Source organism: Homarus americanus, unplaced genomic scaffold, assembly GCF_018991925.1.
Source record: "Homarus americanus isolate GMGI-L3 unplaced genomic scaffold, GMGI_Hamer_2.0 scaffold19318, whole genome shotgun sequence".
NCBI lineage: Eukaryota > Metazoa > Arthropoda > Malacostraca > Decapoda > Nephropidae > Homarus > Homarus americanus.
The window spans coordinates 2,061,937-2,172,404 of record NW_024732238.1 but is presented as its reverse complement, the minus strand read 5'-3'; the positions used below and the strand labels follow the sequence as shown (position 1 = coordinate 2,172,404).

The window sequence follows — 110,468 nt, the reverse complement described above, 5'->3', positions numbered from 1 at the left end:
GAAAGATGTTTACAAAAAATAAGAAAGTAAATTTAGATAATTGAATGTTGTAGGGTTTACATATTTCACTTGGCTCCTAAAAGAGGTTCTCTTTACAATAATCTCTCCCTATTTAAGGGGTAGGCTGCACACCTTCCACCTCCACACACACACACACACACACGGGGATGATTATATTATGATAGTAGTTTGGTATAGGTATCACTAAATTAACAAACTGATACCTGCTGCAGTGGTACATCCTGAATGCTGAGCACATAATTCAGTAACTCCATCATGAAATGGTATTGGATATTATCAGTACATATTTACACTTGATGTTTTACAGTGGGAAGTTCACATGCACAGTTTAGTGGTAATTGGTATAAAACATTTCTGATGATGAAAATGGAAAAAAAAAGTTTACAGAGCGTCAGTACTTTATTGTCTTTGTCTGGGTTTATGTAGAATGTATATGATTGGCAAGATGGCATTACAAATGTTGGTGGTAGGGATTCCCAACTTTTAACTCATTTCATATTTGATTAAGTGTTAGAGCAGAGACAAGGACACTACTGTTGAAGGGAAGTGAAGGTTAGTTTTATGGTGATACAGAACTAGAGTTATTTTAAAAACCACAATTCTCTTTGTATGGAAAATATTAATTGCAGGGAATAGAACTTTCAATTGAACATCAAATTAAATATATTTTTGATATTGTTTACATTTGACCATTGCATATTAGTACTTTTAACAGTGGTAAAAGCCTATATTCTAATATATATATGAAATAATAATAATGGGTAACATCCACAGTTATTATATAAGAGGTGTACTTGAAGCTTCATGGCCGGCAACATCAACTGGCTTGTGTTACGTTCTCCAGCAGGCTTTTTTTTTTTTCCCTCCCACATTCAAGTCAAGGGAGCATTACAGTCTCTTGCATAATACTGTTTTCTGCTTTTTGTAACTGAGTGATAAATGTAGAATCTACTTCATAATATTTTTTTTTTATATGTAGAGAAACGGCTAAGAATCAAAATATGTGCTAAAGAATTATCACTTACCAAATAATTAAAGCCACCGCATTCTCTCATTAGGGTATGATATTATACTAAAATACTACAGTGGTCCCTCGGTTAACGAGCACAATGCATTCTAGAAGGTTGCTCGTTAATCGAAATCTTCGTTAACTGAAACCATTGTTTCAATGGGTTTTGGGTAATTGGTTCCAGCTCACCGAAAATTGCCTAAATTCAACAAAAAGGGTAGAAAAATACACTTACTTTGAGGTGTGTATGTAGAAGGCTCCTGGATGATGATGATGATGATGATGATGGGAATTAGAATGGGGGTGGAGGAGAAGGGAGAAGAGAAGGCATTGGGGTGGAAGAGAAGTCACCCCATGGTGCCATTTCACCCATAAAATTTTAGTTTTCTTGGTGTAATTCAAGATTATTTTCTTTAAATCAACACTGCATTGCATTATATATTGTCAATATGTAAAATAAATTTCAAAATGATCAATAATTTGCTTGCAAACACAGAAAAAAAAAAGAGTTTAGTTGAAGAGTGTCTCAAACAAGATGTTACCTCCACTGAAAAGACACAAAGACTGATGCCTGTATGGTGTGTTGAGAGGCTGGATGGCGCGCATAAAACTAGTTTCATTACCTTCAATTATGTTCAATAATTGTTAAAATGACTAAAAAAATTATTATTAAACTTTTAAAATTATTGAATAGTATGAACTTCTTGTTATTTGCTAAAATGGTAAGGAATTTAAGCCCTAGAACCGATAACTGTATTGGCGGACTAATACTACAGCTGGTGGACCGCCAAATGCAAGCGAAAACATGTTGAGGTCGGCTCGTAAGAAACTCGTTAATCGAGGGATTGCCCGTTAACTGAAGTTAAGAATCTTATGGAAGGTAACTCGTTAACCGAAATCTCGTTAACCGAGGCGCTCGTTAACCGAGGGACCACTGTACGAGGTTTAAGATTATAGAATGATAACTGGGGAAAGAGGGGCAGGGAAGTAGAAGACAATAATAATATTTGAAACAAGGGGAACTATCACAGATGGAATAATGTAACTGCCACTGAAAAGTACTTACGGTTTGAGAATGTGTTACTCACCAGGTGTGCCATGTTATACTTAGGTAGAAATAGTGTTTGGTTTTCAAGATTAACTTTTACAGATGTTTCTTTGAATAAGTTAAACACTTGTCAAAATGCATTTTATGATTACTCTTGTCTATAACTTTTTTAATTAATTATACTGTACCAAAGGTCAAACTAACCTGAAACAAAATTTGTTGTTAAAGTGATGTACAGTGGTTTTTCATAGTTTATTTTACTGGCTCACTGTTAAGCAGTAAGAAAGAAAATATTTGAGGATTCTACATTCTTTGACAGTGGGAAGCTGTGTATTCTGAAAAATTACAAAGATTTTCCAGTCACAAGGAATGAAGATACATACACACTGTGCTGGTCATTGCATTATGGAAGAGTCAGTTTTACTAATATATCAGACCACAGAAACTGCAGTACAATAACTGTATTTGTTCCAATACCTATTATTCTTTTCAGATTGATCATGAATTATGTTTTGTTTTCTCATAATTTGTTGCCTTAATCTTATTTGTGAGTCACACATTACAGATGCACAATGATGTATATTATATGCCCCTCCTAGAGCAGTTTGATATTTGGTTGGGCTTTATTAAGCCATATTTAAGACTGCTTTGAAAAGAGGAACAAAACCCAGAGGATACAGACTAGCCTACACTGACACCACAATACCAAAGTAAACCTGTAAATACATGTTCTCCACTCACCTAAATTGCAGTATTCTTTAGCTTAGTGCCAGACATATGGAGTAAATCATATATTACCATATTGTACTATACTTGTCAGTTCTTGGCATATATCTGTGAGCAAGATAATTTGTAATTGCAGATTGAATTATGATCTGTTTGAGCTGTAGGAAAATAGTTTTTTTAAATTTTTAAGTTTTATTTTATATATAGTAAACAGTGCCAAAAAGTTTTATTCCTGTTTTGTATTTAAATATTTTTTATTTGAATGTGTTATTCTTAATGCCACTGCCATTTTCTTCAGGTGAATCAAGTACTGTATTTAAAATAAAACCTCTCAAAAGATTTATAGGTATTGCAATGTTCAGACTTAAATTAAGTGTTCAATATGAACCAGTACTAGAATTCATTATTTTATGCTATTCTTTTTTGCACTGTTAATTGAGCTTTATAGCAAAAGTTACATCACCATGGACTTCATTGCTGTGCCACCTAGCATGTGTCTTGTAATAATTTTGGTAGCATCATTTCTTGAAATGCTTCAGCCCTCAGAAATTCATATAGCCCAGTCATTGTGTTCATTTTGTGTGGCGTATCACACTCCTATGTTCCCTCAGACTGCGAAAAGCATTTCTTTTATCGATAACATAGCCTTTTCCTAAGCTTGTACAGTACAAATTTTAAATCTTTTTTCCACAAAATTACAGTAGTTCTCCTTTTCATTTAACCAGAACTACAGTAATTTTAAGATTTTTTAATATATTTAACAGTACTGTAGTTCTTTCCTCTCTACATATTTCATGCTTTACAGATGTGTACCTGATGCATTTAGCATTTTTTATCCACACAGCAGAATAAGAACAAATACCCCACTGTGCAGATTTGTAGCACATTCCGCCCTTCAGATCTTCCCACTTACCTGGGATCTTAATTGTCTTTCACTGATTATCTTGCTGCATTTGAGTTTCCATATTCACCTTTATTAAACTCTTTTCTCAAGCACCATAATTAATTCCCATCTTCTCCTTCCTTAACAATTTATCATCACTTTCAAACACAAAACTCAGTCCCTATTTGCTGTTGTCTCTGTGCCCTTTTTTGAGTGATTAAGTATTTGGTAAAACTCATCTTAATAAGTTGGCAAGAAGAAGAGCATAATGTATGGAGAGCAATTTTTGCAGCCTTCCTTGTGTGCCATCATGTTTGGTTGCACTCCCCAACCTTCTAATCTGTATCATAACTTATAATCTGCTCATAAAAGCATTAAATAAAAACACTGAAATTCTTCTTACATGATACACTTCTACATTTATCTTAAGCCATTCATATCTCTAGTTGATATTATGAAAATATATTTTTTTTTCAAATTTTTCTGATAGTATTCATTTGTTATCCCTGCACATCATTGAGAGAGAAATTGCCAATGCCCACCATTTCTCATTTTGACATTCTTTTAAATTTTCACTATATATATATATATATATATATATATATATATATATATATATATATATATATATATATATATATATATATATATATATATATATATATATATATATATATATATATATATATATATATCAAAATACTAAGTTAAAGTGTTATAAAGCATGTTAAAGTGGTATTAGACATATTAAAGTACTGTGCAGGTTTAAAAGTAGTTGTCATCCTAAACTAACTTTTTCATTTGACTTCATACAATAAAGCTGCTCATTATTCACAAACCATAGCAAACACCTGACTGCTAAAATAACATAATAAAGTTCTGTACAAGTCAAAAGTATATGACATATGTGAATAAAAATTTATTAAACAATAACAAAAAATATCACTAAAAGATGAGCATTTAGAGTCGTGGCGGAGGTCCTCCCAGCCGACTAAAGGCTTGGCGTCACTCACGAGCTGTCGCCTGATCGCTATGCCATGAGCTGTGCCCTGCATTTATTATTTTTCTACTCTTCTTTAATAAGTATCACTTAAATAATTCAAACAATTAACCAAGTACAGTACTGTATGTCTAAAGGCACATCACTTTCCTCTGTGATGTCACTCCTCTCCTAACTATCTCTCCTGTGCCTCTGTCTTCCCAGGCACTGTCTTTCTCCAGACTCCACAGTTCCTGAATTTTCACATCTAACAGGACATTTTCCAGGCATGGTGATTATTTATTTTAATGTTGGACTAAAAAATAATCAAAGGAGCAACACCAATAGTTGTCACTAATGCAGAATGCATGAGACTTAATTTTGGCGGGTTGGGAATGCGTGGGTAAGGCGGGTGCCACACTGGTGTGCACGAGATTCAAAACGATGCTATATCAGACTTAAATCAAATGCTGCTCCCTAATTATTAAGCGAAGTGAATCGGCGAATGCCTGTATTTTTCTCCTTCAAAAGATATTTTTCTGCCGACAACTCATTATCCCACACTCTAAAATCTGAATTATTTGATTATTATTTGTTAGTGGTTCCCAACCTTTTTTGGCTGCGACCCTCAATTTCCCAACAATACGGTGTCGTGGCCCTTAGACATATACTGTAATATATTATATAGTTTGAATATTACGCAAAAAATTTTTGACTGATAAGTACTATATTTTTTAAACTGTCTGAAGGCCCCTCGCGACCTTACTGACGACACCCTGCGACCCTGATTTGGGTCGCGACCTGAGGTTGGGAACCGCTGTTATATAACAATAGTTTGGCTTTCATTACTTTTTTTAATTTGAAAATGCCAAGCTTCAACCCCCACAAATTTTTCATTTATCAGAAATCATAAATGTTAATGTTTTTCACTGAGCTGACCTAATCTTTCATTACACTTTTCTTTATTTCCTTATACTTTTATGGCAACTTCTGTGAATAGATTCTTTATTGACTTCATTGTATAGTTATATCAACACACTCTAGCTCCTCAACCAACTTCTTTTAAGAGTTTATCTCTATGCTCCCACTGTATCATATGCATAATATTAAAGGAGATTATTGGTCGTCACTTTTTTCTCTGACCATCACACCCAAAGTTTGTTAAAAGGATTGAGCAAAATTTTCTAGTGTAAAACATTTAAATTTATGTGATCTTCTGTATTTACATCTGTAGATGCAAAATTGAATTTCAAGCTTTTTTTTGTTGGAGCTAAAGTGTTTCTTAAACAGATTTATTATACTTTCTTCTTTTTGTTTCCTTGGTGATGAGTGTAATCTTTTCCTCTACATCATAATACAGATAAATGCCAAATATTTGTCTGGTAACATGTTCTCATAAACCCCGACATAAGTAGCACATATAAATATTGTATTTATAATATATATGTATATACGTATATATATATATATTTTTTTTATTACTCCTTTAGTTTTCAGTGAAGTAATGAATAAATGCATGGCTTTCTGGTGAGGTGGAGTTCCTTGTTTTGTGCACTCCACTGCATGAGGTTTAAGTGCAGTCTTTAATACTTAGTTATTTGATTTCAAAAATCTTTACTGTAAAGAGCATGTTTCTTGTAACATTTATGTGTTACAGCCACTTGAAACTCTTTTAACATATATTTTTCCTGAAAATTTTAAGATGATAAATTAACTATTTAACACATGAATGAGCGAGTTGTTTACTATGCATGTATCGCTTCATCCATATTAGGACTGTCGAAAACTTTTTGTTAATGCAACATGGAAGCTCATTCAGATTTGTGAGCCAAGTACAGTATCTGCCATAAATCACAAGTTCTCACCTGATGAAGCAGTGTCCTTGTGAATCATGATTTTTGTGAGTGCGGTATTTAGAGGTTCACATTTTGTGCACTACAATATTATGACTATAAACTATCATAGAGATGTTATGTTGAGTGTATATTATTTAACATTAAAGGGTGAAGAGTGCAGATATAAAGGTTATACAGGTATCTGTTTTTCATAAGTCTTCCTTCAGCTTCCCTGTTGCCAGTACTCATATACTGTACATGTCAGTCACCACTCAACCTCTTGGGGTTGATAGTATTACAGTGTACTGTATATTCTTTCCTTACTTTTGCTTTGGTATTTGCTGCCAGCTTTTGAAATTTACATAATTTTCATATCAACAGGAGAGTTGTGGTTAATTTTACAAGTTTTATGCATAAAACATACATGACTTTAACCTTTTTTCTGTTGAAGAACATATTACACATCAGTTCAGCTTTTCAAATACAGGTACTTGTAACTGATTATTTGAACCTAAATATTCTCATAGATTCAGTTTGACAAGCAATTATTTCCCATTTTGTGTGATTCCTCAGTGTTAGTTTACTTGATCTGTTTATTTTAGCATCATTTTATCACTTAAAAAAGTGTTATCATAATACTGTACTTCTTGTGGATTTTATTTCATTTCTAGGTTGGTTTGTGGTAGATCTTGAGGGATGTCTGTTAACAGTGTGACATTGAGAATATTTGCAACTTTTTTTTTTTAGTAGTACTGTACTGACATTAGTGTAATTACATATCAAGTATTTAGGTTATTTTTGTCTCATCATGGTGATTAAGGATTTACCTTAGTATGGAAGATGTAGAGTAAGGGATTTACACCCATGCGTAGGTTGTACAGGTGATATATAGGAACAACTTATTATTTCACAACTACATCTGGGTTATACCGGTATTCATGAATCAGTAATTACGGCCCCAATGTTTTTTATAAAAGGCATAATACCTTTACTGTAATTGTCTCTGTGCTTCCGTATGATTATATAGGTCCAAACTTAAGAACATAAATATTGTATCATGTCATCTTCTCTTTTAACTTTTGACACTAGTTATACTGCTGAACTAAAGCAGTTTCAAAATTTGAGAGATTTCTTGCCAAATACTAGCTGGTGTAATTATAATATGCATATCACTTCCTCTTCACTAATGAATAGATTACTGCTAAGGAAACGTGCATCTGAAGAAAGCTCCAATTTTGAGTTGTACCGCTGGGGGGGTTGAGTAGAGTGGTGTAGGGTGTGTGTATCCATCTAATCTCCTAATTCACGCAATACCTATTTTTTTTTTTTTTTACTTTTATGTGATATATATGTCCTACCTGAACCTTAGATATATGCCATAGGAATATAACATAATCAAGCCAGCTTGTCTGAAGTAAGAAAAGCCCTATTTACTTCACAACTGTTTTCTTTGTTGACTTTAAGGTTATGTGTTATGGTGAAAGAGTTTATATTATTTGGTTTTTATCATGGTTTAAATTTGTTTACAAACTTTTACTGAGGATTATTCATCAGACATAATACTGGAACTTTCAAAACAACTATACATTGTTTGTTTAGCTTATGTTGATCATTTAATAGGTTGTTGGAAAATGTTAGGACCTATAGGTGAAGGACAGTCTTAAAGTTCATTTCTGGTAATGGTGTGTGATGTTCATTGTTAAGTACTTTACTGTAGGTCCATATTAGTTACCTCTGTGGAATTGTTTTTTCTTTCTATAATTGTGTGTAATTCATATAAAATAAATGTAAAATAAGTATATCAGCAATTGTAGTAGCAAAAACTATGTGGTGTTGTTAAGGGTAATGATGTGTTAATGTTGTAGAGCATAAGAGTGAGACTAGGAAGTGATGGATCTTGATGGAGTCGGCTGCAGTTATTGCTGAATCATTACTGAGGGTCCAATTGATTTTAGTCCATCTTTTATATGAGCTTTAAGAAATACAGTACACACACATGACATTTATGGCAGTAAAGTGTTTTGTACTTTAGAAATATATTTAGACTTTGTTACAATCTGCAACATGATGTGTAGAAACTGTAATACAAATAGGATATATATATATATATGTATATATATATATATATATATATATATATATATATATATATATATATATATATATATATATATATATATATATATATATATATATATATATATATATATATATATATACATATACATATACATATAATCAACGACCTCACCAGCCAGGACTCGAACCCCTTGACCTAATGCATGGGACCAGGGAACGCTACCGACCATACCACAAGAGCACTAAAAGCAGTTCTAGACAATGTGATATTTCACACAAAGCCTGTTCATCGAGCTGATGGCGCCGAGAACCTCTCATTGGGAACTGCCCGTGCTGCTTATGTGGATGTCAGTAGCATTTTACCGAGTCCAGCTGGTATGAAACACGAGGTACCATGTATACTTCATTTTTAGTCCATATAACACGCGGACTTTGAACATATAGTCAACGACCTCACCAGCCAGGACTCGAACCCTTGACCTAATGCATGGGACCAGGGAACGCTACCGACCATACCACAAGAGCACTAAAAGCAGTTCTAGACTATGTGATATTTCACACAAAGCCTGTTCATCGAGCTGATGGCGCCGTGAACCTCTTGTAGGGTTTCGAGATATTATGTTGTCAAGCACTCAGGATGGATGGAAACTCTAAGGTGGTTTTCTTATATAATATAAGTTATATGGTAGACAGTCTGGTGCTGGAGATGCCGTGTGGTGAGGAGCTGCTCAGTAGACACGTTCGGTGAGTAGCGTGTTGAAGGAGGTAGATGTGCAGGAGCTTCGTTAGAGAAGATGTTGCCTGTTGCTGGCCTCCAGGTTGAATGAGAACGGGACAGCGAGGAGCTTGCTTGGAGGAGGTGTTGCGTGTTCAGGAACCGAGAGCAGAATAAGAGAGCTGGTTGGTGAGGACGCTCAGAGAAGGAAAGCTGGTGGGTCGCCATGCTCGCCGGCGGGAGCGAGGACCACCAGGCAGGCGGAGGAGAAGCGAGGGCCGCCAGGCAGCGGCGGAGGAGGAGGTGTTGCGTGTTCAAGAAGAGAGGCCAGAATGAATCTCAATGGAGAGACAGAGCTTATATACACAGCAGCCGTGAGTCACCCGTGGGAAACCCCGGTCTTTTGACTCCGTTGCTAGGATACTGTGGCATCTGGTGACGCCCCCCCCTGGGCCACTCGTTTGGTTGCTAGGGGAGACGTCCACTACACTCTCATTGGGAACTGCCGTGCTGCTTATGCCCGCATGTTATATGGACTAAAAATGAAATATATATATATATATATATATATATATATATATATATATATATATATATATATATTACACAGTATATATATAATATATATATAGTATTATGAAAAATACTGAAAATTTTGAAAAATAAGATACCTGTATATTGGTAAGAGTTTAATGTGACCAGTTTTGTGTACAGTTGTCTGAAGACTTGTGGAAAATGTGATACAATTATATTTAGTTGATAAACTGATAACAGTGTTTTGTCATTTTTCAAGGTTAGTATGATACCTTGTTGTAGATAAAAGTGTTTAGAGAAGTGATGGGGTACAACAATAGACCATCAAAAGCTCATTTAGGTATTGCTTGAAGCCAAGTTGTACTGTACTGTACAGTATCTTATGAGTATTTGTTAAACTTTGGCTGTTTGAAGCAAAAGTGACGCCAACTGTACGGTGACCTATTTACTCAAGTAACTGTTTTTTATGAATTCTTTCTTTAATATATTTAGATTCAGTACATTGTAGATTAAGAAAAACGAAGAGGAAATTTGGGTATTATTTATTGTCTGTATCTAAGCTTTACATCTTTCATTGATCATTAAACATCCTTAGTTTTAAGGTAAACTTAGCACCAAAGAGGAATGAGGTCTGTAATGATTGGTCATACTATAGTAGTTCTCTAAAATGATAGGTGTTGGTCCCTTCAAATTATATCAACATTTACTGAAACTAAAAGTAACAAATGGTATACTGTATAGCAATAAGAAACTCCTTCAAATTATATCAACATTTACTGAAACTAAAAGTAACAAATGGTATACTGTATAGCAATAAGAAACTCTATTTAATGATAAAGTTGAGTATATTACTCAGTGTCCATATGTAACTATATTAAAAGTCATATATTCTAAATGAGGTCTCAGGACACTTGTAAAAAATGTATATTAATTTTTTACCATATGTAAGGTTCTTGGATTAGTGTATCTTGTGTCTACACTTCATATTCATTCAACTCCACTTTTTCAGCAATTCCAAACCCTGCATAACAGTGTTGTATAACATCTCAGTTATAAGGTTAAGTTTCAAATTTTTTTTTTAATCATGTTGGCAGGTATGAACCAGGTATCATGTACTCTGCATCAGATGTGACACTTTGTGTGTGTTTTCCCTGATCAACATTTCTTACAATTCCTGAATTTGTCCCTTGTATCAGACTCATGTACAGTCAGCCGAAGATGCACCGACCCCACCCTGGATCTCGTGCTCACAATTTTACCTGGCAATACTTGGTAAAGTAAGGCTGTATGTAAAGGTGATTGTGATTGGTGGATCCATTTTTGGCTGTATCACTGTCAGGATAAATATTAAACAATCCAAAGGTAGCATTATTATTATAATAAACTATTCATTGTTATTTAAGATCATGAGAAGTTTCCAAATGTTTGTATATTTGCTTAATTAATGAAGAAATTATATTAATGAATTGGCAACTCGACTACAATGAGGAACGAGGACTGCCACAAGATTCTCAGATCAAATTTTCTTCATTGTTTAAGCAAATATAAGAACATTTGGAAACTTCTCATGATCTTAAATAACAATGAATAGTGTAAACGCCTTAGTTAAGGACGTTCAGGTGACGGGCAAGTCGAAGGAAATGATTGAAACCTGCCTTTTGACGCATTCAATATTTATTGATGTGGTCAAAACCTGCAGAGAACAAGGCGTTCATTAGTATTACATGGTGATCTATCTGATACATAATTAGTTAGTCTCAGGCGATTTCATCTTAATTACAATTGATTATTAAGCATAGTGACATGATGCAAAGTTCATAACTCTATTAATCTTAGTTACACTTCATTCCGCATTGTCTTATTGCTCCAGATAAGGCAGAAACGAGTAGGCATAATTAGTCCACAATATTTCAGTACTGAGGGGTATGTCATCACTTTGGCTGTACTTACAAGTGCGGGTCAATGCGAACCAGTGTGGTGTTCCAAGGGACAATAGTACTGTGTAAATTGTTCCAGCACAAAACTCGGCCAGGATTGGGAGTCGGTGATCACCACAGAGGGCTGGTCCTCACATTATCACTCGAGAGGGCAATCTGCATCATGGAGGCCAGGCGGCCACGCCACCCTCTAAACCATACACTCGGCAGAATCAGCCTATTGTTTGTGCAGGTCGCGGGGGAGGGGGGGCACGTGGTCACAGGCTGATAGATTTAATGTTTGTTCGGGTAAGGCAACGCCAGCACTGTGGTTGAAGCCAGCGGCGATAACAAATAGTTTATTATTATAATAATTCTACCTTTGGTTTGTTTATTATTTATACTGACAGTGATACAGCCAAAAATAGATCCACCAATCACAATCACCTTTACATACAGCCTTACCTTACCAAGTATTGCCAGGTAAAATTGTGAGCACGAGATCCAGGGTGGGGTCGGTGCATCTTTGGCTGACTGTACATGCATATTTTTATATAAATATTTTTACATAACATGATGTTAGTTTAAAGTAACGGTGAATATGTGCATCCAGGCTTTTCGAGGTTTCCCTCATAAACCCCTTAGTCATGGTGGCTGGTGGCAATCTGAAGATTACTCATCCACGTATAACAACTGTTACTTAGATTGAGAGATTACACTTGAGAGTATGACATGTCACATATCACAACACCATGCAACTCATTTTTTGTACTAGGAAGATGACATCTCATTTAACAATGTAACAAACCAGGTTCACAGTAATAACCCCCACACTCCAGTCTCTAAACTTCCTGAAAAAATACTGTACTTGCCTGTCTGACAACCCCCCTTCCCCCATCTACTTAGAATAGGATACATGCATCATTGACCATGAGAATGAACTAGGGCACAATGTTACTGTTGTTGCATCACAGCTTTCTTACACTATTACTGGGATGTTTATTGTCTGGGCAGACACATTGTTAAGGATTAGTGATGCCATTCATGTGAATGATCGATTGGTGGACTTGTTAGATAGTCACAAATTTCCAGTTTTTGTAACAGCCATTTTTCAGGAATTCAGCAAGATGCTTTTTCTTAAGACTGGAACAGTGGGAATTAAGATTTGTTCCTCAATTCAGTACTGGGTTTTTTGGGGGTCCCTTAATAATGAGGCATCTTCATGAGTAAAAGTATTAAAAATTTATTCCTGTAGCTTGGAACAGTATCATAATTCTACATAGGTAGTTTGGAGTTTGTGAAGAGAGTGTAAATTCCCACTGGGGATACATGCTACATATCACTAAGACCATCTTCATTCCTCCGCCTGTATATTGTCTGCAGGCTTCTTATTCATGATTCACTCCAATCTGGAGTCACATCAGTAAGGGTTTGACTTCACCATGTTATGAAATTACTTTATGCTACTGTACAGTACTGGACATACTCCAGTACTGTATTGATGTTGATTTATCCTTTTTGATCTCTGGAATTTATTTTATAACCAGTTCTCATGAAATATCCAGAATTGTATGATAGGAGTGATTTGATTTTGGATACGGTAAAATATCAGATAGGCATTATAATTCCTTTACAAATGAAAGTATGATACAGTACAGTATTTAAGGCCTTTTTGGTTATTAACTAGCCTATAAAGTATTTCTTCCATATGTAATGTAATATTGATGTATAATTTAATGCAGGAGCTCTATATTTATTCACCCTATCATAAAGAATTGGAGGATACTGTATATTGTTACCTATCAGTCTGTACATTCATCTTTATCATACAGTACTGTAGTCTTTTCCCTTCATTACTTGTGGGAAGGATTCATGGATTAAATTAATATTGGTCTACAGCTTCAAATTATATTTATACTGTATGTGTGCACTGTGTAGTTAAGGTTAGATAATCAGCATATCCTATCTCTATTTTCCTGAGCAATGACCTGGCTCCTGTTTGACTTAGAAATTATAGCAGGGACATACCTCACCTTCAGTGATTAAGTTTTGCATTTTATGTGTATGTAATATGTATAATTTTCACCTTTTAACATTTCATTTGAAAATTTTTGAGTATTGTAAGGTAGTACAGGACACATTCCATATTTTTCAAGTTTTAGGAACTACACCTGTATTGAGTTTTTTACAGACTGACTTAGTTTTACTTTATGGTACAGTATTTAATATAATAATCAGATTATTGAATAATTACTGTACTAAATAAAGAATATAAAAATTGACACGGTTATATACATCTACGGTAAGTGCCATGATGTATGAATGGTAGTCAGTGTATTTCACAAGTACTATAAGAAAAAATTAGGAACCATTGACAAGTTTGCTAATGCTCTAATTTTATTTAATTTTCATTACATATGGATAATTGAAAATATGCAATGTGATACACTCTGCTAGTCTCAAAAGTTTGGAAGAAATTCTCTTCTGCATCATAATATTTTGTGTTCAACAGATGGAAGGTTGAATTAATAGTTCACTATGCAGTATAAGACAAATACTGTATGGTAAAAGTACTACTACTGTACTGTATAAATTTTGTTTATAAAGAGGACTTTTAATGCAGGTTTTTAATGCAACTAGCAAGGATTATTTTATGCCTCTCACGTTGTTCTATAAGACAGGAGGTAGATCTGCTTTGACTCATTTACTGAGTTTTACTTTTATTTTAATCCAGTTGGTGCAGTATTACAGTTCCAGACATTATAGAACAATAACAGTAACTAAGCTTGTACATATAAATTTTAATTGGTGGGAATGCTTGTTATTTAACTTTAATTTGTAAATTTTAAATTAAGAAGAAGCTTGTACAGGGACATGATGATGTAGATGTGCATGATACTTGGTTTAATACTGAATATAACCATACTGTAGGCTAACTTTGTACTGTGTACATGAAGAGACACACACAGTTTACCACAAAGGGAATGCCTGTAATTGAGAGTACATTCTCCCAGTATGCCAATAGCACTCTCCATGTGCAGTAAGAATGTGTAAGTAAATGAACAGACTTAAAAAATTTATCAAAGTACCTGTAGTAGCAGTCAGAGGTCACTCATCAAATGTTTATGTATTAAGTGTGTTAAAAAGTTTCCCCATCACAGAAGCAAATATATTACTCCAATACAGTATTTGATGCTCATCATAACCAGCTTCCCACTACCAGTACAGTACATCATCTGTGAAACCATTGTTGAGGGATTTCAGTGTGGAGTGAGCAGATCTGACAGGAAGATGAAAGCTCTTCAGACTTTTACAAGGTAACATGACTGTCAATTTTATGGTTATCATAGACATAGACTCTACACTACTTCTTAACAAATATGTTAATTTCAATTTCATATTGTCCATTACTCTCATCACATTGCCATCGAACTGAATTGATACTACAGTACCATAAAAATTAAATTAAGGAGATTACATCTTAGTCCATATTTTTACAATATGAAAATGTTTGCTTATACCAAAGAAAATATGAAAGGCTGTGACACTTGAGTCCAAGTTGGAAATAATAGAACATCGTGAACGTGGTGAGGGTCCTACAATGATCAGGAAACATCTTGGTTTGGCTGCTTCTATGGTTGCTACCATCTACAAGCATGCAAAAGAGATCAAGCAATCAGTTGAAAAAATCAGGCATGGAGGAGTAATTAGGCTAACCCAGAGTCATGACTCTGTCATGGACAACATGGAGCATCTTCGGGTATGGATAGAAAACCAGACTTCACGTGGCGCCCCCCACCCCTGTCCACACTGATCTTCGAGGAGAAGGGTTTGTCTTTGTGGGAAGACTGCAAGGAGGACCTTGGACCTGACCAGGTATCCTTTGTGAGTGTCTTTAAGGCTAGGTCTAGGTGGTTTGAGAGGTTCAAATGTCAGGCAAATTTTCACATTTTGAATTTGACCAAGAAAGCTGCAAGTACTGATGCCAAAGTTGCACTAGCCTTCCCAGAACTCCTGAAGCAGAAAAATCAGGAAGGTGGTTACTCGTGCAAGCAAGTCATTGATATCAATGAGACCGAGTTATTTTGTGAGAAGATGCCGTCACTTACCTTCATTGCTCAGGAGGAGAAGACTGCTCCTATTTTCAAGGCAGCCAAGAACAGGCTGATCCTTTTGCTTGGTGTTAATGCTGAGGGTGATGATGGTGCTTATGCAGAACTATGTCATAAATTACCTCTCTGGCGTGTACAAGGAGTATTGTGCCAAGAACAATTTGACCAACAAATTCTTCCTGGTCGTTGACACTGCTCTTGCACACCCACCCAGCATGGAAGAATGGGCAGACAACATAGAGGTGATGTTTCTACCACCTGACACCACCTCACTGCTCCAACCCATGGATCAAGGCATTATTTTCACCTTCAAGGCCCACTACCTTTAGGAAATGATGCGGGAACTTATGCACCAGACTGCCGACAACCGGACCAGGATCACCGAGTCTTGAATGGAGGTGTCACAGCAAACAATGAACAGCATGTGGCACAAGATTTGGCCTGAGTACGTGCACAATTTTGTAGGGTTCATTGATGTCAGACCCATGCTTGATGCAGTAATTTCTCCAATAAAATTTTAAGTTCACTAGGTGTAATTCAAGATTATTTTATTTAAATCAACACTGCACTGCGCTATATATTATCAATATGTTAATTAAATTTCAGAATGACCAATAATTTTAATGTAAAAATGCAAAAATATTCAAGACACCAACAAAATCGATGTTCACTCCACTGTAATCAAAGCCAACCTGACGCCTGGTGGGTGAGTCAAGCGGCTGATGGGTGCACAAAAAACTAGTTCCCTGTACTGTATATATTTTCAATATTTTAACTAAATTTAAAAATTACTAATAATTTTAATATAAAAAATGCAAAAGAGCACAACTTTCTTGGTATTTACTCCACTGGAAGCAAATGTAAACATAGAACAGATTACTGAATTGTCAGACTAGCCCATCAGCTGATCAGCTGATGTTCACAACAAAACGTGTTTGTCGTAAGGATTTCGTTAATCGAAGTTTTGTTCTTTAACCGAATTGAAGATCCTTGTGGGAGGTAATTCGTTAACCGAAATTTCGTTAATCGAACCATTCGTTAACCAAGGGACCACTGTATTTAACTGTGCAGTATATAAGTACAGTACAGTATCTGCTTTTAAAGTAGGACTGTTCATCGGATTTGGTTTAAAGTACAGTCTCTCCTCAACTTACGGCGGGGTTCCATCCCGACAACCAGGTCGTAAGTCGAATTGGTCGTAAGGCGAAAATAATACATAGAAATTCTAAAATGGGTGTCTCTTTTTCTTCTCATTACCACAAGAACTCTCACTTTTACGCTTACCAGCCATTTTAAAGGGAATTACAAACGAAAATTTTGTCGGTACACAGCGAGATCACTAACGTCGGGACTCAAAAATGCGTAATGTGAAAAACATTTTATACGACCATGGCAGTCGTATGTCCGGGTTGTCGTAAGTCGAGGAGAGACTGTACTATAACCCTTATGCCCTCATAGAAAATGTGAAGGAAAGGGTAATTTATTTTGCCCTAGAATCTTTGTTTTTAGAAAAGTGATATGGGAAGTGAATACCGGGTAGTGTTAATTGCTTGTGATAATGAAATAAAATATGTGCCAATTAAGTATCCTAAACAGATTTGAAACTAGACAGTGTTTATACACAAAACAATTAAGTGTAAGTGTGTCATTGTAGGTGTCAGGTGATTTTTTGGTATGGAGGCTGTGTTATAGGCCTTAAATCATTGGCCTCAGATAGTACTACTGTAATGGACATATGGGAAATGAATGCATTTATTACTTTGTCTTCCATGGGTTGATGTATATATTCTGGAGAGATAAATTGATTATGGTATTTCATGGAGAGTTGGATTAAACCTCTTGTAAAGGTTTGATTAATACATCTTGAGAGAAAAGATTGCCTGGAAATTTTGCTTTCAGAAAGTGTATACATAGTAAAATTTACAGAAGAGTGTTTTTTGATTAATATGGTATTTTTTATGCTCTGACTGAAAGGAGTTTTACAATTTAGATGTCAATTTAGCTTGACATGTATCATCAAACAAAAACTTGTGGATCCATTATGTGCAACAGAAGTGTTATACATACTGTACTGTAGCATGGGATCCATGTTGAGGGAATGATATGATAGTTGAAAGGCAAATCCTAATCTGATGCACCAATACAAGCATTAAGAGCTAGTTCAATTTATTATAATAATCCTTGTGTAATACTGTGTGCAATATTTGAGAAATAACTATTCTAGTAGCAGTTGTTGTAAAAAGAAACTATGAAACACTTTTAATCTATGATATATTTCTTCCCTCTTTTAGCTAAAATTTTGTTTCAAAAATGAAAGTTTCTTCACCTGACTGTATTTATGAGGTGCTTAGTGCATATACTTCATGAAATATTTATGGAGTTATTTGAGTGTTATGGTTCTATGACAAAGAATAATACACAATGTGTGCTTTCTTGTCATCAGTCTGAACACCATGCACTCTAGTAGTTTAATTGATTATTTATTAAGTATTACTACTGCTATACAGTTTACTTAATCAGAATTTTTTTACTGTTATTTCCCACAAGTACAAAACCACTATATTCTTTTTTGTTTGTACCTGATCCCCATTGTTCAGGCAAATTTATGAAAAATTATTTGCCTATTTTCAGTGTGAAACCAGTTTTTTTTCCCCAACAGTGTTTTTGTATTTAAAATGTTTCTATATAGCAAAAGTCTGCTTGTTTACTCTGACTTGATTATGTGTAACACTGCTACATAATATTGTATAAAGCAAGATGTACTATTGGTATGCTGTTAAAGTGGAACTCAAGTCACCATTGTCTTCACATTTTAGAAGAAAAAGTTGAGCTTGTGATGTAGATGAATGTGATTGTACAATACCATAAACATTTGCTCCAGCTCTGTGATAGTTGGAAAAGCGAATAGCAACCTCTTAAGTGTTAATGAAGGCTGCACTTTACATTATCTAGCTTTTGGTTGCAGTAGGCATAAATGGACAATCCCTGTAAACCCCTGTTTGTAACCAGACAAGTAATAGATGTGACCAGGAAATCAATGTTGCAATGGCTAGTTCAAACCAACTTTTGCACATAAATTTTTTATAGCTTGTGTGTCAGTGATAATTCTCCAGGTTATTTATAATACGAGTTGTTCTTGCTGCTCATCATTCACAAACACACACACATATAAATAAATACTGGTAGCTTGTATATATAAAAGTGATATCTCCATTAGCTGGAACAATTGGTGCAGAGCACTTCCGGGAATGAGAGATTTCCGTGTAACGAGATGACTCAAAGCCAGGAAAAAAAATCCCTCATCCCCGGAATTTTCCAGGTAATGGAAAAATATTCTCGGAAGTTCCAGAAATTGCGCATTACTTCATCTCTCAAACCCGGAAAAATATCCCCCATCCCTGGAAATTCCCGGGTCCCAGAAGAATTTTCTCAATTTCCGGAAAATGCTCCTGATTTTCATCTCACAAACCCGGGAAAACTCCCCCATCCCCGGAATTTTCCGGGTACTGGGGGATTTTTCCCGGAAATTTCCAGAAAATGTGTTCCTCAAAAAATCGTTTCGAAAGCCAGAGTTTTCTGGAAAATTCTGGCTTTGGGATCAATTTTCCGAGAAAATTTAAATTCCAGCTATCGGAGAGTTCCAGATTTGAGGAATTCTGGCTAACGGAGATATTACATATTGAATATACAGCATATATATTTTATTGGTGACCCTTAGATATATGACACATGTAAAAGGAATGTTAACTGAAAATTGTGAAAGAAAATTAGATTATTTCCATATTATCTAAGGGGTAAACTATCAAGAGAACTTAGTATGTGAGGCTGATGTTGTTTTAGAAAATTTAGATATGGAAAAATAATTCATAAACATTCAGTGTTCTTGCATGGACACTAACGTGCACAAACTGCTTTGCTTCACGTTACTTTTAGTAAGGGGTCAGGTAATGATAAACAAATTTCTTACGCCATCATTAACACAGATGGAATTGATGATCATACTTGGTCCTAGCAGGATGGGGCTTCTGCCCATATTGCTTCTGCGTCAGCAGCATTTTGAGACACAGATGAGCGAGGTCGTCAGCACAGCCCAATATAGACAATTGTTTTTCCGGTTGTAGTGTATAGTACAGTACTCGTTCTTCTACAGAGCTGATATCCATCTATCTCTGTCAGTATCGCCATCGCCAGCACCCTGGACATTGTTCTGAAAGCATCTAATAACCCGTCTGGCATGATTACAGCAGTTCTTGTGTGATTGTACAGAGTCAGTATTCAGGTGATTAGAATTGGGGAATGTAGACTTTGAGAACCTGAGCAATGCATTTTCTAGAAACAGAATCAAACATCTTTCGGAAGTCAATGAGATCTTTCTGGTGAACTTTAGCTTCTTCCACAATATATCTCAAAGCCAGAATTTGGGTCACTGTGCCTCTGTGTGGGCAAAAACCATTATGCTTTGGTCGTAAACAACTATCCAAACCAGTACTTTTAAATGTATTTACTGGCCACCCTACTTGCACAGAATTTACCATACATCCTGGGCCTCAGAAACAGGTAACCACACTATAAAATCGTATTTTATGAAAAGAAACACTCTAAAAGGTCTTAACTGATGGACATGTGTTTTTCAACCATCAAAAACTAGTGTTTTGTGCAACAAAATGCAATTACTGGGTACATGTGCAGTATACTGTACATACTGTATTAAACATACATTACAGTAATTAGAAAAAGTATACTGTATACTGTACTAGGTATTTTAGTCTGTCATTTGTGCAGCCTGGCAATCACTAGCTCCTGCCTTTAACTTGGTTAGGATTTGCACTCTTGTTGATGGTATAAGCAGATCCTTTAGGACTCAAAATTAGATGGAGTAGGTTTCTTATTCTCATTTGAATTCAGTTTTGGTGAAAAAAGAAAATGTGGGTTCCATAGCAGTGTTGATATGGCAAACTGAATACTAAGCTGATAATACAGGAGGCTGTGTGGTTGGTAATGCATTGTTTTCATACTGTAGTTGGGTAAATATGATATAGTAACAGTGCACACAGCAATTACTCAGGGATGCTGAGAGATACTATCAACACACAGTTCCACGAGTGATTGGAGCTCAGGAATTGGTTTTCAGATTTTATTTTCTCTGCTTTTTTTAACAGTTTATGTACAGTAGATGATGACTGGAGTACATGCAGTAGAATGAATCTTGTTGAAATATGTGTTGCTGTTGGGCAAAGCTGTTGCATGTGTAGTATCAGTGGTAAACTAAAAGGATATTTGGGCCTTGTTGGAAAATTGGAGTATCATAATAAAACACATCTCTGTCAGCTGTAAGATTGAGTGAATGAAAAAAAGTGAAGGAAAAATATGTATGCACAGTATTTGCTCTTGACTCTGGCTATTCTGCATTTATCAGAAAAATACTTTATATATATATATATATATATATATATATATATATATATATATATATATATATATATATATATATATATATATATATATATATATATATATATATATATATATATATATATATATATATCTATATATATATATATATATATATATATATAAATGGAGATTGTTGAATCACCTTTGTACATGACATAGCCACTAGAATCCTTTAATGGTCATGTTGAATCACAAACATATACAGTACTTTATCTAGTGTGTATTTTTGTGTATGTGTGTGTTAGTGATTTCTTGAGGAGTTACGCATAAGGCCTGCTGAATCACGAACACATATGCTGAATCATATTTTCTGCTATATGCTATTAAAAGTTTTCAGATAAATTTTACATAAAACTTCAAGACTTTTTTGGGGGATTATCGATACATTGAAACAAAGCTACAGTCTTTTTATGGCATATAAGTGTATTTTGATCACCTCCCATAATTTTGATTAAAGTATTTAATTTTCGTATTAGATAAAAATTTGTATGTGTTTGAAGAACAGGCAAGATATTTTCCTGTTTCATAATTGTCTCTGTACCAGCAGAATACTGTAATGTACTGATTATTACCTTTACTGTAACCTGGCTTGAGCTATTTTAAATTTTGACACTGACGAAATACTTCGATACAGTGTTGATATGAAGAACATCCTTTAGTTATGATATTTATATTACTGTATATCTTATTAATATACTTACAGTGGAAGGTGTTTTTGTCACAGACACCAGTGTTATTTTTAACGTGGGATATTTATTATTATTATTTTTTTTTTTATGTTTACATGACCACTTTTAGTATAAAGCTACTAACTTGGTGCACTGTTTAATGGTAGAGTGATTTGGTTCATATTTCCTTATAATGTTGTAATTAGATTAAATAATTTATACTGTATTGAATTGGTTGAGTAATGATATACCCCCTGTATATTATTTTAATTTAAGGCAAGTCACAGAGATTCTAATTGTGTTTTGTATGCTTGATATTACTGGACCTGTGAGCAAAAATATTATGTTTTGTGTGATTCAAGGAAGTCTGCAGTATCTACTTCTGAGATCAAATTTTTTATTTATACATAAGGGTAAGAACTGTCCACAGGAGGTTGTAAACACATGTGAAGATTTAAGATGGAAGATTGTGGTTACTTGTCCCTAGTGACTGGGAGTGGGTGTCCCATAAAAAGTTTTCTGCCCTCATAATTGTTTAAACTTTGAGTGCTACTACTGGAACACCATGTCTAGTCCTTGAAGTTGTCTTCCTGCTTCTGTTTCTCTTCCAGTTCGCATTTGGTCATTTGCTGGCAATAATACAATGTGGGAAGGACAATATGTACTAAAAGTCAGGTTAGGAATTTGTTTCTTAAGAAATATTGAGTGTATTCTTTTATTTATGATACATCATAATATATTATTTAATTTTGTATTCTCGTTGCCAAGTCTTTTCAGAATATGTTACTGATTGAATTATATACTGTACTGTATTTTCTTTGATTCTGTTTGGGTTCATGTGATATACAGTATGGTGTTTGTCCCATGGTCACACTGGGATTATATAAAGCCACTATAAATACACATACCGATGCCATTTAATTCATGAAGTATAATCCATCTTCACTACTACATTTTTGTACATGCCAGCAGATACAACTTTTACTTCGTTGTTTATCTTGTATAGTTTTTGTCTTTCTGAACATATTTTTATGTAACTGTTGCAAGACATAATGTGATGCATGCATATACTGTACAACTGTACTGCATCATGACACCAAGTCTCACAGAAAACTTGCACATCTACCACTTTGTCCCAGTGTTGTTCTTTGTAAAAATCCTTTCTTCACAAATAGTTTTAATATCGTATTCAACTTTTAGCATGTTCTCTATGTTATTATTATTTAATGTTGTGGACCTTTCAAAGATGTTACTGTAATATTATTTGAATGTGTCAAAATAATGCAAACTTGTGCGAGCATATTGTCCAAATCTCAGACTATGTACTATAATTTCAAATCAACATTATCCTTTTGCTCTCCTCCTCAAACTGAAATAATCCTTCCTTTGAAACTGAAGTCCTGTGTCACTGTGTGTATCAGTATTATACATCACTGGTCACATTTTCACAATCTCCTGTTGAAATAATGCACCTCCGTCCCTAGCACATAAAATTATATTGAATGTGCAACTTCTCCCCAAGTTTATTTGAGATAAGTCTTGTATTTCTAGTATATGTGGTATGTTCCCCTCAGCAGTGTTGATAGTGGACTTGTTGTGTTCCCATCTGCATGGTTGCTAGTGGACACGTTCACAATGGCAGTGATGCCAATGGACAGATTATGTTTATTGAGCCACTAGAGGACCATGCCATACCCCTGTCACTGGTGGACTCCCCTCTTTCATTAGTGGACAGATTTTCCCTCCTGCTGTAGCAATACACTATCACCTCCAAGGTTGTTGTTGTTATTGTTACTCTTGTTGTAGCTGCTGCTGCCATGTCTATATTAGATAAAATATTTTTACATTCTAAGCATTTCTCTCCATACCTCACAAAATAATTTGTTTTATGAAACAAAATATAAAATGTAAACTGTAATACCAAATGTGTAATGACTGCTTCAATTGTCTTAATATACATTATTTTGACGGTCCAGTCCTCTTGAAATTTGAAATCTTGTGCCGATATTGAAACACTATTAATCAGCATACTTCATTATTTCCATCTTTACATGCGAGGGACTGGGTGCCTTAATGATAACTAGTTTCAGGAAAGCCATGATTGAAAAGCCATACTAAGAGCTGCCCTCAAACTCAGTCTTTGGAACTGTGAGCAATAATGATATGTTTTAGCCCTCATGCATTAACTTTACAGGGAGACCTACAGTATACACTCCATTTCCTTACATCTGGAAGTTAAGTCAACCTGTTGTAAGGGCGGGCAACACACTGCCACCATTGTAAGGGCGGCGACTCTACTACTACTGACTGAACCACCGAGGCCACCCTTAAAGACGGGAATTTTCTCATACTTCTCTCTGTCTCATTTCCTTCAATTGGTTCTGTCTACATATTTCAGTTCATGGTTACTTCATAACCTCAGTTCTTTTGGTAGCATGGCGATGGTAGGCACATGGGTACTGTAATTCTGGTATCAGGGTCACTTGGACAGAATAACGGTGGATACTGAGGGACAATGAATACCCCTAATATACTCTAAGAAAAGGTTTATTAATATGAAATCAACGACACAGTTTATTCAGAGCTAGAAGTTGAATCCCAATTAAGAGGTCAAAGGTCAAGCGAGTTAAGGTCGAAGGTCATGCAAGCTTGTATTGTTGCTTATTAAAATCCCACTGACGATGGCCATTTGTAGATTGTTTATCATGCATACTGTGATTACGTCAGTGGAATGGTGTGTTGGGTCGAGTGGGGAGTAAGTGGAGACAGCGACGGGCTCTCAAAGGTTCATAAGTGAAGATGTCAATTTTTTCCTGGTTTTGGAACCAGTTTTTCGTTGTGGTTATCAAACATTTGTAAATTAAACGTGGAATTGGGTCTATAGATGGGGACAATGTAAGTACTGAAAAGAGTGTGAGAGGTAGAGGTAGTGAGGGAAGAAGTGTCGAGGTTATAGTAATAATAATAATAATAATAATAATAATAAAGAACCATAAAGAAGTAGAAAAAAAGATCAAGAGTGAGAAACAATATGTGTATGTTATTGTCAATGGTAAGACAAACAATTGAGACCTGCAATTGTGTGTAAATAAGGCAGAAAGACAGATCAGCAACCTGGGACTTGGGTCACAATTTTCGTAATGCCATATGGCAGCAGGGTCTACCATTAGACAACACATGCTTTCAATACCTGTATCTTCCCAGGCGGTAGTACCTCCCTGTTTGGTAGCCACCTATATATAATTTGCCGTTGTGTGTATACATTAACTGTTTATCTACATAATGAATCCTCTGTGAAGTTGTGTGGCGATTCTTGCTGAAAAAATATCAATCAATAAATCGATATAATCCAGGTTGGTTATTATTTTTCAGTGTGGTTGAGTTTCCAGAGTTGGAGACAGTTTGTGTGTGTGTGTGTGTGTGTGCCCTCTTATAGGTGCTAGTGTACTTGTGTACAACGCATGCACTTAGGTCGCAGAAAGAAGGCGTGTCAAATGTCCCAACGGGGTTAAGAAAGAAAATATGAAAATGACTTAGGTGTGCATGTTGACAACGAACAGAAGTTCTCAGACCATATTGAGAAGGTAAATCAAGTAAATAAGCTAGAAGGTCTTAAAAGAAGGGCGGTCACAAACCAACACTGGTCGTCGTCCCTCATAACGATATTCAGATCTTCAAAAGTCATGTTTCCCTGTTTGGTGTACTGTCAGGTCCCCGAGGTATGCTAAGGATTGTAAGTTGATTGAAAATGTCCGGTGGAGGGTCACCAGACTGGTGCCTGCAATACGGCACATCAGGTACTCGGAGAAATCAGAACACCTACAGTTACCTAGCTTATATTATAGGCAGGCAAGGGGTGACTTAATAGAAGTCATATAAGCACCTCAGAGGGCATTATTCAGTCGAGTGTTCATACCTGGAACTAGTAGATGCCTGCCCTACTAGAGGTCACAGCTTCAAGTTGAGGAATTCGCAAATTCAGAAAATTGCCAGGGCAAACTTTTTTGGAGTGAGAGTTATGAACTCTTGGAACACCCTGCTAGTGTTGTGACGCCAGTGTATACCCAGTACTTACCAACAGTGAGTAACAGACACGTTACCCTTCACCCAAGCGTCTAACAGGCCTACCAGTGCCGAAGAGAATAAAGTTAAATGCCCACGCTGGTGTGCATGTGCATTTCTTTCTTAGAAAACAGTGTGTTGTATATGGCTGGCAAACATTGCATACGAGTTCGATGGCTTTTTCTATATACACCCTCCGTGTTCATAAGTAAGATGGGTATCGAAAAAATTAATTACTGCAGGATAATCCACAACATCTAATAAGGCTAAAAATGAATCTATGATACCGTATGAGGCCGCCAATAGCAAATCATGCAACTCATGCTATCCAATTCTGAGCGTCACCCCGTACTCCTGGTTTAGCTTAGATACAGATCCCTGTTTTTCACACATTAATCCTAATAAAGACTTCCAATCGATTGTCTTTGGATACCTAAATATGTCAAGTTTTAACCTGAGATTGACTGGTAAAGATGTCTTGGTCGAATTTGGTCACGAACGAGAACAACAACGTAGCGAGATTTACGGGCGTGGCAGTTGTGGTAGGGACAACCCTCCCCCCTCCATCTACAAACAGACCCAACCGCCCCCAACAATGATCCCCTCCCACTACCCCTACTTCCATCCCCTCGCGGGGTGGCGGGAGGCATTACAGTGTTACCAGATCCCAATACTTCCTCTGTTCTTTAAACTATACATTTTGTTGGTGATTATTGACTTTCTCGATTGGTACAGCATTTGATACCAATAATTGTTCGATAATATTTTATTATTTTAAATCTAATGCTTGGACGATGAAAGTCAACAATCAAAGTGTTGTCAGGTTAATTTATGTCGTTGCTCCGAGTAATGTCAGTATCTGGTGAGAGGAAAGAAGGGGGGATATTGATATTGAAACAGTTTATTTAGCCAGAACACAGATAAAATTTATAATATTAACATGGCTCAGCCAGTTGAGAGCCTGAGCTCTCTAGAAGGCACATGATTTATACGGTACTGTACATTTATCTCAAGGAAGTATTATGTGACATTTAGTATCATCTGGAACAGCGCATGTATCATGGTGGTAATAAGAACATATCAGTTAGTTAGTTTAACAATTTTTTTGACAAAGCTTGGAGTACAGTTTGTCTATTCTGAGTAATTCAGCCAGGTCTTGACACTGAGGGTGGTATCACTTCTCACTGCCACGCAGGACAGAGGTTCATACACAAAGAAATGCAGCATATTCATTAACAGTATACTGTATATAGGTCAAAGTTGTGTGGGTGATGTCACTGTTCACTGCCATTTAGGACAGAGGTTCGTACACAAAGAAATGCAGCATATTCATTAGCAGTATAACTTGTAATAAATCAGTGTATTCACTCCCAGTAAACACTGCTCCTTACACTGTCACTATGTTGAAATGAACTGTAGTTTGAGCTTTTCCCCATCTAGTTATTATATATCTTATTTGTGTCACTTATGTTACTTGTATATTATTTGTAATTCGTAACCCATTCCCCAAATATGTAACTGTATATTTTCAGCCTTCTGGCTGCCAAGCTCTTTCAATAAACCGTTAATTATTATTATTATTATTATTATTTATATATAGGTCAGAGTCGTGTGGGTGATGTCACTGTTCACTGCCATGCAAGACAGTGGTTCATATACATTTGACGTCATATTCTAATTGAAGATTAATTAGTGTGGGCTAGCAAATTTGGGATAAACAGCAAGAATGTCCTCAAGCACCCCCGATTAGAATGTTACCACGGTTATCACTTCGATATTTATATATTTATTTATTTAATTTTATACATTCATATTATGAATATTTACATACTTTACTGCAGTGTTTTTCAAACTTTTTTTACTGCGACCCACAGCCAGAACAACAATTTGAATTGAGACCCATTAAACCTAAGTGTAATGATATGAAATGAGTAAATCAAAGACAAACACTGTTCACAATTTTCCTTTACTGTATTTAGCATCGACAAAATTCATGTAAATTTCTCATGATCCATTTATATTTGAATTATTTGTATCCAATTGTATGAAAATAAAAATATTCTGATTTATTTTCGCGACCCATTTTTATTTTGCGACCCAATTTATTTTTTTCGCGACCCACTGAAGGGTCAGGACCCATAGTTTGAAAACCCCTGCTTTACTGTATAGTGGAGTTGATATACATAAATATGATAAGGGAGGGAAGCAGTACAACATGGGTTGTATTAAGGTGGAACAAGAGGACAGAGCTGTCAGTAGCATGTGTAGTTGGCAAATGTATTTATTGCAATAGGCACGATGAATTCTCTTTTAATGGGAATTGGTGGGAGAAAAGAAGATGAGAAGTGGAAGATAAAAGTTATAGAATATGTAGGTGCATGGAAAATAATTTTAAAGTTTACAAAAGATTTGTTGAATATATTGCACTGTTGATTTATTTTATACATCCCGGGATAGAGGCCTGGGGGTGTGCATGAGGAGATTGTATGTTGGTTAGAAAGAAGTAGCTAAGTTTGGCAATACAGTGTCATATTTTGTCGTTTATCTCAGTTTTTTTTATTGGGTCGTAGATGTTGCTTTTTTAGTATTTTCAGTGAGGGGATGTCTCACCTGCAGGTTGGTGGAAACTGGTTTGTCATTATTGCTCTTCCTAACTTTTTTTTTTATTTGCATATTCTATTAAATGAAGACTTGTTTAGTGAAGTGGTAATAATTATGGTGGTTTGTTTGGACTACCCAGTAGTCCTGTTGTTCACCATTTTATACCTGCATTGTCTATGTACGTACATTGTATACCTGCACTGTGTGTACATGCTACACCAGCATGAATTTGCTCGATGATTTTACTGAATAAATATCCACCTACGCTGTCTTGTGAGACCATTTTTAGTAGTGATAGTTATGGAGGGGGAGGGTTTACCCCTTCAAAAGTTATGCCAAATTGGACAAGAACATCGACCATTTCTTCTTAGGATCTTGATGAAACTAAACATCCATAGATCTTCGAAACACAAAATATTCGCATTTATAACAGTTTGGTTCTGTAATATAGGAAGTGATCATATACTAAACAAGATTTAGAAAAGAACAAGGTTACTTATTTGAACGCATCTGGCAATTTAATAACTTTACCTTCATGCTCTGGCAACAGTGTGGCCCACATCCCCGTCCCTCTGGTGGTGACAACACTCAACAGTTCCACTTTGGCAGTGATTGTGTGCAGGTGTATCTCCATATCTCTCCAACATTTTTACTTGTATATCAACTACCGGTAAGTTGAACATAATATCAATGTTCCCCGGATTTACCTAAAGTTATTTCAAAAGGAGAGACTTGTTGCCAAGATGTCTAAAGCTTATAATACCTTAGGTCGCCGAGACCTTACGGCAGAACCCCAGTGAAAGTAGATTCCTCTCCATACGTATTTTCAAGGCTTTTTGTCTCTTGTCATACAAGTAACTTTAGGTTTATGGGATGTTCATAGCAGCTTCGAAGTTATTCGAATACTAGTAACACTGTAAATACTTTCGAAATGTAAGAACAAAGAGGAATCGACCAGAGGAAACAATGACTGGGTGCTCGTCGCCATGGGGTGCTGTCCAACGTCAGTACCTCCTGGACACTGGACTTTGGTTTCCAAAGAATCTGTGGTTTACCGAGTCAGATTGGGTAACTGAATCATATGTGTCTGCTAAAATTTTGGAAACAATTTAAGCCAAGTGTCCAACTATCATGTTTTAATATTTCCTTCATTTATCGGTGGTTTACCTACGTTGTGTTGGGCAGGTAAGTCCCCTAACTATAAATTTTCAAAGGCTAAGTCTGAAGTATTGTGTTTTACCTGTTTTGAAAAAAAAAAATAAGAGTGGACTAGAAATGAGACAAAACGACCTAACTTAACAAAAAACATGATTTTGTGCTGGGGTACGTAATAATATCCGAGCAGGATAGGACTCGTAGCAACGGATTTAAGTTGGATAAGTTTAGGTTTAGGAGGGAGATAGGAAGGAACTGGTTCACAAATAGGGTGGTGGACGAGTGGAACAAGCTTAGCAACTTTGTAGTAAGTGCTGGAACGCTGGAAAGTTTTAAAAGGAGGCTAGATAGATTCATGGATGATAGTGGTTGTAACTGTAGACAGGAGCTGCCATGCACTGGCCAACCGGCCTATTGCAGACTCGTTTGTTCTTTATGCAACAGGATTATTTTTTGTAATTTTCTTTGGAGCATAGTGTAGCAGTATGTAGTTGTAAAAAAATACATAAACCGATTACGTTGAAATATGGGTGTACCAAACCTTTTTCCAAACCGTAAGTGTTCTTTGTGAATGTAATGTTCGATATAATACTTGCTTTAAAGCAAAGCTCTTGGTGGTTTTCGGGAGTCCATGCTTTTGTGGTCATGGTAGTTTGGCGAGGCTTTAGGCCTTGGATGTTACGAGAGCATCTAATTGAAGTTTGAAGGTCCTCGGTGGGTTTGTGGCTCTTTAAAGTGTTATGGAGTGAGATGTTAATTGTGATGATCATGCTGGTGAAAGTTTGTGTTGGCGTTTTTGTAAAGGTTTACATATTGGGGGTGGTGTTTGTGTGGGAGAGGGCGTTGTGTGGTATTTATTGTCTGGGGGCGCTTGTGTGGGGTAAGGGCGATAAGTGCGTGCTTCTGGAGTTTGTGAGGGAGAAGGCATACTGTGGAGGATGTTTTGTGTGGGAGGAAGTGAGGAGTCGAGCAGAGGTATGTACCTTCTGTATATGGAATGATCATGCTAGACTGGACGTGCTGAATAAGTGTTTGGGTTGCCATGGACAGGCCATGAGAAACCGCGTCTTTGAATTATAATAACAATAGTGTGTGTGAGCAGGAGGGGAAGAAATACGAATGGGTTATGCGGGCTCATGGTCAGGAGCTTTGGTCTGGCACGATGATTATATTCTGTGCTGACGTCATATAACATGTGCTTCCCACTACTTTTCTATACCTAATCACCCCCCACCCGTGACGGTACTAAAGGAGGGATTGGAGGTGTGATGGTGACACCCCTCCAATAATTGGATTTGTTTACAACCTTCCATAGCACGGATAGGGAACTAAAAAATTTGGAATCCTGAAAATTATACAAAGGACATTCACTGGGATGGAAATTGTTGACCTCGCAGACACAAAGTTGTCCTCTGAAGAGATACACGTTCGGTACACGACGTGCACTGCCACGGGTCTTGCTTGCTGCCGCCATTCATTTACACTCCCCGCAAGTGTACACGCACGTGTACAAACTGAACTATATAGATCTCGCGAATATGGGTACACATTAAGTTCTTGTGAGAACACACAAGTTACTGTTAACTTCCTCCCACCCTCAATCCGTTCACTGTTCATTCTTTAGGCTGTTGCTTGTCAGTATTCTTTGTGCGATTTTTTTTTAAGTTTTACTTCTTTTCCTAGGACACCTCATCTTTTCTTATTATTCACTTTTCGTTATAAATCCCGAACCACTACCACACACACTCTAATAGACACTATTCCAATCTCCGGCCTCAAACAAGTCCAGCCTCCACATACTCGCACCTGACGTACTTCACAACAGAGCTCCTCCTTCCGCGACATATTCCCATAACTCTTTGTGTTGTGTCTTACTTCCAACTCCAATCAACGGCGGGATAAACGGTGTTCATTTATATCCAGATGATTGAGCCAATTGATTGTCCCCATTTCACTGCACAGATGACTCGCGTATCTCGATCACACTTGGGAATAGTTTGGTGGTAATGATAATATAAACTTAGAATTAACTAAAACACTGCTCTATTTGACCAAGGTTACTTACTGTTAAGAGCGATGCAGTTCGAGCTTTGTCATAAAAAGGAGTTTGGCAGATGTTGGATGTTTAAATTTTATACACCAATAAATTGTTATAGTACAGTATTGATATGTAGTGTTGTAGTTGCCAGATTATTTATCGGCCAAAAATGCCTTGTGTAAACTTAGGGGAATTCACTCGTCCATATCGACAAGTTTTATCTCCGTATTCAGTGACAACGAGTGGGTTAGCAACAAACCCTGACTGCGTGCACCATCACACAGACTTGTATCGTTCCTGGCTAGCTTGGCTGGTTGTCCCCCTCCGTCCCCCCCCCCCTCTTCGACACGTACATTACACCCCCATTACCCTCCATTCTTTGCAACCCCTCTCCCGCCACCACACTCACTGTTGCCACCCCCTTCCACTCCCGTTTCGTTCCTGCCCCACGTCTCCCCCCTTCCTCCATAAATGAGCGCCTCTGCTCCTTCACAGACTGGCGGCAAAGAGGCATAATTTGGAATTCCGTTCAAGTAAAGCAACACCCATGGTTTATCTTGAGAATAGACCTTCATACACTTCCTGGTTTTGCTTATAGGAGTCTGGTCTTGACATCTTTTCAGGGAGTCGAGTGTTGGTGGCAGGTTCTAATTTCGAATTCTTGACACCTGTCGGCACACACTGCATTCCCAAATGTCAATGATGTATAACAGGGCTGTATCCAGGTTGACCCTCGGTCTAAGATTAATGATTAATACTCCAGCTAGATCCTTGTGCCCCCTGCCGTTCCCTCTTCATCTCAATCCCCTCAACCACCCTTTTTTTTCCTCCGACAGCCGCCACCTCGCCAACATTTATCTCATCAATCGTAAATTCCGTGTTCGTCTGTTTTCAATACTTATACAGACATTTCTTATGTTGCAGATATTCGGTATACAGTATAAGAGTTCATCCTTTAGTTCCGGAAATTTCATACACATGGTGACATAGTCCAGTTGGACACGTATACAACGCACCACCACTTGGCAACTCAGTAAGAAAAAGCTTATGGAGTATAGTTCTTAATGTCTGCTGGCCTAAGGCGGGAAATTGCTTGTTATATGTTCGTCACGGAGGGATTGTTTTTAATAACCTGTTTCGGACAAGTGTTAATAACACGGGTTTTTTTATTTTAATGTGATGTTTTTAAACGTTTGAGGAATCACACATATTTTAGATTAAATGGCTCTCGCCTATTGTGTAGTAATAATAATTATATGACTTGTTGAATTTATTTCAAACCAGCCCAAAGCTCGAGGTTTTAATAAAAAGATTAATCATGGGCCACAAAGCGGAAGATGAAATAGTGGAGGAGTTGTTTGTGGTGCGGCACATGAGAGGTTTAAGATGAGAGAGGAAGTCGTTTACATTTCTTTGTGTCGTGACAAATCTTCTTGCGGTAACCTTCGTGCTAAAAGTCGATATCATCCACTGTTGTCGTGGCCCAGTTTTGAGGTGTAGGGAGCAGTGTGCATGCAAGCTTGTGTGTATGTACGCGCTATTTTGCATTCGGGTATGTGCGAGCTAGAAGTGCTCTACGTAAGAGTACTTTATTATTATTAATTTTTTTTTTTTTTGGAGTTGAGAATACGATTTAAGTAAATGGATTGTATAAGTAACGTCAACGATGCAAGATAAGTTTCCTATTGACAAGAACCTGAGGAACATTGGTGCCTCGTTTAAAGTGTATTCGTAGATTTTACGTCTGCGTATGTGTTTATAACCAAGAAATAATATACCTGACTGGAGAACCCGAAGCAACCAAAGTGTCGTTCTGAATTTTGCCGACGGTCATATTTTTTCGTATACCTGTACTATGAACCCCCTTGAAATGACCCTTTAATGTACGAATAGATCAAAGCAACTTGACACCTCGTGTTTGCCACCGTTGTTGTTGTTGTGCTACTGTATGGTTAAACTCCTGAGGCGTTTCACCCAACCTCTCGGGAGACATTTGTAGATCTTTCGTCCTACCCTTTAACTTCTGATCCTGGCGCGAATTAAGGAACTAAAACTACTAAAAATATTTTGGTTTCGGTAACTACTAATTTTTACTGTGTACAAAGTGCAGTACAAGAAGTTATTTTTCCGACAAATGGGAAAATTGTTGTAACTAAGACGCTTCTAATAGTTGAAATGTGTGTGCCTTCCAATGAGAAGGGGTTTTACAGTACAGTACTTAGCTGATTTTTTTGCAATACTATAACTAAAAGGTTTGTTTAACTTCAGAAATTATAACCTTCATAAAAAATGCCAAAAAATAAACCCAAGGCGATAAAATGCTTTACGGTAACATAATGTAATAAAGGGAGAATTAACTACACTAGAAAAGAAGTGCATTAGACATATTTAGGTTGCTAAGTCAGAGTAGAGTGAAGGTTAACGTAGTGAGAGTTGTTATTAGTAAAGTGCCGGTAGTAATGGCTCAAGTGGTTATTTGTGTGGCCGCCCACTCTTAAATGCAGATGTTGGAGGCTTTACTTCATACTGGTTATACTTGTTCTTTCTGTTAAGGGGACATAAAGCAGTCTGCGTGTTTTGTATACATTTTTCCGTTCGCAATGTTAAAGGCATAACTTGAAAAGAAACTGGTTTTTAATCAAACTTGAATGGATCTCACACGAGTTTAATACGCAGCATTTTCAGTCATTGCTATTTTGAGTTACGGCCTCAAGTGTGATGTACTGACCCGGATTTTTTCGCTATATTTGACATGCGTGAATCAAGTATTCGCTTGTTGTAAAAAAAACAAAACTGTTTCCATGTTCGTACGAAGATAGTAAACTACAGTCCTTGACATTTTAAAGATTTGTGTGTTTGGATAAACTGTACTATACTGCATAGGTCGTATCGTAAACTTTAAGTCAGATCATACATAAATTGAAATCTACATAACGATAAACTAAATTATTCCAGAGTAACATTACCAAATCTAACATAAATGGTCCTAACATTTTAAGCAATGCATAAAATTTGTCTTGTCCGAAATGAGTAATGACACCTTTTACACAAAGCTCTTAACTCGTGTCTACGAATTACTGTCATCTCTAGTTAACATAACGCGAGGCGGATACAGTGTGCGCCACCTGTAGAACATGACGAATTTCAGCGCAAAGGAAACAAAAGGCGCTTTTGTATTTAACAATAACGTCGGTTGTAAGCGTCCTATAACTACCGTCCAATCAGTCTAACATCAATTGTAGGCAAATTACTGGAAGCAATCATTTCAAACTGTATTCGAAATCACCTGGAGAAGCACAAGTTGATCAATGATTCCCAACATGGCTTCACAAGCGGGCGTTCATGTCTAACTAATCGATTAACATTCTTTTCATCTGTTTTCGAATCGGTGGACGATGGGCACAATTATGATGTGGTATATCTCGACTTCAGCAAAGCCTTCGACAGTCCCCCACGAAAGACTAATAAGAAAAGTGGAGTCTCATGTTATTAAAGGAGATATTCCAAAATGGATTAGGGCGTAGTTACAGGACAGGAAACAGCGAGTGAGCATTAACTGCACTAAATCCGGTTGGAGCAACGTCACTAGTGGAGTTCCCCCAAGGCTCAGTACTTGGACCATTATTATTTATTATATACATAAACGACATAGATATCGGCGTAGACAGCAACATAAGTAAATTTGCTGATGACACTAAAATAGGGCGTGTAATTAAATCTTACAAGGACTCCGCAAAACTACAGGAAGATCTAAAAAAAAAAATTTCGAATGGTCTGAAAAATGGCAGATGAAATTCAATGTGGACAAATGTAAAGTACTCGGTATAGGAGATGTAAACAGGGAAACCAGATACCAGATGAACAGCGATGTTATTGAGAAATCCGACTGCAAGAAAAATTTAGGAGTAATGGTAAATAGGAATCTTAAGCCAAGTAAACAATGTGTATTTGTTCGAAACAAGGCTGATTAAGTACTTGGGTTCATACAAAGGAGTGTTAGTTACAAGACTAGCGATGTCATCCTAAAACTATATCTTGCGCTTGTGAGTCCTCACTTGGATTACGCAGTTCAATTCTGGTCACCGTATTACAGAATGGATATAGAATCCTTGGAAAGAATTCAGAGGAGAATGACCAGGCTAATCCCGGGCATAAGGAACCTTGAGTACAGAGACAGGTTAAAGCATTTTAATTTGCACTCCCTCTAGAGACGTAGAGTGAGGAGCTATATGATAAAGGTGTATAAATGGAAGTCAGAGTTGAACAAAGGGGACATTACAAAGGTACTCAAACTAACCAACCAAGAGCAAACTAGTAACAATGGTTTTAAATTGGTCAAATTTAGATTTAGGCGTGAAATAGGTAAACATTGGTTTGGAAATAGAGTGGTGGACGAGTGGAACAAATTACCAAATATCATTAACTCGAATACGCTGGATACTGTACGGAGATTCGACGAAATTAAATTCTGGAAATTCTTACCCCACCTTTACTTCAGGATTACTCATATCCCCACGTGTCATTTGGTTGTCTGTTCTTTACCTTGAATTGACGTCTGTAAATTCTTTGAAATGTGTCGTAATCCAACACATTTATTACATTGACGATTAGTGAAGCTTTGTGACCGAGTTTATCGCCAGAAATGTGTAGTAATCCAACAGGTTTATTACACTGGCGATAAGTGAAGCGTTATGTGACCCTGTGTACATCGCCGACGGAAGGAATAATAATTATATGGTGGTAGATAATCTTGTATGTTTATTTTTGTTTTGTTATTAGGTTTGCTGGTCTCGTGATGATAAAGGATAGTGTCAAGGTGTGTGAAAAAAAATAAAATGAATTGGAATAAAGTGTCAATTGATATTAAAAAATAAAATACTGTAGTTGTGTATTTTAAAGTACGCATGTTCAACATGTCTGTGTGAAACCAGTTTCACACCTACCCACAAGTTCAGGTCCAGTGTGCGAGACGGTGGGTAAAACATACGCGTCCAGAACGTGTCCTTGCCTGGCTCTCCCTGTGAGTCTTAGACTTCTTGTGCAATCTATCATTGAAGTCTGTCTCCTATCGATTTTAAACTGCATACTGATAGTGTTACTGCGAGTGTTACTGTGACATGACAGATGTTTCAAAGTAAGTTACTGAGCAGGGTTTTTTTTTCAATATAAATCTTAAATAAATTGAATTTGAATAGTCCCATTAATTGAATTATTTTTTTTCCGGACCTGAATTGGAAATGACAAAACGGAATTTACTTCATTCTTGTCGAAGTGTGTGTGGGTGTGATAAGATGAATGGGTGGGTGTTGAACTGGAAATATTTTGGTGTGTATGCCTGCCTGCAAAACCGTCTCAATGTTCAGTACACCTCCAAAACGCTGGCTCACACATGACCTATACAGGTGTACCAACCTCAACGGTTACAGGTGTTCCCTCCACCTGGGAGAGAGACTCAGCGTTTAACATTCTCCAGTATGCCAAGGTCTGCCTCCTACTCAAGGACGCTCATGATCTCTCTCAAAATGAGTGTTTCGGGTCACGTGTTTAGTAACTTTCACTTAACTCCTGCATCACTGCTACCAGTGACTGAGGCCTAATATTTGTGGTGGTGGAAGGGGAAGTACAATAGTGGTAGATGATACGGAAAGTACAGTGGTGGTATTTGGTATGGTAGGGGAAGTCCGATAATGGTAGATGGGAAGGGTAATGGTAATAAGTGGACTAGCTGTGTTCGCCATGTTACCCCACCCACAACTTCTTGAACCCTCCTTTTGATATTCCTGGATCCTCCCCCTGGCCGCAGGGTATGGTGCTGAGAGTAGTGATCGTTTTATATTGAGAGGGGCAGAGGCATGTGGTTTAGTTTTTTAGTTTAACAAATTTATTGACAAAGATTGGAGTACAGTTTGCCTATTCTGAGTAATTGTGGGGGGGTCGTGTGTACACATTTGTAACTAAGGCCAGGTGTCAGCTGGGTGCCACACTTGCTCTCCTCCCCCCCCCCCCCTCGCATTGCCCAGCAATTTTTCTCTACACACGCCTCTCTCATGGATGGGGTTATTGTTCTATAGAAGAAAAACATATTAATAATTGAAGTATATGTTGGTGCAGTGACGTTGAACAAAGTAATTTCAGGCTGGTCGTGGGGGACTGGTTATGTCCAGTTGTTCTTTACCCCACCAAAGCCAAAGCAGATCTTCATAAATATCGCAGTGTATAGGTTTCCTACTCTGCTTGGTTCCTGAATTTGTACTTCATACACATATATTTATCTCCTGCAATAGCTTATGAAAATATAGATACCCGGTAAATAAATTTCCAAAATGGCGACAACAATGAGAACGACAAAAGTTTTCATGTGAAAGACTAGACAAATCGCAAATGTAACAGGCATGTGACCACACCTGTTTATGTAATAAACGGTGTTACGTGGAGAATAATTACTTTTTTCTGAACTTCACCAGTGATTGGCTCGTTAGTCGCATGGGCGATTGGTCACGTCTTTTATTCACTGTTGGCGTGCTCCAGTGCTGGTAAAGTCGGGTCTTGAAACCGCTTGGACTCAGTGCCGTCACAACACTCTGGCAGCTTTTTCACGAGTTCACTAGATGTATTTCGTCTAAGACAATTTTGACTAGTTTGAAGGTTAGATTATAACTTTCCGCCCTAGCTAACTGAAGAAAAGAACCTTTTATACAAACTGAAGTAAAGAACTTTTTATTCACTCAAGGTAAATAACTTGATTACAAAATCCTCTTCTTCTAAATTTCATTTACTTGCACAAAAACTCTAATACATATGATAAAATCCGGTCTGAAGTTAAAAAAAAAGCCTAAAGACTTACAATTTTCTTGTCCTACCCATAAAACCACTATGGTGAATACACAACCTGTTATCCTGACCTTAAGGCAAGTAGACTAACCCCCAAGAACATAAAAATGGGGGAAACTGCAGTGGGCCTATTAGCCCATACTGGGCAGTCCCGTTTACACCCAACCCTTATTGCTCCTATGTCCATCCAACCTGTGTTTGAAGCTATCCAGCGTATTCAAGTTAATGATAAGGATTGGTAACTTGTTCCAGTCGTCCACTACTCTATTTCCAAACCAATGTTTACTTATTTCGCACCTAGATCTAAATTTGTCTAATTTAAAACCATTGTTATGAGTTCGCGCCTGGTTGGATAGTTTAAGTACCTTTGTAATGTCCCCTTTGTTTAGCCCTGACTTCCATTTATACACCTCTATCATATCGCACCTTACACTACATCTCTCGAAGGAGTACAAATTAAGATAATTTAACCTGCCTCCTAATGCCTGGGATTAGTCTTGTCATTCTCCTCTGAATTCTTTCTAAGGATTCTATATCCATTCTGTAATAAGGTGACCAGAATTGAATTGCGTAATCCAAGTGAGGTCTCGAGCGCAAGATACAGTTTGGATGACCTCGCTAGTACTGTATTGGTCCAATCTTGTCTCGGGTTTTAGTTTGATAAATTTGATTGTTCATTGATTGTTACCTGAACATGAAGCCTTGCATAGTTATCTTGACCATGGTTCTAGTCTTTACAGAAAGGGCAACAGAGAAAATTGTTGTTAACATTTAAAATTTTAAAGAAAATAAAGTTTAGATTGAGGGTCAGTTTTCATGAAATGAAAATACTGTACATGTAAAACCATAGGTCATGGCACTTGCCCTAAAATGATTTGTATAAATATACAATACAGTACAGTAGATACTATAAAACCTGTAAATAGTGATTTTGCAAGCTGAAACTTAGACATTCTTGAAAAGGCCCATGATGTTGGTGGTTACATTTACATCTGTATAAATATTGTACAGCACAATGAACTTGAACTGAATTTTTATCCCTGGGAAAAAGTATTGTGGTCGTACCCTTTGAAAATAAAAAGTACAGTAGGAAGTAATTAATTAAATCCTGAATCTGCAATAGGTTGACAGGAGCATTAATGTGTACTTTGTTTCTGGAATGTAAAGAAAATACAGGAGTCTTTATGAAAATTCCTAGTACTGTATAGATATTCCTTAAGAAAATATTTTTTTTCGTCAGTATCTGGTTTATTGTGGAACATGTTTACACCCAATTACCGGGAGTTAGACCGATTAAGCAGATAATGAATTTACCTCGTACTCAAGATGGAGGCCAGACCAATTAAGCAGATAATGAAGTTACCTTGCACTCAGGCTTGTTTCTGAATCTTAGAGGGTTTTGAACTTAGTAGGTGGTTTAAAAAAGATGCCTGATCTGCTTAGAATTCAGGATGGAATTTTACTTTTTTTTCAAGCTAATAATTTTCTTTATCAACAGGTTCGTCATGTCCTCGCCAACTATAGTCGTGGCCACAGATACCCTCCCACCTGGAGTCTGCACTGTCTGCCGGGTTAGTATTGAACCAAGGGACTCTCATAAAGGCATAATTTTGTACTTTGGTCTGATTTTTAACATGCAATCCATGGCCTTGCCACACCTGTCACCTACAGAATTACGATTATATTTTGTGCCTTTACCTCTTCTCTCAAACTTCTTGCACGATACACACAACCAGTGATGTGACTCTTTCTTGTAAGCCTAGATTCAGGCTCAATTTTACTATATTTATAATCTTGTTTCTTAACAGTTCAGTGAAAAGAGGGAAATTAGTTGATTCATGCTGCTTTTTCTTGGAAAATTTATTGAAATGAAAGATGTTGATTGCTAGATTCTGCAGCATTTTATATTCTAGCTTTTGCACAGCAGAATAGATTGAAAATACTGTACAAATTTACACATGAGGACTGGATTCATTGTTGTTACAGCCATTTTCCACATTTGTGGGTTAGCCAAGGATACCTGATGGCACCTTTCCATGCCACAGGTGTCTTGCAGTCTCTTTTGTCAGGTTCCTAATTATAGTTTCTTACCTCCCGATGTCATTCCTGGCCTTCTGCTGACTCCTCCACATTTAGGCTTGTGCACCTCTTGAGCCAATTTGTTTCATCCATTCTTTCCTCATACCCAAACCATCTCGGCCAGCCTCTACAGAGGACATGGCCAATGCTGTACTGTACTCTCAATGCCCTGCCACCCTCATAGTTCTGAACAGGGCCTCTTGTCTTTGTGTCACATTACCCATCTACTTCCCCATTCTCTTTCAACTTGTTCAAGTCTGCTTATGTCATACTCTTTAACTACCTGTTTACTGCCATGTATAACACTTCTCGCACCAGCCACCTATATTCTTCATATCACTTGGAGGGAAAGTCCTCTTCCCATCCTCAGTAAAACAATAGCTCACTGAGTTTCCTCCAGCCACTTCTGCACAGGCCTAGTTGTGCCACTGATCCAAGTTAATTGACTTGTAGGGGTGCTTTTTATTTATACAAAATAAATTGTATGAGCTAATGATTGTATTTTCCAACAGAAAGGGAAGATAAAGAACAGTGCATCTTGTTGCACATGGATCACCTGCTGTCTTTTGCTGCCTTTTGGTATTGTCCCTGGCATCATTGCATATTGCTGCTGCTGTCGCGAGCCTAAGTGCACCAACTGCGGCTATACTGCCTAGGGAGGGATCATCATTGTCTTGGGTACATTTGCATCTCCTATTCAAGACCCACAGTGGATGCAGCTTTGGCTATACCATCTAGTCATCCACATCAACTAACTATCCTGCACTCATCACCTGGTTGTGTATACAGTACTTTACTTGGCTCCAACAATTGCTGCTGTTGCTGCCACTAACTTTTGGGAGGAGACAATGATGGGGCAGGACACATTAATCACTGTAAATGTACCGTAAGAGCTGATACATGCTATAACTGGGATGAGAATTCAATATTAAATGGTCTACATAATTTTAATAATTCTTTTATTCTAATAGTACAGTAATTTTAGGGCTATACTTTTTGTTCTTGCTGTATTACTGTTTCTTAAAGAGTCTTGAAGGAACAATACTTCAAGTTTTGATGGAATAGTAGTAGTAATGAATTTAACTTTTGACAATTGTTCAGTTATGATGCAATCCCCACGTAAGGTCAGTGAGTGAGAGTATTGACTGAATGCTATGGTGCTTATTTTTTTTTTTTTTTTTACATCACTCGAGGTTTGGCCACTTAGTCTCCTTAGTCGTGCATAGACATAGGAAGCAATAATCACCAGAGGGGTTAAGTGGCAATGCAAGACTCAAGATGGTCCACATCAACATTGATTGTCTAAAATAGAAAATTTTGAAATGGATAAAGAATGACGATAGTAAGATTACTTTATTTACAGAAGATGGTGTGAATTTCAACTAGCTGTACTAACACAGAAATTTACTGATATTGGTAGTTATAGGTGAATAAATCTGTATCTTAGATATTTACAGCAGTTTTGTTAGATCACCAGAAGATTATTTTTTAATACTGATCTGTGTAAGCTTATAAATTTTCCATTCATGTATATTTGTGGAACTTGAGTGAAGGAATGTGAAGGTTTTTATAGCCTTTGTACATTATTATTTAGTACTTTATCCGCTTTGCCACTAATGGACTCCTTAGCAGATTTTTTTTAAGGCGACTTAAATACAAAAGATAACGGTATCACATTCCTCTCCATACTCTACATAAAAAATAGACTTCATACCTATTAAAAAAATAAAATAATTTTCATTTAAGTAAATTATCATAAGTCGTTTAGAATAATTCAGTGGTTCCCAACCTTTTTTGGTTGCGACCCTAAATTTCCCAACAATACGGTGTCGTGACCTTCAAGCATATAAGATATTATATAGCTTGAATGATAAGCAAAAATTTGTTTGACTGTGATAAGTACTAGATTTTAAAAATTGTCTGAAGGCCCCTCGCGACCCTACTGAGGACACCCCACGTGACCTGTGGTTGGTAACCACTGATTTAGATAAACAAACTACTTTATTAATGTACAGTTTGAATAATATAAAAAATTTCAGAAATTCCGAAACCTACGTTGCAAAAATTTCATACTGTATCGAATAAAAATATTAATCTAAAGAAAATATCATTAGTTGCTAGTCTATTACAATACTGTACTGCATTACATAACTAGTTTACTATTATTGACCATCTCTAGTACTGCACAACTACTGACCAGAAACAAACTTAATTTTCTTAAGAATCGCTGGCAAACACACTCGTTCACAATAATTCTCTCAAAATTAATGTATTGTACTGCATGTTATTTCCCCAAAATATACCTATGAAATACAGCATCTTTGTGATATGGCAATATGACCTGACTGTATAGGTTACATAGAAAAAGAAAAAAATGCCAAAGGAATTTTAAAGAGCTCCCGTCTATTTCAATTGTACAAAAGGAAGGAAAGCGGATAAAAAGTTGCAAAAGAATTACTTTTGAATTCGCCACAGGAAGTGCATGGAAGCTTTAATAATAGAATTGCTACAAATATTGAGAGAATAATGAAGAGTTTCTATAAGGGAGAAAGAAATTTACAATCTTTATCACCACAAGGGTCAAGAATCTATTAATAATAAAATCAAAAGTTCTCATTGGTCTTGATTTAATGTTTTACATACATGCTTGTGCACAGAAGGTTACTATATTGCCTCTTCCTTCCCGTTCTTTTGGTGTATTGTTTGTCTTTGTTTTTAATGTCACAATTATTATACCAATACAGTACAGTATAGATACTGTATTGTGGTATTTGTTCCTCATAAAAAATGTGAAGCTTTAATATACTGTAATAGGAGTTGAATAATCAAAGAATTTACACTTCTACGGCTTGAGTAATAAGTTGTACCGAGTAGTTCTATGATGGTCTTACAGCTGGAGTTTTAATAGCCCTCTTACCATTGACGGGTTGTAGTGCTTCAAGCTGGGTTTTTAAAAAAATAGTCTCGAAGGACACCACGCTACAGTGCTTGCCAGGGAGGTTTGGCATAAAATGAACTAATTGCAATGTATTATAAATAATTTTGCTGGAATTTTTTATTTTACTGCCACACCTCCCCAACACAAGTGCAGTGTCCTTAGTGACTTATTTTTTTTTACAAACATGGGTTGAAATAGACCCCCGTCAATGGGAAAAGGGGATTGAAATACTTCGTCCATCAATCTCATTAGTTTTTGAGGGAACCTAGGTTTTTGGTGCAGTATTTGACAAATTTTCTATTCATGCACATAGCAAGAAAAAAAAATGCTGTCATACAATCTTGATAAGAATGATTCCCGATTCTGTAAGTTTTTGAATATTTATTTGATAGTACATTTCTTGTTACTATTTGCACTTGTAAACCCTAAACTATTAATTCATAGGATACTATATGGTATATTTAAGAATTAAGACTGGCTAGGCTGTTCTTGTAATGTTCTATTTGTACAATACTACCATATTGCCTTTTTTGTACTGTGCTGCATAGTAACGGCAGTCATTCCTTCCATGAGTAATGTATAGCAGTTAGCAGTGTCTATTCTTGGAAATATTTGTCGCCAGTAGTATCATACAGTAATTATTTTTAGAGATTTTGTCTGATAGTGAGAGTATGTATGAGTTGTCCTAAAAAATTTAGTTCTAATTACTTTTGGAGATGAGAAATACAAGGCAGTGTTAAGTTTCCCAATGTGGTAAGAACTAATGTACAGTACATGATTTTTTACTCTCTCGGAAGCCTCTTCATGTTGTAATTTTATTTTTTCCTTTGGAACCATGATTTTAAAGCTTGTGTTGGGCATTTGGATATACTAATAGCATGTTAAAAAAATTATAAGGGTATAGTAATGTGATATTTATGGGGTACAGTACTGCTATTCACTAAAGCTCATAAAATTAACATTTGTACTGTATTTAATTAGTTACATCAGATTAGACCAGACTCGTAAAATTTTATTTATTTTTAATCCATTTCTGGATATTTAGGAAGCATTAACAGCCGTTTGTTACAAATAAATCTTTTTTTATTTGAGCATATCAATTTTTTTTTTAGAAATGACTGGATTTTTAATACTGTAAATGATTTCTCACTCCTGATAGATGTCTTTTTGTATCCCAAAGACCTTTAGTAAATTCGAACTAAGGTCTTGAATAATTTGTCCCCAGTGTATTCATTATTAAATGCTCTTGACAACTGGACTAGCAAGATGAAAAATGAGCTGCAGGTATTAAGGACACAGGGTATGTCACATGACCAACCATGACTACTGGTAGATTGGTTGTTAACCAAAATTTAGTACAGTACCTGTAGATGAAATTGCTAATATTATTCAAAGTACAATAGCCATAGGCAGTTACTGATTTACTCTGCCATAAAAAACAAATGACCTTGCTCCTCATTTGTGAAAACTTGTGTTTGAATTCCCTAATAAAATGATGAGAGGAATGGCATTTCACTGCTAATCTATTCGTCCAACAATTTTGATGAGTTATGATAAAGTATATTTGATAATGCACTGGACAAAAGTTGAGTAGTTGCATTTAATAAAACCATGTTTAATTCTATTTAAGCATTTGATTTTTCCCTCAAAAAATTGTATCTGCAATAAGTTGCTGCAGCCATTGCATGTAGACCGCAGGTACACAACTTTGCTAGTCTCGGGAATCTTTTGTGGAAAGTGGCTTTGGCACTTTTGTTGGCTTCATCAGATAATTTCTGCTGTGAATACTTATGGGTTTGGTCATATACACTTGTACAGTATATCAAAATGTAACCTTTTATGTCTTGAGATGGAAATGTTTTTTTACTTTATTATATATTGTACTAATGAATCTTCTTTATTGGTTTTTAGCACCTTGTTGAATGTACTACTTACTTGCCTGGGTATACGAAGCTTGTTTACGAATTAGCATCTTCGTAAACTTAGTGTTACATTTGTGTACTGTGCTACATGAAGCGCTCTCATTTCTGGAGGCAGATGCTACTATCTTGCACTGTACAGTTAGTTTGGAAGGATATGAGCTGCATCAACAAGATTGCACAAATGCTGTTGGGATTTTTTCAGACTTGCTGAATAACTGGATTAGTACAGTAATTGCAAGTATTCTTGGTTTCCTCCAGAAACCTGTCAATAATGATGGAAGGTTTTCCCAATTACTGTACAAACCAGGGCCGGATTCAGGAGTGGGCAAAGTGGGCAGCTGCCCAGGGGCCTCCACAATCAGGGCTGGTCGACTTGAAACCACATGAATTACTCCAGTCATGTCTCACTTTTGTGTGTGTTGGGAATTTGTACACTATCAATAAATATACAGTTAATTAAAAATTTCTCAATGTTCTAATTTCCTCAATATAACTGCATATGGCTTCAAATTTCTCCAAAGAAGTGTTCAAATTTATAAAAATTTTCCGGGGGGCTCTGTAAGCCCCCCTGGAACTCCCAGATGTTTTGGCTCGCTTCACTCGCCACCCCACCCTCTTGGGTAGTTATAATGAGGGGGGGGGCCTCCACAGGTCTAAATCCTGCACTGGTACAAACAATATGCCAAACCATTTTTTTCACATTTAGATTCTTGGTTTGTAACCACTTTTGTTCTTTCATTATTAATTTATTCCTCGCACACATTACAAACTTTCAACGAACATTTGTAACCATTCTCCTAAATTGCTTGTCAGGGTATTTGAAAGTACAGTATTATGAGCAGTGTTATTACAGTAGTGTGTACACTTAGCCTCAAGTACACAAGGAGGCAATGTGCCTGGCACTGTTATTAACTATCTTCAACCATAAAGTTAGGTAGCCATTTAGCTCTTGCAAGACCAGGCTTGACCAACACTTCAGCAGAGCAGTTATCTGCAAAGATCAATTGCCTTGCTTTCTTCCTTACTTTCATCTCCTCTATCCCAGTTTTGAAAATCTCGACAAAGAGGGTACAATATTAGCACCCGATTGTGCAAATATTGCATGTATTTGCACCTAACTGTGAATGTACCAATCATTGAGCGAGGTCATTGGGTACTATCAATCAACAAGTGACTTCATTAGATGATAGTCTCGCCCAAAAGTTCATTAACTCCCAGCCAGCTATTGCCTCCCTGCCTGCTTCAGATGTATGAACTCGAGTCTGTTACTTCAAACTTATAGATTCATTCATATCGGTTTTATGTTCTGGTTGGTACCAAGAACGTTTCAAACATCTGAAGCAGGCAGTGCAGTAATAGCTGGCTGGGAGAGTTAGAGAACTTTTGGGTGAGACTACCCTTACTGTAGTGTTTGTGATCTGAAGTAAAATTTTTTGATGGACTTCTTCTCTTAACAATGGCTGAGGAATCTCTGAGGATAGGTGTCCTGTTCAATCGTCACCCTCGTTGACACATTGTTGCCTTAGTTCTTCATAGGAAGACCTCACAAAAGTTGTACAGAATTCAGTAGTGCAAAAGCTTACATTTATTCCTTACCCAAGGGCGGATCCAGGGGTCCAGACTCCCCATTTCATTAGAAAATTCCAATACTGTACTTTCTTTAATGTAGTAGTATTGTACTCTGGCATTTTTATAAAGCAAAAAGTAATTACTATTGACCTCGGGAAAATCTCCTATTATTAAGTGCACATGGCATCAAAACCCCAAACCTTAATGGGAAGATTGTTAAGAGTATTTTAAAATTCCAAATGATAGCTAGGTTACCATTGTGAATTGCACAACCAAGGGCCAAGGATTATGTGCTGGTGACCACCTACAAAGAGTGGCAAGAGAAAGAGGTGGGAAGGAAACCAACATCCATGAAACTGGAAGCTGATGAGGGTGGGGTAGGATGCCAACTTCCTGGGAATAGAGAAGAGGGTAATGGGAAGGAACACCAACTCCTCCATGGAAGATGAGGAATTAGCATGAAAACATCTACCCTTCAAGGGTGTGTGAGGGGATGATGAGGATAAACCGTTAACAGAGAGCAAAATGAGCCTCCCCGAGGTTGCAAGTAGAATAAACCTGGTTTGGCAACCCATAAAAAGCAGTCCCAAATATAGTATCCCACAGCCATGAAAGCTGTTTAGGTCAGACAACCAACTGGAGAATAAGACTAGAAAACATTAAAAAATGCATAACATCCAGAGGGGTGCTCCAATGGCATCCTGTGGAGTGGGGCCTCCTACGGCGCTGCTGTAGGGGATACCCCTACAAAAACTCGATCAAGCACTCTCCTGATTCACACATTGATTGGGCATCAGCATTTAGCAAACCACGGGCAAGATCATGATCAAGCACTCTCCTGATCCACATGCTGATTGGCTATCGGACCAGCCAAGTAAACGCTGCTGGACCAATCACAGACCATCATTCTTTTACTTTTATACTCTTCGCCGCTGATCGGCTCGTCTGCCGCTTAGGTGGTCAGTCATGTCTGTTACACACTGATGGGCAAGTACTGAGCATGCACTGGCTTCTGAATGTACCTGAACCTGCTCCAGTGTTGGTCAAGGCTGGTCTTTAAAGAGCTCACACTCGGTGCTGTTACAACACACACTGGCAGATTGTTCCAAGAGTTCACAATTCTTACTCCAAGAAAGTTTGCCGTTAGATTTTACCGGAATTGTGGCTTCTTCAGCCTTGAGCTGTGACCCCTTGTGGAGCGAGCGTCCGCCATCTCCAAGTAAGGTCACTCGACTGAGTAGTGCCCCTTGAGATGCTTATACACCTCGATTAGGTCCCCCCTTGGCCGTCTGTAGTATAAGCTAGGCAAGTTCAGGCGCTCCAATCTCTCAGGGTAGCTGAGGTGCCGAAGTGCAGGCACCAGTGCAGGCACCAGTCTGGTGGCCCTCCTTTGAACATTTTCAACCGATTGACAGTGGCTACATATACTGTACACCATACAGTGGTCCCGGGGTGAAGTGATCCGTTGGAGATGTGTCAAGCGGACGCACTCATGCAAAGGTGCCTAGTCACATCTGTTGATAATGAATATCCACAGTCAGTCAAGGATCACAACCATGATGCGAACCAGAATGCTGTTGAAGCAGGCAAATGCAAACCCAAATGAAAACCATGGCAAAGACTACCCAAGATAAACCTGGTCCAATATATGCCAAAACTGCTTTAGCCATGGAACCTGAGGCCATGCTCATTTCGTCTCCCAAGAACACTGCAAGCGACTGATTCATCACCAAAGCGCCAATCAGCCTCGTTTCAGTAACAAACGTTATAAAATTTTAGTGAAAACATGTCAATAAAAATTAATGTGCCATTTTTTCCTAGTCTGATGATTATGACTTTATTCCGGTGCCATATATTCCTATTGTAATTTTTTCTGTATCTCCCTGTTTGATAGCTGCCTACTAGTACTACCTACTACCTGTAAATAAATAAATAAATAAATAAATATATATATATATATATATATATATATATATATATATATATATATATATATATAAATAAGTAAGTAGGTAGTTATATACCGTTAGTAACGGATGAAGATGTTCACTTGTTCTTGTTTACAAACTTGGTGCTGCCTCCCGCTGCTTCCCGCCGCCTGGCTCAGTCTGTCTTCGAACTGAAATGCTCAAATAAACCTCAAGATGACTGCCACAAGTAAGTATAACTAGGATGAATCGCTGTTATACACTTTGAGGGTCAATTTTATGAAGTAAAAAGGGTATTGTTTAAGTTATATTAAGAAAAGTAAAGTGCTACCCAACGTGAGAGTTGGCAGGATATGATTAAGAACTCATAAATAACACAAAAACGTTATAGATTAAGAGTTTCAGACGTGAATGATAGACTTATGGAATAAGCTTCGTATTGTGAAAGAGATTGGTAATGAAATGTTAAACCAACATAAACGAGCACAAGTTTAACATGCCGGCCGCCGCTAGGGTCAACTAATCATTTCACCACCTGTCAGCTGTTAGGGCGGTTGATTTGTTTTTTGTTACTTAAGAATTGGTAATCCTGGTGGAGATGGCTAACACCAGAAGGCATTGGTAAAATTTTGTTTGGTGAAGGTTTGCGTTTATCCCAATTGGTATGAGATTATTTTTCTAGCATATTTTGACGTTCTTTGATTGAGTATGACATTCGTTTCTTGCAAAAATGAGCCGTTCCTAACCTAACCTATTGGGATAAAAATGAATATTAACTGCGACATTTACTAGATCTTAATAGAACCTGACCTAACCAAGGAAACGTCAGTTGTAAACAAATAGACGTACAAAGCACATAGAGACATACTTTTAGTGTCATATGATCAGTTTTCACCATGTTTTACCCCACAATTTTCCTCATCCTTCATGCCCACTGCAAGTGATTTATGATCATAGAGAGAGAAAAGAAAACTTACAATTAAAAAAAAAGTTGTTACCTCTTTTAAAATGCTTACTATAATAAGAACATTTGTGGAAAAAAATAATGAAATTGAACAAATTCTGGTGTTAGCCACCTCCTTCAGTATTACCTAAGAATTTCGTCATCCTGTTTTATTAAATTTGAGGGTAAAGGTGGAGAACACAGTTAGCGGTATAAATAATTTATGGAAATGAGCCAGAATTTATGGAAATACTAGTTGAATGATGTTAAACACAAAAAGGGAAAACGAGAATACAGTATACACAGAACCTAACAGAACTTGACCTTACCCTTGTTATTTGAGATATGAAAATTCACGTAACGATGGTTTTCCAGGAACCTAACCCATTCATTAAGAGAGGAATACCTGTACACCTTATGTCATATCTTTGACAAATATCCTTTACCAACTTGTCATTGTATTTTTAGATAAAGGAATGTGGGCATCAATGGTGTCCTTGGCACAGGCAGTGCAGCGAGCAGTGGAGACGAGTGCCTCAAGTGGTGGCACACCTGTTGCTCTTGAAGCAGGACACGACCTAGAACTGGCTCTGCAACGACATCGCACCACATTCATCTCCCTCCTGCGCAATCCACCAAAAAATGCAAATGAGAGGTTAGCTTTATTGTATCTTTGGGGATTTGTTTCTAATTTTTTTATGGAGATTTAAGTAGATTTGGTTTACTTGCTGATCTGTACATTGTTATGTACAGTAGCCAATTGGATTGTTTAATGCTGATCAGTGTACCAGTAATTTTCTCACCTGTATTTGATAAGTTTTGAAAAGTTTCAGATTATGTATCTTAACAGTAAGGATTAGGCCTGTAAAAGTTTGAAAATTAAGTCAATGCTTTTAGTATTGCTGTAACTTCTCTTGAATGTGTGAATGTGACTCTTCATAGTTTTTCTTCATAGTTATACATTTTGGCAAATACTGTAATCAAAGAGATGTACGTATTCATGTGTTTATCAGTGGCTAAGTTTCAGGCAATCAGTTTCATTGTATACTGTAGAAGAAAAATCTGAATTTAAATGGTCATGTACTCATATGAGTTTTTCTTAAAAAGTTTTTTTATTGGAATATGACCAACTAATTAATGAAACGTCTAGTTTTAGAGTCCAGTGCAGGATTTCATACATGTTACACGCATGAAAACCTATACAGTGGTTATACTATAATCAAGTTCTTTCATTAGTTGAACCAAGTCCAAAGTCATTAAATTGATGAATTTATTGTTGACTTATAAATAAAGAGACTTTAAAATTTAATCAAACATGGGCTAAGTTCTTATTTAATTGTATTATACTGTACAGTATAATAGATTGTTGTACAGTGCTATATTAGCTTAACTAAGAAACAACTAGAGTTTGGAAGTTGATGTGGAGATGCTTTGGACACTGAACAATGTACTGAGTGTATGTGTTGGCTGTACAGTATTAGAAGCTTGCTTTGAGGGGTGCTTGATAGCTACACCTCATGAGAAAATTTTAACAATAGGAAATTTAACAATTAATTATCTATGGGTACATCATGCAATTGTTTAAAAAGGAAAGGATAATAGTGCTTTCATTACTCTCCATGTAAATTGAAATGCAATTGATAAATAGGGTAGTTGTTTAACCTAGGCATGGGTAACCTGCGGCCTGAACCATGTCTTAGTGCAGCCCGAGGAGTGATTGAGAAACTATTTAATGTGGCCTGCGGTTCAGGTAGGTACAGCCAGTTTATGGTGAGTAAAGCAATATTTATTAAAAGAATAATCTTCACACAATTCATTGCTGTTTCATCACCTAAGAGTAAGTAACTACGAAAATGTAACAGTGAGATAAGTACTGTACCGTATAGTCAACAATATAAACATTTTGACGTGTGAGTTTACCAGTCAAGTTCGGCTTGGTCTGTTTGATGGATTTGCTGCTATGTGGCAGTGGGTCACTTGGGAATTAACTAGGGTTGGGTAAATCCAAGTGGGGTCACGGTTGGTGGTCACATGGGTCAAAGGTAAAGGTCTCTTCCTTGTTGACAGACTGTCTCTTCCATAGTACCTCATCCTTCATGCCTAGCTGTGTGTTCTGTCTATGAATTTTTGTCTGATTAGATCACTATATATATATATATATATATTAATTACAGCATTTGTATGTATTCTTACGTAAGATTTTTTTTTTTACAGGTCTACACTGCAGCGCTCTGTCACTGAACCTGTGACCTTGCCAAGTCATGCAGGTCCAACCAAATTGTCTGACTCGTTTGTGAAGGAAGCCATCATTATTGCTGACATGTTCAACATGAGTGAAATGACGGCAATGTCACTGTTGCGATCGGCAGAGGAAGAATCCACGCTTTACCCTGGTACCCCGAGGGGTTTGATTGCTATTTTATTTTATTATGATAGTCGGGTGAATTTGGCTCATGCCCTGAAGACACTGGTTCAGGCGCGTCAAGGAATTTCATGGGTTCTCCTCCCAGATAATGAAGAACTGTCTCAGAATATTACAAGGTACCTGGAACCCATTCTTAACATAAGCCTTGTGGATAGGATTCTGGAGCTTATCACCTCAATGGATATCACAAAAGAAATTGAGTTATTGCAACAGAACCGTGCTCTTGGGGATGCTAAGCATAGGAAGATGGTGTTAGATAAGTTTCAGGCGGTGCGCAGTTTGTTGTCCGAGACTCTTTTTTGTTGGGCTGCTCAGACCCCCTTAAAAAAGGACGAATGTCGCCGCCTTGTAGCATACATGTCAAAGGTAAAGTTAACAGAGACGAGTGATGGCTCTCTAGATCCTGTTAATTTATCTCTACTTATGGCCCTGCTTTATAGTTTAGAGGCAGGACACTTACTGACATCAGAAGACATGACAGAAGCTCTTACTCAGTTTCCTATCACAAGTGACCGAACATTTGTACAAGAAATTCACCGTGAAATAAGGTCTGATCAAGCTTGGGAAACTCCGGGCTTAAAAGCTATAGTGCAGCTAGCATGGATTGTCAGCCTTGCTAACTTAAGACAAGTTGCTGTTGCTACTCAGTTAGCAGATATTGATGCTGTACTAGAGGAAGATGATGCTGTCCTAGATGATGCTCTCAAGGGTAAAGTATTTTCTTTTATCCAGAATTCTATACTTTCCAAGAAGAATGCTTCACTTGACTCCTTCTACTGCCAACGTCTTCATGCAATCTTCTCTGACTTCATAATTAATTTCCCTGAGCGGGTTAAGGCCATGAAGAACAGAGCAGATGAAAACTCCAGACTTATCACAGCAAACCTACGAGAAAGTCTACAGCCTCCACCAAACCTTGATCAGCCATTTGAGGAACTTCTGACTTGTTTGGCAGCTTTATACCAAGATGGACAGTGTGGTGAACTGGTGGAAGATTACTGGTGCCCTAGTGAGATCCTTCCCATGGCTTCCTTGCAGTACCGTGGGCAAGGAACTCGTCAAATGGCTCTTTTCAAATTTGTGCGACTTCCTGGAGATTACTTGCCTCCTTCGCTGTTTGTGCCATATGTCAATCTGCTAACTAGTTTAGCCACAACTCCACGATCTGCACAGTTTGTTTACAACTTCTTAAGGATGAATAGTCAGCCATTGTCTCAGGGTAGCAATCTAGCATGGGAGCATTTTATGACTGCTTTAACCCAGTATTACAACAACCTGAGAATTGAAGAGCCTGGAGCAATGGATACTATGTACCGAGCACGAGGGACACCACGAGGCATCACCCCCCAGGAGGTGCAGGGGCTCCTGGCTGTGCTTCAGTTACTAACTGTGGTAGCTGAAAAGGATGAATTATCTCGTGTGGCTCTGTGTGATAATGCTGCTTGGGCACCACTGTATGTGTGCACTGGCTTGCTAACTTGTGCTGTACCTCTAGCACTTAAGGTAGAACTTGTGAACACACTTGCTGCATTTAGTGGTACCCCAGCATTGGCTCAGCGAGTGTGGGAATTGATAGAAGGAGGTGGGTTGATTCCTGTTCAGGAGGGTGTTGCAGGCTACCAACCTCGTGGTTTACTTGTTGACATAGAAGAAGTAGAGAGCAGCAGGGAGGAATTTACTCTGACTAGGGCAATTCTCAAATTGTTAGGCACTTTGGTACGTGCTGGCATTCCTCCAATGCTTGGTGCTGCAACCCGACAGCCAGGATTTCGTCCTTACCTTGATTTGGTGAGAGATCGAATATTCTTGCGCCACGATTCTCGCACTTATCGGGATGCCGGCGAACGTTGGGCTATTGCTCGTGGCTGCCTAGAACTTCTTCATCAACTGTTAACTGAACAACTCCATGTAGCCACAGCACCAGTGGAACAGAGATCTACACAGTCACCAGGCCGATCAATACTTTTAGATTTAGTTCAGGAGTCACAACTAGTGAAGCAAGTGCTGTCAGTGTTACACGATGGAGTTCAAATATTGGAACAATTCAAAGAAGTACCTGGACAAAAAGATCTTCATGCTAGTTTGCTACTGGTGTTGCAACTCTTACTGGGAGCACAGGAACAACAACACTTAGTACTCGGAACATCAACTAACCCAGAAGTAGTGCTAGGTGTGGAGCGTTTACTTATGGGTATTAATGTCCATACTGGGGTCAGTGATCACCTTTTGAATGTAGTACGTTTGGTGGGCCACCATCAAGAAATGCCTTGCCATGCTGCCTTGGCTTGTCGCCTCTTGGCCTCGTCCGCTGCAAGACCAAGTTCTCAGACCCACATGTTTTCTTTAATCACTGCTTCTGCAACGACTGCCTCTGCAGTTAGGCACAGCTTTGTGGAAGTGATAGATCATGCTGCATTGGATATTCCAGAACATTTGGATGCTGCTGATGCAGCTTTAAATTTGCTCCTAAAATACCTTCCACTTCCAACACCAAATGTAGCCCAGTTTTTGCTTGGTTATACATCTGATGGCATGACAACTTTGCGATCTGATTTATTAGGTGCTGGAGCACGTGGGTACCCTCGAACAGCATTACATGCTGCACTTGCATCTTTACCCTCATGCCCACCAAGTCTATCTGAAGTTTCATATCGACTTATTTATGAATTATGCAGTGACACCAATATGTCAGCACCCACACTGCGTTATCTAAGGTCTTCTGAAGATCTATTGTATCGCACAGCTGCTACCATGGGTCTCCCACACACCGACTCGAGGCTTCGTCTTTTATCTCAAGGGTGGGTTTTACGTTGTGTAGCCTTAGAACTACGCTACCATGCAACACACCAGCAAAGATCACAATTAGCACGCCTGATTCATTTACTTGTAGCAGGAGCAGAACTGCCTCAGCAAGAACCCTTGGATGTTTCTCAGGGCTGGGCTGGTGGAATCAGTGGTGGACGTGGCCCACTTCTCACCTTACTAGATGCCATTGACCTCAATATTGATTTCCCAGCACCTTTACAATGTGAGTACTTCACAAGGGCATCGGAGCTCATTAGTAATTGTGAGAGCCCCTCTCCTGAAGGCCCTGTAGTTAACCTTAAATTACTACATCAACAGTTGACTGCTCTACTACAAGAGGGAGGTTCAGGGACTTCTATAACTCAGCGTGATCCATTACAAGAGGAACTGGAGTTGGTGATGGGTCATGCTCTAATGATGAACCAAACAAGAGGACTGTTATTTGCACATAGGCACTTCTTGGAGGGCTGGAGACAAGTAGTAGAAGTTGTTGTAGCTGTCACCCCCCCAGATCTTATAGAAACTGCCACCCACCATACCTTCCTCCATACACTTACCCATGATCTGGCTCGTCGTCTTCTGGATGAATCTGCACTCTCTTCTCTAACCACACAGTTGGTATCAACATTGCTTATGTTAGTAACCACTTTGCGAACTCTCCATGCAAGACCAGCTCATCACCATCCTCAGTATGTTTCCATGTTAGATAGTGGTAATCCTGCAGTTCAGGCAGAATTTCCATCATCATTACAACTTGTTCTGCGTGGACTTGTTGAATGTGTGGCACGATTCAAACAGTGTAGCCAAGGAGTTCGTGCTTCCATATATGCTGCTCTTCTGAATTACCTGCAAATACGAGCTGATCCCATAGATAAAACGGGTGAGGATACAGACGGTCTTCAGTCTCTGTTATTGGCCCCACGTGAAACTCAAGAGGAGCAGTTTCACCGAGAGAATTATGAAGTTGTGCGTGAAGAACTCCCACAGTTGGTTGATGTTCTAGCAGTGGAGGCAGGAGGGGGTCACCATGTTTGTCAGGTGTTAGCCCTGACATGTCTCAGTGCCCTTGCTGCTCTGGAACAACGTGCTGCTCCACTCACCAATGACTCTCTGCTACTGTCACATCTTACTGACCATGGACACTTACGCCGCCTTCTCGATGCTTTAAGAACAGATGATCGGCAGTTGCTCTCTCTGTTAACTGCCGATGATGATGATTTACGGCCCCTGTATGTATATGAAGCCCGTATGTCTTTATTAGCTCGTTTGGCACTCTCTCCCTCTGGAGCACAACAACTATTACAGTCTGGGCTTACTACACGTTTGTCAGAATTAACTGCCTTAGATTATCGTCCAGTTCAACCCATGCAGTCTGCCAGCAATGAAGAATTTCTTCCTAGCGCAGTACAGCGGTATCGAACTGTGTTGATGGCAGCTCTAAGAGTTTACTTAGCAATCTTGACATCATTAGGAAGTGACAATTATTCTGCTACTGCCCATCTATTAAGATTTTTAGGTGCACATGGTGAGGCCCTTGCATCTGGTCTCTGTGTTCCAGGTGTTCCATCGCTACAGGGCCTAGAGGAAGTAGCTCTCTTGTCAGCAGCTGTTGCAGGTGCTGCTCCTCCTGGTCCCATAACAGCTACAGATCCTTCTGAGTTAGAGTCTGGGGCACAAGCAACACGACTCCAACAGTTACTTATAGCTTTGTTGCCACATGTCCTACCACAGAGCCGTTTGGCTGCTGCCCTGGACACACTGCCGGAGAATGAGGAAGGTGTCAATGTAAGGGAAATGGCTCGTACTGCAACTCTAACCACTCTAGCTGCAGTTCTAAATTATGCCACAGCTCGTCTCATTCATGGGGGGACTGACACTCGTGATATTACACTAGTGTTTCGAGCATCCATGGATAATGGAATACCCACAGGAGCTGTAGGACGGCCACTATCGTTAGCCACATTGGTGGAGTGTGCAAGTCAAGTCAGTCATCATTTTACTTTGGCCAGAAGTGCATGTGAAACTGCAACTGCTTGCTTACAAGCATTGGAAGGTAATCAGCCAGTTGAGCACCTCCGTCAGTATGTGAGTAGTGCTCTGGCTGATGCTGCCTCACCTGCAGCTGTTCGGAGATTGGCTGAGGAACACCTCATTCAAGTTGTAGCCTTGCACCGACGTCAGGAGCAACTTGCTGTTCATGCTGCTGAGTCTGCTGCATTCCTTCTTTGGAGACATCTGGAGTACTTCATATGTCATGCACCATCAGCCCCAGGTCCAGCACAAGACAATCTTACGGGCTGGGAAGTTGGGGTTCCTCGTACTTTAACTCCCTCTGATGTTGACAGTCTGCGGAAACAGGCATGTACAGCCTTACAGGAGGTTCTACCACGCTTGCAGAAAGTTCACGAAGAGTATTCTGCTGCCACAGGACATGTTGCCTTCCTGGCTGCTGCCATTACCAGGATCAGAAGACTGTTGGTTCCATAATAATGTGATGATATTTAACCTTATGTTATATTGTAGTAATATTGTGACATTACTTGCTATCAACTCTGTTTCACTTAAATTTCCCCATATTGTGAAAGAAGTGGGTTATAATGCTTGTAGCTTTTGTAAGTAATTTCATTACCAAGAATGTTTATTAGTTCTGTATACACTAATTTCAACCAACTGTGTTTTTGTTTACTCTGGTGTCAGTGTTGCTGTAACATTACCATGATTTATAAATTTGGCGTGGAATCCAGTTACGATTGTTAAAGAATACTTCAGGAGGAGAATTCAACAGGATGTATGAATTATTAGTATGGAATTATGTTTACCAGTCTTGATGAATGACTATGTAAATAGAAGCTTTTATCACTGCCACAACTGTACCTGTTAAATATTGGAGGCAGGTTTATATTAACTATCTTTGGCAAGAGAGCTAGCACTATTTCCATTTGGGAGTTGGCTGCCCTTATGCTTGGTGTGCATACAGTATGATCACCAACTCACACAGAAGGGGGAGGAGGTGCATGTATGTAAATGAGGTGATTGTGTTTATTAGATACAGTACTGTACTTTATTCAGATATTACAGCTTGTCCAGTCCAAACGGAATAATAATTTGTTTTAAAGTTTACATCCTTGGAGATGAGTGTGGTTCAGTTAAAACCACAAAATATAACTTTATTCAAATTCACAATTTTGTATATAAAGACTAATAGTTCTATTGAACTGCTGTGGACTAATATGTTTTGTGTTAATATAATTTTTTTTTATAAAATTTGTTTTTCTATTCCTTTTTTTATCAGCATTTTGCAATGTTACTTCCAGAACAAGGCCCAAAAAATCATTCTGATTTCCTGTTCCTTTACACAAACCAATACAGTATCACTAATCAGCAGCTGGTCTTGCAAAAATTAAATTTTCATATATTGTACTGTACTGTACAACTAAATTCCAAGAAAAGTGCATGGGAGGTCTAAGCAATGTCAACCATATAAATTTGCTCATACTGAGCACTTACGGTAAGTGATGATTTAATTTCCTGAGTTCTCATATATATATATATATATATATATATATATATATATATATATATATATATATATATATATATATATATATATGCAAGTAAATCACTGTATGCGCGTGATCTAGGTATATGCTGATCATATATATATATATATATATATATATATATATATATATATATATATATATATATATATATATATATATATACACAAGTACGTGTCTTAAATGTGTAATCAAATATAACAAAATTAAATAACCCTTGTAAATAACAGTGTACAATACTCTACAGTAAAGCGGCCAATGCTGGAAAGATACCACGAACAGTGTTGAATTTATGTTTTTTAAACCGGACAACACTGAACAATTAATTTCTTCAATTGTTATTTATTTTAAGTTGCTGCAGATTGTATTTTTAAACTTATGTATTGGAGTTTGTTTTATTAGTTAATGGTAAATAAGTTATTTATTTATTATTTAACCACTAATTAACCGTTCGGGTGGTTGGTCTATCCAGTGTTATGTCCGGGATATTTTTTTATTATTATTGTGATTAGCTCTTTCAAGACCAAATTGGACCAACACGAGCAGGTTCAGGTGCATTCAGGAGCCGGTGCATGCCCAGTACTTGCCAACAGTGCGTGACAGAGACGTGACCGATCGCCCGGGCGGCTAACGAGCCGATCAGTGGTGAAGAGGATAAAATTATATCATCGCAGGTGGTAGTACCTCACTGTTTGATAGCTGCCTACTACCCACTACCGCTGTACCATAAAAAATGCGTATCATAAAATATGTTTTTTAAAAGCTACAGTACAAACTTAAAATGCTTTATTTAACAAATGTAAGGTAAGAAAGTTTAAAGGTAGTGTAGCAGTAATGTTCGTGGTAAATTTTAACATTGAATATTTAGCCCGCCTCGCAGACGACGCCTCAACATGGCAGCGTGTAGAGTGTTCCTCACCTTGTCTTCTTCTCGTGAGTTAAATTATCATGGACTAGTAGACCAGTACAAATAGTAACTAGGCTGAGGATAAATGGTGTACTTATCTGAAACTTGAGAATAAAAAATAAACCATGAGTGGAATCTTCTTAAATTGTGAGGCTAATGTTTTTGTCACCGGCATAAATATACTTGTGTAGTTTTATGTTTTTAGTGGACATAACAGTTCTAAGTGGGTCGACTGTAAACAAACATACGACATGCGGTGGCAGATTTTTCAGATGAGCATTTTTGGTAAATAATTAATTCAACATTACCTCCAAAATAATGACTATCAAAGAATGTCAAAAGGTAACGTAACGTATATCTAAAGTCCAAATGGCAAATATTAACATTCTATAGTAACTGGTGGGGACGTTAGAACAGATCTTAACTGTAGTAAGTAATAAATATGATACAAATTTTAAGTATTTTTTATTTTAGTTTTTCTTCATCTTTGATCTTAAATTGGTATTTTTGTGTTTACACATTCCACATTCCTACCACTAATCTATTATCATATTCTAATAAGACGTCTAATTATAAGATTATTTTCATCTATTACATTACCATCACAAATGTATAATAACGGAGATAGCATATCCAAAATTTTCTCTATTTTCTTCCATTAATCTTCCGCCATTGTCGCCTACCTCACCTCTCACACTGCTTGTCTCCTGCGTGTCTCCTTCATAAATCATCACGCACATGTGTTCCCGTACACGTCACGCGACCAATCGAAAGCGTTTTCTGTTTTTGCAACCAATTAATATGATTTATGGTTTAATTCGCTGTATTTTTGGCCCAATCAAAATCGATTTTTATTTTGGGTCTCATATTTCCAAATTCAAATTCATTTCCCACCATGGAAGTCTGCGATGGGTGTCACTTCATATGGAGCTGATTGCGAGTTTTGGGGAAAAACGAAGAAACTATAGCATTTTTTTGATCGCATGGTGTTCTTCCAACCTCAGTAAAGTGTTCTAGGTGTAAGACTGAATGTAAATATCGCAAAGACCAACATATGTGGCGTTGTGTAAGAATCTCAGAATCCAACAACGAACAAGAACCAGCCCAATAAGGTAAGAAATAGGTGATTCCATCATATGGTGAGAGTCAGTTAGGTTAGGTTTGGTTTTTGTTTTTCTAATGTGTTTTGGTTTATTTTTTATTCGCTTCGCCATTATTTTTTCTTCGAAAAACGTCTCACGAAAAAAAATTGATAAAAAAAACCCGGCCAATTTCCGACTGAAATGAAGGTCATATTCGGTCTAAACACACACAAATACACTAGAAAAATATATTTTTGACTTTCTAACAGAGTGGGAGGTGGAAGTGCAAATTTACCCTTAAATTACCTATATTGGGCAGAGTATGAAGGATAAGGGATATTGTGGGGTAAAACACGGTGAAAAACTGATCATATGACACTAAAATGATGTCTCTGTGCACTTTGTACATGAAATAAATTATTTACCATTAATCTTCCTCCATAAACTCTGCCAATTTGGCGTGTGTTTTTGTCTGCCCTGTTTGTTTACAATTGACCCACTCGGTCCGAGTGTATTCCCATGTTCACAGAATAAGTAAAATTATGCCATGATGCTTCAAAAAAGTTGCTTCCATCGGTACCAGATATCAAAATAAGTACCTTTTGTTTAACATAGCAGGGGGTTTGCATTAGGTAAAGTTAAGGTAGGTTTCTTTGTTTGGTTAGGTTAGGTATTAGTAAATGTCGCCTCTTTTAAAATACTTATTTTAATGGTAAGAACATTTTGTGAAAAAAAATCCATAAACTTTTTCTGGTGGTAACGGTGTTTTCTTACATTACCCTAATTTCATTCTTTTCAGGTTTCTCACAGAGTCTGCAGGCTAATTATTGCCGGAATGGGAGCCTTGCCAGTCTAGCCATATCACGAGTTTTTCCAGCCTTTGTTCAGACCCGCAACTATGCTGAGAAGAGGATATACCAACGAGATAAGCCTCACTGCAACATTGGTACTATTGGGCACGTTGATCATGGGAAAACAACACTAACAGCTGCTATTACTAAAGGTAGAGTCTTTCTTGGTTTTTATTGAGCTAACGTGAAAAATATATAAATTCGGCCATGCTTATTATATTATATAACACGAGTTTCAGCATCATTTAGTCATTTAAATTTGATTCATCAGCCAATATGTGTGTAATAAAACACCAGCTTGACCTTACTTGAGGCTTTAATGAGCAGAAAATCACACAGTTCCTGTGAAAGAGCATACTCGTTAACAGAGTTACATTGTTATGTGAATAACAAGCAAATAAGTACAAAGTAATTGTCATTTCTATACACAAACCTTTTTTATAGTATTCCTTAATAAGTGCTAGTTATGTTTAGATTCTAAGGGTCAGTCATGAGTCGGAATAACCACTGGACCAAGAACCACGAGTATAAAAAAGACAGGGGATCCTTTAGTGTAAACCTATAAATTTTCCATAGAATACATAGTCATTTGTAGCTAGAAAATAACTAAATATTACCACAATGTGATAAGATGGTAAAGACAAGGAATTACCTATGACATGATGTACAGTGAGAGGATAAAGTATCTTCCCATGGTTTTGAAGTACATTGGAGAAAGGTTGAGCCATTCGACACACACTTGTGGAGCCTATAGACAGTTGCCAGAGCTGTGGAACCTTGGAAAGGGGTCGCCAGTGACACCATTCACTGTGTTAGGTAGTCAGGTTTCATTATACTTCAGCCAAAGCTGGGAAGATAATTCAGTCTCTCACTGCATTGGTTTAATGATTTTTTGTGTAGCGACTTATCCGTGGTCTTGAAATTGAACTCGTGCCATTCACATTTTTTATGTATTTTATCAGATTATTTTTGTAAAAAAATTCAAGTCCTAGTACAGGGTAATTGGGAACTTGGATGTTAATCGATTTGCGGATCGTATTCCAGGGTAATGGTTAGCAAGTGCAGTTGGCGAGTTATCCGGTCTTCTCGGACTATTCCTTGACACTGGGTCGTGCAACTCGTTAACTTAGGGTGTGGTTGTTGTGTTGGCGACAGCTTCTACACCTTAAACAAATTCATGCCTAGGTGGCCCTTGGGCTGGCCATCCTCGTTACATGAGGGGCAACCATTATTATTTATTAGTATGCTTATAAACAAATGTTGGGTAACTTCAAATTGTATGATGTAGTGAATATGTTTCCAAGTTAGATACAGCCATTTTAAGTCATTGAATACATCAATGAAGTATTTTGGTGTTTTGCTCCTGTATAACTGACATGTATGGGACATTTATTATATGGTAGGGAAGTCATTTCATTAGGTTTGGGTGGTACTGTACGTACTCGACTGGAGCTCAGACTAATGTGTCTCTAAAATACCATATATCTTTAGTCCTCTGATCAGGTGTTTCTTTAGTCATAGGAAAAAAAACCCAGTTGGATAACAATCCCTAAGTAACTTCTTTTCATTTACAGTTCTTGCAGGTAAGGAGTTAGCTAAAGCAAAACGTTATGATGAAATTGACAATGCCCCACAGGAGAAAGCCCGAGGAATCACCATCAATGTTGCTCACATTGAATACAACACAGAAAACAGACATTATGGTCACACAGACTGCCCAGGACATGCTGATTACATCAAAGTAAGACTTATGGATATACACAGGGATATATGACTCATGACATTACTGTACATGATATCTATTTTTGTTATTTAGAGTAAGCTTGATGGAAAACAAATTATGAAATGTTATTTTTATAATATATCATTCATTGTGTAAGAGGTACTGTACTGGTATAGCTGCAGATAATCACATATTCCTCAAGGGTCAGCTTCATTAAATGCTGAAGACCATATGAACACATTAATATTAACCATAAACACTCTCAGCTGCTTTGCTCAATGATAATTTTTCTTCACTAAACAGAACATGATCATTGGCACATCACAGATGGATGGAGCAATCCTTGTTGTGGCAGCCACTGATGGTGTGATGCCCCAAACCAGGGAACATCTTGTTCTTGCCAAGCAAATTGGTATTGAACACATTGTTGTATTTATAAATAAGGTTAGCAACCATGTGAAATTATTCATCTTTTAGCTGGTTACATTGCTGTACATGTATTGTAGAATGTGACTGGTACTGTAGAAAACATATGACACTGCTAAGAACTGATTGAGAGATAGTGAAGGGAATGTTTGAATATGTGTGTGTATTGCCTCTTGATTCTGGCCACCCTGTATTATAGTGGGAATATTCTTGAAATAATATGGAGGAGTTTGGAGTTGGTAAATACATGATGGGAAGTTGTGAATTTATGATGTATGTGGATGATATAAATTTGATCAAGAATTTACTTCTGGGAAATATTCCATTATCATTGAAATACATATCATTTATAGCTTTAAGGATAAAATAAAAAGGATTTTGTCAGGGTTGTCTCGTTTAATCATTACTGTTTATCTCATGTATTTGAACAAAATTGATTAACCTCTTGTGTACAATAACATAACCATAAGTACAGAGTCATCATACATAAGGGAATAGGTAATAGTGCTCAAGAGTGTTAGCCCCTTGTGTATGTGGTCCTCTCTCTGCTGAGTAAAATTGTCTGGAGTTAGCCAAATAAAATATTAACAGTGGCATTCCTGAAGTGAAGGGAGAAAGATATTACAGTATATTCAAGGGATTAAGTTATTTTCTTTATGTGGTTAAGAAATGGAGAATGAGTGCAATTAAGAAGCATTGGAAGTTAAAATTTATTCTTTTTGAAGATCTTGATTAATGAGGTTATTTGTGTGAAGTTATGGGACTAGACATAGAAAGACCTTATGTGAGGTGGACAATAATAAAAAGAATTCTGGCACAAGTAATATTACATTTATTCTGTACCTTATTATAAGAGGTTTACATAAACACATTTAGAGCTTGGGAGTACTGTACATACTCGTATATCAGACCAACAACTTGTTTGGTGAACATTATGTTCTTAATGTTCAGTGAGTAAAGTTTATATACATACTCCACCACCTTGAATAGAAGTACAAGTCTAACAGTACTTGTAGATATATTTCTTAGAAATGTGAATTAGCATAGATCATTGGGGGCTATGGTAATATATAGTCATTGTTTGTGATAAAGAGCATGTTTTTGTGGTAATATTTATGGATAAAGTGTAGTTCATTTTTCATTCAGAGGGGAAAACAATGTGGGGATAGAAAGAGGGAAGTTAGTGACAGTGAGGGTGTATGATCAAAGTGGACCTTTTCTATTTAGTAATGTTATAGGGGAGTTGTAATATAGCTTCATTAAAATTATTAGCTTTATCAAATATGTGTGTTTGGGAATTGTAAGGAAACTTTAGTGCCATTGGAATAATATAGGGGAATTTTGATTGATGTTACTGTTAATAATATTATCTTTGTTAGCTTGATGCTGCGGACGAGGAAATGGTGGAGTTGGTGGAAATGGAAGTACGTGAACTTATGACGGAGATGGGTTATGATGGTGACAATGCTCCATTGGTGAAAGGATCTGCTTTAGCAGCCATAGAAGAGAGAAATGAGGAAATAGGTATGTTTGAAGGTTGTTGTACCTGTTGAGACCTACATTGCTTACCTTTAATTTAACCTAATTGATATTTTATGTGTTTTTTGGATTAGGTAGAACTTTATCTTATGCACAGCTACTTAAACTTGCAAATGCATATCCCCCTCTTCAATCAAGTTGCAATATTTCCTATATAATCATCCCCCATACATTTAATGTAATTCTTAACAAAAACATTGCAATTCCAAATGTTTCTCTTAACTGAAATTGAGGGGAGCACTCCAAGATTCTGAGTTTTCATTGGCTGGCTGATTCCACCATTTTGAAGAGACATCGAATGAGAACCCCGGGATTAAAAAAACAAAAAACAAACTAGTTTTGTGTGTGAGTTGCCCAGGAGAGAACACCATTAGTACATTTGTATTTTTTATAATGATCTTTAATAGTCATGAGCACAAAAGTAATTGGTGGATGTTTATCCTGGTAATTTAAGCATTTTAGTGATGAAATAAGAGCAATGTAATGTCAAGCTTATACAGTCTCTCCTCGACTTACGACGGGGTTCCGGACCGACGACCAGGTCGTAAGTTGAAAATGTGAAAATAATAATAGATAGAAATTCTAAAATGAAATATGGTACAGTAAAAGTAATCAATAATGAAAAATGAATAAAGTGTTACTGTGCACTTACCTTTAATGACGTCAGCTGAATGCACACGGGGCTTCAATAATTTTTTAATTAAACCTGGAGACGACATTAATTGGATGAAGCAGAGGAGGAGACAGGGTTGGGTCGGTCATCAATTTTGCTTTCTTCAGATAGGCTAACATGGTGTACACCACGAGGCAGCCCAGCCCACACTGTCATGCGGGACGGAAACGTTTCGGTACTAGAAAATGTGAAAAATATTTTATACGACTACGGCGGTCGTACGTCCGGGTTGTCGTAAGTCGAGGATTACCTGTATTAAAAAAGACCGACAAGGTCTTGCCAGGCCCAACATCCCCTCCTCTGAGATGTGATAGCTTGCGACATTGGGGTTTAACATCTTCAGGTCATAAGGGTTGACACAATAGTGTTGTCAATGTTAGTGTCTTAAGTTAGCCTGTCAAGTCATACATAATATGGTAGTTCCAGCATGTCAATTCTGCAAAAAAGTATTATGCTTTGTGAAACGATTTAAAAGATGTTCAGTATTTTGTTATGGTTGTGTTGAGAGGCTCATTTCTATAAGTCTCGGAAGTCATCCCCCTTCAATTACAACAAATCTACGCCTGTGTTGAAGAGGGTATAGTGATGGAGAATTACAGGGTTTAGGAAGTGTTTCAACTTAAGGATATATGAATGATACAAATTGAAATGTCACTTTTTTTGTTCATTTTCTTTTTTTATTCTCAGGTCCTTGACTATGGTGTTTCGAGCACTAGTGAATTCTTTAGAAGAATTTGTGCTTTTCAGAAGCAAAACACCAGCTATTATTATAATTACTCTCCATTTGAGTAATTTATGTCTCGTGTAGTCACAAATGAATCATGTACTGTATTGGTAAATATTAATGCAGGACAGACTATTAATACATAGCACTTCATGCCACAGTTATGTAGCTGCCCTGTTAAACCCATTATCATTCTGTTTGTTAATTACCTCTGCATAAAACCCTAGTGTGACAATCTGTCCGTTAAGTACTGTATTATTCATTATGAAGTTATTGTTTTCAAAGTGCCTTTTATGTGCTGTTAGGTAATGGAATGATTAATTTCCAATGATAATTGTATATTTTATTTAAATTCAGAATGTTTTGACAGGAACTAAGGCCATTGAAGAACTTATGAAAATAGTTGACGAACATATACCAACTCCTGTGAGAGAGTTGGATAAGCCCTTCTTACTGCCCGTGGAAAGTGTCTACTCTATTGCAGGTTTGTTAATGCTATATGCAAGTAACAATTTGTTGTTATATTTTTTTTATAAACTGTAGAGAACTTCTTTAAATAAGAGAGCAGGTGATGGTGTTAAAAAATAATAATACAGTACTACTGATGTGATAAATATGTGAGATTTATGAAAATAATTTTATTGATACATCAGCTTCTCCCCATATATAACCCAGAGGCCTCCTGTTGTACAGCAAGGCAACTTGTAATGATCCCCCTTTATACACAATCTAGGCATATTTCTGTTAATTTCTTCATTGAGACTTGTGTCTTTATTCATGTATTGTTGTGGTCTTCAGTGTACAGTATTACTGTTCTTGAAGATTTCAAGTACTGTTATATGAGACAACAATTTGCTTTTCTCTTTTTAAAATATTTTGTCAGTTCTGCCCTTTTTCTCCCCTTATGGTAAAAATATATACAGTACCAGTGTCTCTTTTTAGAAATCTGTCTTTGGAACTGGAGGCAAAAATATCATGTAATTTTAAGATTTAAGTGATTGAGTGAAAAAGAAAATTTGTGGTAATGTTATAGGAAGATAAAGCAGAGTTGCAATAATTTGCAGGTAAGGTACCAAAAGACATGAAGTATCAAATCATGAATTATAGTTCAATTAATTTAAATGGAAATAAATAGTTTGGTTCGAGAGGCCAAAAATATGTATGCATTAACTACAGTTAGTCCCCAACTTCCGACGGGGTTAGGGACTGATGACCAGGTTGTTAGTCAAGTTGGTTGTAAGTCGAAAATGCGAAAATAATACATAGGAAATCTAAAATGGGTGTCTCTTTTTCTTCTCAGCATCACGAGAACTCTCACTTTTACGCTTGCCAGCCATTTTAAAGGGAATTACAAAAATTTTTTTTGTCAGTACACAGCGCGATCACTAACGTCGAGACTCGAAAATACGTAATTTAGAAAAAAATTGTACGACTGCGGCTGTCATATGTCCGGGTGGTCGTAAGTCGAGGAGCACTTGTATTTCAAAACTGCTTTAATGAACACTAAATACTTTGCATACACTGCCCCCTTGTTTAATGCAGGTTTCAATACTTATTCGCTCGAACATAGTTATTTATTAGTATCCGGTATCGCTTAACATAGACTAAGATTCACTCGAACATAGGTTCAGCTTGGCTAACACAGGAAAATTTGGTCGAATGTGGTCAGTTAGAAAACATTTTGCATAGGCCAGTGGTTGAATCCATTACAGTCCATGGGTAATATCCCCAGCGGTCGAATCCATTATAGTCTGTGGGTAAAGTCCCTAGTGAGCCAGTGGTCGAGTCCATTAACAATCCATAGGTAACATCCCCAGCGGGCCAGCGGTCGAATCCATTACAGTCTGTGGGTAGCGTCCCCATGCTACCCAACACCTTGTGGGCTCAGAGTTTAACTAGTGCTCGTTCCTGCCACAACCAAAACCTTCGTTTGGATTAACTTAAATTTTTTACCTGCTTTTGTCACCATGGCTCTACCTAAACATTTTCAAAGTGCTCCACTGACTAGGGACACTCCAGCAGAGAAGAATAAGACCATTATCCTGTTTGATTTAGACATTCTTAAGACTAGAGAGAGGACATTCCACCACTTCCACTTGTTGGAGTGGTTTGTCTGTGAATGAGTCGATCAAGACGAATTCTTAGAAGATTAGAGCAGTAATTTTGGGTAGATAAATATAACTTTCTTCATATAAACTTGTCTTTGTGCATCAGCGAGATATAGCGGGAGTTATGAAACTTCTTTTTTTTTCAACTCATAATTCCGGTGAGATAAAGCACGCTTAAATGGACAGTACTTTACCTCTCATTAGGCTTACAACAAATTTCTTAAAACAAGTACTCTACATTATTTTAACCCATTTCTTAAAACCCTCAAGTATCTGTGTTAAAGATAATACAGACTCTACATAAAAAAGTTCACGTAATTGAGTGTAGGTAGCGAGATGCAGCACACTGATACGATACATGAAGGCAGGACTTGTGCTGCGAGACACCCATGCACACACATTAAACCACATTTACGAACACACAAACCGTCCGGACTTGATGCTGGATTTTCTGAACATTTCAAAATATTTTTAGTGAATAGAATGGTTGTCCGGACCACCTCAGAGAGTCCGAAAAAAGTGAAGTCTGGTTTATAAAGCTTTTACTGTATATTTTTATATTATATTTTCTTTATTTCTAAGTAACATTAGAGCATTGAAATGGTATGCTGTATTATATTTCCTTTATATCCAGGTCACTTTAGGGCATTGAAATGATTTCCACAACTTTTATGCTTTTTATGTAAATAAAAACTATGGCAGCTGTCACTCGACTGCAAATTATGAATATTTGACTGAAAACAAATAATAGCAGCAGCCGCAAATTTAAGCATGTGAATTTGTATTTAATGAACTATCGTGACTCCACTTTAGCTACTTTGACAGCAATATAGTTCTTTCCAGGTCGTGGTACTGTTGTTGGTGGCCGGCTTGAGCGTGGCACAATAAAGAAAGGGATGGACGGTGAATTTATTGGTTTTGGGAAGAAAATCAAGAGCACCATCACTGGTATTGAAATGTTCCATAAAACCCTGGAAGAGGCTCATGCTGGGGATCAAATGGCAGCTCTCGTACGAGGCCTTAAAAGGGACGATGTTACAAAAGGCATGGTTAGTTCCCTTGAATATTTTTTCTTTGTTGTCTCTGAATAATTGGTGTATATCTAATATCACAGTTGATTTTATTTTATATTGAGACTAAGAGGAATCAAATTGAAAATGGTATGGTTACTTTTTTTAGATTCTGTTGCAGTTATCTTTGAATGTGTATCTTAAATATCATAAAATTACACGATGATTCTTTCCTTTAGTATTTTGTCCTGTTTAACCCACTTTTATTCTTGACTGATGAGGATTGATGTTACACTTGGTACAGGTATGGCTAATTCTTTGTTTAGAGTTGATTATGGCAGGATGTTGCAAGCGGGTACAGTACTGATTGTTTTACTTATGTTATACCCACATCAGTACTTGAGTTCTTTCATAAATGTTAAAAACTTTGCTGTACTGTCTTAACCACTTAAAGTTTGGAGGTTGGTAAAGGCTGAAGTGTTTTGGAAAGATGTGTGGTCAGTTCTGAAATCCACATGGGAAGAGGGTGTCATATATATAAAGATGAATTTATGTAGCTGTGATTTTTTGGGGAGAGAGTGTTGCTAATTCTAGGTTGTGTGAGGTATTGGAGTCACCAGATGAGTATTTGGTCCTTGTTGTGAAAGGGGATTGTCAGAAGCAGCACACACCTATTACAGCTGTGAAAATGAATTCAGGACAAAAAATGAAGGGGGATGTGTTTGTATATTTACTCTTGATATGGTGACCACCCAGTATTATGGCAGGAAAGGGCTTAAGAGGAGTAAACAATATGTATGGTATTGTCTTGGTTTCAAACAAGTGATGAAACATTAATTTTGATAACCAAACCATCATCCTCTTGATTCATTGCCTTATTAGTTGAAGGTTTGAAAAATTATCAGTGGATGAAAAATATGAGGAAGGTTGTACATCCAGCACCCCAAACTATTCCTAGAAGGGACAAGATCTTACGGTTTTTAGGATTGGGACATATAATAACCAAAAGTGGCTGATACAAAGAATTTAGAACCACCCACCCACACTCATGCACTAGCCCACCTCTTCTTAAAAAAGATACTGGTTAATATAGTCTTTGTACTGACTGTGATAAATTCCTTTTCTAGAAACTTAAATTTATTTTATGCTTCTTGGCAGGTTTTGGCTAAACCAGGAAGCGTTAAAGCTCACGACAACATTGAAGGGCAGGTGTATGTTCTGACAAAGGATGAAGGTGGCAGATCCAAGCCTTTTACATCATATCTTCAGATGTTGGTATACAGCAAAACTTGGCGATCATCTGCTCAGGTCATCGTTGTTGATAAAGAGATGGTGATGCCAGGAGAAGATGCTAAGTATGTTTAAAGATTTTTTTTATTAATGAAAAAATAAATAAAAATAAATAAATTTCATACATTGTTGTGCCCCACAATATTGTCAAACTTTGATTCGATATGAAGGAGGCGCTGCTTGCTCTTAAACCATGACAAGATGGAGTGACGGATGTCTTACTTCAGGGACAAAGTTGGCTCTCCATCTCGGCCTGGGTGCAGGATTTACTTTGGGCCTCATGGAGTACGAGTTTAAAATATTGTCAGCTGCTCTCTCTAATGATTAAAATTGAAATGAAAGAGTTTTTGAAATTCATATAGACATTTACTGGTAGCAAATATATAATTTATTGAAAATTTCACCAAGAGAATGAAGGACTTGCAGGAATATATGTACTATGCCAAGATAATGGGATAGGGATCAAGAAGATTAGAGAAACGGGATCAAAGATAGTGGACGATAGCAATAGTTTGAAGTATGTATTGTGTTTGAGACTTGGCAAAATGTTAAGTAACAGTGTGGTAATGGATACTTTAGGCAAAAATCATGAATGTGGTGTTTGGCTGCCCCAACATTATTTCTATTCATTTTCACTTTTGAAATTTCTTGAAAACCTGTTTCCAGGAACTTTTAAAGACTTAACAGATGAAAGTTATACATCTTAATAGGATGAGGATAATGCAACAGATTAAGGAGGTTTTTAATTTGTGGCAACCTGGCAGTGGTTTTTCTGTGAGGGCCCTGTGCTCTAAGGAAGAGTAATTATAGAATCTAGTCTCATTAAACATACCGAATCCGTCAACATGAATTTGAGTGATGGCATGTACAAATTGGATAATTTTTTCATAAAGATGATTTGCAACCAGGTAAAGGGGTTGGGTAACTACAGTATTTAATGAATTGAATATGGTGGACATCTGCTGTCCCTAGGAACTTGATCTCACTCTCCTTTACTGTACCCTCCCCTGAAGATGTGAATTACAAGGTAAGATTGAGGAGGCTTCAGCCTAGTCGATCCAATAAATTTGATCTCTCATATGAATGAACAAAGCATTGGACTCCTGGCCCGTCCTAACACTAATTTTATGCTGTTTAACTTTAGTTAAAAGATCTTTGCCCATTTGGCCTAAGTAGAACATATTGCATTCCTTGCAAGGAACCTTGTAAATGCATCCTCCTGCATTGCTGGGGGAGTTCGTAATTAACATTTGTTTTATAGTGCAAGAACTGCTAAACATTACATTTACATTCCAGATTTTCAGTTGCAGAGGAACTTTTGATTGATTATTTACTTTTTTGTATAGGCTCAGAATACGCTTGATGAAACCCATGGTTGCGGAGAAAGGTCAGCGATTTACTCTCCGTGAAGGAAGTGTCACAATTGGAACTGGTGTCATAACAACCATCAACAAGGACATGACTGAAGACGAAAAATTGGAGGTCCAGGAGGGCAAAAAATACAGAGAGAAGAAGCTTAAAGCTCAGAATAAGTAATACAGCTGTACTAAGTAACAGTGGTGGTTATCAGTGCATTAACTACACTTATCCAAGACAAGTTTCACTTGAAGTGTAATCAATTTCCACTCAATTTGTTGGGAGCACTTTAAACCATAGTATTGTATACACCTCCAGACCTTGAACCGGGTAAGTCCATCGAAGCTGAGAGTTTTTACTTTATTTATGGTAATTTATTGCAGTATTTGGAATTTTATTCTTAGTTACTGATGATAAAGCGGAGAATTAATTTTTTTTTTTTGGTATTGCGTATTTCTATTTTGGTGAGGCTTGTCTGGGATTTTCACATTATTTTATTTAAAATAAAAAAGAAAGCTATTCAAGAACAAATGACTGGAAGTGCTGATACGAATGATGGGTAAATACAAGGTTCTGGACTTTGCATTATTGTATTATATAGAATAAAACAAATACTGTAGTGTACATTATATATTCTATGAATGTAGAATTTGGGAATAATTTGAATTCAATTTTGAATTTATTTGAATTAGAGGCTATGACAGCAATGGTGATAGTGTTGAAGATAACATGAGGGGTAAAATAATATCTTTCTATATATATTCATGCATACAATTGTTTACGTACTTTTACGTAGGGTGGTCAGACAGGTGCTAGTCTGATTCAAGCCTTCAGCAGATGCACCTGAGAGTTTACTCATTTATTGTTGATTGAACAAGGGGTGTATTAACACTTTTTTCTCTATCCAGTATGGTATTTCTCCTTCATCCCATTAAGTAAGAAATGGATTGTGGTTGAAACATCTGATGATTTGTATGAAGAATTTTATCTCATTGTCCCTCTGGTACTTATGTTGTTTTTGGAGAAGTCTGCATCTTTTGACTATTTAATTTCAATGTGAATACAGCATAGGAGATCTGATCAATAGATAAATCTGCCAATACCAGTTTCACAAGGTTATTGTGATTGTTTCTGTACTACTCAGTCTTTTCTCAGTATAATCCTCCTGTACACTGATACACATACTTCATCTTGCTACAAGCTGTCTTATACCTATGCAGTGTAGCTTAGATTTCTTAGGAATAGTGTCACCAGCTTATGACTGCTTCTTATTTAAAACTCCTTTGTGAATAATGTAATGTGGAGTGGCAAGGTGAAACAAGTGCATTAATGTACAGGTGGATCATGTAGGTAAATGGCCTCAAGTTTGTGCAGAAACTATCGTAAGAAATGTGTACTTAATTGTTTTTATTTCTTAACGGATCCTTAAGATTGTGAAGTGTTTATATTTACCTCACATGGAGGATGTGTTGATTCAGCCTCTTGATAGTTACACTTATTACAGAAATTGTATTTGTTTGGATGTTTCCAGATCTAAAGTTTATGGGGTTAAGTTTGATATTTAGTTAATAATGGTGATACTGATATTGTGGTTCATTCATGTTTTATTGTATAATAATTAGGTGATAGTCATATTGTTTTATTCATTGTAGTAATTTTGTAAATAAAACTCTTTTTACATAACCAAAGTTTTTTTTACTATTAACTTTGGTTGCTTGTTCCTCTTAAATTGGAGGACAAGAAGTGGATAGATACACGAGGAGAGGTTTTGTCACCCCATTGCTATCATTGGGGATAAAGAAATGCATAATATTTTTTGTGTGTTTGATCTCTTGAGCATTATTAATCAAATGTATAGTAGTGGATTTTAACCAAATTTGGTGTGTAGATAGGTCACACAAGATCTCAGGAAATCTATAATCAAATGTCATAAATGCGACCCATTGGGTTCTGTTCTGGCATGACCATATATAAGTACATCATACACTTCCTTACAATTTGCGGGTTTTTAATTTGTGCTTTTAAAGTTGATGGCATGTTCCAGGCCCATGACGAGGAGCGCATGAGTTTTGTGGTGTCCCGTAAGGCATGTCTGTTGTCCCAGCCAGCTGGCCTCCGCATCCACTAGGTCTCAGTCCGGGATAAACACTCGCCTGTCTTGTGCGTGTGCTTCACTGCTGTGTTAAGAACTGTGCTCCTCGTGCTTGTGATGGCTCCCAAGCGCCCTCAACCTTCTTCATCCAGCCATGGGAAGATGCCCAAACAAGCTAAGAGGGAAAAGGTCATGACCCTCGTGGAAAAGATACAACTGCTGGACATATTTACGAGTGGCCAAAGTTTTGCCGTGTGTGGCCGGGAGTATGGCATTAATGAGTCGACTGTCCATTACATCAAGAAGAAAGAGAGAGAGATTCATAATGCCATTGTCCTGAGTGCCCCTTCTTCTGCCAAGGTAGCCACTAATGTGAGGGATAGATACAGCTATGGTGAAGATGGAAAAAGCCCTTAACATCTGGATTGAGGACCTTAACCGACGCCACTTCCTTCTTAGCCAGAAATTTATCTGTGATTCCATACAGTACTCTTAATTTTCTGGTCACTGCCACCTGACGCCCTGGACAGTATGTAGTTTGTTTAGGTAGCTGGCAGAGCGAGCCAGGCATTGAGTTGGGTTTTTCATTGAGTCAATCGAGAGTGGGAGGAAGGGTGAAACATCAATCCTGACTTAACTAATTTATTTCTCAACCAAAACGTACAGCATCTAGTCACCCTTCAAAAATGGTTGGCCTTCATTAAAATAACTACTATTACTATCCTCATTCTTCATAACAACCCTTGACCTCCTTACCTCAGTCATTCCTTCTTACCGTAACCCAATACATCATCAGATGGCACCACATGTTATATTATAGCACCACATCTCAGGTACCCCTCACACCTACAAGTATGGCAATCCTCGGTATTCTTCTGGTACACATACCAGTTACCTCGCTCGGTAGATGGGATACTTCCCAGGTAATCATACCAGTACTGGTTCCACGCCTGGTATCCTTAGGTCGCTCCACGTGGCGACCGCGAAATTTCTCAAAACCCCAGTCATGTTCTCCTATCATGGGTGGTGGTATGTAGTGTATCCACAGATTCACAGCGGAGGTGGCATAAGGGCCATAAGCAGTACACACCACATCCGGTGGGATCCTCGACAGGAGCTGCCATGCACAGGCCAACCGGCCTATTGCAGACTCCTTAGTTCTTATGTTCTCACAGTGAAGCAGCAGAGGTTGTTAGGCCTACACTCTGGGTGCGCACCTGTTTTGGTGAGAAGGTGGGCGTCACTGAGGGCGATGCCTTGCGTCTCACTGACGTAGGCCTACAGTTTCCAATCTTTTAATATTCACTGACATTCTTTTGGTTCTCACATACAGTGGGGTATGCTATAACGAATCTGATTGGTTCTAGAACCTTGTTCGTTATAGCATTCGTTCGTTATAGGATTAATCCGTTCCAGGCCCCCAAATACAACCGCTTAACACTGAAAAATATAATATAAAATTGTAAAAATTTTAAAAAAGTGCATAAATATGCATCTAAACCCCTGAAATAAAGAATATCATTAATTCTTGTAATAAAAAAACAATAAATTAGTATAAAAAAAAAAAAATTATTATTTTTTAAATAATGTTCGTTGTAGGAGTTTCGTTCGTTATAGCATTCTCAATTTTATAGGTAAAACCGTTCGTTATAGGACTATTCGTAGTAGGATCCGTTCGTTATAGCATACCCCACTGTATACATTTTCCTATCTATTGTGACTTTGTTTTATAATTATATATATCTTAATTCCAAATTACATACTAAAGTAAGGGTCTGGTTTGCTAGTTCCTGGGAACATTCATTGGGTTATAACAATAACTCGGCACCGTAGCCCGGAGCAGCCTAGGTGCCAACCTGAACCTACTTTTACTTTATCCTCTTCACCAAATGATCGGCTCGTTAGCTGCTTGGGCGATCGGTCACGTCTCTGTTACACACTACTGGCAAGTTTTCTTGGCGTGGGTATACCCACTTCACTTCAATTTGTATTTAGGGATCCTCCCCTCACACGTTGAACACATTCATAAGATCCTCTGATCATTGCACTGTTCGTGGTTGTTCGTCACATGGGTTAACGAGGTGTATGAAGCTCACACCGAGGTATACAAGATCTGTTTGAAGCATAGTTAAATAAATGGATCCCTTCCATTTCTTGATATACTTATCATTAGAAATGGTCATAACTATAAATTTAAGGTGTAAAGAAAGCCTACACAGGTAGAGTTTCACACATTTATTATCGAGTCTCCTGGAATCTACCGAAATGTATTTTTTTCTGCTATGTTTTTGAGATGTTTGCGTACTTGCGAAGCTGAATTTATTGATGAAGAACTGAAACACATTCAGTCCATTGCACAAAAACTGGGTACCTTTCATTGTTTGTTGATAATTGTTATAAAATGGCTAAAAATCCTTTCATTCTTTCAAACCATTCAAATTCCTACATTTAAGAATATTTTGACTGCCTTATCGCAATGAATTTGTCCCGTTAGTTCTGTCCCTTAAATTATTAAATATTAATGATGTTTTTAAGTATGACTACTATTACCAATATAGTAATCAAGAATAGCCCAGCCTTGAATGTAAATGAAGTGCTTACTGCATTCCATGTAGGAACTGTAATGGAAATTATGTAGGACAGACTGGGAAAGCATTGCAACTCCGAATTAAACAGCACAAGTATAATATCAGAACAGCATCTGAAAGCAGTGCACTGTTCGTTCATGTTTGGAACAATAATCATCCCATGGATTGGGAAAACAGCTTAGAAGTGTACAAATCATCATGTGTCACAGAAAGACTTCCAAGTTTAATTTGGGAATCGAATTCTATAAACCTTAGTGATGGTCAGTACAAAACTGATAATATGATACACAAATTTATTTGTCAGTGGCCTAAGGTTAAAAATGCTTTTAAAGCATTGCAGTTAGATGTAGTATAGATGATTAGTGAGCCCCATATTTTTGACCTGACTTAACTTGACAAGTCATGTCGCCCTTTCCCTTAAGCTCCTTTGCGTGTGTGGTTGTGTTGGTGTGCGGATTAGTGGATGTCATGTTTATGACCTGACCTCATGTTTAGTAAGGTCACCCAGTGTACTTAAGCCTCTCTCTGTCCAAGTAATTCAGTTGCCTCTGAATATGTCTTGAATAAAGACGAAAGCTAAGGTGCTCCATTGTTTTCCTTTCCCCTGTGTGATTTTATCAATATATATATATATATACAGTATATATATATTTCATGTAGATCCACAATGAAAACGTGGATAAGATAAATCTTGATAAAATCACACGTTGTTTCCCTTTTCCCGTGTGATTTTATCATATATATATATATATATATATATATATATATATATATATATATATATATATATATATATATATATATATATATATATCTTCAGGGGTGAGTACAGACTAAGGAGCAATACATAACAAGGCTTATATATATAGTAGAGGAGGGTGAGACAATGGTCCGGTCACCAGGTAGTGATCCACTACAACCCTACTAATCTTCAAAAGCACCGCAACATCACGATACCCCACAGGAGTATGTATGTATACATACATGCATACATAAATGAAGATTGATGTCTAAAATAAATGGGATACGTAAAAAACATCGCTCAAAACGTCACATCAACGTCTATGACGTCACGAACAGCTTTTGGACGCAGCCAATAGCTGACGCTACTATTGAGGTATGTGGCCTGTACAGTACACACGTTTAATATATATTGTAGCTGGATCTTTCCTGTATTAGTAGAGCATCTTTAGGTATATCTTGTGTTGAGGGAGACCTTATACAAAATTATAAGGAATTATTGGCAAACAGCACACACTGAAACAAACCCACAAAATTTAAGATAAATAATATTTTAGAATATTTTTAAGCATATTTAGAGCGTTAAAAATAAATAAGGGAAAAACTATTCCCTTGTGTAACTCTGACAGGGAGCGTTGATGTATTACCCTCCGCCATGATGAAGTAAACAACAACAGCTGCTGTAAGGTGTGTGAGGAAAATTGTTTTGTTATATTGTATTGTCAGGATTTATTTGAGTATAAATATGTAGGGGGATGTGTGCAGGGATTATACAGGGAATGTTATAATTGTGACAACATATTGGACAAAGTAAGGGTGTAGGGGTGAGATATTGGTTCACACTCAGGACGGGATGGAGAAGGAAACTCACAATGTGCTCACTGTATACATGTTGTATTGGATGTACAATGCAGCTTGTTGCAGGGTAGGTAGCATGGTAATAAGCGTTGAGTAGAGAGAGCTGGGTGGTGAGGGTGCCCAGAGTGAGGGCACGCGGCTTGAGGGACGCCAAGGTCGCCGGCGGGAGCGGGAGCCGCCAGGCTGACGCGGAGGAGGAGGTGTTGCTTGCTGGTGGCACTGTGTAGAAAGAGGCTGGTCACAGCGGTGCCAGGTCTTATAAGGCGGGGGTAGGCGTGGGTAGATAGTTGAACCCCGCTCCATGGGCGGCGCTGGAGGCGTAGGCTGGGGAATTCGAGAAGGTTGTACTGTACATGTACAGGGGGCACTCAAAATAATGTACTAAATGATTACTAAAATTTTTGTTTAGTGCAAACTACAGCATGTTTATAGTCAAATTAATCACTATCTTATAAGAATTTCAGCAATGTAAATTATATTCTCCCTGGTCACTTCTGTGACATTTTATAAGCAAAAAACATAAACTCAAGCTAAAGGACACAAATAAACAAATAAATCTTCCCAGCCAGTAAACAGACCATTTCGCATCCCTTAATTTTAGCTGTGTTGATTTATGAGTGTTTGTTTTAACATAATACTATAAAAACAACATGTTTTGTTTATTCTAGGAGATGGGGTGAGGTGCACCTGGGTAGCCTCAGTCTTTATAGTATTTTGTGTTTCTCTCAAGTACCAAACTAAATTATCGTATCGTATCTCGCGTTATATCGACGTTCTCCTGTACTCTCTTCTGTGAACACAATGTGGGTCAGTACTGTGTCGAACCGTCTGTCCTCAAACGCAGGAAGGTTAATCACATCCTCTCTTGTAAACACCGAGGAAAAGAAGCTGTTCAATGCCTCAGCTTTATCCGGGTCAGAATCTGCATAACTGCCATCTTCAAGCCTCAGGTCTGATACTCCCACTCGCGTTTTTAATTTCGACTTTGCATAGCGGTAAAACGCCTTTGGGTTTGACTTGACCTCGCTTGCAACCAGCCTCTGGAACCCCTTTTCAGCCCCTCTACACTCTGCCTTTGCTTGATTTCTGGCTCTTGCATACATCCTTCTGTCTTGCTCATCGGTTGACCTAACCCACGTTTTGACTTTCTGGATTTTCTTAACTTTGTCGACCGCCACATGGTTCATACCGGTATGTAGGGATCCCCTCGTATTCCTAGAGGCACTGGGTTTGGTCTTGGGTATATATTTATCGATCAAATGGGTCACTTTACTAGTTATGATATTCAGCGTAGTGTCTGCGTTCTTGTGCCTTTGTGAGTCAGGCCAGTGGATACCCCTCATTTCTTCCCTCATCCCGTCATAATTTCCCTTGTCTAAACTACTGTATTAATGTACCACTAATTTAGCTGGGAATATTAAAGCAAAAATGACAGAGTTTGTCAAGCATGCAAGGTTTACAGTCCCAAGAAAGTTGACATAAACCAAACAACTTCTGTACTGAGTGACTACCCCTGTATTAATTTATGGACCTATTTTTATCATAAACTGTTGAGTATACTGAATGTTTTTTTTTTTGTTACAGATGAGTAACACCTAAACCCTTGAGAAATTAACAACTGGATCATGGAAACACTGCTGTTACAGGTATGTCTGTCTGTCTGTCTAACTGTCTATCTTTAAGTATCTTTATCTCTTTATCTTTCTACCATTCTTTCAATACCTTTATGTCAGTCAGTCTGTCTGTTTGGTATCTATATCAACTGTCAGACTGTCTTTATCTATACAAGTATCTGCCTTATCTATATCTATGCTATCAGTAAGAAAGATATTAACAGTGAGTGAGGAAGGTGGGTACACAAGAGGTACAGTGAGTGAGGAAGGTGGGTACACAAGAGGTACAGTGAGTGAGGAAGGTGGGTAAACAAGAGGTACAGTGAGTGAGGAAGGTGGGTAAACAAGAGGTACAGTGGAGTGGATGGCAGACTGCAGGATGTTGCTGACTGTAAGTGTTGTGTATGTGCAGGTAAGTATGTGTCCACAGCAAGACTGAAGAAACTCAACACTGAAGATTATCCCTGGACTGTGTGGATGAGTTCTGCTGCCTGGGTGACATGATCAGTGCTGGAGGGGGTGCTGAAGGCTGTTGTGTTGTGAGTCATGGATGAGTTCTGCTGCCTGGGTGACATGATCAGTGCTGGAAGGGTGTGAAGGCTGCTGTGTTGTGAGTCATGGATGAGTTCTGCTGCCTGGGTGACATGATCAAGATGCTGAAGGCTGTTGTGTTGTGTGTCATGGATGAGTTCTGCTGCCTGGGTGACATGATCAGTGCTGGTGGGGGTGCTGAAGGCTGCTGTTGTGAGTCATGGATGAGTTCTGCTGCCTGGGTGACATGATCAGTGCTGGAGAGGGTGCTGAAGGCTGCTGTGTTGTGAGTCATGGATGAGTTCTGCTGCCTGGGTGACATGATCAGTGCTGGAGGGGGTGCTGAAGGCTGTTGTGTTGTGAGTCATGGATGAGTTCTGCTGCCTGGGTGACATGATCAGTGCTGGAGGGGGTGCTGAAGGCTGCTGTGTTGTGAGTCATGGATGAGTTCTGCTGCCTGGGTGACATGATCAGTGCTGGAGGGGTGCTGAAGGCTGTTGTGGTGAGTCATGGATGAGTTCTGCTGCCTGGGTGACATGATCAGTGCTGGAGGGGGTGTTGAAGGCTGTTGTGTTGTGAGTCATGGATGAGTTCTGCTGCCTGGGTGACATGATCAGTGCTGTAGGGGGTGTTGAAGGCTGTTGTGTTGTGAGCCATGGATGAGTTCTGCTGCCTGGGTGACATGATCAGTGCTGGATGGGGTGCTGTTCATTTTCAAGAGTCAGAAATGGCTGGAGGAAGTTTAGGGAACTGTTGTCTTTATTGTCAGCACGAGGACTTTCCCATCACATGAAAGGAAGAATGTATACAACTGGTGTGAGAAATGTGGTGTTATATGTCCGTGAAACATGGCCAGGTAAAAAAGATGACATATGCAGTCTTGAGTGAGCTGAAATGAGAATGGTGAGGTGGATGTGTACTGTGACGCTGAAAGATAAGAATCGCCGTTCAGAGCTAAGAGGACGGCTGGGTATTGAGAGTATCGGCCAAGATTTAAGTATAAGTAGACTGAGATTGGGAGTGTGGGGAGAATGGATGAGACCAGCTGCGTTAAGTGGTGCATGAGTCTAAATGTGGTGAGGGGGAGAGCCAGTGGTAGGTGGCCAAGAATGACATGGGGAGAGATTGTAAGAAATGATCTTAGAACCTGACAAGACTGACTGTAAGAGATGGTGTGGAAACTGGCTGTATGATTTGGATGGTGATGATGATTTTGTTCTATCATTCTGTCTAACTTTCAGGCTATCTATCTATTTATCTATCTATCTATCTATCTATCTATCTATCTATCTATCTATCTATCTCTACTCCTGTACTATATTGTATTTCTCACCATATTAAAGGCAACCACAGATATAGCATGGAAGGTTTATAGTCCCAAGAAAGTTCACCTAAACTAAACTTTCATAAAAGGAACAAATATTTAAATGAGAAAAATTGCAATGTGTTCCATAACCTGTACAGTACAGTTGACCCTCGCCAACCGAGGATTTCCCATCCAGGGATTCCGGTTATTTGCAGTTTTTACTCTACAAACCATTTCACACAACCACGGCATTGAATCTGGACAAGTGTGGCGTCTTTATCCCTCTGCGGGCTAATGTATTCCCCCGTAAATGTGAGGAACAAATAAAAATGATAATAATAAATAAGAGGAAGGAAAAAATACTGCATGCCATTTGACAACTGTTTCGCTAAAGATGTGGGGGACGGGTGTGCTCCCCCTCGTGGGCTGACTCCTGCCGACATAATAAAAGTTTATTGTGTTTTTTTACCTTTTGATAATAATTTTTTGACTAAGTCTAAGAAAGATTGTGTGTGCATGTAACTGCTAAAAAAGTGAATAAAACTATGTATATCTTCCCAAAACTACGAGTTGAAAAATAACAATTTAACACAGTTTGGCCTGGTGTATATGTATACAGTTATATATGATGTAGGGTGAATTATGGAGACATTTGTCAGGTTAAGAATATGTCTTATATGGTGGGAAATATGGTATATCTCTCAGTCTATCTCTCTACATCTTTCTGTCCGTCTGTCTACAGTATATCTGTCTTATATGTATTGTAGACAGAACTACTGTACTAACCATGATAGACAGTTGACAATGCATGTGATTAATACCTGGAATACAAATATTTGCAGGAAAATGTCCAATATATTCAGCAACTAGACCACTTTAGTGATATAGAACCAAGAAAATATTGTTTATTGTTTTTATACCAAAACACTGGTGATTGTCCCAGATATATCAGGAGTTGTATATCTTTTGTGGTGCATTACTGTGTCCTGGGTTCATTCCCCAGCCTGGACAGATGTTACCCTCACTACCAAACATGGCAGGTTTTCTGCAGGTACAATACTACAGTTTCCTCCCATACTGTACAGTTTTAACAGACCAACTACCCAAACGGCTCATTACTGGTAATTATGATGTCGCTACGTTAAATTATACAAAGGTGAATCCTAATTTAATGTTGATTCAGCTATAGTGAGCTTCAACATTCATGCCACTGATGATTGAGTCTTGATCACACACAACTATAAGGCGGCCTTCTCTTGCCACTCCATCTTCCCTCTGGCCTTTATTGTGGAAAAGCCAAGAATTATTATTGTGTGAGGATGTAGTGGATCTCTGAGGTGACAATGATAAATATTTTGGTGTTAAGTTGGTGGTGTGAGTCTGGTACTGTGCAGGTCTGACCCACCTGTTACAAACTACTCCAGGGAGTGAAGACCTTCCTTAAAAGGTTTAACTTGGCAGTATTCCGAAGGTCACAACACAGACGTCCTCAACGGCACTTGATGGTTTATAACAAAGCCATTTTTTATTACTTACTTTTGTCCTTGATGATGTGGTTCAGCCATTATCAGATGCAGGTCAGGAGCACTAAGGACTGTTTCTCTATATTGCTCACTGAGTAAATGAGGATGGATTACATTCTTAACTCTCAAATGGCAGCCATTACCTGCAGAAGTTAGCTGTAAGGATGGTAGTCATCACCTGCAGAAGTTAGCTGTTGGGATGGGAGTCATCACCTGCAGAAGTTAACTGTAGGGATGGTAGTCATCACCTGCAGAAGTTAACTGTAGGGATGGTAGTCACCACCTGCAGAAGTTAGCTGCAGGGATGGTAGTCATCACCTGCAGAAGTTAGCTGTAGGGATGGTAGGGAGGGATGATCCTTAACCAGTGATTAAGTGATAAAGAAGGTACAGTACCTGTAGCTGCATTGTCTATATACTGTACATGGTGAACTGTATACCTGTGTTGTCTATATTGTCTTAGCTGTGGTAAGATACCAAATTATCTCACTTGTTAACACTTGCCTGAACGAGTGTAGGTTAGTCGCTGGTACCTTTGATGCAGCTGAGTGAGATATCGGGTCATCTCACGTCATGTCACCTTTGATGCAGCTGAGTGAGATATCGGGTCATCTCACGTCATGTCACCTTTGATGCAGCTGAGTGAGATATCGTGTCATCTCACGTCATGTCACCTTTGATGCAACTGAGTGGGATATCGGGTCATCTCACGTCATGTCACCTTTGATACAGTCGTTGATAGTTTAAATCGTCACAGCTTTCATGGGTTGTACTTGTAATTATCTTAGCTTGTAAGTTAAACAAGACACACAGGTACTGTTCTCTTCACTCGTTGTTCCTTGGTTTAATGTAAACACACGTGCTGATTTGATAGTTATATTGGGTAGTAATGTCTGTACAATTATTTGGTATTGACAGACTAATGAGCATTAGCTGTTGGCTTATAATTAGCTGATATATTTAGAGAGAGGTACTTGTACAGCCCGGAGAGCTGGTCTCACGACACGACTTTAGGGCATCGTGTCGGGCTGTGAACTGGGCTGAACTCTCTTGAGTCTGGTGACTGGTGGTTGGACAGTAACCACACTTCAACAGGTCATTAACTACCACACACATTAAGGGCTGAGTCTGTAGTTTAATGGGCTGTACACCCTAGAAGGTGTGACAGAACACATGTTTATGGGCTGTACACCCTAGGAGGTATGACAGAACACATGTTTATGGGCTGTACACCCTAGAAGGTGTGACAGAACAAATGTTTATGGGCTGTACACCCTAGAAGGTGTTAAAGAACAAATATTTATGGGCTGTACACCTTAGAAGGTGTTAAAGAACAAGTGTTTATGGGCTGTACACCCTAGAAGGTGTGGCAGAACAAATGTTTATGGGCTGTACACCCTAGGAGGTGTGACAGAACAAATGTTTATGGGCTGTACACCCTAGGAGGTGTGGCAGAACAAATGTTTATGGGCTGTACACCCTAGGAGGTGTGACAGAACAAATGTTTATGGGCTGTACACCCTAGAACAAATGGGCTGTACACCCTAGAACAGAACAAATGTTTATGGGCTGTACACCCTAGAAGGTGTTAAAGAACAAATATTTATGGGCTGTACACCCTAGAAGGTGTGACAGAACAAATGTTTATGGGCTGTACACCCTAGAAGGTGTGCAGAACAAATGTTTATGGGCTGTACACCCTAGGAGGTGTGACAGAACAAATGTTTATGGGCTGTACACCCTAGGAGGTGTGGCAGAACAAATGTTTATGGGCTGTACACCCTAGGAGGTGTGACAGAACAAATGTTTATGGGCTGTACACCCTAGAAGGTGTTAAAGAACAAGTGTTTATGGGCTGTACACCCTAGAAGGTGTGGCAGAACAAATGTTTATGGGCTGTACAACCTAGGAGGTGTGACAGAACAAATGTTTATGGGCTGTACACCTTAGAAGGTGTTAAAGAACAAGTGTTTATGGGCTGTACACCCTAGAAGGTGTGGCAGAACAAATGTTTATGGGCTGTACACCCTAGAAGGTGTGACAGAACAAATGTTTATGGGCTGTACACCCTAGGAGGTGTGACAGAACAAATGTTTATGGGCTGTACAACCTAGGAGGTGTGACAGAACAAATGTTTATGTGCTGTACACCCTAGAAGGTGTGACAGAACAAATGTTTATGGGCTGTACACCCTGGGAGGTGTAAAAGAACAAATGTTTATGGGCTGTACAACCTAGGAGGTGTGACAGAACAAATGCTTATGTAGCTCTATGCCCAATAGTCTGGGTGATAGAATGTATATAATGAATATATGTCGTTAGCTCATATTTATATAATATTAATGTGACTGAGGCTAATACAATATACTGAACTGTATACCTATATTGTCTATATACATGGTGAACTGTATACCTATATTGTCTATATACATGGTGAACTGTATACCTGTATTGGCTATATACATGCTGAACTGTATACCTGTATTGGCTATATACATGCTGAACTGTATACCTACATTGTCTGTATGCAGGTTGAACCAATTGTAAACTTATATGATAAGTTTACATAATAAATATATATCTATCTATCTAAAGTGGTCTAGTGTATGGAAATATTTTGAGCTTTTCCCTGGTAATGTTGTTTCATCACAGGTGTTACTCTGTTGTAGTGTGAGCCAGTGTGAGGTGGAAGTCAATTTTAAACTGAGGTGTTTAGCTGTGGCTCTAAAAGATTGACAATTTGTCTTATTTTAATTATAAACCAGAACACCTTTATTTCTCACTGTTTATCCAGGTATAATTTGGCTAAATTTATCTTTTAAATTTACCTGGACTTAGAATGCCATCACATATGATTTGAAATTAAAGAACAAAAAATATAATCAGTTTTGTTTTGTGTTTTTAAGGACTTTAGAATCAATATGATTTAGTGAGACTGTTGAACCGTTCCAATACTTTACATATATTTACCATTTAGGTTAGACTAAACCATAAATACATTTTATTGTTTGTTAAGGAATTCAATCTCATTAGTTCGGTGTCATTTAATGTTGCCATAAAATCTATTGAGTGACTTAAGCGGCAATTATTCTGTTATAGTCATGCCAGTTAATGTTGTTTTCGGAGATACAGTTTATAATGTAGTGATCTCCATTAAAACAAACTATTTTTATTGTCCAAATTTGTCGCGTTGGGTTATGAAGGTGTGCATGGTGGGAAAGGCTTTGGAATAAGGAATACTGAAGGTGAAAGAACACTTGAGTTTGGGGATGGTATGTAACATGTGTTTAAGAATAGGGCAAGTAGGCTGACCATGTAGGCCTAAGGCAGGTGGCACAGAAACCCAGATTGGCTACATTTTGGTCAGGAAATTAGAACAGGTTGCTTGTGTGTGTGTGTGTGTGTGTTACTTAAAGATGGAGGGAGATTAAGAAGGTGGATGCTCCAAGAAAGAGAGTGTGGGAATTGTGAAGGAACTGAATGTAAATGAAGCATTTTCTTGTGAGTTGAGAGGCTAGGAAACAGCCAGTGAGGGGCAGTGTACCAAGACGCTGGGCCATAATGAAAGATGTTCCGTTGAGTGTGGTTGATGACGGGAATGATGAAGTGGAGAGAGAGATAAAAAGAGAAAAGAAGATTGTGTGAGACGTGGATTATGGTTAGCAACAGAGAGAAGTACAGTACCTGGAGGCTAAACTGAGATGGTTCAGGAGAGAAAGGAGGAAACTAACTGTGTCAAGAGATACAGGAATTAGAGGTAGGCAATGAATGACATGAGGACAGGTTGTAAAGAAATGTTGGTGCTGTTATAGTAACTGAGTATATTTCTTGCTTGGAACAATATGAACAAACTGAACAGAAAACAAATGAATAATTGAACACAAAAAATTGAGAAATTGTCAAATAATGTCAAAATATTTGTATTCTCTGTAATTCGGGTGACCCAGAGTCTCTTTTTGTCAACTGAATGAGGGTATAGTCTAGTTTGTGGTCCACCGAACTACTGAAAATACAAACTAACCGAGTTCCGAATATTTTGACCTTATTTGACAATTTTTCATTTTGTGTTCAATTATTCATTTGTTTTCTGTTCAATTTGTTCAGATTGTGCCCCATTATACCAACCAACAAACATACTCGGTTACCAAGCCTTGATTGCCACATAAAATACTCTATGTATAATTACTGTACAAACAAATATTTTTGAAGTGTATAAACAGTAATAATAAAGGTAATAATACAGTAATAAATAAATGTAAGACTTGCTGTGAGGTGAACTGATAATATGTTGATGATATTTAGAAAGTGTAATAGTATTGAGGATCAGGTCTGGGGTCCACTGCTGTCATCAAGAAGATTAATCCCCAACCTACCAAACTAAGGAGACTGTTCCTTTGTTCTATGTGTTTCTCCCTTGTTTTGTTGTGTTAGTTGGCAGAAGAGAGACCTATTGTGTTTTTTCCCAGCTGAGAAGAGATACGTAATTTGTGTCTTATTGTGGGTAAAAATAAGTACTGTACTGTACTATACAGTATACTGTATATTAAATGCGTCCTCTAAAAGCGTCAGTTTGCTACCAGAGTTTAACAGTTAATTCTTTTATAATATTTCTGATAAACTCTCTACGTGTTTAAATTTGAAATAATTAATATATGTATCTTCATATAATTTAGCTAAATATCTTTCTCGTCAGAAACGGTCATTATGAATAAACTCATTTAGAAATACATCATTACTTCAGGACGAAATCGGACAGATTTGAAACAGCCAATCAGCTGTAACTCTTGAGAAGGGGGCGGGGCATCTCTTCTCTGCTGATAAAAAACGCACTATAGTCAAACCAGCTCCAAAATTTCATCTTTTATTTCTCCAATGAGGGTTTTTACTTCATTTACCAGTGTGGCCGTTACACTTATGGAATATCATCCACGATCTCACCTCACATTATTTATTACTGTATCATTTACTTTATTATTGTATGTACATTTTAAAACTATTTATATTTGCACAATAATTATAAATATAATATTGTATATGACAGCCAAGGCAAATTTTTGAACCACTCAGTTATTTCATATGCATTCCAAATTCAAATCGTTTAATTAATTTTTTGAGAAACGTACGAATTAAGCCGAAATCCGAATTACAGCGATCCTATGTAACGAGGGTACAGTGTAAATACCCCAGTAGACTGCATATTATAGTAGCAACGAAATGTCAGAATTATTTTGATGTATTAAATCTGATTATGCCAAATATTTTTGTATTTATCTATTAAGGTCTAGATGTACTAAACAGTAATTTTTATAAGTCCAAAAATACATTGTTTAAAAATATTCTAAGTCCAAAAATTCATCATTTAAAATATTCTAAGTCCAAAAATTCATTGTTTAAGCATTCTAATTCAAAAAATTCATCATTTAAAATATTGTAAGTCCAAAAATTATTCTAAGTCCAAAAATTCATTGTTTAAGCATTCTAAGTCAAAAAATTATTCTAAGTCCAAAAATTCATCATTTAAAATATTCCAAGTCCAAAAATGGCCAAAATTATTCCTGGGCAAACTGAGTAATAATACATTTTTGTGTGGTTTTAGAGGTAAAACATTTGTGCCATTCTTAAGAGCTCCAGCTTGGCATCTGTGTATTATAAGGCATAACGGACTACCTGGACGGGGGGGAGAGTAACTCACTGGGCGCCTCCTGAGTTACTCTCCCCACGTCCAGGTAGTCCGTTATGCTTGTATTTTTTTATATTATTGGTGAATGATAATTTGAAGAAGCGTTTTACCGGAGACTCTTCCGATTATCCTTTACCAAATTTTTTCAACGTTAGTCCTGGCAATGGCAAACTCAAAAAACACTTAAGGGTAAAAAAAGGGCAATTTTTTCGCCATTTTTCGCTCAAATTTCGCCATTTTTTCATAAAATATGCTAGTTTTTTCATATTTTTAGCTATTTTTCTGTATTTTTAGCTAGTTTTTATGGTTTTTAGGTTATTTTGTTTTATTTATATATTTTATTTATATATTTATTATATTTTATTTATAATTGTTTTATTTATTTACATTCTTTTATTTATATTTATTTTTTATTTATATATATATTTATACTGTATATATATTTATTTGTTTATTTTTCAAGTTTATATATATTTTTTTCATTTGTATATTATATTTGTATATAAAGAATAAAGATATTTTTTCAAATATTTAATTATTTTGCTTTAAAATCTGAAGGTGAACTTGGTGAATTTTCTGCAAAAGTTGAAAATATTGTAAATGCTGGAAGAGGTTAATAAAGACATAATGACATTTAGACATTTATTAATGGAAACTTAATGGCTCTATAAATTTGCAGGCCAGGGCAGCTGCACACACAGCAGAGCAGTCCAGGACAGCAGCATGTACAGAGCAGAGCCGTCAAGGGGAGCGGCACGCACAGAGCAGAGCCGTCCAGGACAGCGGCATGCACAGAGCAGAGCCGTCCAGGGGAGCGGCACACAGAGCAGAGCCGTCCAGGGGAGCGGCACACAGAGCAGAGCCGTCCAGGGGAGCGGCACACAGAGCAGAGCCGTCCAGGGGAGCGGCACACAGAGCAGAGCAGTCCAGGGCAGCAGCCAGCAAGCACAGGGCAGCAGCAAGCAAGTACAGGGTAGTGGCCAGTAAGCACAGTCTCGGGCAGCATGGCACTCCAGTGTTCAGAACAACATTTCTGTACAAAATAAAATGTAAAATTAATATTCAAATTATTTAACCATAAAAATGTTTTAAATATAGTAATGACAAAATCTACTTTAGTGTTTTAGACAAAATTCCTTAACACTTGACAGGACCAAATTTATAAACTCCATAATAGAAAAATAAGAATTTTTATCAATTTGAATTTTTCACCAAATGATCCTTGAGAACAAGTGTCTAGGGAATATTATCAGTAACTGTACAGCAACTTAACCGAACTGTACAAGTTATGGTTCATATTAACTAAACTATAAAACCAAAAACCTTTCATCACAAAACTTACCCACAAGCGAGTTTAGTTTAACAATAATAGTTATTGATGCTTAACTACAATATTTCCTGTATCTTTGGTTCATAGTTTTGTTAATATATTTTAAATGTTTTCTTTCAATGACTTTGACCCAGAAATTATTGATTTGTGGTGAATATTCTTACTTTCCACTAACTTTACGTCAATGAATTCCTCGAGTGGGTCAGTCACAGGTCTTGTTATAATCATTATTATTATTCTACAACTGGGTACAGTATTACAAGTGAATGTTGCTCAGAGTACTTTATTATTTACTAAGTGTACACATCTTGTAGGTAACTTGATGTACATTACTGAGTTAATTAACAAAGTCAAGCATAAACATGACCAATAATTATTTTACTGGTGTTATAATTTTGATGTATTAAACGATTGGTTGAGAAGTTATAAGTAGTTACGGCCAGAGTCCAGTTTAGGGGCTTTTAACTTTGGTCAATTGTTATGATATTCCTGTTATCAATCAAGGATCATAGGTACAATCTGGGTCAAACGTGTTGAACACTTAGCAATATCTGTCATCTACTTGTGAGTTATATGATTTGGATATACTAATAACACTATCATATTATGCCTGAACCACAAAATAGGATTAAACTACTTAATACCCAAGATCTTTGGGTACTTGCATGCCAAATACTGTCAAGTGTTCAACACTTTTGACCAAGAATGTACATCAATTTTAGCCCCATAATCCCTTCAATATTCTCAACCCTTTACACATTTTCTCTTATATATAAATCTAAGTATAATTTCTCCATTACTTTCTATTTTGTCTTGAAATTTATAGCACCAAGAAATCTAGTATGGTCATTGAATATCCCAGAGCAATTTGTTTGTCTTTGGTTTTAAGGATAAACTGGCAGAGAAATTCCAATAAGAGTGTTGGAAAAGTTCATTTTGACACAGGCAGATAAAGTAAACTTTACTCATCTGTATAAGTGAGCACTCTGAGGCTATTTTATATGTAATATCTTGTTTTTTGTATATTTTTACATCAACTGAACTTGTTATATTCTTTACCTGAGGTAGAGAGGAGGGGTGGAAGGCTGGGTCTGGGCTGTATCTTGGCACCTGCTTCCTTTAGTTGTGTTGTGAATCACTTGCAATCCTGATATTGGAGGAGAGAAGCCTGGTACAGCCGTACAAGTGAGGCAAGATGTGTGGTACAGCAGAGTGCACACCTCTCCTTGACAAGGTCCAGAACCTACTGGAAGTAAAGTCACAAGTTATTACCTATAAAAGGTTTCAAGTCAAATATTTTCACAATACTAATTTATCCTAATACAGTATTGTATAACATGACCCTAAAATGAAGGTTTTATCCTCTATGGAAGTACCATATTAATCCACTTAATCTAGTACAGTAAATGAAGAACAATACATTAGCGATGCACCGTTAATAACCAGAATCAAAACTCAATAATCTGCCGCCAGATTTGGAGTTAATGCTATAATTTAGGTCAATTTTATCATGCAGGTAAAACAGTTAAGTCACTATATAGTCTTGCCACCAAAGCTAGGCTATAAACAAAGTATCGGCCAAATACAGTATTTAAATAAAACAATTTACTCTGGTGGTAGAGAAGCCATCCACAAATACATCAACTTTAGTAATAGTCTTAAGGAATTTTTGAAGCTGCATTATTACGAGCAGCTGGGTTTTAAATTATTGCAGCATTTAAGGCTACCCGGCACAACACCCAGTAATTATTAACTAATCAAGTGGTCAACTATTTATAGGTAAATAATATCAAAGTTGTTGGAAGCTGCAACCATCCAGGAAGAATACCGTGTATATATTAAATACACTGGACAGTATAATAGTAAGTACAGACCAACTCATAATCTAACACCTAAACTTGTTCCAACAAACTTGCTGTTAGTCTGTTCATCAATGTTAAATAACCCGATGCCCTGTCTTGTCTTGTCTTGGTAAACCAGCTAAGGTACCCAGGAAAGTAATTACTATTGACGTGAAAATGAAAGCAATATGGGTCGAGGCAGAGGAGTGCCGGTCAGAATACAGAGGTAGTAGGAGCGAGGTAACATTGATAAACCACACAAAGCTCAAAATATTAAATGGCAAGTGTTACTATATTTATATTCCTTTATTATTTATGTTAAAGTCGCCTCATGACAGCCATATTTGTTGTATCGTCATCGAGTTGTCTGCATCAGCTTAATGTTTACTTGTACAGAGACTGTGGTGGAAAATCCACGTATTTCTAAGCAACAGCAACTTTTTTTTCTTATGTTTAAGACTCATTTTGGAACATTAATTATTTACTTATTTTGATAAAATAGTAGTATTTAAAGGGAGTTATTTATCAATTTGACTAATTTTGTTATAAAAAACTCGTCTCCAGCCTCAACAACCTATGTCATTCTTTATAAGTTATGAAAATACTGTACCGGGTCGTTCTTAGTTCTAATTTGGGTAATATTGGTAAATAAAAATCTAATGTACTTTTACGATGCTACAATATGTAAAACAATCTTCGTCAGCGACAGTCTTTATCCTATTATTTCTCAAAAGATTAAATAAAAGCCACTTTGTCTGGCATAATATATTCATTACCATGTAATGAAATCCTGTAGACTGACCTACACAGAGGATACTGCCATGTTATCCAATAAAACCGTAAAACAATGATCGGCAGCCGAGCGCGACTTTTCCATATTAAGTGAAAAGACTTAACTGTTCCCGTAATTACTGTATTTTGCCGGTAATAAAAACGTTACCTAGTAACTTCTTAACACAAAATACAGAAAATAACATCAGCCAATACTCTTACTTGACCGATACGGATTATTCAGCAAAATATTGATATCTGTAGCCGACATCAATTGGTGCATTCCTAGTATTGTACAGTGCAGTACTAATACGTAAAATATTTCCACTTGGAAGAGTTAACTAGACAAGGCAGTCCATGGGTTACAATTACTGTACTTTGTCAACAGTTTAGTAAAGAAACCACAATGAGATGCCCTGTACTGTACCCAACCTGACTTTCTGGTGCAGCAAGTCACGTCACCATAAGAACTCGTGGTCATCATTTCTTGCATTCTCCATCTTCAAGTCATCATCCTGAAATGAATAATTATTACAACTATGTACTTAAAAAAATAAATAGTATACCTACATTACACTGCCTATATACAGTACATGCTACATCAATACAGGTATACCCCAACATACAGTACATATGCCTGATAAACTATAGTTTCAACAAATGTCTACACTACAGAAGTAAACAAATCCCACTTTGATGCCATTTTTAACTGTATATGAAAAGATTTTCCCTCACAGGAACAATACTGTAATATGTCAATTACTTCCACTTAATGAAAGCAATTCGGGGAACAAAATTTTAGTACCCTGTATATTAAGGGACACCTGTAAACTAGTTACCAACTAAATGAAGCATTTTACAGCAGAACTTAAGCGCCAGATCCGAAGAGTGGAGAAAAACTTAAAAGTAACAACTTTATTTTTACCATAGCTCTTTAACTAACACAGTAGTGATATCACTGATTTATTGACAAATAAGCTTTGATACAGTACAGTATTAAAAGTATTGTGTAATCATCCCCCTGATTATACTGGTTAACTGCCCCCTACAATGTTTTAAAGAACTGTACAGTATTGTACCAGATTTATGATGAACATTATGCAAGGTATATGTTAGTGAAAGAATGTTTATCATATTCAAGAGCTTTTGGTAAGAGTAAAGCATAGTAACATTCAACACTCTCCATCAGTTTCTTGCAAGAATGCCACAACATTAAAACTACAAAAGTAACTCAAAATAATCAAAACTAAGTTAAAATTTTAAGAATCTAACATTTACAACTAGGAGTTAGACTAATCCAAGCACTGTCTACAAAAATCAACCAGCCGTTAACCCAGAACATTAATTTACAATTCTTTACAACTACATAAAGTTCCTTGTAAAGTTTAATAAATATCAATAATTTTTTTAAATTCCACCATTTATAACAAAGGCAATCCACATTCTTCACTAGGTATAAAGTTTATGTAGAATAGTACAAGTACTGTATAGCATTTCCTTGTTAACCTGGCCTATAAGTCACGACCCTCTTCTATACTAATAGCCGATTGGTTCCCTGGAGCATTTACCTCTCCCAGACTGCACATATTTCTATCAACCCTTTACAATAAATATTTAAAAATTTCTAACATCCCCTCCGAAGTGCTAATGCACTGAGATCATTTACATTTTGATAGTCCTGATATTTAACCTTTTAGATAACAGGTCTGCTGACCAATTGTGAAGTTTGAATTTTCTATGAACCAAATAACCAATTAGCCATTAGTACAGAAGAAGGGCATAGCCTACAGGCCAGGTTAGCATGGAAAGAGTATACTAGTTATCTGTATTAACTGAACTGGGAACAACGTATTCGACAAACCGAGAAGATTATAGATGCAGGCGTTTTACAGTTATGCAGTTGAAATTAAATTCGCGAGTAGGAGTATCAGACCCGTGGCTTGAAGATGGTAGTTATGCAGATTCTGACCAAGATGAAGCCGAGGCATAGAACAGCTTCTTTCCCTCGGAGTTCACAAGAGAGGATGCGATTAATCTTCCTGCATTTGAGGACAGACGGTTCGACACAGCACTGACCCAACATTGTGTTCACAGAAGAGGGCATTAGATATAAACTGTCAAAAGCTAAAGGTCCATAAAAGTCCCAGCCATGACATGGTACATCCCAGTGTGCTAAGAGAGTTGTGCAACAAGTTTGCCTAGCCCCTGAAGATCCTGTTTTGTAAATGTCTGGATGAACAAAAGGTCCCCAGTGAATGGAAATTGGCTTTGTGAGTCCCATCTTCAAGAAGGGCGATAGTCACTCCACGAACAACTATGGACAGGTGAGCCTGACCAGCATAATATGTAAAGTACTTGAGAGTATTATCAGAGATGCCGCGATGGAACATGTACTATGAAAACCTTGTAAAGGATTGCCAACACTGTTTTATGCCGGGGCGCTCCTGCTTAACACAATTTCTCAAGGTATTGGATATTTGGACCCATATTCTGAAACAGGGTGGTAATATCGACAACATTTACCTAGATTTTGCCAAGGCTTTCGACAGTGTACCCCACGAAAGGCTGAAAATCAAACTGGAAGAGTACGGCATTCGGGGAAGTGTCCTAGCGTGGATAGAATTGCTACATGACCACAAGCAGTGTGTGGTGATTAATCGCACAAAATCATCATCTGTACCTGTCACAAGCGGGGTACCACAGGTATTGGGCCCGTTGCTTGTTTGTTTCATAAATGACATGCCTGACGTTATACACTCCTCCATACAAATGTTTGCCTAGTTACTTTGGGAAATCAAGAACCAAGCAGACTGTGAAGAGCTGCAGAAGGACCTCTGTGGGCTCCAAGAATGGTCGAAGAAATGGCTGCCGAGATTCAATGTCACGAAGTGCAAGAGGATGCTCCTGGGGCGTACCAATGTTAAGGAGGCGTACCATATGTCCCAACGGGATGAAGAAACTGCACTATTTGAGACAATGTGAGAAGGACCTAGGTGTGTATGTTGACAATGAGCTGAAGTTCTCGGGCCATTGCGAGAAGGTGAATCAGGCAAATAAATTATTGGGTCTTACAAGAAGGTCGTTCAGATGTCTAGACGGTCCGCCCAATGTAATGGTCTTCAAGAGTGAAGTGCTTCCCCCATCTGGAGTACTGTCACCCCGTGTCTGGTCCCCGAGATATGCTAGGGACTGTCAGTTGGTTGAAAATGTTCAAAGGAGGGCCACCAGACTGGTGCCTGCACTTCGGCACCTCCGCTACCCTGAGAGATTGGAGCACCTGAACTTGCCTAGCTTATACCACAGACGGGCAAGGGGTGACCTAATTGAGGTGTATAAGCATCTCAAGGGGCACTACTCAGTCGAGTGTCCTTACTTGGAGCTGGCGGACGCTAGCCCCACAAGGGGTCACAGGTCAAGATTGAAAGCCGCATGTCCAGAAAACTGAGGGCAAACTTTTTCGAAGCGAGAGTTGTAAACTCTTGGAACAATCTACCAAAAAGTGTTGTGACGGCACAGTGTGAGCTCTTTCAAGACCAGACTTGACCAACACTGGAGCAGGTTCAAGTACATTCAGGAGCCGGTGCATGCCCAGTACTTGCCAACAGTGCATAACAGACGCGACTGATCGCCAAAGCGGCTAACGAGCCGACCAGTGGTGAAGAGGATAAAAGTAAGAGTAGCAGTAGCCGTGGTGAGCATACGGGCCTCATGAGTTTTGGAGAGTTTATTGAACTTTATAAACAGTTTCCATTGTGGCAAATAAAATGAAGATAACAAGAATACATCTCTTCCACAAGAATGATATGGGAAATTAGTGGAAAAGATGAAATAAATTATACCTACTGCGACCAAGGCCACCGACTGATAAGACTGGCCTGTTGCCAGGAACCGCAGTGTACTAGAGTGACTTGTTGGTATGGCATCTCGAGACTGTCCTTTATGTATGGCGTCACTTTCTCCAACAGTTCAACCAGTTTCATTATCTATTCTTAAAGTACTTATCTTATACCACTAGTTCTTTAAATAGGGCGTCGTGAGAGAACTTGGGGTCTGTGCCATTCCCCCTTCCATAATTTTCGTTTCTACTTTGAAGTCTTTTTCAAGAGCAAGTATAATAGCAATACAGGCTTCCTCCTTACTCATGCATTGAGGCGACACGTACCACACACCAAGTGAAGTTTGATCATTCTAGTTGTAAAGTGTGTGGCGATGTAGGATGAATGAACAAATAGGTTTGATAGTGTGTGGGCCAGCCAGCACATGTCCAATACTTGTCAACAGTAAGTAACAGCCAGTACATGCCCAGTACAGTACTTGCCAACAGTACATACAGGACAGTACATGCCCAGTACTTGCCAGTGTCCAGATGTGATCGACCACACCTTGACCCCAGTTGCAAAGTTATTGGAGCAGACTTGCATTTCTCTATAGAATAAACGGTAATTTATCGTTTACCACCCATCACCTTTCCCTCTACTTTAAAAGCCCTGCCCACTTGAAACAAGTAATATTGTTAGTAATCCCCCAATATTGTTGGGATGGAAGGCTTGGGTAATAAAGTGAATTGCCCCAAGGAAACTAGAGAAAAAATATATTTTTTTTCATGGAGAAAATGGTGATGGGTGATTAACGAAAAAGATTGCACAAACTTACCTAAAACATGAGGTGCTGTACTATCCACACTGGCGACCACCGTTGCAGCAAACTGGACTTTTAACACAATAGTAAGAACTGGATCCATCACTTGTAAAGAAAAGAAAACTAAACATTAGCCCATTAGCTGTTCTCAGGTTTTGGTATATATATATATATATATATATATATATATATATATATATATATATATATATATATATATATATATATATATATATATATATATATATAAAAGTTTTTCAGTATTTTGTATACTAAAATCTGACCATTTCATTTGCAAATTAGCGGTTTTTGCAAAAAAAAAAAGATTCGTTTTTAACAAACTGTTAATTTGCACAAAAATAGGTAAAATGCGAGTAAAACACACACACAAAAAATTAACCAAAGGAAACAACCAAACTACCTACCTACCTAACCTATAAGGGATAGGTAAGGAGGAGACTACCAAGTGAGTACAACCTCAGGTAAACATGGCGAGAACCTTTGGACCAATATTAACCGAAAAATATTACAAGTAACAAATACTTAAAAGTTAAATCCAGTAACATACAAGACCAAAACACACCAAGTATGAGGAACGTTACTTAAATATTCACAAAGTCTTAATTTAAATAAAAGCAGAAGCCGAAGTACTAAAGTATTCTCTTAAAGTAACTGGTCAATGTGACTGCGGGCGTTAACGACCACTAACCTATGCTTGTTCATAATAAATGAACTCGTATCTTAATATATATTTTTCAAGTCCAATTAAAGGATTTCATTTTAAAATAAATGGATACAAAATCGAGAAATAAATAACCTTAATATATCAGCTTCACACAAGTATAAATTTAACCACTTAAAATAAATTAAAACTTACTATACATTTTACGAACAGCGTCCATCAAGTGAGAGAGACGACCGACAGCACCTTCCCCTCCCGTGTCTCACTTCACACTGACGTTTCCCGTGCCAAGTTGTCAACCCAAGCAGCCAATCGCCTGTCTTCTTGCTGCCAAAAAATATATCCGAATGAGGGAATATTAACAAATAAATTCATCCTTAATCGTACATGCAAGTTTTAATAATTTTTTTAGGGTAAATTAATTTATATCGTAGCGTATAAAAGAAACAACCAAAAATATTAACGGAAAAGTAAATAGAAGTAAGAATACTTTACTGTACTCCAAATTGTTCAGCTTCGGAACAACAATGTGTTGAATCAGGGCTGCCAACATTACTAATTTACTCAATTATATATAATAAATACTTTAATATTACCAACCCATTTACTTTTCTCAAAGAATAATATAATATTTTTCAAATTAATTAAACCTTTAACTCAGAAAACCTTACATGCAAAAAAATATAGACGAATTACTTCCCGACTACAATAATGGTAATTACCGCACCTTATTGGGTGGTTACCGCTGATTAATAGATAGATAGATAGAGATAAAGATAGATAGATAGATAAAGATAGAGATAGATAGAGATATAGATAGATAGATAGATAGATAAAGATAGAGATAGACAGATAGATAGATAGACATATCGTCTTAGTGATGTGAGTGTAAATCGATGTAGGATCTTTAATGCCAGACGCGATTGTATATTTGAAAACTCATCTCCACCGATTTGAAGGCACAGCCCAGGTCAAGAGGCCTACAACTAACCACAAAATCATTGCCATATGACAAAACTTTTATTTTATATTGTCTTACGAGTTGTGGTCACGGCTGGGGTTGACCACCCAAAGGCCAACCAGGGAGTGTAGTACTGTCCCTTTAGTTAAATCAGTTCATAGTGTCACCAGTGACCGCGGAAGAGACGTTGTAAATAACTTAAAGCGAATATAAATTGGTAAGCAGGCTGGTAAGGCACCACTGTCAGCAGAAACCAAGTTGTATTATTGGTGCCATAGAGACTTTTATTTTTATTTTGTTTGTGTGCTCTCTCAAGGACTGAAACCTACAATACACCATTCATAGGGAGATACAGTGTACACAGTAATAGTGTGATGACCACGGTTGGACACGTCAGTTAACGTAAAATCAGACGATTCATATTACGCTCAATAGCCCACAAAACATGTAGCTAAGGTTTCTTTACTTGAGTCCCCCATCAAAAAAGTTCGTTTTCTCATCGCTTCAGGACGCCTGACTCCTCCGTTTTCTCTCAATCTTAGGCTGCACCCGAGACTTCGTTATTCCTTAGTATAATGACAGAATTTGAAATTGCAACTGTGGTTGCATATGTTGAGGCAACTTAAATATGTATGATTACAGTTGGAACATTCAAGATCCATTGTGAGTGATGTTGAAAGCTTAAACTGTCCTTATTGTTATTAAAACTTGTCAAGTAAGTGAGTGTTGAGTTTGTCAGTATGAGTGGCATATCTTTATATCGTCCTTGGGGATAGCCATGAGTTCCCAAGTGATACTGAAGTTAGATTATTGTGATGCCCAAACATCAGAGAATCAAATGCTTGTAGTTGTTAGTGCGTGTTTGACGTTCATATCATTTTTTCCTGACAAACCTATTCTCTGATTAGATTATAAAAATAGACGAAGGAAATTAGCCTGACCTATGACACTGACGTTCATAGCTGAGTGTACAGCGACCAAATTGAATTGAGATTAATTAGCCTTTCTGTTATGTATGCATGGGCTGGAACTGCCCCAGGCTCACGTAAATACGGATGCACAAGGAAAAGTCACACATTCGTGACTCTTCCTCAACGCATCTCCAGGTATGTGAATGATTGTTTCCCCCCGCCATGTTAAGTCAGTTTAACTTAGTCGATTTTGTGAATATCAATGTTCATGTTTTAATATAGTGAAATGATCATGTGCCAAATAATTCGGGTAAAGTAAGTGTCGTCTGTATCATTGCCAGACGTATGTTTTGTATAGTGAAGTTAGACATTTAAACGTTCGTGACTCTTCCTCAATGCAACTCCAGGCACTGTTTGTCTTTTCACCACTACCGAGGTGCGGTAGCCGCCTATGGGCAAGATGGTCCTTGAGGGATGTCTTTAATATGGCGAGATAAGAATCCGAGGACAAGATTACCCAGAGAATGCCGAGCGGAGAGAGTCTACCATGAGCGCTCCTTGCGAGCGAGTCTGGGCTCGGCTATGTGTAGTCAACTACCCGCATCCAATGGGCTCTGTCTGGTTCATTGATCTTCGTTATATGTACCGAGCAGTGTTGGTATTACCAGTAATACCGTGTTATCAGGGCTGTTGGGAGTGCATCCTTCATATGGCCTACCAGCCGAGTTCTATCTAGTATTATTGTAGTATATGATTGGGGATAATTAGCCGAAATTTAGTTATCCCATGTTGAGTAGTGAACCCATAAATATTGATAGTACCAGTAAATATGTTATGTGAGTTGAGTACATGAACTGAAGGAAAAGTACCATGTTGTTCATTCCGAAAGAACATGATGAAATTGGTATCCCCGCATCCCCTGAGCAACGCTCTTGTGCATTATGCAGAAGACCTGACAGCCTCACCCTTATCCACTACCTCCTAAGATGTCCCCATACACACCGCTTCCGTGACGCCTGCTGGACCACCACTCCACGACCCCCTGACAGAGACACGTTAATCCTCCCCATACTGGCCAGATATTATGTAAATAACATTGATTATGTGTTAAAGGAATATCCTTCCTTCCTTAGGCTTTAGTAAGCCCCTTTATAATATTTATTTAAACTGTATATACTTGTGACACTTGCCAGATGCTTCTGGTGTTATTGTACTGGGGTACCTAGTGACAGCACTAGGATCCCGCTTCCTCTATCAAGGAATAAACCATTGAAATTGAAACTTAAGAACATAATGTTATAAGTTAATTTAGGATATTGTCAAGTGTGTCATATCACCATCTGTATGGACAATGAAATAATACAACAGTTGTTTAATGATGTAGTAAGAATTAAAGATTTAATTTGTTACTTGTAAAGTAAGACTTAAGTGGTCCAGTCTGGTCTGAGTGTAATTAATTAACATCTCGTTCACTCCATATGTTAATAAATATTAAATTAGTAAACTACGAGTATCACCGCGCTATTCCTCCGACACATTGGCTCTTAGAAAATAACTATTGTAACTCTCGTGCCTAGAATCTCGCCAGCAGGCTACCTAACAGTTCAATGAGATATGTTATATTCTAATAAAAGTCTCGGTGGTGGCAGGCTACCGTTGTAAGTATAATAAGTGTTGTAATAAGAATGACATGGTTTCCCCAGATTAATCCATGGTTTAGAATATAATTAAAACAGGGTATACTTCAGAAAGGTAAGGACATAGAAATTCAGAAAATACAATACTATATATGAAAAAAAAATGAAGTAAAAAAAAGAATATTGTTTTGGAAAATATAAGCAGAGATATGTAAGATATATACTTAGACTGTAGAAATAAAGACACAGCATATGACATTATTAAATATATACACCAGAAAAGATTAATATAAAAGATAGATATGAGCAAGAAAATAAGTAAATAAGTTGTGCCGAGTTGCCAATTTGTTTTTTGTTGTTGTGCCATATGTGCCATCATTATTATATCAATTTTTAGCGTAATTCAAATTGCTAAGTTATGGCACAATACAGTACCCAGTGTGAGTACATTCAAAGCCAGACTTGACCAAAACTGGACCAGGTTCCCATGTATTCAGGAGCCGGTGCATGCCTAGTACTTGCCAACAGTGCGTAACAGAGACGTGACCGACCGCCCAAGAGGCTAATGAGCCGATCAGTGGTGAAGAAGATAAAAGAAAAGAAAGAAAAATAAAATTTCAAAAACAAAACAGAACAGAAAACGCAATTCAGGTATAACTAACACAAAGGAATAATGAAGAGCTCTTTCCCTCGCTCATTCTAATGCACCAGCTCTGTCTTCCTCATAAAGATTAGCTGGAGTCTCTCTCTTTCTCATTAAACAAACGTCACTAATACTTGAACAAATCCTCCGAGAGAGACATTGAAAAAAAGAGAAAAAAGAGAAAAAAAAAGAGATAATATAATGATTAATGGACGAAGATACAAATTGCAATTAGGATAAGACGAGGAATGTTGAACAGGAGGTGAAGACGAGGGAGAGTGTGGAGGTGAGGAGGTGAAGGTGAGGGAGAGTGTGTAGGTGAGGAGGTGAAGGTGAGGGAGAGTGTGTAGGTGAGGAGGTGAGGGAGAGTGTGTGGGCGAGGAGGTGAGGGAGAGTGTGTAGGTGAAGAGGTGAAGACGAGGGGGTGTGTGTGGGTGAGGAGGTGAAGGTGAAGGAGAGTGTGTGGGTGAGGAGGTGAGGGAGAGTGTGTGTGTGGGTGAGGAGGTGAAGGTGAGAGGAGAGTGTGTGGGTGAGTGAGGTGAGGTGAGGAGGTGAGGGAGAGTGTGTGGGGAGGGCGAGTGAGGTGAGGAGGGAGAGTGTGTGAGGTGAGGTGGGAGGTGTGGGTGGGGGTGAGGGGGGGTGTGTGGGTGGGGTGAGACGGGGGTGTGTGTGGGTGGGGAGGGTGAGGTGGGGGAGGTGCGTGGGTGAGGGGTGGGGGAGGTGTGGTGAGGTGAGGGAGAGGTGTGAGGTGAGAGGTGAGAGTGTGTGGGTGAGGAGGGGTGTGTGTGGGGGGGCGGTGAGGTGAGGGAGGTGTGTGGGTGGGGTGGGGAGGTGTGTGGGTGGGGAGGGTGAGAGGTGGGGGGAGGGTGTGGGTGGGTGAAGGTGAGGGGGTGTGTGGGTGAGGTGGGGGAGGTGTGTGGGTGAAGGGTGAGACGAGGGAGGTGTGGAGGTGGGAGGTGAAGGTGGGGAGGTGTGGGTGAGGTGAGGGAGGTGTGTGGGTGAGGTGGAAGAGTGTGGGTGAGGTGAAGGTGAGGGGAGGTGTGGGGGGGGAGAGGTGGGGGGAGGTGTGGGTGGGGGTGGGGAAGGAGGTGTGTGGGTGAGGTGGGGAGTGTGTGGGTGGGGAGAGGTGTGAAGGGTGAGGGAGGTGTGTGGGTGGGGGGGTGAGGTGTGTGAAGGTGAGGTGAGGGAGGTGGGGAGGTGTGTGGGTGAGGGAAGGTGGGGGAGGTGTGGGGTGGGGAGGTGAGGAGGTGTGGGTGAGGAGGTGTGAGGAGACGAGGGGTGTGGTGGGTGAGGGGGTGAAGGGTGGGAAAGTGTGTGGGTGAGGAGGTGAGGGAGAGTGTGTGGGTGAGGAGGTGAAGACGAGGGGGTGTGTGTGGGTGAGGAGGTGAAGGTGAGGGAGAGTGTGTAGGTGAGGAGGTGAGGGAGAGTGTGTGGGCGAGGAGGTGAAGGTGAGGGAGAGTGTGTGGGTGAGGAGGGGTGGGTGAGGTGTGGATGAGGAGGTGTGGGTGAGGACGAACCTGATCATTTTGACGTCATCAAGATATATTTCAATTGGATAACGCCTTCTTGAGGTCAGTCTTAATTGGTTGAAGCATCCAACGATCTGTTTTGATTAGACGAGGCCTTCTTGAGCTGCGATTGGCTGAACTAGGAAACTATGGTGATTTGCTGAGAATTTGTGGCCATCTTTCTAAACTTAGCCTTTACGTGGTTAATTACCCATACAGCTTTTACTTAGTTAGGTGAGTTAAATCACGTTTGATTTAGTTAGGTCACCTTATGTTAGATTAGGTTAGGTTAGGGAAAGTTTTTGATTTGGTTAGGTTAAGTTAAGTGAGGGACAGTTTTATATTAGATAAAATTAGGTTGTGTAACATTTTACCTGACATATTCCTATAAAGTAATAGTGCTGTGCAAACTATTAACCAAGTGACACACCTACCTGTGTGTGACGTACTTGTTTGATGCACCTGTTGCATAAGAACTTAAGAATGGAGGAAACTGCAGCGGGCCTATTGTCCCATGCTGGGCAGTCCCATTTACACCCATCCCCTATTGATCATATATTCATCCAACCTATGTTTGAAGCTATCCAGCGTATTCGAGTTAATGATGATGTTTGGTAACTTGTTCCACTCACCCACTACTCTATTTCCAAACCAACGTTTACCTATCTCGCGCCTAAATCCAAATTTGTCTAATTTAAAACCATTGCTACGAGTTCGTTCCTGTTTAGACGCAATTGGGTTTCTCTCTCTCTCTCTCTCTCTCTCTCTCTCCATCGTTCACAGCAAACCAAGAGGAGAGAGAGAGAGAGAGAGAGAGAGAGAGAGAGAGTGATTAGCGAAAACAGACAGGTTAATCAGAATCTGAATTCGAACATGGAAAATAACAATGAATATATGTGTATACATATGTGCATATGTATATCTATGTATTGCTATAATTGCTCGCTCATTCATTAACATTGAGGATGGTTTAAGAGGCCGTATGCTTAAGGTAGTTAACACGCACTTAAGTTTAATGACGAAATTATGATGCAGAGGAGGTGGATGGGAGGCAGATGAGGAGATGGAGAAGAAGGAAGAATATAGAGATGGAAGATAAGGAAAACGAAGTAATGAAGGATGAGAAGGAGGAGGAACAGGAGGAGGAGAAGGAAGAGGAGGAGGAAGAGTAGAAGGAGGAGGAGGAGGAGGAGGAGGAGGAGGAGGAAAAGGAGGAGGAGGAGGAGGAGGAGGAGGAGGACAATAAACAAGAAAAAAAGTCTAAGAGAGAGAGAGTATGTGTTATTCGTGTCCTAACTCACCTGGACGTCTCTTCATTACAGGTAACGAGATCCGCTACACTATCGGTAAGTCCACCATCACCCAGGTGTCTCGCTTCTATTGCCTCGTAACACCCGTCACATTCCATCACTCACACCCTGTATCACCCGTCACATTCCACCACTCACACCCTGTATCACCCGTCACACTCCACCACTCACACCCTGTATCACCCGTCACATTCCACCACTCACACCCTGTATCACCCGTCACACTCCACTCCTATTTCATTAGTATTGTGTGTGTGTGTGTGTGTGTGTGTGTGTGTGTGTGTGTGTGTGTGTGTGTGTAATTACGCTTTATTTGTTGTTTCTTTCTCGTAAAGCAAAACATGTCCATTCGCTATATCATATAAGGCGGAAGGACGTTACGCAGATTCTGACCAGGATAAAGCTGAGGCATTGAACAGCTTCTTTTCCTCAGTGTTCACAAGAGAGGATGCAACTAACCTTCCTGCGTTTGAGGACAGACGGTTCGACACAGCACTGACCCACATTGTGTTCACAGAAGAGGGTATTAGAAATAAACTGTCCAGGCTAAAGGTCCATAAGAGTCCTGGACCTGACATGGTGCATCCTAGAGTGCTAAGGGAGCTGTGCAACGAGCTTGCAGAGCCCCTGAAGATTCTGTTTTGTAAATGCCTGGATGAACAAATGGTCCCCAGTGAATGGAAAGTGGCTTATGTGAGTCCTATCTTCAAGAAGGGCGATAGGCACTCCACGAACAACTATAGACCGGTGAGCCTGACCAGCATAATATGTAAAGTACTTGAGAGTATTATCAGAGATGCAGCGATGGAACATCTACTACGAAACAACCTTGTAAAAGATTGCCAACACGGTTTTATGCCGGGGCGCTCTTGCTTGACACAATTGCTCAAGGTATTGGATATTTGGACCCATATTCTAGAACGGGGTGGTAATATCGACAATATTTACCTAGATTTTGCCAAGGCTTTCGACAGTGTACCCCACGAAAGGCTGAAAATCAAACTGGAAGGGTACGGAATTCGGGGAAATGTCCTAGCGTGGATAGAAGACTTTCTACATGACCGCAAGCAATGTGTGGTGATTAATGGCACGAAATCGTCATCTGTACCTGTAACAAGTGGGGTACCGCAGGGTAGTGTATTGGGCCCGCTGTTGTTTGTTTGTTTCATAAATGATATGCCTGACGTTGTACACTCCTCCATACAAATGTTTGCCGATGACGCCAAGTTATTTCGGGAAATTAAGAACCAAGCGGACTGTGAAGAGCTGCAGAAGGACCTCTGTGGGCTCCAGGAATGGTCGAAGGAATGGCTGCTGAGATTCAATGTCACGAAGTGTAAGAGGATGCACCTGGGGCGTACCAACGGTAAGGAGGCGTACCATATGTCCCAACGGGATGAAGAAAATGTACTAGTTGAGACTGTGTGTGAGAAGGACCTAGGTGTGTATGTTGACAATGAGCTGAAGTTCTCGGGCCATTGTGAGAAGAAGGTAAATCAGGCAAATAAATTATTGGGTCTTATAAGAAGGTCGTTCAGATATCTAGACGGTCCGTCCCTCGTGACGATCTTCAGGAGTGAAGTGCTTCCCCATCTGGAGTACTGTCACCCCATCTGGTCCCCGAGATATGCTAGGGACTGTCAGTTGGTTGAAAATGTTCAAAGGAGGGCCACCAAGCTGGTGCCTGCACTTCGGCATCTCAGCTACCCTGCGAGATTGGAGCGCCTGAACTTGCCTAGCTTATACTACAGACGGGCAAGGGGGGACCTAGTTGAGGTTTATAAGCATCTCAGGGGGCACTACTCAGTTGAGTGTCCTTACTTGGAGCTGGCGGACGCTCGCCCCACAAGGGGTCACAGCTCAAGATTGAAGAAGCCGCAAGTCCGGAAAACCGTGAGGGCAAACTTTTTCGGAGTGAGGGTTGTAAACTCTTGGAACAATCTACCAGAAAGTGTTGTGACGGCACCGAGTGTGAGCTCTTTCAAGAGAAGACTTGACCAACACTGGAGCGGGTTCAGGTACATTCAGGAGCCGGTGCATGCCCAGTATTTGCCAACAGTGCGTGACAGAGACGTGACCGATCGCCCGGGCGGCTAGCGAGCCGACCTTTTGGTGAAGAATATAAAGGAAAAGAGTCGTGACCGATCGCCCAAGCGGCTAACAAGCCGATCAGTGGCGAAGAGGATAAAAGTAAAAAAAAGAACTAGTCAGAGTAAACACAGTTCCCTCCAAAACAAAAGACAAACAGTATCAATCTTTCAAACGTCTATAAATATTAGCCAAGGATTATCGTAACTCTATCGGAGGATTTTTTGTTCCGGACAGATTTAATTCCTTTAATCCTTAAGCTGACGTTGGCTTAAGCTGACGTGTGTTTGAGATGACGTGTGTTTAAGCTGACGTTGGTTTAAGTCGACGTGTGTTTAAGCTGACGTTGGTTTAATCTGACGTATTTCTGAAGCTGGTGTTGGTTTAAACTGACGTTGGTATAAACTGACTTTGGTATAAACTGACTTAGGTTTAAGCTGACTTGTATATAAGCTGAGTATGAAACCTAAAACACTGAACCAGTTTATTCAGAAATGTAAATGTAAATATTAACACTGGAAGGAGAGAAAGCATCTCACTTTTACACTGATTTTATCCCACAAGGTCAGGCAGGGTTTGTGAGTGACATTAAAGGTCACAAAAGGTCACAAAGGGTCACTATATTGCTGTATCGTACCAGGAAATAGCCGACCTCTAGACGTCAAATAGTCTCTGGAGTGTCCCTTTTGTGCTGAGTCTTTTATTGGTGTTCAGCCGAGTGGTAGGGCGTCCTTCTGAGAGAGAGAGAGAGAGAGAGAGAGAGAGAGAGAGAGAGAGAGAGAGTATTAACTTACCATCAGATCCTCCTTCCTCCAATCGCTGTCTTTGTAGGATTTCGACGCCATTTTCGTCACCATCTTGAGGGTCATTGATGTTAGATAAGGATTCTAAGGAGAAGGTAAGAGATTATATAATTACTTGGATGCACAGTTACGACACAGTGATGGCTTCTAAGGTCCGCTTGTACTACAAAGTTATTTTCTGTTTTGTTAACAAGGAGGAAAATCCGTCTACAGGCACGAAAATGCCTCAGGATTGATGATTTTAGGAGGAAAATTCCCTTTAAAGGTCAAAAACACCTTTGGATCGACGATCTTCGTGAATGCACGGACTGAAGGGATTATCTTCTCCAAGGATCTGTCTTTTGAAGTCTCATTCTTATTATTCAAGAGGCGAACGAACCTCCACGCGCTATGATTTTCACATTTTCTTCATCGTCAGGTATTGCAGCCGTTGTCGTGTTAAAAATTTATGTCTGAGTGAGCAAATTTCCACCTAATTTCCCACTTTCCCTTGGTCTTGGATGTTGGCCTGGAAGCCATCATGATCGTGGCGAAATAATTGTGTTATTTTCACCAGATGATAATATTTTAATTTTCGTTTTTCACTTTGTCTGAACATCATTCTTTCGTTTCTTTCTTCTCTCACTCTTTTGTGTTCTGGTTTTCTGTTTATTGCTGCTGCCTCTCTCTCTCTCTCTGCGAGTATTGTGCTGCTTTCTCTCATTCTTGCTCTTTCTCTGTTAAACCCCCATAAAACATAAAAGCAACTAATATAAAAATTCATCCATTTTCCAGGAACACAAAAGTAAAAAAAAATAAATAAAAATAAAATAATAATAAGAAGAATAAGAATAAGAATTCCGTGTGTGAGGAATAAAAACAAAAACTTAAAAAAAAAAACCGAAGGTGACGAAGATAAAATTCTGCCAATAATCAGGTGCGTCGGCGCCTTTCACACCTTGGCCTGTCACCCCCAGGTCAGTCTACATCACCCATACACACTGCTTGATAGCTAGGTAAACAAACTCTGGCGCGGGGGTAAAACTTTTATCAACCTTCACATTTTATCGCCACATACCACCTTGTCCATGCTTCCTTGCCATACCACGAATTTTTGTTTATATTTTAAAACTTTCTTATGGATATTTGTATTGTTTTTTTGTTCTTTCCGATATGAAGGGATTCTTTTTTCACTCTAGAACGAGGATATTTTTTCCTGGTGTATCACAAATTAATAAAGAACATTTTTTTCGTTCTTGAAAATTTAATCACAACAAAATCGATATATTCTTGTATTAATTTTAAACATTCGGGTTACAGGCAGATAGATAGATAGATAGATAGAGAGAGAGAGAGAGAGAGAGAGAGAGAGAGAGAGAGATTATATTGAACACCAGAATCATTACAGTGCTACACAGGGTCCCTCCCACACGCCAGAGTATAGGAGCTGTCTGTGTTTAGGGAAGAAACTATAACTTAAAACACTTAATGTGGCAGGGGAAAATTGCTCGATTTCCCTCGCCATAGTGGAAATGTTGTTGCTGTGTGTGTGTGTTATTTACGAATTATAGTGTGTTATCTTGTACTGTTGAATATTTCATAAAATATTCGATGCAAAACCTGATGAATTTCGATTTTTTTCTAATATTTCAATTTAGCTTTAAATACAATCCCGTTCACCCCCCATAATCTATAATCTATAATAACAACAACAACAATAATAATAATAATAACTAAATTCCCTTAAAAAATTCCCCAACTCAAAGGTGGTGGGGAAACTTTGCTATTTATTTTTAACTAGTCCTCCACATCTCCTGTCACAGCCAGTCTGTTTAACATAATTTAGAGATTAGTTTGCGTCTGCTTCTTCGTTTTCCAGCTGTCAGGTGGATAGTTAGGTTGGGAGAATGAG

The 110,468-nt window shown here is 38.1% G+C and overlaps 3 protein-coding genes and 2 long non-coding RNA genes across 8 annotated transcripts; 4 read left to right on the top strand and 1 right to left on the bottom strand.

The window, feature by feature from the left end:
- Positions 1-29,180: 29,180 nt before the first annotated feature.
- On the top strand, positions 29,181-45,307 carry LOC121868287. Its single transcript, XR_006089362.1, has 3 exons — positions 29,181-29,312; positions 40,165-40,237; positions 41,258-45,307. It is a non-coding gene; the product is annotated as an uncharacterized LOC121868287 (long non-coding RNA).
- Positions 45,308-49,223: 3,916 nt separating this feature from the next.
- On the top strand, positions 49,224-58,539 carry LOC121868286 (nuclear pore complex protein Nup205-like). The gene is made up of 3 exons (XM_042368719.1): positions 49,224-49,331; positions 50,514-50,700; positions 52,260-58,539. The coding sequence occupies exons 1-3, from the start codon at positions 49,319-49,321 to the stop codon at positions 57,760-57,762; spliced, it is 5,703 nt and encodes a 1,900-aa protein (XP_042224653.1). The 5' UTR covers positions 49,224-49,318; the 3' UTR covers positions 57,763-58,539.
- A 1,137-nt stretch (positions 58,540-59,676) lies between these two features.
- On the top strand, positions 59,677-74,207 carry LOC121868283 (elongation factor Tu, mitochondrial-like). The gene is made up of 9 exons (XM_042368717.1): positions 59,677-59,768; positions 61,624-61,827; positions 63,250-63,416; positions 63,702-63,842; positions 65,204-65,348; positions 67,131-67,244; positions 69,712-69,917; positions 71,037-71,233; positions 72,515-74,207. The coding sequence occupies exons 1-9, from the start codon at positions 59,729-59,731 to the stop codon at positions 72,702-72,704; spliced, it is 1,404 nt and encodes a 467-aa protein (XP_042224651.1). The 5' UTR covers positions 59,677-59,728; the 3' UTR covers positions 72,705-74,207.
- Positions 74,208-78,578: 4,371 nt separating this feature from the next.
- On the top strand, positions 78,579-90,513 carry LOC121868285. The gene is made up of 3 exons (XR_006089361.1): positions 78,579-78,632; positions 80,388-80,449; positions 90,134-90,513. It is a non-coding gene; the product is annotated as an uncharacterized LOC121868285 (long non-coding RNA).
- On the bottom strand, positions 90,083-99,016 carry LOC121868284. 4 transcript variants are annotated; one of them, XR_006089358.1, is made up of 5 exons: positions 98,912-99,016; positions 98,050-98,139; positions 93,829-93,911; positions 91,844-92,030; positions 90,083-90,487 (listed from the first exon to the last, which is right to left on the bottom strand). XR_006089358.1 is itself a non-coding variant. In XM_042368718.1 (5 exons), the coding sequence occupies exons 3-5, from the start codon at positions 93,887-93,889 to the stop codon at positions 90,196-90,198; spliced, it is 540 nt and encodes a 179-aa protein (XP_042224652.1). In that variant the 5' UTR covers positions 93,890-93,911; positions 98,050-98,157; positions 98,912-99,008; the 3' UTR covers positions 90,083-90,195. The 4 variants fall into 4 exon arrangements, 1 of the variants encoding a protein (XP_042224652.1); XR_006089360.1 differs by having other exon boundaries at positions 91,844-92,027; positions 93,824-93,911; positions 98,050-98,157; positions 98,912-99,010; XR_006089359.1 differs by having other exon boundaries at positions 91,844-92,027; positions 98,050-98,157; positions 98,912-99,009.
- Between the last annotated feature and the right edge of the window lie 11,452 nt (positions 99,017-110,468).

Coding starts and splice junctions, on each gene's coding strand:
- LOC121868286 (XM_042368719.1), top strand. Junction 50,701..52,259: donor CCAAAAAATGCAAATGAGAG/GTTAGCTTTATT, acceptor TTTTTTTTACAG/GTCTACACTGCAGCGCTCTG.
- LOC121868283 (XM_042368717.1), top strand. CDS start 59,729: ATGGCAGCGTGTAGAGTGTTCCTCACCTTGTCTTCTTCTC. Junction 65,349..67,130: donor AGAGAGAAATGAGGAAATAG/GTATGTTTGAAG, acceptor ATGTTTTGACAG/GAACTAAGGCCATTGAAGAA. Junction 69,918..71,036: donor ACGATGTTACAAAAGGCATG/GTTAGTTCCCTT, acceptor GCTTCTTGGCAG/GTTTTGGCTAAACCAGGAAG.
- LOC121868284 (XM_042368718.1), bottom strand. CDS start 93,889: ATGCAAGAAATGATGACCACGAGTTCTTATGGTGACGTGACTTGCTGC. Junction 92,031..93,828: donor TTGCTGCACCAGAAAGTCAG/GTTGGGTACAGT, acceptor CTTTACTTCCAG/TAGGTTCTGGACCTTGTCAA. Junction 90,488..91,843: donor ACCCCTCCTCTCTACCTCAG/GTAAAGAATATA, acceptor TATTTTGTACAG/AAATGTTGTTCTGAACACTG.